Genomic DNA, 144,179 nt, shown 5'->3' on the forward strand with positions numbered 1-144,179 from the left:
AATTAATTCAATTTGATCTCTAATATCTGTAATGCATCTAAATTGATACATACTTCTAGTCAACTTTATCTCTACTTTTTTTTTTTCAATTTATATATTATTTTTTTCACACCTTTCTGTACATAAATAGTTTATATAATTTTTTTAATGCATTAACAAAATAGTTTTCAAAGTGCAAATGTGTCTGCACATGAAAAGGAAGTTTTTTTCTAAATTAAAATTGACAACATGTGGCATTTATTTATTTTTCATTGGCAAGAAACTCATGCACACTACACTCACACACTCACTTTGCTTATTTGGAGATTCGAACCTTCACCATTCACTTTGAGAGGTAGAGTAGATACCATTGGGCCACAAGACCCTTGGTACAACATGTGGCATTCGGACATACTTTGTGCCCAAGTTTAGACACTCCTCTAATAAACAAAAGGAAAAAAGAAAAAGAAAAGGTAAAAGAAAAAAGCCTTTATAGTATGATGTACTCTACATTAACTTTGAGAACAAATATTTTTTTTAGATATTTTTTTATCTCCTTTTGAACAGTAAAATAAATACATATATTATAATTTTTTAACTTATGAGTAACAATAGTCTTAGAAAATGTGAAACTCCTCAACAAAAATCTGCACAGTTATCACGTAAAATTTCATAGATAACTCATTTTAAATTGAAACGGGGCAAATCAAAATGATTTGGAAACTAGACTAAAAGTGAAACACAGCTGAGCCACTCAAGAAAGCTAAAGATTTTAGGATTAAATCAATTTTTAGAGGCGAATCAGTAGTCGGTAGATAAAAGACAAACCTAGGCAGCTTGAACAAAAAACTCGTAGAAAATTCATTCAACGTCGAAATGTGGAAAATAAATTTATTTGGATAGTAGACTCATGGAAGTATAAAACTAAAGAATTTTGTAATTTTTCGATATCAGGAAGTTAGCCAAATAGTTTTTAAAAAATCTATTATCGAACTATGGCATAAAGTTGGACAACAGCTACAGTTGAATTTTTATAAAAATAATTACTGGTCCAAAATTAATGAAATTTGACAAAATATTGTAGACCAACATGGGAACCTGGTATAAAAATTTGAGAGTATTTGAAGAATCCACAGCCCCTTGGAGAATTAAGAAAATTTATAGAAAAATAGGAAATGAGCGTAGTCCATTAGAATTGCTACTGATCATCCCATACATGACTCCTAAACAAACTCAAAACATGATACTTTTAAATCACCCCAACTCCTCAACAAAACATAATACATCATAAAAACATTACAAATGATGTCCAATGCTCCATAAGGACCATAAGTACTTCAAGTTGGGGTTTGAGGAACCTCCTTAATGGCCGGTCCTTTTCCTAAAATATATTAATAAATCGGGTGAGCTAAATTGCTCAGTAAGAAATGGTTAAATAACACTTCTTATAGCCATATGAGTCTTACTCAAATAACCATCACGAATTATAAGAAACATCAAGATAGTGGTGGTAGTTGTTTCTACCTCATTGACATTGGGCCTTATGTCTCTTTAGGCAGGGTGCCTAGCTTTCCTCCATGACATTCCCCCTCTCTTTCCCAAAAAAAAAAAAAAAATCTTTGGACATGGTACGTAGCATTCTTCTTGGACAATCCTCTTTAATATTGGGCCCCAAATTCTTTGGGCAGGGTGCCTAGCATTCCTCCTGAATATTCTTCCTTGATATTAGGCCCCACGCCTCTATAGGCAGAGTGCCTAATATTCTTCCTAAGGTGTGGAGACCTCTTAGTAACCATTCTCTTGAGCATTGTCAAATGTATAAGATTGTTATCACGTGATTAATTCTTATATATCATGTGATTCACTACTTTGTCTTATAGGATGATGGATGGGGAATCTTAATGTGGGGACCCATCTTACAAGTCTGTAATGGTGGAGAACCTACTGTTTTGGTGTTGCAACATTTTATAATTTCCTAAGATGCTGGGTTGTGTTTTAGATGATTCATCTTATTGGAAACTTGGCTCGGTCTTTGTTGTAATGTCCGAATTTTCTAGATTTTTTTGAAATTTTATTTTATTTATTTTGCTTGCATCATTTTGCATGACACGCGGGTTTCAAGGGTTGTTCAAGTCATTTTCCCAAGCTAAGAGTTTTATAAATGCATTTTTGTTTATTTTAAGTCATTTAGAAATGACAGGATTATTTTTAGAATTTTTTGAAAGTCGGGACGCCTTTCAGGCTCGGGAACTTCTTCCAATTTTCTCATTTTAAGTGAGGTACGTTGTTGGCATTTCACACGCATATACATATATATATAAGTATAAATTGAGTAGATATTTTGGGGACTTGATGGGTATTGCAAAGGAAGGGCAAGGGTAAGGTAGTAACTTGACAAAAAGTTAGTAACCACCAAAGCTCAACAAGTGGCTTAAGGAGGACCGTTCACCTATTTGGAAGACAAAACCATCTCCTCATTTCCTTCCCATTTTTGTCACTTTACTCTCTCTCTAACTCTTATCATTTTCTCTCTATATCTATACACATATATGACTACAATGTCTTCTATGCTCCAAGGTTGGATTTGAGAAGGTTAGGGTGAGTTTTGACGAAGCCATAGGATAAGAAGTTGAAGAGCATGGCAAGGGCTTCATTTTGACACCAATGTTGCATGGGCTAGGAGAATTTTGAAAATTGGCTAGGCTTAAGGGCTTATTTGGCTTCTCCATTAAGGTACGGATTTCTAATGCCTCATACTTTGCCTTTTATTTAGTATTTATGTTATGATTTTCTATTAACTTCATTCTTGAACGCTAAAGTATGAATTGACATGATAGTAATATGTTAAAGTGGTGAAAGCTTGCATGATTGTGAATGCTAAAGTATGAATACACATACTTAACATGAAATTAAACACATTTTTATCTATATACTATCATGATTTGTGATGATGTGAATTCTATGAAGAGCATGCTTGTGATTGAGTTAAATGAGAATGCCATGCTTATAGTTGGTTTATGGAGAATGTCATGTTTGTACTTTACTTCTAGAAAATGCTATGTTTATGCCATTGTAGCATATGAATGTGATTGAGACCAAATTAATTAAATTGAATTGCACGCATGGAATAATGGGAAAGTTAAATAAGAAAGGGCACGAAATGGATTTTTATAAAATAAACCGGATTTCGCGAGTCCGGTGTTAATTCGAGCTCGTGCCAGTTTAGGACGTAAAAAGTTAATTACTATGCCCCAAATGGTTGCCGAATTTGGAATCAATGTTAGTAATTCAATCTCGCCTGGTTAAAGTGGGTTAGCAGTTTTCGGTGTGAGTTAAGGTCAGTAGAGACCAAGTTTGGGGAATGATTGTGCATTGCATTACATTCTTTACAATATTTTAATGGATTGCTTAAATGTTATTGATAGAGTTAAATTGTGATTTAAATGCTATAAATTTTCTTAATGTATGATCCCAATTTCTCTTGAATCCTAACGTGTGATGTGTGCCTCAACAGAGTCCAAAGTTGGCGCCTTAGGCATTTTCTACTGAGCCTCCGTACTCACCCTTTTCTTTAATATTTTTCAGGTGATGACGAAAACGTTGTTGATGACGGACCAACATAAGTTTAATTAGGGTTGACGGAAGCATCTTTTGATAATTTTGTAACAAATGTTTAGTTGATGAATCTTTTTGTAAAGGATTGTATTTATGACCGTAAGGGTTTAAATTTGTAATTATATTCTTTTGGGCATATTTTGTATAATTTGGAAATGTAATTAATTTTAATTTTATTAAATTCTTATACGTGGGTATACGTTATGTATTTCACAGTATATGTGATTGGATAAGCCTAAAATTATATTAACGTGGTTTTGTTTGAGTGCATAAGAGAAAGGGAATTATCTGGGGGTGTTTATGTAAGTGTATATACATATACGTGAAATGGCATTTTAGTAATGTAATTGTGGTAGTTTAGTGGTTGTATTGTGGGGTGATTGTGATTAATTTGGTTTATCAATTCAAAGAAGCAAATCTTGCTCGTCTGTCGACCCACACGTCGATCGGTATCTCTTATTTTTGGGCAATGTACAATTACACTGTAGTGACCCACTTTCAGTAGACGTCTGAGACTCACATGTCGATTGAAAGTCGATGTGTAGGCGATAGGCGTCAACCGGGTCCTGTTATTTTCCCTTGTAAATTATTTTTCATTTTTGCCATTTCCCACTCACTTGAGGCTATTGTTATACATTATGTGACCTAGTATAATATATTAATTATATTTTAACCATGAAAATGACTGTATTACCCCCTAACTTCATCCCTATTCATTGTATGACTTTAGTACATGACTATTTGTTAACACTAAAATTGGCTCCTAAGATCCAATTTTGGAATTGATGTGATACGGGCATGCCATAACCAATTATATGGTTCGAAGTTAAATAGTCAACTATAGTCTCTTTGGGAAGGTTGACTTTCAGACGATGCGAGGATGAAGAGAATAGTAAAACTCCTTTTTAAGTTCTAATTGCCTTAATTAAAAGGAATTTATTAGTGAATAATATATAATAATAATATGAGAATAGAAAGGGGAGAAAATATAAATATAGAAAGTGATAGGGAGAAGAGATAGAGATACAGAGATATAGGGTGAGAAATAGAACAAGACTGAAATAGAGAGGGAGAGAGATAGAGATAGCAATGATGCTATTTGGGGAAAGTGCTTGAGAAAGCAAACAAATTAATATAATGATTCTGAGGGTGCTGGACCTCTATCTCAGCATGCCTCTTTGATTATTTATAAAATAATTCATAAAAACAAACTCCTATACATAAGCATTCTAAATACATCAAACTCTATCAAATAACTAATTACTAATATGAAATAAAATCTAATCCTATCGATAACCCAATTAATTATACGTTTAAAATAAATTAATCCTAAAGATAAATATAAATATTTAACTTACAACTAAAAGATAAATACTAAAATTATAATCCCTATCCATTAAATAATTCAAATGCTTCAATCTTCTTTGCCTTTGAATGTAGCTTCTGTAACTTTTTTCACGTGTCAATTTATACCCAAATTGGTTGCCATGTCATTAATACAAAATTTACCAAAAAGGGTGTCAATAATGCCTCCCAATTTTAAATGTCTTATCGACTGTCGGCCGCCCAAGCCGATAAGATATTTGAAATTTAAAGTACATTGGAAGGAAATTTTGAACAAAGGTTACGCTAGTCACTTGGAATCAGATTGCAAATCAATGAGCTCCAAAGCTTTATTTCTTTTGAATCAACTCTAAGATGATTTTTAATTATATTAGCCAAATATGCCGATTAAGGCTTCTTCCTAGATTCTCAAAAAGTTTGCAGATATTGTCAACCCATAAACCAATGAAAGACTTGCCCCTCATGCATTTTCCAACTCCGCTAGCAAATCATGATCATAATCGGTAGGAATTAAATTATTGTGAAGCGTCATTCTTGCCAATCTGCCTATTATCTCTATGACATTTTGCTAGGAAGGAGCTTTCTTAGCTAATTTTCTTTCAGACGATTGTTTTTCAGCCGATTTTGCATTCAACTCTATCGGCAAGACTGAATCATGCCCAAAATTTCATTAATCGGTAAGCATAACCTCACTATAATCGGCATGAGTTGGGATATGTCGTAGAATAACCTTTTCCGATTTTACATTCGGTTCAATCGGCAGGACTGCATTATGCCCAAAAGTCCATTGATCGGCAAGCATGACCTCACTATAATCGGTATGCTAAAATGGAGCGTATGGATCAACTAACTTTTGTTTGGGGTTTGCAATCACATGCCCTCAGGCAGCCACTAGTTCTTTAGCCGAATTTCTTTCAACCGATTTTGTCGTAGCCAATTTTCTTTCAGCCAATTTTCTCAACCGATTTCTAAGTACCCTTATGAAATTAACATCGGTTAGTCTTTTTCTTCTTTTCTTGAAGTTGGGCTGAAGACAGCGAGTTAAAACAATTCTTTCAGTTGATGATTGTTTTTGCCGATTATTAGATGTCACAATCGGCAAAGAATTCTGGTACATAGGTCGCTTTGCTTTCAGCCAATTTGTACCCTTCCATTCTTGGCAGCAACCATGGTGACATGCTGATTTACATATGTAAGGCTTTTTTATATTAATCTCGGCAATAACAACTTCCCGTTCATTATCAACTTTAGCCGAGAACACTTCATAATTAGGGTCTTTGTAGTAAGTATCCTTGGAGGAATTCTTTCTTTCCTTCTTCTCTTTGGGTATCTCCTCCCGTATTTGAGCCATTAGTGTTTTCATCCTCTGCTTAAATTCTGGCCAAATTTCTTGCTGATTAGCCATCGGCTGGCCCCGAGTACCGAAGATTGTGATACAGAGATGACATGCTGATTTACCACTTGCCGATAATCGGCTATTGAAACTTGCCGATATTCTGATACTGAAACTTGCCGATAATCAGCGACTGTTGGCTCCTCCTGTATTTGAGCCATTAGTGTTTTCATCCTCTTCTTAAATTCTAGATAATTTTCTTGCTGATTGGCCATCGGCTGCCCCCCGAGTACCGAAGATTATGATACGGGGGTGACATACTAATTTACCACTTGCCGATAATCAGTTGCTAGCGTCTGCCAATAATCAGCGACTGTTGGCTCCTCCCGTATTTGAGCCATTAGTGTTTTCATCCTTTGCTTACATTTTGGCAAACTTTCTTGCTAATAATCGGCTGCTGAAACTTGCCAATAATTTGAAGCTAAAACTTGCCGATAATTAGTGATTGTTGGCTTTTGCCGATAATCAAATGTTGGCGTTTGCCGATAATCGACTATCGGTACTTGCTGATAGTCGATTGTTGAACATGCCGATAATCGGTTGCGGAAACTTGCCGGTAATTTAATGCTGAAACTTGCTGATAATCAGCGACTATTAGCGTCTGCCGATAATCGACTACTGGAACATGCCAATAATCAGCTGCTAGAACATGCCGATAATCAGCGGATGTTGGCGTCTGCTGATAATCAGCAACTGGAACATGTCGATAATCGGTTGCTGGAACATGCCAATAATCATCTGGCCACGATAATCGGTTACTAGAACATGCCGATAATCATCTGGCTAACCATATGGCTGATTAGAATACTGGTACATCGACTGATATGATTGATCAGAATATTCATAAGTCAGTTGAGAAGTAGACTGCATATTTTTACTATTAATTTACTCACCTAGCAGGGTCCCACCGGGTGTGCCAAGAATGTTAACATTAAAATCAGTTTCTAAGATCCGATTCAGAATTGATGTATAACGGGCGTGCCAGAACCAACTGTATGGTTCAATTGTAAATAGTCAGCTATAGTCTCTTTGGAAGATTGACTTTCAGGCGACGTGAGGATAAAGAGAACAGTGATACTCCTCTTAGAGTTCAAGAATTGCCTTAATTAATAGGACTTTTAATTGAATAAATTATAGTAACGTTTAGAGAATAGAAAAAAGGAGAAACTGTTGTCCAAAATATGGTCTAAGTATACCATATACTATAGTATTATTTATTTAAATATTATCTGTAAATATAAAACAATATAAAGCTTATATATATAAATATTATAAAATAATAAGTTATATATATAATTACTTATAATGTATAGTTTAATAAAATAAAATAAAAATTATAAATAAAGGAACCTGATAAAAAGTCGAGGCTAGAATTTGATTCTATGTCTTTAAGACAGATTCGCCCCGCTATGGTGCTTACGAACTCAGTGGCGTCTATCTCCCAGGATACAACGACTTGTCTTCCTTCGGTAGTAACACTGCAAACCAAAAGAATAGACGAACCGGCTCGGTGTAGTACTCTCTGACTCGAACTCGGATTCGGAGTGACTGACTAAGGCTCAAACCCAAATACTAAGGCTTGAACCCACAGACTAAAGAGAGAAGGAAGAAGAAGAAAATTCAGAAGAAAAGAAAAATTATCTGAATTTGGTGTGATTTACAAATGATCCAAAAGGGGTTATTTATAGGTAGTAAGGTGCCTTTTTGGGTGGGTGCAACCATGGGTTATGATGGTTCGGAAAAAAGTGTAACCCTTTGAAAAAACTAAAAAGTGATTTTTTTAATTTAAAAGGTGTAACCCTTTAGAAAAACTAAAAAATGGTTTTTTTTAATTTAAAAGGTGTAACCCTTTAGAAAAACTAAAAAGTAGTTTTTTTTAATTAAAAAAAAAAAAAACAACCACCCAAAAAACCCATCCATTTGTGAAACCCATTTAAATAAGTCCAACCCAAAAATAGGCCCAATTTAAAATTCCATTTAATAAAAGGAATAATCTGGACTTTACAATTAGGCCCAAGCCCAAGCCCAAATCCAAGCCCAAGCTTGACTTATTTAAACTTCAATTGGTTTCAACATTTTTTTCATTTAGGCTTTTCAAACACCTCACTTTGGATCTAATTTCTCATTCACCCAGAAACGGATTTGAGAAAGTAAATATACCACGTTCATCTCCTTGCGGAGAGTAACACGCTGGTCCATAGATCTGTAAAAAATTCTTAGCGGAATCTATTCCAAATTTCATCCAAAGTCTTTGTTTTGTATACCTCGTTTCCAACAATTCCCCATATGAATGGAAATTAGCGTCAATTGCAAATAAAAAAGATACAGACACTAGAGAGAGTACTATTAGATTGTAATTGCATCGGGATAGGTAGTTTTTGGCTTTGAACCTTCCCTAGTGTATTACTATCGGATTTCCTGGCTAACCAGTGAACATGATGTCTTGAACTGTTCAGCCGTTGATGTAAACCAAGACAATAGCAAACACACAATTCCTTCCCACACAAAGTCGGTTCTCACGGTTGTGTTCATATGGCCCTGAACAACTCCTGGTATTTCATGAGCGCTCTAGAAAACTTAGCCTTAGAAGTTCTCATAGAAGCGGCCCCACTTCACACTCATATAGGTGACTTCTTTTTTAGAGTATTCTACTATACCCCACTTGAATTTTCAAGATATAAGAGTCATTAAAATCATAGCTTATCCTACTCATCGCTGTAGGTAGCACTGTCTCATCATAGAAATGGGTAGAAGATTAATTCTTCCCAGTGCTTCTGGTGAGCTATTCAGAATTTCTATTGTCCCTTTAAACCTAGATCTTGGGATCTCCAGTCAACTAGGTTGGGTTTCCATTAAGATGACTCGTTAGCTTTCGGCTTTAATTCCATTCCCCTCGATGAACTATACACTTGCTCTCTTGTCAAACCTTTTGTAAACGGATCCGCTAAATTATCTTTTGACCTGATATAATCTATTGAGATTATCCCACTTGAGAGCAATTGTTTAACGGTATTATGTCGTCGACGTATATGTCGAGACTTACCATTATACATATTACTTTGTGCCCTTCCAATTGCTGATTGACTATCACAATGTATACATATAGCGGGCATAGGTTTAGGCCAATTTGAAATATCTTCTAAGAAATTATGAAGCCACTCAGCTTCTTCACCAGCTTTATCCAAAGCAATAAATTCAGATTCCATAGTGGATCTGGCAATACAAGTTTGTTTTGAAGATTTCCAAGATATGGCACCTCCTCCAATAGTAAAGACATAGCCACTTGTGGATTTAGAATCCTTTGTATCTGATATCTAATTAGTATCACTGTATCCTTCAAGTACTACTGGATATCTAGAATAATGTAATCCATAACTTATGGTATATCTTAAATACCTTAGAACCCTGATTATTGCAGTCCAATGGTTCTTTCCTGGGTTATTTGTATATCTACTCAATTTATTAACTGAGTATGCTATGTCTGGTCGTGTGCAATTCATCAAATACATTAAGCTTCCTATAATGCAAGAATACTCAAGTTGTGATATGCTAGGACCCGTATTTTTCGATATATGAAGATTTACATCAACAGGAGTCTTTACAAGACTCCTATCTTCCTTATTAAACTTTTCTAATATTTTCTCAATATAGTGAGATTGAGATAATACTAGACCATCTGATGTTCTAGAAATCTTGATTCCTAGTATGACATCAGCTATGCCTAAATCTTTCATATCAAAATTTTTGGTCAACATCTTTTTAGTAGTTTTGATTATAACATCATTACTACCCATTATTAGCATATCATCCACATATAAGTACATAATGAAATATCCATTTTGAGTGTTTTTCACATAAACAAATTTATCACACTCATTAATTTTAAAACCATTTGACAACATCACTTTGTCAAATTTTTCATGCCATTGTTTAGGTGCTTGTTTCAATCCATATAAGGATTTTACAAGCTTGCACACCTTCTTTTCTTTTCCTGGAACTATAAAACCTTCAGGTTGTTCCATATAGATTTCCTCCTCTAATTCACCATTCAAGAAGGCTGTCTTAACATCCATTTGATGTATTTCTAAATTTTGCAATGCTGCAATAGCTAGTAACAATCTAATAGATGTTATTCTTGTGACTGGTGAATATGTATCAAAATAATCCAAACCTTCCTTATGCCTGTATCCCATAGCAACAAGTCGGGCTTTATATTTATCAATTGAACCATCAGGCTTCATCTTCCTCTTGAAAATCCACTTATACCTTAAAGGTTTAGTACCAGGAGGAAGATCCACCAGCTCCCAAGTATGATTTTACATGATGGATTCAATTTCACTATTTATGGCTTCTTTCCATAAAGAAGCTTCAGGAGAAGACATAGCTTCCTTATAACTTTGTGGCTCATTCTCCAATATATATGTCAGAAAATCAAGACCAAATGACTTAGACGTTCTAGCTCTTTTGCTACGCCTAGGTTCTTCCTTATTTTTATCATCTATAGACTCTTGGTCTATATTCTCTTGTATATTGCTATTAACAATATCATGATTTCTTTTAAGAGGATTTTTACAAGGAAATATATCCTCAAAAAAATAAGCATTCCTTGACTCAATAATTGTATTGACATGGATGTCAGGAATGTCTGATTTATGCATAATGAAACGATATGCACTACTATTCTGTGCATAGCCTATGAAAATACCATCAAAGGTTTTTGGTCATATCTTAACTTTCTTAGGAGTAGGAACCGCAACCTTAGCTAAACACCCCTACACTTTTAAGAATTTATAGAAAGGTTTTTGACCTTTCCATAATTCATAAGGTGTCACATTTGTTTTCTTTTGAGATATTTTGTTATGAACATAATTAGTAGAGAGCAAAGCTTCCCCCCACAAATTCTGGGTTAAACCAGAACTTATCAACATAGCATTCATCATTTCTTTTAAGGTACGGTTTTTACGTTCAGCAACACCGTTCTGTTGTGGTGAATAAGGAGCGGTAGTTTGGTGAATAATACCATGTTCTGAGCAAACACCTTTATCTTTTTGCCAAGTTAATTCTCAACCTCATTCTTGTAATATTTAAACATTTCCAAGGCTTCATCTTTACTTCTTAACAAGTATACATAGGAGTATCTTGTGCAATCATCAATAAAAGTAATGAAATACTTTTTCCCACCTCTAGTTGGCACAGATTTCAAATCACAGATATCACTGTGAATTAATGCTAGAGGTTCAGTACTCCGCTCTATAGAGTGAAATGAGGTTCTAGTCAATTTTGCTTCTACACATGTTTGACATTTTTGATTTAAATCAATACTAATTTAGGTATAGACTCTATGTTAATTAATTTACGAATCGTATCATAATTAACATGTCCTAACCTACCATGCCACACATCAGATGATTCAATCATATAAGCAGAAGAAGCATTAGCTTTATTATTATTATAAATAGCTTTGGGTACAACAATCGTTACATTGAACTTAAATAGTCCATTACTTAGATACCTTTTGCCCACATACACCCCATTCTTAGTCAGCACAAACTTGTCAGATACAAAGACCAGCTTGAACCCATTCTTGCTTAGAAGTGACCCAGAGACCAAGTTCTTCCTGATGTCTGGTACATGCAACACATTATTAAGAGTGAGTTCTTTCCCTGAGGTCATTAGTAGCTTGATCTTTCTTTGTCCTTCAACCTTTGCAGTAGAAGAGTTCCCCATGTAGAGTTGTTCTTCATTATCTATAGCTTCATAGGTAGTGAACATCTTCTTTTCAGAGCAAACATGACGAGTAGCTCCTATGTCTACCCACCATTCTCTATTGTTGCTCACCAGGTTGATTTCAGAAATCACAGCTGAAAGATTTAGCTCTGACACATCAGTTGTCAACTTATCTTCCCCAGCAATATGCACCTCAGTGGTCTTTTTCTTGGGGTTGTGTTGTGCTTTGCGCCTACGACAGTCTTTAGCTCGGTGTCCTAACTTTCCGCATATAAAACACTTTCCAGTGAACCTCTTATAGTTTCCTTGGTTGGGACCTTCGCCAGAGTACTTCCTCTTCTTATTCTTCTGTCCAACTTCCACTACATTTGCCTTTGACACCATTGAAGAATTTCCGGCTTTCTTTTCAGATGAGCGGTTATCTTCTTCAATTCTTAGCCTGACAATCATGTCTTCGAGCCCCATTTCCTTGCGCTTATGCTTCAAGTAATTTTTGAAATCTTTCCAAGCAGGTGGCAGCTTTTCAATAATTGAAGCTATTTGAAAGGATTCACTCAATGTCATCTTCTCAGCATGTATCTCATGTAGGATCAGCTGGAGCTCCTGCACTGGGCTCATGACTGTCTTGGAGTCTATCATTTTGAAGTCCAGAAATCGTCTGACCACGAACTTCTTCAAGCTAGCATCCTCTGTTTTATACTTTTTGTCTAGTGACTCCCAGAGCTCTTTAGCAGTATTTATTGGGCTGTACACATTATATAAAGTGTTGTCCAATCCATTAAGGATGTAGTTCTTGCATAGGAAGTCTCCATGCTTCCATGTATCAACAGCTTTTAGCTTGGTAATGTCAGTCTCAGCCTCATCTAGCACTGGGGCAGTCTCAGTTAGATACTTGCTTAGATTCAGAGTTGTAAGGTAGAACATCATTTTTTGTTGCCACCTTTTAAACTTTGCCCCATTGAATTTTTCGGGCTTCTCCCCATGACTGACGGGAACATTAGGCATAGTAGTACTCATACTTGCCATTTATCCGAGTATATATTAAATATACAGACCACAGTCAAATTTACAGAAATAAAATACAACAATATTTAAATAATTAAACTATAGTATAATATGAATCTGTCTTAAGATTGTTGTCCAAAATATGGTCTAAGTATACCATATACTATAGTATTATTTATTTAAATATTATCTGTAAATATAAAATAATATAATGCTTATATATATAAATATTATAAAATAATAATCTATATATATAATTACTTATAATGTATAGTTTAATAAAATAAAATAAAAATTATAAATAAAGGAACCTGATTAAAAGTCGAGGCAAGAATTTGATTCTATGTCCTTAAGACAGATTCGCCCTGCTATGGTGCTTACGGACTCAGTGGCGTCTATCTCCCAAGATACAACGACTTGTCTTCCTTCGGTAGTAGCACTGCAAACCAAAGGAATAGGCGAACCGGCTCGGTGTAGTACTCTCTGACTCGAACTCGGATTCGGAGTGACTGACTAAGGCTCGAACCCAAATACTAAGGCTCGAACCCACAGACTAAAGAGAGAAGGAAGAAGAAGAAAATTCAGAAGAAGAGAAAAATTCTCTGAATTTGGTGTGATTTACAAATGATCCAAATGGGGGTATTTATAGGTAGCAAGGTGCCTTTTCGGGTGGGTGCAACCATGGGTTATGATGGTTTGGAAAAAGGTGTAACCCTTTGAAAAAACTAAAAAGTGGTTTTTTTTAATTTAAAAGGTGTAACCCTTTAGAAAAACTAAAAAATGGTTTTTTTAATTTAAAAGGTGTAACCCTTTAGAAAAACTAAAAAGTAGTTTTTTTTTAATTCAAAAAAAACCAACCACCCAAAAAACCCACCCATTTGTGAAACCCATTTAAATAAGCCCAACCAAAAAATAAGCCCAATCTAAAATTCCATTTAATAAAAGGAATAATCCGGACTTTACAATTAGGCCCAAGCCCAAGCCCAAATCCAAGCCCAAGCTTGACTTATTTAAACTTCAATTGGTTTCAACATTTTTTCCATTTAGGGTTTTCAAACACCTCACTTTGGATCTAATTTCTCATTCACCCAGAAACGGATTTGAGAAAGTAAATATACCACGTTCATCTCCTTGCGGAGAGTAACGCGCTGGTCTATAGATCCGTAAAAAATTCTTAGCGGAATTTATTCCAAATTTCATCCAAAGTTTTTGTTTCGTATACCCCGTTTCCAACAGATATAGATATAGAAAGAAAGATTGAGAAAGAAAAAGAGAGAAATAAATAGGGCGACAGATTGAGAGAGACAGATAGAGAGAAAGAAGAAACAGCAAGGGTGCTATTCTAAGAAAGGCTTGAGAAAGCAAACAAATAAATTAGAGGATTCTTAGGGTGCTGGACCTCGATCTCAACATGCCTCTTTGTTTATTTATAGAATAATTCATAAAACAAATACCTATAAACAAGCATCCTAATTACATTACAACTCTATCACATAACAAACTATAAATTCAAAATATATTAATCCTAGAGATAACCCATAACTATGTAAATGAGATCCACTATAAGATAAATACTGAATATACTATCCATATCCAGTATTTAATTCAAATATGTCTTCCACTTTTGTATGCAATTTGAATCCACGTAAAAATATAACCTTATTTCAATTCAAACTATTATCGCATCAATGCCCATGTATTTGCCGAATATTCTATTTCAGTTCAAGCTTACTGCCACGTCACCTCCTAGTCACTGCCCACAAAATTTACCAAAAATGGTGTCAACACTATTTTACCTGTTTGGATTTTAAATCACTATAATTATGTTAAATGACCATTTTGCCCTTATTGAGCATTAAAGTATTAATCTAATGGGCAATGACCATATTAGCCTTGCATGACTCGGGTTCGGGTAAGAACCCGGTTAGTATTTGGATCCAGTAAATTTGGGTCGTTACACTCGCCGTTCAAACCGGATCGCGTTCAAACCACGATTTATCAAGGAAACTAGAATACATTTTTCACAAACAGAGCGAACAATTGATGCAAATTCTGTATGATCCGGAGTGGAACATCTTTCCTGTAAAAAAGAGAAGTGACAACTGGGTGCACTCCGGTCGTCACTTCTCTTTTCTTACAGGAAAGGTGTTCGATTCCGGATGGTGCATAATTTTGCATCAACACCAATAACTTGTGGTAGTTTGTTTACTTTTAAAGAAATGTACTCCTTGTTATTTTATTTGGTTTCTTTTTTGCTTAAAAATAAGATAAAAACAATTATAATTAAAATTACAATAATAAGAATATGTTAGGCCATAACGTTTAAAGTTCAAGAGGCATACTTCATGCAAAGACATATGTCACATCTTGCATATTTGGAGTCTACGCGACATTAAAAAGGCATCTGCATAACATGAGTACAATTGATTTCTAAAGTCTTTTACATTTGTATGAAGATTGTGAAGTATTGTTGAAAAAGTTAAAAGATTCAAGAAGATTTAAGAGATTTATTAAATAGATAGTTGATTTCTTTAGTCTTCCACATTTGTATGGAGAATGTGAAGTATTGCAACAAGATTTGAAAGATTTTAGAATATTAGAGAGCATGTAGTGATTTGTAAGGTGGAGAGAATATCAGCATGTAAAAAGTTTTGTAAAATTACAGATATTTAGGTGGAGAGTTATATAAAATAGATCCTAATCATTTGTCGCAATTCATCCTAACTATCCATTAAAAAAGCTGATGCCCATAAATAGACAAGTCTGTCATTTGTAAAAATCAAGCAAACCACACAGTCACAAGTGTACTCTATTTCATGGGTAATAGAAATATTGTCAATAAATGTTCTCAAGGGTCTATGCACAAAGCTCAAAACACAAAAGAGAAAACCACATCAAACAAAACTTAAACCACAAAAGAGAAAACTACATCAAAGAAGGATGGTATCTTTGATGAAATTGTTTTATAAAAATGCATCATTTGTATTTTACTAATGTTTATTAATGTAATTGGCAATAAATCCGCTAATGGTACTTTAACAATATTGAGCAAGAGTAGTCTTTTACAATTCGGAGTGTATCTTACAAGAATAAAAAATGATATTTTTTTTTTTTCGTTTGCATAAACAAAAGAAAGAAAGAAAAAATTAAACAATATATGTTCATATTAAATTCTAAAATATGATGAATACAATATGAGTTGTGTGTTTCAATTATTTGTACGTTGTATTTATATGGACTTTAACTAAACTGGAACTACCACTGGGCATTATCCTAGATGGTATAAGATTTCATTTCAAAAGGAAAGGTTAAGTATTCGAGTCTTGAAGTAAAAAAATTGAACCAATTCATTCTGACCCGTGAAAATGATGTTAGTTATGCAAAGCGAAATGGTTATGGAACAAAAGTATGGATAAATAACCTAGAGGGGTGAATAGGTTTTGTTTGCCCTTTTATTTGATTATTGTAAAATATTAATTTTACTAAAATAAAACTAAATTAATCAATGCACAATGCAAAAATAAAGTTTAGAGTTTGACACCGGGTTTTTATCGAGGAAACCCTAATTAGAGAAAATCATCCAATCCTGGAGAAACACCCCGGAGACTGTCACTAAGGTTGCAAATTAACTGAGCTGAGTCGAGATTGGGGTTGTTCAGGCTCGACTCACCAGACTTAGTGGCTTGCTTAGGCTTAGCTTGGGCTCGACCGAGCTTGTCCAATTTGAATTCGGGCTCGGCTCGGGCTTTACTCGCCTGAGCTCATATATATACAAATCACACACACAATATAGATATATACACGATCACATACAAAGAATATATATACGCAATCATATATATATATATTGTAACAATAGAAATATTACGATACAAATTTAAATACATACATGTAGAATAAATTGATCATTCTGGTTATCACATTGACCGGTGAACTCTTATTTCTCTTAGCCATGACCATCACAAGGTTGCTAGTAACATCGGTAGCCAGAGCCCATAGTCCTTGTTGGTCTTCTTCATTGTTGCCAAGATTAAAGGAAGAGGGTGAAAATTATAAAATTCAGAACTTCATACAAGGATCTAAAAGTGGGAGAAATGCAAAGAGTTATGAGAGATCGATGAGAATGTTAATGTGGTTGACGGAAAAGTAATGCTTAGTATGGTTGACAACAAATTAGGGCTTGAACATTTAACAAATATGATGGCTTGGGGTAGGTTTGTTTACTACCATTGGATTCATTGTGATATGATGGTTTATAATTGATAGTAATATAGGCCTAATAAGATGGGCTTGAAATTGTATAAACTTGTGATAAACTTATGGCATGTGGGTTTAAACTTGTAAATTTAAAATATATTGGAACTAGTAAACAAGCGTGTTCATGAGCTTAATGAGTCAAGCTCATTATTATTCAAGCTCAGCTCGTTTACTTAACGAACGAGGCCGAGCTATTCATGAACAACTCGGTTCATTTGCAGCCCTGACTGTCATGTGGTCTCGAGCAAAAAAGATTCACTATAGTTGAAGCAAAGTACAATAGACTTCGATTCAGGCTCATACCCTTTTCTCTCTACTAAGAACCAATTCCTAAATATTTTTAGCTTTGCGACTTTCCTATCCAAACGTTTTCGACTTCAAGCTTACTCCTTTGATCCTTGTAGAAGGATTATTGGTAAATCAACGAACATTCTACGAATGCTCTGATCCTTTCAAAGTGGGATCTCTTCCTCATTTTCTTCAAACATGGTTTGTTGAAGTGGAAGAATAAATCTACTTTAATGATCGGTAACAATAGATATTCGATTCGCACAAAATTTTATCAATAAGAAAATCACATCATAAATCACTCGTGTGTTATATGTGTATTCTCAATTTGAAAATAAAGAATCTTTGCAAAATCTCTCAATAACTTTCTAGGGTTTCAAAAATTTGATCACAAGAGCAGTAATAATTTTAAATACCATACAAATATATATATATGTGTTTTTAGAGACCTAATAACCCTTGAAAAACATAGTAATTTTGTGTAAAATCTTCTCTTTAAAATCTAACCAAAAAGGAATTCAAGTTTGACTTAAAAGGAACTTTCTTTTTTTTGTTTGAACTGTGAGATATTATTTTGTAATTTGGCAATTACCGTAAACAAAACTAGTCCAAATAGAGTTATAATTAAAGTTACTTGTAATGCAAGTTATCATGATCGACGGCGACTATGGAATTGGAAGGTTGTTCAAAGACGATATAACAGCGATCATCACAGAAAAGGAAGAACAACATGTTAGGAAGAAATCCAAAAAGGTTAGGATACATTCCATATTTGGATAGTTTCAAAACATACCAAAAATAGTGCCTAGAACCTTAGGAATCATGTCTGGCAGGATTGAACAGGTTCATGAGTCTTGGAACCTGATCAAGCCATTTAAATTGGCCTAGAAATCATTCTTCCATCCTTGAACCGGTTTCCACTTTCTTGAACCGGTTCAATTCTTCAACATTAACCTCGAAATTTATTCTGCCATACTTGAACTGGTGCCCACATTCTTGAACCGGTTCAAAAGTCCTGATAACCTATGGAAAGTTCAATTTCCTATTTCAGATTTCTCTCCTAGTTGGTCTAGAATTGTTCCAAATCTTATGCACGAATTTTGTCATATTTTTAGAGCGACTAGGACATTCTAAAACTCTATATAAACCTTGTCATACACATAGGTTTAGATACGGCTTTTGCATTATCAGTTTATTATTCTTAAAAGCTTTAAGAAGATTTTTGTCTCAGAAATTCTTAGAGAATTTTCTGTTTGTCTTTCTAGAACACATACACATAAACACATAATGAGTTTAGAGTTGTGGTGTTCGAATCCTAATCGTGATCATACAGTTGCATCTACATCAATCAGACAAAAGCAGATCTACTTCTACATCAAATCCAGAAGTAAAAACGATCACACTTTGAAAAGGTTGGAGCATTCGAGGAGTGTTGTCAGATCTACCTGTTACTCTTCTACAAAGATTAATCATAAGCCAGAGGATTTTCAGTAGTTGGTGTTTAGTAGAACGATAAAGTGTGAGCCAGAATCAAAGTTCAGTGTACTTTGTTTCAAGCATAGTGGATCGGTTTACTTTGGACTGCACAGTCCACGAGGTTTTTCCCACGCAAATAGTTGACGTATTTTATCAACTAGGGTTTCCTCGCTAAAATCCCGGTGTCATTTCTAACTTTACTTTGCTTTATTTTATATTACATGATATTAATTTATTAATTGCTAAAATAAAAGAAAGTTAGAAAAACACAAGATCTGTTTTTAAAATTATCAAAACTTTCGAAGTATTTTTGGCTGCGTACGACTCACAAATTGGTATCAAACAAATCTCTATACATTGAGTTGATCCTTGTTGGAAAGTTTTGTTTTGTTTTTTCAAAAATGGTTTTCAAAATCAGGTCTTATGCGTTGAAAGAAGGCGGTTTTAATCAACGTGGTCCTTTGTTTGAAGGAGATAATTACAATTTTTGGAAACCAAAAATGATAGCCTATTTGTAAAATTCTGGTGGTAAAACTTGGGCAATAGTTGAATCTGGCTATACACCACCTACAGTAGATACAACTGTGGATGGTAAAGTTATCAAGGAGTTAAAAGATGTTTTTGCTTTTACTGCTGTTGAAACTGAGCGTAATGATGGTAATGACAAAGCTTTATATGCAATTATTAATTCTGTTGTTCCATTTGAATATGCTAGAATTTTTTATTATAAAACTGCTAAAAAAGCTTGGGATATTTTGCAGGTTACTTATAAAGGAATTTTAAAAGTGAAGTTATCCAAAATTCAGATACTTTCTCATAACTTTTGGAACATCGTGATGAAAAAAGATAAATCCTTTTCTGATTTTTATTTTAGTCTTCTTGAAATAATTTCTGAACTACATCACTTAGGTAAAAAAGTTAGTGATAAGAAAATCTTAAGGTCTTTACCTAAAAGATTCCATATTAGAGTTGAAACCATCACTGAACATTGTAATTTGACTACCTGTAAAGTTGATGAAATGGTAGGTTCATTAAAAACTTTTGAGATACAAAACTTTGGTTTAAATCAAAAAGAGAAAAATTTTGATTTAAAATCTACACAGGTTTAGAATTTTGTGGATGATAACTCTGATGATGATCTTACATTTTTGTCAAGGCAATTCACTCAGATCTTGCAAAGACAACAGAGGAAAAGGAATAGCAACATGGCTAATCCTCAAAATTTTGACAAGATGTTAAAGTTTAGGTTTAATGAAAAGAAAGTTGAAGAATCAAAAGAAACTGAATTCACTTGCAAGAATTGTGGTGGCAAAAGTCACGCATCCAATGTTTGTCCTAGTCTTAGGAAAGAACAAAAAGAATATGAATAAAGGACAAGCAATGAAAGTTTCTATGTCTAAAAATTCTACTTTAAGTGATAATGATTCTCCTCAGGATGATACTAATGATTTTTCTTATGTTGCTTTTCTTGAAAGAGGTCCTCATATCGTTACTTTATCTGACTCTGACATTTCAGAAAATGAAAACAGTGAAGTTCATGATGAACAAGTGGCAGAGACTGAAACTAACGATGAATGATTAAAAAAGATAGTCAAAGAAACCATGGAAGTAAAACAGGCAATCAATAAGCTAGCAAAGGAGCTTATCCAAGCAAAATGAGATAATGAAGATCTAAGGAAACAGATTGCTAATAGCAAGAAGCAGGCTTTTGAAAGCAATTCTGTTATCACTGATGAAAGTACAAATAATTTTCCCCAATTTTAGAGAGAGAAACTTTACACTTCCAAAATATTTTTTCAACCACTTTTCCCTTTCATTTTCATCTATTTATAGACGGTTACAATCACTCCTAGGCTGGACCTATCTTCTTTCCTTTTGTTTGGGCTGAACTTCTTTCATCACAATTCGGGCTTCCTTAATGACTTCCTCGACCTGGGCCCATTCAGCGAGGACTTGCTCCATCTCAGTTGCCGATACCCGACCCGTTCTTAGCAATATGAATCATACCAAGCCTAGATCACTTTTGGTGTCTTCATCAGCCCCCATAATCTCTCCCTTAATTAATTAGGGTGAGATTATTAAAAAGACACAATCTTGGTCTGATGGCTCGGAGTGATGACACAAGGAATCGAACGGCTAGCACGAAGACCCAGACTCCAAGATCTGTTGTGCCACTTTTGCCTTAACCTTTCGAATTCTGTGTCGCCTTCATTTCTTCTCTTTAAAAACCCTAATCCTCTCAATCCTTGTCTTCCTTTAACATATCCTATTTTTATCCTCCGTTGTTGTCTTCTCGGGTCTCTTCTGTCATCTTCCTACATTTTTCAGCGAGCTTTCTTCAGTTTCTCCAGTGAGTTTTTCCTTCGCGATTTGGCTCTTGTGTTGTTGCAGAGTACTTCACAAACTCCTTCCTCAAGGTCAGTTTTTTTTTTTTTTTTTTACTATCCTTTTTGAAAGAAAAACCTTCATTATCAGAGATTTCTCCCCTTCTCCATGGCTCCCCTTAATTTGAATTCCATTTATTTCAAAAATAGCATTCCCAATGACGTTTCTCTCAGGATCTACCCCACAAACCTGGATGGGAGCTCTGGTGAGGGTTTCCTTCCTGGGGAGATTTTATTCTCTACCGTCTACTTAAACGTAATTAGGTTCCCCCTTACATCCATTCTTTTGCTATATCTTTAGCAAATTGGGGCTTTGCCCTCTGCAAGTTAACCCTAACTTCCTTAGGGTAATTTCAATCCTTCTGCTCTTGAACTATGATAGGGGTCTTAATCTTGACATCATTGACCTCCTCCTCTGTTACCGAATTAACAGAATCAAACATAGTGAGCTATACTATCATTTCTTTCCTATTGAAAAATGATCAATCTGTACGGACAAGAACTCCTTTGAAAAAGGTTGGAGACAAAACTTGATTGGGGTCAATGGGAATTGGCGGACTCTGTTCAGCCAATCTTTCTCTATCCCCTCCACCTTTGGAGTATGCTCTGTCTTTGGTTATAAAAAACTGAAAACACATCCCACTGTGAAAGTTGCTTTCCACGTTTTTGTACTTTTCTTTGTAAATGCCTTCAAATACCTCATGATGAACTGGTTTATAGCGTTTACAGGGCCAAGCTAGACATCTTATAAGAGAGTGTGCTGAACAACATCCCTTCAGCTACAGACTTGATTACTCCTGACAACCTCTCTGATATCTCTCTCTTAGGATCTACAATAGAGAGCATTCAGATTCCATCTTTCAGCAGGAGGAGGCATTTTGCTCCCATCTCTTCCGTTGCTCCTGTTACCATATTTTCCTCTACACCTACTACCACATCATCCACCTCAGCTGTCTCAGCTCCGGAACAGGTTATGACTGTTCTAGTTATAACTCAAGTCGTAGATCATTCTGCTGACGGGCTTTCTGCATCCATCCCTGCTGAGACCCGTGTTGTGGATCATTCTACTGAGGCCCATCCTGCTACTCCCACCAATGTGCCTTCAAATATTCTATCTAACACTTCTTTAGAGAGCACTCAAGATGCTGAGGGATCTCAGAACAATGGAGGGTCTCCTCTAGTTAGAGCTGGTATATCAAAGAAAAGTCTAGGAAAAAGGCCAATGCCTGAGGGCAGTCATGACCAGAGTGACGTCCCACCAACTCAGATGACCAGGATGGCTTCTTTCAGGATCACTGAACCCATGCCTCCATCTCAGCTTTTCATTCCAGAGGGTGAATCTGTCAGAACCTCTGGTCTAGCACCATCCGTTCTTCCATGGTGCCCTCTGCTCAGCCGTGAAGATGGCTCGACCATTGGCCCTACAGATTCTTTATACCAGGACCCCTTCACTTCTTTTGCTTTCTACAAGGGTTTCTGGACTCCAAAGGATCTTGAAATCCAGAACAAGATGACCTTTGGTGAGATGTACCAGCGGTTCCCAGCAGCTGCCATTGAGGTAATTTTTCTTCTTATTGAGATACGTCTCTTTTCTATTTGAACTATTTAGTGGTTGAACTGACCATAACCTCCCTTCCTCTGTGCAGACTCTATTTGGGATGTTCACCTTTCAGAAAACCATTAAGGTTCTGAACAAGAAACTCAAGTCTCTCTCTGCTAGCCTTAAAAAATCCGTTGAAGCAGAGAGCCAGGTTGAGGCCAAAAACGCTGAGCTTGTGTCTAAGCTGAACGAGTCAGAGAAAGAAACTGCCACCTTGAAAACTGAGAAAGACGCTCTGGCAAATGATATGGACGCCATGAAAGCTGAACGGGAATCCCTTAAGGCTGAATGGCACTCTCTTCAGGATGACGTTGATGTCCTGAAGACTGAGAAGAACGTCGCCCTGACTGAAAGAGACTCACTGGGGGCTGAGAAGGGAGATCTTCAGCGTACACTTATTGCTGAACGGTTGACCCATGCTAACTCAAAGGAAAAGCTTTTAAATGAACGCTTTTCTTTACCGAATATGATTGGCAAAGTTGAGGGTGGCATGAGAGCTCTCCTTGCCCGCTTCACTAGAACCAGTGCTCTCAGGTATGCTAAAGGGTATAGAGACAGTTTTATTGACCATTCTCCCCCTGATGGTGAAACTAGCTCCTGTGTTGGTTTAGATGAGCTGGACACCTCTTTGGACATCCATCCACCAAGTAACTACCAAAATCCACCCTGTGACCCTGCTGAGAATACACTTATTGAATGCAGAGAGGTTTCAGCCTCAAGGGTTGTTCCACCCTTCCATCCTTTGAACATTCTTTCTATCACTCCTATTATCCCCTCCACATCAGTTGCCTCGGACAGACTCGTGCTAACTGAGGGGGTGATTCATCTTGACTCTCCATCCAAGGATGATAGTACAGCTAAAAACAGAGAAGGCCACAATGGGCCAGAGGGCAATGATGGGGGAAACAATGAGTCATAGCTTGGAGAAGATCGTGCCAACTAGCACTCTGCCATCTCTTGCAATAGGTTTTTTTTTTTTTTTTGAATGTATCCTCAGAGCATCAAGCCATGTACCTCAAAATCGTTTTGTAATGAAGGAACAAGAAATGATAATACCTCTTTTTGGAAAAACTTATATTCTTCAATTCTAGATGCTATGATAACTTAATACCTGACTTTTTTCTTTAATTTCAAGTTTCAGTTTTCAAATTTCATTTTTCAGAAGTGTTTGGCGTTCGGCTTGTAGTGCCAGCTGCCACTAATTCTGTTAAGTTCCTGGCGCTCGGCTAGAATGCCACTTGCCACTCGGCATATGTTTATTTTTGAGCAAGTGTTTGGCGTTCGGCTTGTAGTGCCAGCTGCCACTTACTTTGCTAAGTGTCTGGCGCTCGGCTAGAATGCCTCTTGCCACTCGGCATATGTTTATTTTTGAGCAAGTGTTTAACGTTTGGCTTGTAGTGCCAGCTGCCACTTACTTTGCTAAGTGCCTGACTTTCGGCTAGAATACCACTTGGCATATATTTATTTTTATGCAAGAGTTTTGGCGTTCGGCTCATAGTGCCAGCTACCACTTACTTTGCTAAGTGCCTGGCCCTCGGCTAGAATGCCACTTGCCACTCGGCATATGTTTATTTTTTAGCAAATGTTTGGCGTTCGGCTTGTAGTGCCAGCTGCCACTTACTTTGCTATGTGCCTGGCGTTCGGCTAAAACGCCATTTGCCACTTAGCACATATTTATTTTTATGCAAAAGTTTTGGTGTTCGGCTCATAGTGCCAGCTGCCACTTACTTTGCTAAATTCCTGGCGCTCGGCTAGAATGCCACTTGCCACTCGGCATATGTTTATTTTTGAGCAAGTGTTTGGTGTTCGGCTTGTAGTGCCAGCTGTCACTTACTTTGCTATGTGCCAGACACTCGGCTAAAATGCCTCTTGCCACTTGGCATATATTTATTTTTATGCAAGAGTTTGGTGCTCGGCTCGTAGTGCCAACTGCCACTTGCTCTACTATGTGGGAAGAATGCCAATTAATCTTAAGCAAAATAAACTTTTTTCATAAAACTTGAGAATTTTGTACACTTGCAAGAATGCAAGTCAAAACGAGCATACTGTTCGGAATTAAATTCTACTTTTACAGTAGTACCTTTTCAGAGACGTGGCATTCCATGATTTACTGACCAACCTTCCTGCCATGGTCTCCAGGACGTATGCCCCCTTCCCTATGACTTCTGCAATCCTGTATGCACCTTCCCATGGTAAAAACATCTTTTTGACTATCCCCACCTTCCTTTTCAGAACCAGATCGCCAAGGGCGAAGTCTCTGTGCTTCACTCTCTTGTTATAGCTATTTACTAGCGTCTGCTAATAAGAAGCAAGCCTTATTACAGCTGCGTCCCTTTTCTTCTCCAGCAGATCAAGATTAAATCTTAACATTCTATCATTCTGCTCTTGATTCCACGCCAATCTTCTAGCGGTTGGAACTAAGTGCTCGATTGGTATCACTACCTCGGTGTCGTACGCCATAGCAAATGGGCTATCCCCGGTCGGCCGTCTTCGGGTTGTTCTGTAAGCCCACAAGACGTTCAGAAGCTCGTCTAACCATTTTCCTTTTTCATTTTCGAGCTTCTTCGTGATGCAGACAAATATTGTCCTATTCGTGATCTCAGCTTGACCATTGGCTTAGGGATGGCTGACTGCTGCCAACTTTTGATTAATTCCATATTCTTCCACCAGCTCCTTCACTTGCTTGCTATCGAGATTGGTCCCATTGTCCATAACGATCAACCTTGGTACGCCAAAGCGACAGATAATATTATTCTAGATGAAGCGTCTCACTTGAGTTTGGGTAACATTAGGGTACGGCTCTGCTTCCACCCACTTGGTGAAGTAATCTGTTACTAGCAAAACATACTTGTTCTGTGATCTTGTGGTCGACAGAGGGCCAACCACATCCATCCCCCATTGCGCGAAAAGCCCTGGCGTGGCCATTACGTGCAAGTCTTCAGGTGGTTAGTGTATCAATGGTCCGAACCTTTGGCATTTATCGCATCTTCTAGAGAATTCTTCTGCACCTTGTGCCATGTTTGGCCAAAAGTACCCTTGTGTCATTGTTTTGTGTGCCAAAGATCTTCCTCCCGAATGATTTCCACATACACCTTCATGAATGGTTTGCATGATCTGTCTAGCCTCTATTGGGGTAACACACTTCAAGTATGGACCCGAAAAGGACCGTCTGTACAACTGATCACGCACAATAGCATATTTCGCGGCATTGGACCTAATTTTTCTTGCTTCATCTTTTTGTTCGGGCAGCACACCATCACGTATGAAAGCTATGATCGGATCAATCCAGCTCGGCTCATATGGTATAACATTAACTTGCTGAGCGCTCAGATCGGGCAGTTCATAAAAAATGGACGACTGGATCAACACGTCAACCGGGATGACCCTAGCCAGTGTTTCTCCAGAACTGGATGCACTACAGGCCAAGTGATCGACATCTTCATTATACTCCCTCGGCAACTGAATGAACTTAATCTGATCGAAGTCTTTTACCTCACGCAGAACTACGGTTCGGTATGCTTCCATGGTCTTATCTTTGGTTCCATATTCTCCAGTTACTTGCTGAACGATTAGCTGTGAATCGCTATAAGCAATTAGATTCTTAATCTTCAGCTCTTTAGCTAACTTCAGCCCAGCTAATAATGCCTCGTATTCAGCCTCGTTGTTGGTTGCTTTGAACTCAAGTCTGATCACTTGGCTCAACGTGGTGCCCTCTGGTGTTTGCAATTTGATTCCAATTCCTGCCCCCATTTGATTTGAAGAGCCATCAACAAAGAGCTTCCATAAGGAACAACTATAATCTTCCTCCAAGTCTTCAACATCACATTCAAGTAGGAAATTAGCCACCGCTTGACCTTTGATTGTCGTTCTGGGTTCATATGTAATATCAAATGAGCTCAACTCAATGACCCATTTTGTCATTCTTCCTGATAGATCTGGTTTGTGCAAGATCATCCTTATAGGAAAAGTAGTTAAGACGACAATTAGATGGGATTCGAAATAATGCCTGAGCTTCCTTTTCGCGTTAACTAACAACAAGATTATCTGTTCGGCCTTTGAGTACCTTTTTTCTGGCTCGGCCATTGTTTTGCTGACATAAAACACTGGGAACTGCTTTCCGTCTTTGCAACGGATCAGAACGGCATTTGTCGCGATGCTGGATACCCCAAGGTACACAAAGAGCTTTTCATTTGGCTTGGGAGTAGATAGAACCGGAGGGTTTCGTATGTAATCTTTCAGGTTGGTCAATACCTATCATTGTTTATCCCCCAGGCTTATCTTCCATGGCCTCGTATCGTGTCAAAAAATAGTTTACAACGGTCTGAGAGCTTAGAAATGAATCGGCTCAGTGCAGCTATTCGAACCGTGAGTGCTTGCACTTCTTTAATTGTCTTTGGTTTTGCATTTCTGATCAAAGCTTCCGCTTGGGCTGGGCTAGCCTCAATTCCTTTATGATTGACCACATGTCCCAAGAATTGGCCAGTGCTTACGTCGAACGAGCATTTGGTTGGATTAAGCTTCATTTCGTACTTTCTTAACACACCGAACACATCCTGTAAGTGCTCCAAGTGATCGTCCTTTTTTTTTTACTCTTTACCACCATATCATCAATGTAAGCCTCTACAGTCCTCCCCATTTGACTTTTAAAAATCTTGCTGATTAGCCTCTGATAAGTAGCTCTAACATTCTTTAATCCGAACAGCATGACTTTGTAGCAGTAGGTCCCACGTTCGGTAACAAAAGAAGTTTTCTCTTCATCAATCGGGTCCATGGGGATCTGATTATAACCTGAGTAAGCATCTAGGAAGGTTAATCGTTCGTACCCAGCAGTGGCATCCACCATTAGATCAATCCTTGGCAATGGGAAGCTGTCCTTTGGGCAAGCTTTGTTCAAATTAGGGAAGTCAATACATACTCTCCATTTCCTATTCTTTTTTTGCACAACAACGACATTGGAGAGCCAGGCCGGGTATTGAACCTCTCTAATGAATCCTGCCTCGAGCAACCGATTAATCTCCTCAGCTATGATTCGATTGCGTTCTGGAACAAATCTTCTCTGCTTCTGCTTCATAGGCTTTGCATTTGGATCTACATTGAGGGAATGACAGGACACAGAAGGACTAATTCTAGGCATGTCTGAATGGTTCCACGCGAACACATCTGCATTCTGAGTCAAGAAATCAATCAACCTTTGTTTCTCCTCTTCAACAAGTCTGGATCCCATCCTCGTTGTTTGGTTCAGCTTTTTATGGTCGATCTGCACATCAAGAAGAGGTTCTGCGGTCAGAACTGGCGGCTCTTCCTCCTCATTTTTGTTGGGTGGAGGTTCCTATAATTGCTATCTTAGACTTGCAGAACGGATGGGAATTTTCCCCTTTCCAGCAGACTTCAAAGTCACTAAATAACACTTTTTAGCTGCAACCTGGTCCCCATGAATGTCAATCACCTTGGTCCTATCTGGACCCAAGTATCGCATCACTTGATGTAGGGTTGATGGGACACCCTGAATCTGTGAATCCACCCTCTCCCATCAAGAGGTTGTAAGATGGATGAATTTTTACGACCATAAAACTCTTAGTCAGCACTCTCTCAGCAGCTTGCACTGTCAATTCCACCATACCAATAGGCTCCACCCGCTTCCTGTCAAATCCTAGCAATGGATTTCCTGTGGGTTTAAGTTTCCCGGGTTCGATCTCGAGCCGGTCGAACGTTACTTTGGGCATGACATTTGCACTACTTCCTGGGTCAATCAGAACTCTTCGCACCAGGCATTCTATAACTGTCAGACTAATGACCAGTGGATCTTCATGAGGAACCTGATTGCGTAGCAGGTCTGTTCTGTCAAACTTTATTTGTGCTGATACGCTTTACTGATGCAAAGCATATACACTGCCAATCATTTCTTCATCTAGGCTTGGCGTAATCGCGTTCTGAGTAGCTCATCTGACTCCGCTGTCTGTTCATGTCGGCCATGAATTGCATTATAATCTGAATGGGCTAAGTGCTGTGGTGATTCGTCTTCTGATTTCTCTTGATCTGCTCAGCCGGTCAGTTCTACACTTGTGCCGGACCTTGAACATATCCTGCAAATTCCCCCTTTACGATCAGCATCTCCACTTGCCTCCTTAGGTCCCTGCATTCATTAGTCTGATAGCCAAAGTCACTATGGAAAGCACAATGTTTAGTTTGATCCCTCTGTTCAAGAGGTTGGCTGATTGGTAAGGGAGGGCGAAACTTATCTTTGTTCTCTTGATATAGCCTTGCCAGGGTAACTCTGAGTGGAGTAACCAACTCCTCCTCTCTGGGCCTTTTCTCTACCTTCTAGGAGGTCTGACTTTGTGGCTAAACTTATTTTTGCGGGATCTTGGCTTCAGAATTCTCTTTTGTTGAAATAATTGATGTCTTCCTTGCATTAGCTGCCTCTTCTTCTTCCAGACGCATAAAATCGTCAGCTCCCTCGTTCAGCTCATCCATGGTCTTCGACGTATTCACCACCAGGCTTGTGTGGAACGGTGTCCCTCGGTTCATTGCAAGTTTAAACGCTTGTACCGCTGTGGACGGATGACATTCTATTACCATGCTTTTGACAAAGTTGAACCAGGTGAGGAAAGCTTGGAGTCGTTCATCTTCATGCTATTTCATTATGAAAAGGCTTGAAATATCCTTAGCCAGGCGTTTATTCCCATAGTACTGGCTTATGAACTTGTCACACAAGTCCTGGAAACTAGCAATTAAGCCTTGAGCCAGATTCTTAAACCAATTGAGGGCTGGCCCAGCTAAACTTGTAGGGAAGCATTTTCACATCAAAGGATTATTGTTAGTATTCAAAGCCATTTTCAACTGAATGTGGTAGATGTGGTCAACCGGGTCGGTTGTTCTATCAAACAGAATGAAGATCGGCATGGAAAACTTCTTCAGATTTAGAGCGTTTAGGATTTCATCAGTGAACGGAGATGCAACCGTCCTTACTGATGAGCGCAGTGTTTTGTTCTCTCTTGAAAACCGTGATAGAACTCCCAGATTGGCAGATCTCCTTTCTGAACTGTGGTAATCAAATGTTGCCATTGAAGGTCGATAAGGTGGATCAAACGATCTATCCTCTGCAAACTCACTTTGCCACGGTGATGCAACCCTACGATCATACACCGGCACTTCCTCTCGCATGATCCGTTCGCGGTGTGGCTCTAAATCAATAGATCCCTCTCGTTCTTCTACTTGACAGACATTTGGAGGTAGATCGCCTAATAAGACTTCATCACGATGAGGATCCACGCGATTGACACCTTCTGGATCACCTTGATGAACAGCATTGAACGGCAAGACTCCCTCTCCTACCGGAGGTGGCCTCGTAATAGTAGGAGCTTCACGACGTTCCATTCTAGCTCGCAATTCTGCATTTTCTTTTCTCATAGCTTCGATCATGTTCGTCAACTCATCGAGCTTTGACAGCTGGCTATTCTCCAAGGGATTTGAGCTCTCTTCTCCGATCATCATTCCTGATCGGAGCAAAGTCATTAACCGCGGATTTCTTGATCAGATCTGAGCTTTGCTAATGCAAACGCACCAGATCTGGACTCAAACTTGTTGAATTCTGTTCGTTACTGGCCGGATTTGAATTACTTCAGCTACGAGCTTGCCGAATTCGGCACTCTTAACAAGCCACAATTGCGCAGCTCGCCGAAATAAGCACAGATCAGATCTGCATAGATCGGACGCCAACCTCTCAAAACCAACTGGAACCGAGATTCATCAAGACAGATCACAATTTCATCAATCTTGATTCAGCTTTCAGAAATCAAGCGCCTTCTTCGCAAAGTGCTCTGAATCGAATCGATTCGGATCAACACCAATCAATCCTCGTCATTTTTCCCACAGATGGCACCAATTGAAAGTACAAATAATTTTCCCCAATTTTAGAGAGAGAAACTTACACTTCCAAAATATTTTTTCAACCACTTTTCCTTCTCATTTTCGTCTATTTATAGACGGTTACAATCACTCCTGGGCTGGACCTATCTTCTCTCCTTTTGTTTGGGCCCAATTCCTTTCATCACAATATGGGCTTTCTTAATGACTTCCTGGACCTGGGCCCATTCAGCGTGGACTTGCTCCATCTCGGCTGCCCATACCCGACCCGTTCTTAGCAATATGAATCATACCAAGCCCGAGTCACTTTTGGTGTCTTCAACTAAGCTTGAGAAGCAGATTATCATTCTTGAGGATAAGGTAAGTATTGCTAACTCATTGAAGGAATGTCATGCTTTGAAAATTGATTATCTTGAAATTGAATTGAAATCTGAACAAGGTAAACTGAAAGGGTTCAATATGAGTCAAAACAATTTTAATAAGATAATCAACATAGGAAATGATATAAATGATAAAACTGGGTTACGATTTGTTAGAGGTTCATCTAGTGGTCAAGGTAAAATAATTTTTGTTAAACCTGTTGATATGCCTAAACTGTTGGATTGCACTTTCTGTAGTAAGAATAGACATAAGAATCACTCATATTTTCAAAGGAAAACGAAAAAGTCTTCGAAAATTCATTCTTAAAATATTCAAGATAAGAAAAAGGTGTTTACTAAAAAGAAAAAGAATTTTGTGCCACCTAAGGTTTCTAAAGCTGTAAATTTGCCTAAGAAAAAGGTAAAGAATAAGAGAGAATTTCAGGAAGTGAGAATAAAGACTGTGTGGATCAAAAAGACTGATTTGATCAATTTTGTGCTTATTGAGTCCATGGAACTAGATTTCAAAAGGACTTCATTTTCAAACTGAGTCCTATAAAATTCAGTGATCATGGCTTGTGTTTAAAAGAAAATTTTGTTGTCATTGGATCACTTGTTAGAGTTTGGTGTGGGTTTTGAGTTTATGATCATAATCTTCTTGATATTCATGTGAAAATTCTTTTGAAGAATTTATGATTTATCTTTGAATGCAAATTAAGACACATGATAATTTGGATAAAAATAGATTATTGGTCTGTAATCTATACAATGAAAGATGATTTGCATTGATTAGGGGATTTTTAGATTTGAATTTCTTAAGTTCATAGACTTTTGTGCACTAGTCCATCTCTGACAAATTTGGTTGAAAATCTTTTGATCTGTTGACTAGAGTTTATTGTTCATAAAAGATATAAAGTTTATAGTCTAAATATATATATATATATATATATATATATATATATATATATATATATAGGAGCTTAAAAAAAATGAAAAATATTCAGCTTAAAAAAAAATTTGAAAGTTGCTGAATACTTTGCTAAGGAAAAGGCTACCTATTGAGATTTGATCGAAAGCTCCCATTAAACTGTGAATTGAAGCTAAAAGTAGAGATAAGTTGAGTTGGGGAATTGCTGACTACTCTTTAGAGTGAAAGCCGCCTTGCTTAGAAAAATTGCTCAAAATAATTTTATCTTGATGCTTTTCGATTAATAAGGTTTAGACAATAATCTTTTGAAATTCAACTGAAGATGGATTAGATTGGATTTCACACACACACATGAACTAGCTAGATTAATTTCTAATTTTTTCATTAAAATTTGCAAGTTTGATTTCATGTTGTGATTACTTTCTGGGATTTGAAATTATCTTAAAAGTCTGTGGAGTCAAATATTTGTTCTGTGAGATATTTTTAAAATTTCTTTAAAAGGATTTTGAATCGTGTGTTGACCGGATGATTTTAATGATTGATGATTTGTTATTTTAATTTAAAAAAAAAATTGAAAATTTTAAAACAAATTCAAAAAGATTTTGATTTATTTTTAGGTTTTTAAATTTTTCTTTGTTGATTGGATTTTTAATCACCAATGTGTTAGAATTTTTTTGGAAATTAATTTTTAAAATTTTTTTTTTTTCAAAAGAACACTATCAAGACTGTGTGTCTTAAACTGGTTCCAAAAGGTGGGAACTAGTTCAAGCTGTCAACTGGCTCAAAGCTAAAGTGGACTGTTGGTCTGGAACTGGTTCCAATGTTTAGGAACTGATTCAAGGCTTCAGGCAAAGGCTTTAAAGGCCTGTTTATGCGCACGCTGAAGAAGCATACGTCTCTCTATCTTATGTGCGAATTTTTGCCCTTCTTCCTCACATCTCCCATAACTCTCATACACCCACATATATACATCATTTATATATTTTGTTCATCATTCCATAACATATCTTGTATACATATCATTGAGGATTGAAGAACTATTACATGATGTTGAAGATTAAAATTTCAAAATGGGTTTGTGTTTGAAGTTGGAAGGTGGGTTTGAAGAACTTAGAGGATTGGTTAATTGTTTTAATTCTTCGCATGGTTGAAGCTTCGAATTGTGCTTGGGATTATACGCTTGCATTGTTGTTGAGTTTTTGGGAGGATTGAAGATCAAATCAAGCTTTATCGATAAACACCTTTGGGGTTGCACACCAGGTGTTTGATAAAATTTCTTAAAGAGTTTGTAACTTCAAAACAACAAGTTGTGTAAATCAAATGGCTTCTAAACCCTCCAAGGAAGCTAAAGGCAAAGGGATTGCAAATCCAAAGCCTCCCAAGAGGACCAGAACAAGCATTGACATTCAAGAACCCCAAGAAGGTTCCAATGTTTCAAGAAGAAGGACATTAACTCCTAGAACATCTAGCTCGTCTTCTCAAGAGGTACCATCTAGGTATCCATTTGTGTCAAAAACCGAAAAGGTGGAATTTGAACTTTGTCACGTCTATAATGCACATGCATGGAATGCTTATATTGACTACTACAAGGATAGTCCAATCAAAACTGAGAGGAATGTCAATTTAGATAAGCTTCGTGACACTGCCGGATAAAAGCTTGGGACATATATTGAAACCAACAAATGGTTGTTCTTTACCAAGCTTGGCAAAAGCTTCTTTTCTCTGGATATGGTACACTACTTCTATACCAATATTCGAGAGTTTAAGGATACTCACTTCATCGTATCACTTTTTAAGATTGATTATATGGTTGATGAAGAAGCTATTCAATTTATCGTGGACCTTCCTGCTATAGATCAGTTAACTGGACATGTTCTACCATTAGAAGTCTCAGGTCCTGAATTACCGGTGATTGTAGAAAAGATTTATGTTTCAAATTCTCCAAGGAATAATGATTACATACCAGCTCGATTTCTAACAAACGAGGCAGCGTTCTTTAATTTGTTCGCTATGGCTAACCTCGAGTATTTTGGGAAAAAGGACAAGATCACTCTTGAGAGAGCACAAGTTCTATATTTTCTTGCTAATAATGAGACTATTATACTTGCACCATCAATTGTGCAATTAATGATGGCTCACTCCAAGAAAATCTCGCGCTGAAATTCTTCACCTTTTCCTATGATCATCATGGAGTTTTACAAATTGAAGAATATTTTGATTCCTCCAAGAGCATACCATCAATGTATTATGACTGAGTTAGACGCTTGTGCTCTGAAGAAGTCACAATCAGCCCGGGAAAATGCTAGAAAGGCTAAGAGAGTTGTTGATGAGGGGTCTTCACAAGCTTCAGAGATTACTCAATTATTTCATCCCAAAGGAAATTTTTCTAAAGCAAATGCAAACCTATTGTATTCTCTTCTGCTTCAGAATCAGCAGACTATCCTTCGGAACCAAGAGATGATGATGGCTGACCTTAGAAATCTCAAACTTGACGTATGGTAGATGAGATGACAGTAGTCAGAGGTTCCTACTGAGGATGTTTCTAAGCCTACTCCTCCAAATCCGTCTATGAGAGCTGAGGATGAGGATGACTATTCAGATGGGGATGAAGATGAAGAGGCTGAAGAGGATAGGGGAGAAGACTGAAGATGATATTTTTTTATGATATAATGGTTGGGAAGATAATGATGTTGACTTTTATGCTTATTTATCATGCATCATGACATCATACACTCTATCACATGGTCATTATTTTTGGATATTTTTGGTATATGCTTTAATGACATGTTTGGATGTTTTATTTGCTTCTCTTATTTGACTCTATCCTTTGTTAATTTGTTACAAAAAGGGGGAGAACTAATGTGCTGTTAAAAGGGAGAATAATTTTTTTTTTTTTGATATTTACTTAAGGGGGAGTTTTTGTAAATTTTTATTTATAAACTTCACTGGTAGTTGTTGCCTGATATTGTGCAGGAATTTAGGTCAAGCCATATATCCAAGAAGAGAAGAGAACAGTTATATTCCGTGTTTTACCTTTAAACCAATTCGTAATTTACTTTTCTGCTTTAGGTAGATTATTCAAATTGTTTTTAGGGTTTTGTCACGAAATTGCCAAAGGGGGAGATTGTGAGATATTATTTTGTAATTTGGCAATTATCATAAACAAAACTAGTCCAAGTCAAGTTGTAATTCAAATTACTTGTAATGCAAGTTATCAAGATCGATGGCGACTATGGAATTGGAAGGCTGTTCAAAGATGATATAACTGCGATCATCACAGAAAAGGAAGAACAACATGTTAGGAAGAAATCCAAAAAGGTTAGGACACATTCCATATTTGGTTAGTTTCAAAACATACCAAAAATAGTGCCTAGAACTTTAGGAATCAAGTTTGGCAGACTTGAACTGGCTCATGATTCTTGGAACCGGTTCAAGCCATTTAAATTTAGCCTAGAAATCATTCTGTCATCCTTGAACCGGTTCAAGTCTTCAACATTAGCCTCGAAATTTATTCTGCCATACTTGAATCGGTTCCCACATTCTTGAACAGGTTCAAGAGTTTTGATAGCCTATGGAAAGTTCAATTTTCTATTTCAAATTTCTCTCCTAGTTGGTCTAGAATTGTTCCAAGTCTTATGCACGAATTTTATCATATTTTCAGAGGGACTAGGACATTCTAAAACTCTATATAAACCTTGTCATACACATAGGTTTAGATACGGCTTTTGCATTATCAGTTTATTATTCTTAAAAGCCTTAGGAAGATTTTCGTCTCAGAAATTCTTAGAGAATTTTCTGTTTGTCTTTCTAGAACATATACACATAAACACATAATGAATTTAGAGTTATGGTGTTCGAATCCTGATCGTGATCATACAATTGCATCTACATCGATCAGACAAAAGCAGATCTACTTCTACATTAAATCCAGAAGTTGAATAAAAGTAAAAGCGATCACACTTTGAAAGGGTTGAAGCATTCGAGGAGTGTTGTCTGATCTACCTGTTACTATTCTACAAAGATCAAGCATATGTCTGAGGTCAAGTTGTTGTTGGACGGGGAGTCAGAAGATTGTCAGCAGTTGGTGTTTGGTAGAATAATAAGGTATGAGCCAGAGTCAAAGTTCAGTGTACTTTGTTTCAAGCATAGTGAATCGGTTTACTTTGGACTGCACAGTCCACGAGGTTTTTCCCACGCAAACAGTTGACGTATTTTATTAATAGGGGTTTCCTCGCTAAAATCCTGGTGTCTTCTCTAACTTTACTTTGCTTTATTTTATATTGCATGATATTAATTTATTAATTGCTAAAATAAAGAAAGTTAGAAAAACACAAAATCTGTTTTTAAAATTATCAAAACTTTCTAAGTATTTTCTGCTGCGTACGACTCATACGAACAAGTGCAACCGATTCTATTTTAGAACGCAACAGGTTGTGTTTTTACTGAAAGCTACTTTTTAACCTGAGAAAAAGTGCATTCGGTTGTGTTTCAAATAGAACCGGTTGTACTTTTACCAAGAGTAAAATACAACATTTTTTACCAAAAACTCATAGCTCTTAATGAAATATGAAATATATGTCATGGAATGTGTTTCTTCACTCTCATACCTGTATAAGTGATGTTCTTATTGATACGCAATAAGCTTGCATACGTAATTTTACTTCCGACATTAAGACTCAAAAGTAAAGTAGAAATTACAAGCCGATCGGACACGTATTGACACCAAAATATACCAATTACAAAATATATGTTAGGAATATTTAATAAAAAATTATAAATATAATTAAATCATTATTATGAATATTATATTATCTAACAATGTGAGTTTATTATACTTTATAATAGAGTATTATTACATTTTAACTCCTACATTTTAATAGCCACAACGATTACAAGTTTATAAAAGGGAGTTCCCTACTATTATGTGATATGGGGTGACATGCTTCTTGAGTGTATAGAAGAATGTGAGACTAGGAGCTTATACTATTTTATACCATTTTATGTATTCAGTTTGGGGCGACTTTAACACAAGGCTAGTACACTCTTGTCTTTTTGTGGACGTACTCATAGAAGACCATTGGCTAATATGGGTTGTATCTTGGAGCCGTAATGACTTGCTTGCACTGCACGTAAGGAGGCCATACAACTTTAAAACAGTACTTGCATGTATCTCATTATCCAGGACAATTATTTCCTATCTATTTTATTATTTGTTTTCTTTTATTAATTTCCATTATCAAATAATATTATATAATTTAGTTCATTTGTATTGTTGAATTCTATGAATTATTGTTATACTCATGTCTTAATGTATTATTCATGATTAATGAAAGTTTTGTTAATTCATGTCAATGTATTATTCTTTGATATATTATTCATTTTATATAAATAAGTTTGATATGTTATATTTTTATTCTTGTAAGTTACGTTCAATTTCTCCAACCATATATACTTTAAAATGATGCATATATTTATATGTATTTACCTTAAATGAATTTTTAAAGCATTACATTGGTTGGTGAACACAAAACACTTGAACATCTTTAAGGATATATGGTGACCAGATCAAGATGCTTCAAATTTACAAAAACTCAAAGCATGTTGGCAATCACCCTTAATCGACACGTGAAAAGATTACAATTTATGCAAGATAAAGCTACCAATCAAATAACCAAACACTCTGCTACAATTGCTGATGAAATCCTTAAGGAGGACACTTAAGTGATTCTTAATAAGAATTAGAGCTCCTTTACACACCCTATCGGACGGTGAGAATGAGCATCGAAATTCAATTTTGTAAAGCCCACTGGAGGAGGCTGCCATCGAGTAGGAGGCTTCGATACACATAACACATATTTCCGACCTTAACCCTAATTTACAATATATATTAATAAAATAATACTTTGAATAATGTTATCATGAGAGCCCTTTTAAAACCAGCTCTCGTCATAAATTATGAATGTGATTCTGTCAAGCCTTTGGTCAAGGGAATCGGTGATTTCTCTCAACTAGAATATCAAGGTCCATTCGTATTTTCATATTTTGAGTAGTAGAAGAGTTTCGATAAATGTTTTGGTAAACTGAAAGAAAAAATCTTCTGTCAAACACAGACACACAAGCAGAATGTAAGTGATAGCTACTGTGAGATATATATATATATATTTTGTAATTGGCGAATTTCGTTGTCAAAATAAGTCCGATCGAGTTATAAAATTTTGGTTCAGAATTTCAAAATTCAAGATTGGTTGTAGATTTGAAGAAGTTCAAGTGTTCATACTTAAATACACTCCGAAATCATGAGAACAATACTTTAGAGAGGTAAGAGAGTGTGTGAGTACACTTGGGAGGATTAAACTTAAGTTTTTAGGGAGAACTTTTGAACTGGTTCAAGTATTTTGGAACATGTTCAACTTTTAAGGCTTTTTAGTGGTTTTCAAGTCTGGCCAACTTGAACCGATTCAATCACCCTGAACCGGTTCAAGTGTCAAAGTTGTTTTGTCACGAAAAATCACTGGCCAACTTGAACCGGTTCAACCACCTTGAACGGTTCAAGGTCTTCAGATCTTTTTGGTAACTTACCTTCCTAGTCTGTTTTGATTCCTATCTTGGATAGACTTTATTCCAAAAACCTATGCACGAAATTGACTTGGTTTCTAAGTATTTTTAGGTCTTCCAAACTTCTATATAATTTCTTTTTTACTTAACATTGATGTACGGCTTTTTGGAAGAAAAAAAAATCATTATTTTTAGAGATATTTTTCAGAAAATCAAATCTAAAATTTTTGTTTTTGTTTTGAGAACACACACATACATATACGAGTAATTTAGAAGTGTTATTCTCTATCTTATCAGAATTGGAGCATAATTGAAGATTCAGAAATTCCGAAAAGCAGATCCATTTCTTTTACAACAAATTCAGATTCTAAGAAGAAGAATTTCAGATCAAATTTTAAAGGGATCTAGGCATTTGCAGAGTGCTGTTGATCTATCGGCAATCCTTTTACAAGATTCGATGTATAAGTCTGAAGTCGAGATATGTTGAACAGGAAGTCGTAAAGCCAGAATTTTTCAGCAGATTGGGTCTTGGTAAATTGAAAGGGTGTGAGCCTGAGTCAAAGTTCAGTGTACTTTGCTCAGACATAGTGGATCATTTATGCTCGGGACAACGCAAAAATCCTCGAGGTTTTCTAATTGGTTTTCTTGTTAAAATCCTAGTGTCATCTTTCTAACTTTACTTGCTTTACTTTTCAGTATTTATCTTCGTGATTGTGGATATTTAATTGGTTATATTTCTTGGATAAATTAATCAATAACAAAAAAATTGGGCAAGCTAACCTAATAATCTCATCTATGTCATTTAGGGATTTAATCACTACTAAATTAATAGCTTTCGCACCGCGTAACTCATAATTACTACTTCTTTTTTTCTTTTACCTAGAAGCAAAAATAAAAACTATGCCAAACGATCCTTAAGAAATTGGTGTGGCTTTACTATAGGAGAGTCATTGAGGGCAAAAAAGGGTACTTTTTCCCCAAAAAGGATCGAATATAAAAGTTTTCTCTTTTTGTTTTCTTATGATGTTGATGCACGTGTCACCTCAATAATTAATTGCCTAAAATTGACAGTTGAAAACGATGGATGCCAACTAATCTCTAATTATTATACTTAGTTTGGAATAAACATTCATTATTTTAAGAGGGCCTTTTTTAGAGAGATTTTTTTAAAAATCAAATCTGATTTTTCTATTTTTGTTTTGAGAACACACACATACATATACGAGTGATTTAGAAGTGTTGTTCTTAATTTCATCAGAATTGAAGCATAATTGAAGATTCAGAAATTTCAAAAAGCAGATCTATTTCTTCTATAAGAAAATTCAGATTCTAAAAAGAAGAATTTCAGATAACACTTTGAAGGGATCAAGGCACTTACAGAATGTTGTTAATCTACTAGCAATCCTTCGATAAGGTTCAAGACATAAATCTGAAGTTGAGAGCTGTTGGATGGGAAGTCGCAAAGCCAAACGAGTTTAGCAAATTGGGTTTTGGTAGAGTAAAGGGGTGTGAGCCTGAGTTAAGGTTCAGTGTACTTTGCTTCATACATAATAGATCATTTACGCTTGGGACAATGCAAAAATCCTCGAGTTTTTTCGATTGGTTTCCTCTCTAAAATTTTTGTGTCATCTCTCTAACTTTACTTACTTTATTTTTCAGTATTTATTTTTGTAATTGTAGATGTTTAATTAGTCATATTGATTGGATAAATTAATCAATCATAAAAAATTTGGACTATTTGACCTAATAATCTCATTTAAAGATTTAATCATAATTAAATCAATTAATAACTCTCGCACCATATAAATCACCGTGAAACTCACAAGTACCGCTTCTTTTTTTCTTTTACCTAAAAATATAAATAAAAACTATGTCAAATGAGCCTTAACAAATTGGGTGTGGCTTCACCGTAGGAGAGCCATTGAGGGCAAAAGAGGGTACCTTTTCCCCCGGAAAAGATCAATATAAAAGTTTTCTCTTTTTGTTTTCTTATGATGTTGATGCACCTGTCACCTCAATAATTTATCACCTAAAATTGACAGTTGAAAACGATGGATGCCAACTAATCTCTAATTATTATACTTAGTTTGTAACCAATTAGGATCTCCAAATCTGATTGTGACCTTAATTTAATTAACTTTGTTTTGATTAATCAAATCACTAAATGACACAACGTAATAACCCATTGAGAATAGTGCAAGCACTTTAATATTGGTAGATTAGTAGATAATATATACTAGTAGTATATTAAATGGTGAAAACTTCCACTGATCTTGGTATCACCCACCACATATGACAGTATATCTCGAATCACAGTAAAAAAGTAGTCTTGATGCATCCATAAATTGTCTCCTTTTATCATACGTAATGTTAAAAATAATAATAAGGGTTAAGTGTATTAAATTGTCTCAATTATTTATGACCAAATTATAAAAAACCCCCTTAAACTTAAAAAGACCTCCTAAACTATAAGAGTGTTGCAATTTACCCATACAATAAAACAACCGTTTAACTAAGAAATGAAATTATCATTATGTCCATTAATTAAACTATGTCATTTCATTACTTTAAATATTGATGTGGCACTTGTAATCCCTATATCAAATTCCTATCTTAATCAATAATTTTGCTAACGGGACAAAAAAAACAATTCCCTCTTCAATTACTTTTAAACATATTAAAAATACTTGTTTATATTTACAGATAATATATATATATATATATATATATAACAAATTTGCTTTTCTTCCCCATCCAAGGACGCCATCACCGCCCGGCACTTAAGATGAAAATTAAACACATTTGTCGACAAATCCAACCCAATTGAAGAATACCCAGATCATTAACAACTTCGATCAACTAAAAAATTCAAGCTTTGTATTATTATAACATGATTGGAAAAACAATTAAGGGAACGACAAATGTAGCTGGATATATATATATATAAATGGAACGTATATATACATTATTTCTATATAATGTTTATTTAATAGTCATAAGGTTATTTTTGCCATTTTAAATTTTTGTTTAAACAGGTGTATGTCACGTGCTTCCTGGACGTTAAAGTTTGGACGGTCAATTAATAGTTTGCAAGTAATAGAATGGTTTAGGGGGTTAAGTGTCTTTTTGATAGTTCAGGAGAATTTTTTGATACAAAGAAGAAAATTTAGGGAGGATTTAATGCACTTTAACCCTAATAATAATAATAATCATAATAATTTACAAATCCAAACCTAATATACAATGACGTACAAGTTAAGAGTTTAGTTAATAATTTATTCACACCATTAATGTAGGATCGTACTTTGTTAAGTGAACTCACAATCACTCCATGTTGTTATTAGCTTTTTTATATTTTGGAGTTGATTTTTATGAATAACTTCTTTTTATTATGCTTAGTAGACATGCATGTGCATTTTAAAATTTAGTATCATGCAAATGGTAAAAATATCTTTAGCTCTCGCCGGACAAGCATGTTGTTTTAGATATTTTTAGTATTACTTTATAATGATAAATACTATTTCAGCAAAGGGATCGTTTTATTTCATGTTTTTGTGATCAAAGTATTGAAAAATAAAAATAATTGGCGAAAAGATAAAATTCGAAACACCTAATCTTTTTGGAGTCTGTTTTTAATTTTTATTTATTTATTTTGCTTTAAAATTTGTATGTTTTTATCTAATTTAATTTTTATCTGTATATTACCATTGATGGCTTAACCTTCAGGCCTTTACAATTATAAGAGAAGAAAAAAAAAAAAAAAAAAAAAAGCCTTTTGATAATTCACTGATTCATAGGACACTTTTTTGGCTTCTCTACCTAACTGTAAATGCTGACTGACTCACTGACATAGACTACTGAAATGTTTTGGAAGTAATTCCATGTCATCTCAACGAGGATCGAGATAGAAGAGGAGGAGAACACAATTACCAGTTTTTTTTTATTTTATTTATTTATTTATTTATTTTTAGTCCCGAAACATTAACCTAGAATTTGAAAGTTTAGATCCAAATCCGCTAGCATACGATTTTTTTGCGATCACCAAAACACTTTTCTTTTTTGTTTTGAAACATTGTGCAAGATTTTTAAATTTCCAAACACGCTTTTGTTGAATAAATCACAGTATTTTAAAAACATTGCATTTGTTTCATATGAAATCGAAAACGCAAAACAGAATCAGTTGGCAAGCAGTGCTATATATGTTAAAGGCCTTGAAAATAACCCAAACTTGTTAAGATGGAATATGTTAGAAATATTTCTTATTTGTGTTGAAGAATGTGAATTTTTTTTTATTGTTAGTTTTTGTTTCTTTAAATATTTTAATTAAGTTGTTACAATGTTTTCGTTGACGTATTTATATTGGTCTACTAATTCCTTTTTTGGGTGCTGTTTTTGTTTATCTATCAATATCTATATATCTATACTATTATTAAAAGTACAAAAAGATTAGAGAATTTCAAATAATTGATTTATAATTAATTTAATAATATCTGATAAGGATAAAAATAATAGGCAGCTCAAAGTCAAAAGAGAATTCATATTGAATCCTTATCGGATATTTAATTGTCGAGTACTAATTTGACCGTCGGAGTGCACCTGACCGGCACCATGCCGGTCATCACTTCTCTTGTCTTGTAGGAATTGTCACAAACTCCGGAGCGTGTAGATTTTTGGTATCAACAGTTGGCGTCGTCTGTGGGAACGTATATTAGTCCCAACAAATTATGGTTCGTACAAGGGAAATCTACGACAAAACTTAAAAGCAATTCAGTCCCTTTACAATCTGGCTTTCTCTAAAAGAAAGAGAACAGTTCATGGATTGCATGGCCAAAAGTAAGGGTACAGTTGCTCAATCCGGTAAAATTGCTAGAAAGTCCCGCCCGACCGCTAGCAGTTGTTTCATCATCGCTGTTAATCGGGTAAGTTTCATGCATTACGCGTATATCAAAATATATGTATACACTTCCTCACATGATTTAAAGAGAAACAATTTTTTGTTCACAAAAAATAAAAAAATAAATAAAATAAAAAAATTGTGGGTACTGTTCACAGGGTGTAGAAAAAAAAAATTATTTTGTGAGTACTATTCACATCAATAGTACCCGCGGGTACTGTTCTCAGGGTGTAGAAAAAAAAATTATTTTGTAAGTACTATTCACATGAACAGTACCCACGGGTACTGTTCACAGGGTTTAAAAAAATAAAATAAAAAAAAAGTTTCTTATTCTAGAGAACAATCGTTAGCTCCATTGATGATTTTGGTCTTATGATGCTCAATGATAAATTTTTGTCTTAATTGTATCTATTCTGATATATATAAATATGTATATATATTATCCGTTCAAACTGGACATCTGTTCTTTTATTTTTGCTTTGCTAACTTTGCAAATAGAAAGAGAACACTAGTGTTCCTTGTACGCGAGAGGCAAGCTTGGGAATGGGGGCAGAAAGTTAACCTCTCTTATTAAAGATACGAGCTCACGAAACTCTGAAAAATCAGTTATTCACGAGGATGAACCTCCCATAATAAAAGGATAAGTTCATGAAGCTCGTAATTGCCATTCCCGGTATTATAAGGGATTCATATAAAAGCGCACCATACTATAAGGGCTCGAACTGAATGAAGCTCGTAATTGTTGTCCTCCGTATTAAAAGGGGTCGAAATCAACTTGTAAAATATACCTCCCTTTTTAAAGGGCGAGCTGAGTGAAACTCGTAAAATATATTTTCCTTTTTAAAAGGCGAGTTGAATGAAACTCGTAATTACCATCCCCGTATTATAAGGGATTGATATAAAAGTGCCCCGTACTATAAAGGTCCGAGCTGAATAAAGCTCGTAATTGTTATCCTCCGTATTAAAAGGGGTTGAAATCAACTTGTAAAATATACTTCCCTTTTTAAAGGGCGAGCTGAGTGAAGCTCGTAAAATATATTTTTCTTTTCAAAAGACGACGAGCTGAGTAAAGCTCGTAAATATACTTCTTTTTTTTAAAAGGTAAGCTCATTCAGCTTAAAGAAAGCCTACTCCCTCAACTCATGAAGTTCGAACAAATCTTAAGAGATCAACCAAAAAAGGTTGCCCAACAAGGGTTAACCTAAAAAAGAGATTGATTTATGCCAAAGAGACGTCACTCAAAAAAACACTTTTGACATTCTCGATACTTGACAGGCAAGCACGAGAATGGGGGGCAACTGATAAGGATAAAAATAATAGGCAGCTCAAAGTCAAAAGAGAAATAAGATAAGGGTAAGGGATATATCTTACCCAAAATCTCCATGGAATCATAATACCATATGTAACCAGAGTTACCATTCCTATAAGAAGGGAACGATATCATCTTGGATTAGGGAGAATCTCGCTTGAAAAACTACTACCATTAATGTTTCTATAAAAGAAAGGATCAGTCAACCTAAAAAGGTACGCCATAAATTTCATATTGAATCCTTATCGGATATTTAATCGTCGAGTACTAACTTGACCGTCGGAGTGCACCTGACCGGCACCACGCCGGTCATCACTTCTCTTGTCTTGCAGAAATTGTCACAAACTCCGGAGCGTGTAGATTTTTGGCATCAACAAGATCAATTTTTATCTTCTTAATTAATATTATTATGAGTTTTTTTATTTTTTTAATTAATATTATTTATATATAATAAATAATAATGTAAAATTATTCTTCTATATATATAAATTTTTATTTTTTTAATTTTTTTTATTTTACAGTTACACACATATCACGTATGTTTTACTAATTTTGTTAAATATTTGTTGTACTTTGCTTCTTCTAGACTACACTCTGGGGCTCTTTTTAGGCTTCTTGTTGCTTCCGCAGTTGAGCTTTCATGGGCTTTTCTTTCCTATTAGTCTTTGGGCTTTTCATAGGGCCTGCTCTAGATTCTGATGTAGACATTCATTTACATTTAAAGTTCCAATTAACTAAAAGAAAGAAATAAAAAGTATGAATAACTTCGATTGTGAAGATTTTGAGTAATGTACCAATGGGCTTGGCAAAGTTGAGAGTTCGAGTCTGTTTAGAGCAATAATATTGTGAGTGCATGTAAGTTTGCTTGAACTAGCTAAAATAAGGATAAGGTGCATCATGCAAACTTATATATATATATATATATAGAGCAATAATATTGTGAGTGCATGTAAGTTTAGCTAAAATTTATATATATATATTTTAGCTAGTTCAAGCAAACTTACATGCACTCACAATATTATTGCTCTCTCTCTCTATATATATATATAAGTTTGCATGATGCACCTTATCCTTATTTTAGCTAGTTCAAGCAAACTTACATGCACTCACAATATTATTGCTCTATATATATATCTATATATATATATATATATATATAAAAGTTTGCATGATGCACCTTTTCCTTGTTAGTCTTACGTATAAAAATGCCCACAAGAAATTGATAAGGTGCGTTTTTTTTTAAGACGAGCCTATATACAGGATTGTCCCCCTGAAAATTTTTCATTATTAATATACCTTACTAATTTGTTATTTTTTAGATATATGCCCCTGAAATATTACTATTTCCCCCCTAAAATTACTTAAAAAATTCATATTGCCCCCCTCATATTATTTTATGGATCCATTCCTGATCATTTCCCACCTATTTGTGGGAGCTAGCGCCACATAGACAAGTAAGCACTGAAGAGACATCTGCATGCCATGATAGAGTTGATTTCCAAAACCGTCCACATTTGTGCCGACGAACTTAGAAATTTATTTCAATGGGGGCAACTTTGAACAATAATGAGATAAAAAAATAAAATTCTTGAAATAAAAGTGAACTTAAATATAGATTGATAATATTTTCTTAAAGTACATTCACAATAGTTCACAACTAGTTTCATATTTTTAAAATGTTACAAGAATGCTAAATATACCACCAAGGTAGTAACTCAGTGATATATCCTGTACTTATCAAAGTGAAAGTTCTAAATTTAAGTATTTACAAGGGTAAAATGTATGGTGTATAATTTTTAGAAGAAAAAAAATAAACAATGCTAAATTTGTATTTCTCAATCTATTCGTGACAATCTTAACTAGTAGGATCAATGGCAAGGTCAAAAGCAAATAAACTAATAAATATAGTTTTTTTTTCGTCTCAACTAAAAATTAATTAGGACTTCTATACCATCTTAGGACTTGCACTTCTTCTATTAAGAGATAGATTGTCAACGAAAAGAATAAAAAAAAAAAATATATATATATATATATATATATATATATATATATATTATTTAGTTATTCGAAGAGCGAGTTGTGCATGACAGAGGGAGGGATAATAGTTTGCCGACTAAAAATGATGGAGTTCTTGACTACTGTTTATGTGCAAAGGCGTAGAGTGTGAGAAGAAAAAAAGTAATGGGGCAAAAGATAAAAGTTATGGGGGTATTTATGTAATTACTCAAAATTTTGAAGTAAAAATAGGATTATTTAAAAATTCAGTGGGGGGTGAGTACTCCGCTGAGCCTTACGTAACTCTGTCCTTATGTGTGGAGATCAGAGGGAATTGAAAGATTGTAAAATATTAGAAAGGTTGTAAAGATTTGTAAGATAGAGAAAATTCCAGAAGTATTTAGTTTTATATAATTTTAAATATTTAGATGGAGAGTTTTAGAGGTTGCTTTCAACCATACTGTAAAACCCTTACTTTTCGTATATAGATAGATATGCATGGAGAGGAAGCTAGAGTCATAATTAAAGGAGAAATACAAAGCTCGTAAATTTCGAGCACGAAAATTCTTGTTAGGAGGGTAGGGTGTAAAATCCTTAATTTTCGAATATAAATAGATTTGCATGGAGATATATATATATATATATATATATATATATATATATATATTTGAATATATATTAGAATATATATTTGAACGATATATTAGAGATAATAGTTTTTTTTTTTTTTTCGAAGTTTAAATTTTTAGAGAATTCTTGGATAAGCTCACCTGTGAGATTATATATCCTTATATAACTCTATCACCACTTTGTTTATATTACATATATATATACCGAGATCTGATGTTGTGTCTCTTTGCGGTGGAAGGAAAGAAGGATTTTCGATAACAAAGAAGTTAATCTTGCATTGTATACTTACATATACACGTAACTTTGCCTATTAGGATTGATTGAAAATTATTGTAGCATGAATTAATCTAATGATGACCGGGAAAAGAAGATATGTATACGTGAATTGCATAAATCCTTGAAATTAACCTGTTTGTTTATGAATTTTTTTCTTAATTTCTTATGATGATATTATAAATGTTTATTACTCCAGCGAATGAAACCTAGTTTTGCAATGATCAAAAGACTTGATGTGAATGTATATTGACCATGACTAATGACTATGACTATGAAACTTATTGGTTCAGAGTAATGAATGATAGTTATATTCTAGCATAGATGAAAGGTGTGTGATACACATGCATGGCGATATATGTAGCCTCATGTGAGGACTCGTTTCCAGAATCGTATGGATGATTATGCTTGCGTTGTTATATACAGATTTATATGTTTATTATATATTTTATATACTTGATGAAGGCATTTTTAGAACTGGGATCATTTTGTGTATAGAATAGTGTGTATTAGGATGACTGGTTTAATGTGTAGACATCATCACATGGTTGGTACGTAATTGAGGTGGTTTGAAAGACCATGATGGATTGGTTATGAAATCTGATTTGTAATGTTAATCTTAGTAGAACAAGTTGGGGAAGGAGACCCACTTTCTCCTGTGCAAAACAGAGTCATTTTTCTTTTAATTAATTACTATAATTATTTGATTTTAATTGAAGAAAAATAGAAAAGAAATAGTTTTCATATTTCAAAAATTACTCTAAATTCTAGAATATTAGACTTTATTATAATGGACTTAAATGTGGTAACTGATTTTTAGATGATGTTTATAAGGTACGTTAACTAAATTAAAACCCGAAAAAGATTACTTTCAATACTAAAATTGAGAGTACGAAAAATCTATTAAGAGTTAGATTATGAGATTTTGGAGGGACTTACATGTAATGTAATGCTCTGTCCAGAATTTTGTATTCTCACTGATTGAAAAGTGTACTTTGTCGCATTATTTATTATTTTAATTTATTAATATTAATGCCATCCATAATTCACCATAATTGATATTTAAAGGATAAATTTGGATTCTTCATAGGGGTAGTTCGGGACGGACTCTATGATAACTTTTGGGTACAGTCTGGGACTTACCTATTTGGGAGTGCACTATCTTTCTATTATGGCCATTGAGTTTTACGTGCCCTTATTGTGTGGACGTGGTCCGGAATTATCTGGGACCGGAGTAGACATAAAACTCAACCACACTTGTGTTTTCGGTAGTCCGAAACTATACGATTCACACCACTTTATTAGAGGGGAGCCCGGAGCTCATGTGAAATATGTGAATTTAATAAAAATTAAATGATGGGTATTGAGTTTATAATTAACTAATGTTATGCATCATTGATTAATGCACTCATTTGAGTTGCTTTTATATACGGTAATACAAAGTAGGGCTGCAACTTAGGCGAGTTGGGCGGGTTTGAGGTATAACTTGAACCCAACCCACCATATGAAATGCTAAACCCAAGCACAACTCTAACCCTATCCTCAACCTTAACTACTCAACTCAAGCCCAACCCATTCTTCTATTTTTAAATTTGGGCTTGCAACTCGGGCTTAGATTCTGAGTAAAAACTTTGGGTTAATTTGGGTTACTCAAATAGCTAATCCTTATACCGAAAATTTAATATGATCTTAAATTAGTCTTAGATTAAATTACTCTTAAATAAGAAAAAAATTTAAAGATTTTTTTGTAAATTTTTAATAAACTAAAAACAAATTTTTAGAAAATTAATTCTCTTAAATGTTAATATACAATAAATTAAGATTTAACAAAAGAAGTTGAAAAGAAAAAAAGTAATCATATTTTAAATATTATATATAATGTATTTAAAAGTAAAAATATATATGAAAATAATATTAGAATTCGGGTTCGGGTTAGCTCGTGTTGCTAACACTTCAACCTAAGCCCAACCCTAATTAAATTTGGGTTGAGATTTTTCAACCTAAATCCGACCCTAATTGTAAAAATGATTGCCTAAGATCGTGAAAAATTGGGCTGGGCTCGGGTTAGGTTCGGGTTACCCAACCCAAGTTGCACCCTTAATACAAAGTAAGGTTAGCTTGCTGAATGATGATTATGTTTATCATTTTTTACTGAGTTTCTGAGCTTACCCCATTATTACATTTTAAGTACATGTTGAGTAGGAACGTGTCGGGATTTATAAACGGCAATGGATTTTAACTCGTTGCACATTTATTTGTTTTAGCTTAGTTTTCCTTTATTTTTATTATTATGGCAAAGTACAGAAAATCCCTCTCTACTTATAATATTTTCCAAGAAACCCCCCTCGTCTAATTTTTTACCAAGGAACCTCCCTCGACTAGTAGCCCTTTCCAATAAATTCCATTTGCCTAATTTTTTACCAAAGAACCCCCCCTTAACTATCTAAGGGGGTAAAAGAGTTGATTTTTGAACCAAAATATCTTTTTATTTAAATTTTAATTATCTCGAATTTCAAAAATTCATATCTCACAAACCGTACATCCAATTATTGCAAATAATATATGCATGGAAAGCTTATAAAATAAGGATTCTAGAAATATAAGATTTGTTTAACAAAGCTTCATAGCTAGAGAGAAATAGATAATCTAAAAATCTACTGCAACAGTCTTATTTTATTTTATTTTTTTATAAAATACTCAGGTTATTTGTAAGAAAATTTTCAGAATTATTCATTTTCTTATAGAGCATAATGTATAAAAAAATTAGCCCCAATAAAGACCGGATATTCATTTTTAAATGGTGAGCCTAGAAAAGAATGAAAATACTTTGACGCAAAATATAATATCTCATTAAATCAATCTCTGTTGGGGCAAAAAAAAATTTTATATATTTGGTTCCATATGTAAGTGAATAATTCTGAAAATTTTCTTACAAATATCTCGAATATTTTATTTTTTAAAAATAAAATAAGATCGTAAGAGTAGATTTTTAGATTGCCTATTTCTCTCTAATTATGAAGGTTTGTTTTACAAATCTTATATTTCTAGAATATTTATTTTATAAGCTTTCCGTGCATATATCATTTACAATTTTTAAATGTACGATATGTGAGATATGAATTTTTGAAGTTCAGAAAAATTAAGATTTAAATTAAATGGTATTTTGGTCCAACTATCAACTCTTTTACCCCCTTCAGATAGTTGAGGGGGGTTCTTTGGTAAAAAATTAAACAATGGAGATTTATTAGAAAAATACTACAAGTTGAGGGGGGTTCTTTGCTAAAAAAAAATAGACATGGAGATTTACTGGAAAATGTTACAAGTCGAGGGTTTTTCTGTACTTTACCCTTATTATTATAATCATTGTAATAAATATTATGTTATTTTGTGGAATTGAATTAGTCAAAAAAAACTTTAATTATTTATTTAAACAATGCTATTGTTATCAAGAAAGATTTCATGTAATAAATTGTTAGATGGAATTTCACCTAGATTTATTTTTTATTGTGGGTGGTTGTTGAGATTTAATGTAAGTTGAACTCCAAATTTTATATACGGGACAATGGATTCTTGTGTTAAAATTTTGGAGTGTGACATATACATTGTAAATTCGTAATTCATCCTAACTATTCATAGAAAGAGGTGAGAGTGTTATTTGTACAATGTCATCAGTAGAAATGAAGCAACCCCGAACAATGAAACAAGTATTCTTGACTTTTGTCAATTAAAGAGTTCAAGAGTCTTCGTGCAAAGCTCAGAAAACCACCTCAAACAAAGTTGATAACACAAAAGAGAAAAACCACATCACACAAACTCACTCTTTATCGCCGATGACAAGCTGCCTCTAATTAAGAAGCTGAATTCTGAGCAATGAGAAATTACATGTTGTGAGCATTAAGGATATATATTTAATGTAAGACTTAAAAGATTTTAGATGTATAAATAATTAAGAGTAAGTCTTTCATTCTCATTATAGATGACAAAACTAATATTAATTATTTATTGATTAAATTTTCTAAAATTATTTAATAATTTCTTTCAAATTTAATGATATTTTGCTGATTAAACTTGTTTTGGGAATATTGTCACATGAAAATATATTTTAATTTTGAAAATTAGAGGCAAGAACACACATTTGATCCATTCTGTCTGATATTGTTTGAATAATTTGACCCAAAAAAAAAGGGTGAAATGCAAAAAAAAAATCCCAGCTATATAAAAATGTGCAATAAATACCCCGTTCTTTATACCGTGCATATAAATCCCTATAATTTGAAGATTTGTGGAAATTGCCATTTGGTCATCAACGTAACATTATTAGTGTATTCAACTAATATAAATGCACCATATCAGCTTTTTGTCGGTATGTTTTACGCGTACACGGGACAAATTTTATAAGTTAGCAACGATGAACTTTTATTAAAGCGGTTTAGATTGGCACGCCAACAACATAGTATGTTTGGCTCAACTAATATCTATTCCACACGAAGAATGTTTTTATAGGTACTATATATCATTGTATATTTTATACGTGTTTTTGAATTGCTCCAAATTAATATACAAAATTTATAAACACATACAAAAATTCCAATTTAATAAATGCGGATAAAGAAATAAGAAACAAACTCCACTGCCAATAACTTATGCAAGTTTGGGTCGGAGATGGTTCACATTTAAAGACGTGTATTCCGTGTTATTTATTTGGTTTTCCTCTTGGTATAAAAATAAAATAAAAAGAATTATAATTTCAATAATAATAAGAGTATGTTAGGCCATAACTTTTAAAGCTCTTTGGGCAAGCTTTATGCAAAGACAAGCTCTTAGGTTTTTTAAATAAAAAATAAAATTTTAAAACTTCTTAACCGTTGAATTGTCAGGAGGTGCAAATATAAATATGAAAGGGTGTTTGACAGTGCTTGTTGTTGACCTTAAGGACTCCATCTAAGAACAATCTAGAGGTTTTGATGATAACAAATCATTAATGATGTTTAAGGACTAATGTTTACATTGAGTATTATATAGATTATTCACATTCAAAAAATGACCTCAATGAAGCTATAAAGATCATTCCAAGTATACCATTATTCAAGATCACATCTATGGAAAGTAAAGGAGATAAAGGAACATGAAGTCGTAAGGAACTAAATGCAGAGTCCATCCATAGATAGTTTGGACTACAACGAGTAAGAAAGAAACTCAAAGAAATGAAAAAAGCAAGTCTACCTGAAAGCTTACACGATCATGGACAAAGCATGAAGAAAGGGGTAGATAGGATGGTGAGTGTTTAGGATTCAATGTCAAAGTATTTATGAATATATTTGAAACTCATCTCTATAGGACCATGCATATCATATCATCATTCATATGTTCCTATATATATTAGCAATATACTATGTACTTTATTCATATATAATTACACATGAAGTCATTGCTAAAGAGTGAATTAGTTCAAGCTTGTATAAGCTTTGAAAGAACTCATCACTTGTGCTAGAAATGTTAAGACCATGCACATCGATCATATAATTTTCATTAACAATTAAGGCATGAGAAACCTTCATTACCATGAGTTTGTAACGGACATTAGAACCCCAGAATGAGCATCATGAAAAACTGTGTTTTTGGCTAAGTGTGAAAAATGAATTTTTAAAATAATGATTATTTCAAAATAATTTTTCCCAGTAATAACTCTTTATACTTCAACTAGCCTAAACTGATTTTATCAGAATTTATAACCAAGTCTACATTGGTCTACATACGGATTCATTTTTACCAAAACTATCGGAAATCCAAATTTGTACTAAAACTAAATTTTTACATTTTGATTTAGTTGGATTTCAATTTTCTTATCTTTTTATTGAATCCAAATAGGGGGTATGTAATACCCCTAGTTTTAAAAGAGATATAATTGAAATTTTACTATTTATTTTATTATTTTCATTATTTAATTTTAGTATTATTAGGTAGTTATGTGGCTAGGTGTTTTGGTGGTTTCCTCTTTTATGTGAAATTAAATTACACTGCTAGATGGGGATTCATTTTTACAACACTATAATAATGGTGGTTGTTAGTGTCTTGGGGATTCGTGAGGTTGTGGAAGGTAAAGATCACTGTAATGCCACTATGGTTCGGATGGAGGATTTTGTACTGGTGGGTACTTATTAGAATGATGCCGAGAGAGGATAGTGAGCTGATAAAATCTTTAGCAGTCTATTCGTAATCAAGACATGATTTTCCGAGGGTGTCATTTAGAGGAGTTGCTGGTGTTGCACTGGGAAAAGGAACCAAAGTTTCTACATTATATAAAATGTGGAATTTTTTTGAAGAGTCGTATTTCGCAACAGTTAGCTATTGCTACAACACTGATGACTATAGGGAGGATGGGCAAACGTTACATATTTAATTGAAACGAGACAAGGAGCCAGTTTGACACTTACCTGGATTAGAGAAATAGGATGTGTCAAGGACAGGAAGGAGAGACTGAACACCTAGATAAGGAAACGATGCGCGGTGTGGGTGAAAAAGTCATACTGAGTTAACCTACGATGAATGGAATTACCGGTTCATTTTATTATCGGTGAGTTTATCACTAATTGGTGATGCATCGCTACAATTACAGGGTTAGCTGTTGAGGATGCTCCGATGTAAGCAATGGGTGTAAACAAAAGCTAGTGGTACCAGACCTGTTGGTACTTCCTGTAGACAAATGGAAAGACAGATGTAGGAACTGAGGTTCACAACTTTTTGTTCTTTATTCATCCTGGTGAAAACAAAATGCTTCACGGTGTGAACAGATGGTTGGAGGATCGGTAAGCAGAGGGACGCAATGATTTTGACATCATTTATGATATGGTCGAGCTGGATCATTCGGGATTGCTGGATCCTTGCAAGCAATTTCTATACTAACGAGGAAAATGATAGAGCATTTCCACGAGTGTAGTTAAGAGATTGCTGACTTTCCAAAAAGGGGTCAGGATTCTGGTTGGGATGTTGGTTCGTATCTTTATTAAATCAGCTTAATGTTGGTTTATTTCGAACTGGTAAGACATCAGTTCATATGTATAGAGGGGATTACAAGACGACTTAGATGCATCAACGTGGTGATTCGCACTTTGCATTAAGTTCTGTCTAGTGGAAGGTAATAAGGAAGTAGATGCTCTCAATAACCGATAGAATATTCATATTGTTCGTTTCGTTGTTGAGTTCGCAGTTGGAGTTTTAGCCTATATAAAAATGACACAGGCTGACACTAAGGAAATTAAGGAAGTCAATTTCAAATATTGGGGTTGATCTTAGTGGATGTGATACCTTACTCGGATAGAGTTTAAGGTATTGGAGGATTAGTTTCTGTTAATGTTTTCGGAGTGAGTGCGATGTAAATTTTCGTCACTTCTTCACAATGCACTCAGATGATTCTAGGGTTTATCGAGATATCAAAAATTTGTTTTGATGAACCGATTGGTATACGAACATGTTTTATTGGTTTATCAGGATAGGTTGGTTTTAAACTAAGGTGTTGCATATGACATGCATGTTATGACTATGAGTGATTTAGTTCAAGGTTAAGTTTAAATATCGGTACATAGTTGACTTGTAGGCATGGTTTATTTGCCAAAGTATAATTAAATACTTAAGGGGGCATGGCTGAATTGCCAAGGACATGGTTGAATTGTCGGCATGGTTAATTTGCCAAAGTATCAAAAATACTTAAGAAGGCATGGTTGACTTGCCCAGGAATAACTAAATATATATGAATGACAATGAATTTTAAAGTCAATAATTCAGATTTTCATGAATTCCGGGACAAAATTCATTTTGTTAAGGGGGAAGAATGTAATACCCCTAGTTTTAAAAAGGGATATAATTGAAATTTTACTATTTATTTTATTGTTTTCATTATTTATTTTAGTATTATTAGGTAATTACGTGGCTAGGTGTTTTGGTGGTTTCCTCTTTTTATGTGAAATTAAATTACATGTTGTATGAATTGGAAGGTTTATTAATTAGATTTATTTGTTAATTGATTTTTGAGTGATTTATGTGTTTAATTGTATTTATATTTTTTTTAATTGAATTAAATTCATTTTTTATGAGTTAATTAGGTATAAATTATTAGTGTATTAAATTGTAATGTGATTAGGGTTCTAGGCAGTTTTATTTCACGCCGACTAAGACTAAGACTCATTTAGGTTTCCATTATGGATTAGGATTGGGCTTAGGGTTTTATTGGGTGCCTATATATATATATTGTTATAGGTTTTCAAAAGGGTTTAGAACCCTATACACGTACAGTATAATATAGAGAGAACAGAGATGGAAAACAGAGATGGAAAACAGAGAAGGAAGAATTAGGGTTTCAGCCAAGAACCAAGGTTGAACCAAGGAGGGAAAGAAGGGGTGTGATCATGGGTGGAACCTAGGGCAACAAAGGAGTGGACGACAGTCGAGAGGTCGCCGGAAAGTCTGGACAGAGGACGGTTAAAGGTTTCAAACCAAAACTACAGAGGCAAGTTCTATTCTGTCTCTCTCTCCCTTTGGCTTGTGATCTGTGCATTCTTAAATGTTCTCTAGGATTTTAAACAGATATTAAACAAATCACTCATGCTTTGTATAGGTTAAATTAACTATCTGTATGTTCTGAAATTTAAACTAAAATTGTTTGTGCAAATTTGGTTTCACTTGTAGATGTTTGAGCATGTTGAATCGGTAATGGTTTTGATTATTCTGTTAATGCAAATTGTGGTAAACAAAGGACTTACAGGATAACTGGATGTAAGTTAAGACGCTTATGTTCAGTTTTAATAAGGAACAGAGGAGGTGGAAGTGGCCAATGAAGAAGAAGAAGAAGGTCGTAGAAGTTGCTGAAGGGCAGCAGGCTCTTAAAGGAGTGAGAGTCGGCTCTCCAAAGGAGAGAGCCGGCTCTAGGGCAAAGAGAGCCGGCTCCCGTTGTGGGAGATCCGGCTCTGGACTAGGGAGAGCCGGCTCCCTCTTGTGGGGGAGCCTGCTCTATGAAAAAACTACACAATATGTGTAGTTCTGTGATTTTTTTTGAGGTTCAGGGGCTGTGGTGTGATTCTGAAAGTGTAATGGGCTTCTAAGCAATTTTAATTAATCTATTATAGTCCCAGGATGGTTAGTCTCTGCAATTAAACTTAACTAACTTCGGAAAATTTAATGGTTAAATTGTATGTTGTCCATGGGAGGGAAGGATTTGACGGTGTGTTGTTGTTCTAGCAAGTAGTAGGGGTCGGTATAATTATTCTTTAAGGTAATTTGATATGATATACTCTATTGGTTATCTGACTTGTAATATATCAGTCCCTGGATTTTTGGTTATTTAATAACAGACCGTAAACGGATAGGGAATGTTTAACTTCATGTCGTAATGCTAGCAAGTTAAAAGGATTTGTATGGTTATTCTTAAATATAATTGAATGTGATATACTCTGTGGGTTTTCGGAATGATATTAAATCATTCTTGACATAATTGACACTTTACTAATTGCTACTGTTGTTAACTGTTGGATTGTGTAATGATCCGGTCATTTGCCTCCCTTTCCTTTTTCTTGAAATTTTACGAATGAATTTTTTTTGTTTAATTTTCTTTTCTGAGCTCTGTTTCGTGTCGCTTAGTGTCATCTCGAATGCTCAGAATTGGTTTCTGAGACTCTTTCATGTGAATTGACAACTTCCTTTGAGGACCGAGTCATTTCAACATTTTCACTTTTCGGACACTATGCGCCTTTCGTCCTTTTCCCTGTTTCGTCTTTTTCCCTATTCTGTCTTTTCCCCATATGTCATATTATTGGCACAACCTCACTTCTCATGCTCGGAGTTGGTTTTTGACTTCACGTGCCTTCATCTTGAGTGGTTTCCTCGAAATACGTATCTTTACTTTTACAAGAAAGTACTCTGGTTGCTCTCGGTGTCTATAGGGGCATGGATGCAAAGTTCTTTGAAATTATTTTTTTTTCTTAGGGTATTTTTCGTAAATATCTTTTGAAGATATTTTATTTCAAGGGTTTTTAAGAAAATATTTTAGGAAGATATTTTCATTCTGGGCCATAAGTGCAGTTTTCACTTTTTGGAGGGGCCATTGTGCAATTAATGAAAGTTATTGCAAAATGTCTTGTTTTGAGCCTGGATCCTCGTACAGGATTCATTTTCAGATTTCGTCGAGTTGTGTACTCTTGGAATTTCCTCCTGGTCGATGTTTTCCAGTTTTAGGGTTTCTGGCCCCGGTTTGCGCTAAACTTGTTTTGGGCATAACTTTCTGCTCGGGACTCAGTTTTTGATGCCGTTTCTTTCGTTATTCATATTTTATCATTTTGAATCTTTTTTGTTCACAAAGTTTTGCCATTTGAGTGCGTCTGCTCAAAATTTATTTTTTCAGACCCCGCGGGGCCCGTTCGGGGCACTTTTTGAGATTTCTATAAAAGGGGGGTGAGATATTTCATTTTTCATCTTCTCCCCTCTTCATGTACGACCTGGAGCTCCCATGGCAGCCGAAGGGGTGCTGCCATCTTCTCTCTCCTCTTTTGGTTCACTTTTCCTTGATGGAAAGTCTTCGGCCTTAACGTTTGTTGTTCCCCTCGCCGTGCTCTACCTTTCCCCCTTATTAGAATTTAGTTTTGACCATTTCTTGAGTTTGGTTTTGAGGTCAAGTTATGATTTTGATGGGGCTTTGATGGGGGTTATGTTCACGGTGTTGTCTCCGACAAAACCTCTCGGTATCGTCGAATTCGGAGCACTTTTATTTTGGTGGGCCTTTGGGATTTTCGTCTCAATTTGAGGTAGGAGATGTTCTAGGTTTAAATTCTTATTATATAGCATGCTTGTGATGCTTATACTACTTGTTTGCATGATTAAATATAAAATTTAGAGACTTTATTATTTATTTTTCTTGTACGGGATCTAATTTTTCCGGTTGCTCATGACTTGGTTTAAACATGTAGCATGATTTTATATTGCCCCTTGATATGCTCATTGTCGTGTATTAAAATTGAAACATTTGAATAAGTATTAAAGATTTTATTTAATATTTATCTTAGGTGAAAGATTAATTCACGTGGCCTTAACTAGCTTAAAATCAATATGTGTTAGTATATTAAATTAGGCCTTTGCATGCTCTCCAACATAGTTGAATTTGAAAATTAGTAATTATGAATTAATTTGATTAATTAATTTGCCCCGAGCGCACTATTCACTCTATTTAAATTCCGACTTGATATTCTTGACTTACATGCCATATAGCTTCACATAGGTTTGATTTAGAATATTCGGTTAGGTTTTCAAACCTTTCATTTAATTAAATTCCTTGTTTAAGATTTAATCCTCATGGTGATATACAACTTGGAATTAAATTGTGGCATGCTAGAAAATTAAGATTTGGTGTGATTGTTCACATATATTAAATTGGGATTAATTGCATGAGAATTGTAACTTTTAATTTATATTTAACTTTAGTAACAGGTTAAGTCACATGATCTTAAATTGAATGAAATAAACTTGTAATGTGATATTACATTAGTCCTTGGCATATTCTCTAAGATATGTTAAATTGAGAGCAATTGGTTAAGTTTGAAAATCTAGGGATTTTAATTAAAAGAATTAATTAAAATCTATTTAATGGTCCCCTTAGCTTAATTAAGTTTTTAACTTGATAATTGTATTGATCATGACTTGTTACTAGCATATATTAATTTGGGACTATTAGAAGTTGTTTTAGAACCTTGGGATTTAAATTAGCATGATTTAATTAAAGTTCTACTTTGTTATTCCAACAACCTAATTGAGTTTTAGAATGGATATAGGTGATGACCTTGCCATGTCCTTTAACATGTGTTAAATTGAGGTTAATTGGAATTGAATCGGAATCTATAGAATTTAATTGTGTTTATCTATTTAAATTCTATCAATTTGCTCCATGATCTAGTTGTGTTTTAGAAGTGGTTTCTATATTCAAATCATGGACTTAGACTCGTTGTATATTCATTTGGTTATGTTTTGAGCATTAGATAACATAGTTGCTATGTTTATACTCATGAGAATATGTTTTCCTTATTGAATATATTGTTGCCTTGTGTAATGATTTGCACATTTCGTATTTAACATCATTCATGCATAGCGTGTAACGAATCGCACACTGAAGATTCGACATTCATCATATCATATTAGTGTGGACTTAGAGCATGTATTGTATAGGTTTCCAAATTTGGTTGTGCTCGGTAGATAGTTGATTATCTTGCATATTCCTGTTGATATATGCATTGTTGCACAACTTGTTGATTTTGGAAACTTGGGGATGTCGTTGTTTGACTATGGCTAAGACGTGGTTCTAGTACGGGGGATAGTCCCTCTATATGGTCTAGTGCGCACGTAGGGAGGTTATCCATGGGCTAGTAACCCTAAAGTAACTATGTTGTCGGTCTGATCCGGTGTGACGTCCGAGTATCCACTTTGTTTGATTTCGCATTTCATTTTCAAGTTGATAACTAGATGATGTTGTAACTTGTTGTTTCTTATTTGTCGTTCCATTTCAAGTTACAGGATGTTAACTTTGCGAAATTGTGCTTTATGCTTTGTATTGGAAGTACCAATGTTGGTTAAATTGCATCGATATTGAAAATCGTGTTTTGACGTTCTAATAAAGCTTATGATTGATCCTATTGATTCATTTATAACATAGACGTTAGGTGGTATGAACCACTACTGTTATTTTGTGCTTTAGATTCTAAGTTGATGGCTTTGAGAACTTAAACCTTGTTGCATTGTATAATATGCTCTTTTGTTGTTGAATTGCATGGATAATGTGATTCTTATTAACTTGTATTCAAATATGCTTTTGTCATGTTGTATGGATTACTCTAGACCTAGTTCAATTGTATTGAAAATGCAATTCATGTTAATCTATGCTCAAGCATTCTTCTTATCATGTTCTTAGATTATCCCAACCATAATTCGTTTCATACATGTATGTATATCATGATTCTTGTTGCTTAGACTCTAAGGTAGCTTAGGATGCTCCCCGAGTGTCACTTGGACATAGATGTTTGGTGGCATGAGCTCCTTTAACATGTTTCACCTTAAGGTGATAAATTTGTAAAATGCTAGGTCGATGCATGCTCATCTCCTATGAGTAACTTTATGTTACTCACCCCTACGATACTGGGGCATATTTCAGGTACGAAGACTTGGTTCGTAAAACCTAGCATTCCTTGGATGTCGTGTAGCTTTCAAGTTTCCATTTCATGCAAATGTTAGCATGAAATGTCATTTTGTAGACTTATATGTCAAAATATGTATATTTGATTCCATGTATGTAATGTGTACATAAGTGCACTCCTTTCAATGTATTTGACATGTATGAGATGAGGCCGGAGGCCAATGACATGTGTATTGTATTCTATACAACTTTTTAACTTTATGAAATATTATGAAAACCTTGAAAAATCGCAAGTCATTGTTTCACCATGGTTGCATCGGGTGTGAGAATTCCATTTTCATTCTTTCATAGGGTCTTATTAATCTTGTATGAAGTGTGGCCAAGGGCCAAACGGTCATTTGATCCCGTTTTGCATTTTTGGATTCCATGTTTTCCATTCCAAGTCTATTTTTGCCTTTTTGCCCGTTTGGTGGTCGGATTTTGCATCGGCTATATTTTTCAACCATGGACCATTGTAGCGCGTCTAAATAGGTAAGTTACGTTTGCGTGCATAGTCATTTCCGGGCAAAACCTCATCGTTTGTGTTTTGAGCCTCTTGTGAATTCATTTCGCATTTTTTTTTTCATATTCTGATCTAGGGGCATTATGGACCTTTCACCTCAGTTTTATTTTCTTCTTTCGACATAGTCGCTTAGAAAACGTGATTTTAGGGGGGGTTTCTTTTTCGTGTTTTTCCATAAAAGGTCGTCTTGGTACCAGAAATCCCTTATGAAGTTTCAGTTTCCAGTTTTCATTTAGCAGCTTTATGACCCTCTTGTTCAGTTTTGATCTAGGGGCATTTTAGAGATTTCACAGTGAGTTTTTTTCGATTCCGTCCGTGATGTTGGGTAGAAAACTCAATTTTAGGGGAGGTTTCTTCTTCGTGTTTTTTCAGAAAAACTCGTCTTGACCTCCATTTCAAGCCTCAATTCTGGGCAGATCAAAAAAAAAATGTAGTAGCAGCAGCCAAGGGCTGCCACCAGCCACGTCTTTGGGCGCCGGCATGCATGCCGGTGGGCTCGCGCATGGGCGCCGTGTGCTCCATGGCCCCTCGTCGGGCCGCCGCGACGTCAATTCTTCTTTTGGGCTTTTCTCCTTCGTTTGAACTCCGATTCAAGTGATTTTTTTTTTGAACTTGACTAATTTTTCGCTGTCTTTCCAACGGTGTGCTCAGTTGCACCCAGTTCTTCCTGGATAATTACCAGTTTACCCTTTTTGCCTTAAGTGCTCGTTTTTCTTCGTCATGCCGTTTCTCCTTCGTCCGGACTCCGAATCATGCGATTCTTGAGTCCATCTTGATTAGTTTTCGTTGTCCTTCCAGCGGTATACTCGGTGGCACCCAAATCTACAGTTTTCAAAAATGACTATTGTACCCCTGGGGCCTTATTTGTCATGTTTTCGACCTTTTGCTTCCGCATCAATTCTTGTTGAGTTCCACGACCTCATGGAAGGTCACTTTGACTTCTTAGAGTCTTGTTTTCTGTTTTCGCTTCCGCATATCGGATCCATTATCTGGTCAATCTTCGGTTTATCACAGGACATGCTAGCCTAAAAAACCAGGGTCGTCACAGATTGTGTTTTAAGTTAGTTGAAATTTAAGTTAAATAAATTAAGTTATCAACTTCATAGATGGATTCTGGATTTTAACTTGATGAAACATTAAACTTTGTCTCGTTAATTACATGGACGGATTCTGGATTTTAACTTGACGAATTAGTAAACTTTGTCTTGTTTAATTACATGGATGGATTCTGGATTTTTAGTTGATGACTTATTTAAATTTTGTGCTTATCAACTCTATGGATACTGTGGACTTATTTGATGTACTGCTTATAATATTGCATCATTAACGGATCATTTGCATGTATGCACCGGTATGAGACGGTGTCATACAGAGGGATGGATTAGGTCACAATGCTAATTCCTACCCATTCATACATACGGAAGGGATTAACTAAAATAGTTAAATCCTACATGGTTTCATGTTCTGTCAACTAAAACGGTTGAACGACATATTGGATGGTTGTTTATATTTTCTGTTAATAGGAAAGGTAGGGATTTAATTAAAACACTTAAATCCTAATTTTATGTCGTGTCATGGCAACGAACTGTTGAGTGGCACTACATTGGTTTGGATGGGGAATTTATATATATAAATTATGGTACCGAGATCTGAGCTTGAGTCTCATAATCGACGGTTAGGGTGCGTATATGCAATAAGATGCTTAGCTAGCTATGTTGGTTGAGGTATACCCTGTTAGGTTTAGGTAGTCATGCCCACTCAGGTGCGTATTACATGTTGCCTTCTATTCAGGTTGAAACCCTCAGCATAGTTTAATGAGAGTCATGTAGTGTGGATATATATTTATCTATTACGGACTATATAGATATGGTTGAGACATCTAGAATGTATCTGCGTATCGGGTCTCTGTTTGGATTGTACTTAGGATAGAACTTGTTCGTGAGCCTGACCCACTATTATTTTTCAGGTAACGGATGGTTCCAGGTTTTAGATTTTGTTCGTGCTGAGCAGAGATGGCTTCTCATTCTTTCGACAGCGTAGGAGCTTCTTCATGATTTAGCAGTGGAGTTCTTCAGTTGATGATTTCAGTGTTGGAGTTTTTAGGGGTCCACCAGATGGATTCCCGAGTTGTATTAGAAATAGAGAATTTAGATGTATCAGAATAATTCTTTATTAATTTAATTTTATTTTGAGGTTTCAGTATTTAGATTATCATTCTAGTTTCTTTTCAGCAAATTTTTATTTATTCCTATTTCCTTAATTGTATTCTGTGTTCGTTTATTACTAATTGTTTTGATATCCTCGGGTAGTCGGGAGTGGGCCTGGCCAACCCGCATTCGGAAATCCGGGGGTATCATAGGGTACTTCCTTATTTACATTGTAAACTTAAAGTAAATGGACATTTACTTAAATGTTTTCAATGGAAATAAGGTATGTGCAGATGTCCTGTAGAAAAACTGTTTCGTCTGTTAACTTAGAACAAAACTTTTAAAGCAGCAGTTTCATTTTGGTAAACCGAAATGCATAGGCAAATTGAATCGGCCGACCGATTTGGGCAGTAGCCATGCTAAGTTTAAAATCACAACGGCCAACCGAAATGTTATTTCGGACAACCAAAATAAGGCACTCAGTAGATTTCATTTCATTTCGGACGATCGAAATAAACCTTCTTTCAGTTCGGTCGACCGATGTAAGTCCAGTTTGAATCTGAATGGCTATTTTGCCTTGAACCGTGCGCAGAACAGCTATATTTTTGAATTAACTGCATCAAAACTCTATAAATAGAGCTGGAGACTTCGAGATTTAATGTTGCTACCATAGAGAAACATTATATAGCATCCAAAGAGTTTTTGTTCTTATATTCATACATCCCATATCATTAGAAGAGTATTGAGCTTCATTGTATTCATATATATACTCTAGAGTGAGCTTAAACTTTGTGCTATAAATCTGTGAAAGATTATCTTGTACTGAAAATCTGATATTCAAATATGTTGTAAAGCCTAAAATGAGGTGTTCTCTTAGCAAAGGAAGAAGAAGCTAGTTGGCTTCAAATTTGTAAGGGTTGGTGTGACCCAAAGGAAAACTAAGGGAATGTTGTTCCCTTAGCAAGGTGAAGCAAGGAGTTGCTTCATGTAAATGTTTGCTCTCCACCCGTAAGGAGAAGTCATAGTGGATTGGGAAGTCTCAAGAGGGGTCTTGAGCCGAGGAGTAGGAGTTTCCGAACCTCGCTAAAATCACCGTGTGAATGTTTTCAAATCTCTCTTCCCTTATCTCATTTACATTTATACTATTAATTACTTATATCTATATATTAGAAGGCTTTTAGTAAAATTTGCAAAATGAAAAATTGGTCATTGTTTGCCATAAACTCTATTCACCCCCATTCTAGAGTCAATACTTGGGTAACAATTGGTATCAGAGTTTAACTCTAATTAAAAAGACTTAACCGTCTTAGAGTGCGATCATGGCCAACAATGGCATATTCACACACCTAGAAGTACAATGTATTGATAGACCTTTAATTTTTGTTAGAACCAACTATAGCAATTAAAAAATTATAATGATATATTTTCTTCAATCCATAGACTATAGAATTTGGCTTGCCATAGTTAATGGACCATTCATTCCCATGAAAGAAGTAGAAAAGACAATGGTTCCTAAAGAAGAGAAATAATGGAATGCAAATGACCATATACACTACAACAAATATTGGTATTAGGGACAAAACTTTTTGTTGCTAAATACGGACAATTTGTTGCAAAAAAATTTTGCAACAAAAAAATTTTGCAACAAAAAAATTTTGTGGCCAGGTTGTCCCTATAAGCCCATCACAAATCTGTCATTTAAGTAAAGGGAAAGTCCTAAGCCTTCTATTATTAAGGTTTGTGAAAATAGTTTAAACGCGGGATGCAGAAACTTTTAGTTGATTTTAATTGTGATTAACTCCTTTAATGACCTAGATAAGATTAATAGGTTAACTTGCCTAATTTGTGATTAATTAAATTATCTAAATAATATAATCAATTTAAATATCTACAATCACAAAGATAAATACTGTAAAGTAAAGCAAGTAAGGTTAGAGAGATTGCACTAAGATTTTTAGCGAGGAAACCCCAGTTGATAAAATAGATCAACTGTTTGCATGAGAAAAACCTCGTGGACTGTGCAGTCCAAAGTAAACCGATCCACTATGTTTGAAACAAAGTACACTGAACTTTGACTCTGGCTCACACCCTATCGTTCTACCAAACACCAATAACTAACAATCCTCTAGCTTTGCAACGTCCTGTCCAACAGCACTTGACCTCTGGCTTATGCTTGATCTCTGCAGAAGGTTAGCAGGTAGATTAAACAACACTCCTCGAATGCTTTAACCCTTTCAAAGTGTGATCGCTTTTATTTCTGTTCCTCAAGATCTGAAATCATTGTAGAAGAATAGATATACTCTTTCGAAATGTCTGAATATTCAATCAAGCTCCAATTTTGATGAGATAGAGAACGACACTACTAAATCACTCATGAATATATATATATGTGTGTGCTCTCAAAAGTAAATTCAGAATAATTAGATTTGATTTTTTGAATAATATCTCTCTAAAGCTTTATTAAGATAATGAATTGATGTTCCTCAAAGTCATACCTCAATATGAATAAAAGAGGTATTATATAGAAGTTTGGAAGACCTAAACACACTTGTAAAACAAATAGAATTCGTGCATAGGATTTAGAAGAAAGTCTGGACCAAAAAGGATTCAAAACAAAATAGGAAACTGAGTTACCAAAAACTGACTCAGGCTCTTAAACCGGTACAAGAATATGGCTACCGGTTCAAGAAGAATAGTATGATTTCGACGCACAATGTCTACCGATTTAACCTTTGGCTATCTGTTCAGCCTTAGCAATGAAGAAACCTATTTTGAACCAATGTTGGCTACTAGTACAAAGATTGTGCTACCGGTTCCTAATGTACAGAAGTGATACTACTGTGTCCTTCCACCTTCTAAAACTTCCTAAGTGTTCTCACTAACTTACATACCATCCTAAAGTATTGTTCTTATCATCCCGGAGTGTAGTAAACAATGAACACTTGACCTTCTTCAAATCTGCATCTGATCTTCAATTTTAAAATTTTGAATCGAAAAATTACAACTCCATCAGATTTATTTTGATAAGGAAATTAGCCAATAACAAAAAATATGTATCTCTTACAGGATTGAATACTATTATAAAAGAGAAAAATATTCTAAGTGGAAAGGTGATGAGCGTTAAATATTGCATATTCGAGTCCCTAAATATATGTATGTTAAGACCTTAAGTGATACTTTTATCCAGTTTTAGACTAATTTATGTTTATTTTGTGTTTATAGGTACTTTCCTAAAGAAATGGTTAAAACCGAGACTTTAAGATGAAAAGACTGATATCAAAGCTTATAGATGTGTCAAGGTCATTGAATATGAGACCTTTAGAGTTGCACAGAGTCGTTACCGGTCATTCAAAGCAAGCCGAGAGTCAAAATAGTGAAGTTTGAAAGAATTTAATGCCAAGGCTCGAGCCTCAATTCTAAGGCTCGAGCTCAGCAGAAGAAAACAAAAAATTTAATTAAGGCAGTAAAACTCGAGCCTTGATCTCAATAGATCGAGCCCGAGCCTAACCTCAGGGTGCTCAAGCCTTTGCCTAAAAGCTCGAGCCCATGAGGTGTCAAAATTTAAAGAGTTATTTTCAGAAAAACCATATTCCCAGGACCTCGTGCCAGACCTAAAGGGATCAAGCACCTTCACAAAGGGCTCGAGTCCTAAGCCAAAAAGCTCGAGCCCAAGAGCTAGGGCTCGAGCACCATCAAAGGGGATCGATCACTGTTGAACACAAAACCCAAAAATATTCCGAGTGTTGATGGAAAAGACGCTTCAGAAAATATTTGAAGAAATTTGACTAAGTATAGAAGCAAAACTCGAGTACCATTCCATAAAGCTCGAGCTATGTTCCAAAAAGCTCGAGCTCTACTTAAAAAGCTCGAGCTTGTGCTGTGCCTGAAAGCTCGAGCTCAATCTTCTAAGCTCGAACTCTTAATGCCAAATCAGAATTATAAGTTTCGGGATTTGTTCTAAGTCTGCCGTATTTCATCCAAGATGGGCCAGAAGACATAAGAAGACCTAAAAGCCCGTCAGAACCCTAATAGAAGGTAATTCTTCTATAAAAGAAAACACAAGGCCACAAAAAATCTCTCTCTCGTTTTATTCTGGATTCTCTTACATTGTAGTGACGACTTTTAGGGTTTCCATAGAAGATAAAGATCCTGAGAAGAGAAGTGTAGTCCGTGATGATGACGACCACAACAACACAGATGATATCTTGCGTTGTCATGAGTAACTAATTATTTCTTAGGGCATCGATGTAACCTGATCTAAGTATTATGGTTTGATTATTCTAACTTTGGGAATTTTAATGATTTATATATTTTGATTGTATGATTATGAACAGTTGAGTCACATCAATTGGATTTTAATGTTTAAATAGTTTTTAAATGATTAATACCTTATCTTAAATTTAATTATTCATCAATTATTCTCAACCCATTCTTATTGGACAATATTTGGTGGAGGCCTATTGGACATAAGAATGGAGATCATATAATGGTGTTTTAACGTTTTTTATGAATGAATATTTTCATAGTTTATGCTTAGGAAAGATGGATTATACTGCAAAATTAGTTATAAGTAGTTAGAAGTAGGTAGATGGATAGTCCATGCTAACCGTAGATAGGTTATAGTTAATTAAAATATATAAAACATTTTTCTTTAAAACCGAATTAAACAAATGTTATTGAGTTTAATTCATATGATATATAAATTGTTAAAATCCCAAAGGTTGAACGGTTGACCATAGTACAAGACTCGTGGTGAAGTCAAGTCCTAAGATTCTCTCTCTCTGATCTCTTTATCTTAATTTTAGTTTAAATTTATTTTATATTCGTGACAACCAATCAGTCAAATCATCTGTTATCTTCGAATCAAAAATCGAATTAATTATAAATAGAACAAATAACACTCATTTCTCTATGGGATCGACACCTTTTATATAGTCTTATCTTACAAAGATTCGTACTATTGCGAGTGGTATATTTTGATACACATGCATCAAAAGGGGTGTGAAAAATTAAGGTTATGCCAAAGGTGAAACTTTTTATTTGGCAGTGCCTACGTGATCAAATTGTCATGATGGAACAGCTGGTGAAGAGGAGAGTGATTGACTGCCTAGAATGTCATGTTTGTGGAATAGAGCTTGAAACAGTAGCCCATTTGTTGGGGAGATGTCTACATGCAAATCAGGTGTGGAAGATTTCATCGCTACGAATTGAAGATTTAAGGGTTCCTCATGGGCAGTGGGATCGTTGGTGGAGAACCTAGTGTGATCCATGGGATACAAGTCCAAATGGTCGGAGTTTAAAAGATAATGCAGATTCTTTATGCTGTCATTTATGGATGGCTCGTAATGCCTAGTTTATCAAGGCAAAAGATGTTGTATCAAAGTTTGAAAGTCAATTTTGGGAGTTCATAGAAGTTATGAAGTTAAATTCCCAACCTGCTAGGGTGGTCTTAGATTTAGTAAACTACAACTAAGGTAAGTATCCCTATAATCACTCCAAGCTGATCTGTTAGACAAACTATGCCTTCAAATTTCAACATTTTAAGTCACGTGATAAGTTCCGTATCCCTTGTTGATTCAATTTAGTTGTAACCTTTAGGATCTCCCGATCTGATTATGGCATTAATTTAATTAAACTTGTTTTGACTAATCAAATCACTAAATGACACAACTTCAGAACCCATGGAGTAGAGAGCAAATCAGTTTAATATTATATTGGAGCAAACTTCCACTAATCTTGATATCACCACGTATGACACCACTAGCTCGAATTACAGGGAAAAAGTAATCTTACGTATCCATAAATTGTTTGCTTCACTCATACGTAATACTATATATATATATATATATATATATATATATATATAATTTACAAATCGAAATCCTAATATAGAATGATGTATATACAAGATTATGGGATCATGCTTCGTTAAATGTATTCATATGTTATAATCGTGTCATCCGTGTGTCATAATCGCATCATGCTAATATAAAAATACGACCTATTTAATAATCGTGTCAAGATATCTCAACATTAATCCGACTGATTTATTAAAAAAGTTACACGTATAACTCGTTTAATGACCTATTTATAAAAATAAAACATTATATTATTTAAATTATTAATAATCATCAATCAAACAATAAATACTAGAAAGATATAAGTTTCAATCCAACCAAATTACTAAATAGTTTCTAATCTATAAAAAAGTAAATTATAAGGCACAAGTTTAGATAGTAATTTTGAAACTCAAATAAAAATTTATTTATGATACAATAGGTAAATATGTATAAACGAGTTATACGAGGTTGAATCCCTCAACCCAAATACGACACGATTAACTAAACGATTAATTGTGTTAACCCGTTTACAACACAAACTTATTTAAAATTAATCCAAATCCGTTTAACTAGTGTCATATTCGAGTCGACGTATAATGGCAAGTGTTTTTCTTCTTTTTTTTTTCCCTGAATGGTGGGTTTTTTATTTATATATAAAGAAAAAATAGTACAATTACAAATAGGAAATGAACTCTCCAGCGGAAAGAAAAAAATGGACTAAGTCCATTTACATAGCATAGCAAAGTAAACCTAAATAGACTAAAAACTAAAATTTTCTGCCCATTATGAAGACCTTTTAAACAGACCAAATGCTGCACTTAAAAAATCTTGTCAAAATACATAAAAACTTATGTCATGACCTTCCATTCCAGCTGGACTCAAACCAATTGTGCAGCCAAGCTTCTCTCAGCAACTTGAGTGCCACCCTCTTAACAAAAAAGCAAGAAATGTAGCTAATCCACTTCCAAAACAAACAAACAACCGGCAAAGCTTCATTACACCATATCAAAAAGAGCTAGAAAATCAGCAAGACCAATAGAAAAGAAGTTTAAAACTTCCCAAACTATATCATTTGCAGCAGCAGCAGAGGAGACTTTTGTATCACAGTGTAATGCAAGTTTTCCTTAGTGACATGTATGTGCATTTTGACGATTAATATCATCTATATGATCGAAACAACCCTTAGCTTGCTGGATTAGCATGTGTTGTTTCAGATAATTTACGAGCTTATTTTATATTTGTATCTAACTGTAATTTGACAAATATTGTTTCAACAAAAGGGACCTTTTCTTTTAATAGCATCAATCTACTTCAAAAATAGAAGTTACCAATGTGGTTTATAAATTAGTATAATATTAAGAATGTCATCGACAAAGACTTTATTTTTTATCAAATCGTTGAAGAACAAAAACAAATAGTGAATACATGTTTGATAACATTTGTTACGTTTTAAAAAATATATAAAAAATAAAAATCATCCATGTGAATAAGAAGACACGATTGCATACCAAATTACATTCAATAACCTTAACATATGATTCATGCCAATATTGTTACGCACGGACCAAATGTAGGCTCGGTGGAGGAAATTGCCCCCACTAATTTTATGTGTGTTTTTTAAATTAGATTCTTATAATTAAAATGTTAGATTTGCCGTTACTGAAAAAAAAAAAAAAAAAAAAAAAAAAAAAAAAAAAAAAAAATCCACTATTGCCCTTATAACATTTTTTATATTTTTTTTAAAAGCTCCCCTCTCACCTACTTTGCTGTGTCCGTCCCTGTTATAGGCCATCTATCTAGACATGGTGTTGTGGTTCTCCAAATACTGGCTTGATCTGTTGCTGGCTCATTTGGGTTGATGGTGGGCTTTGTTATACTTTGTTGCTTCTAGACTTCTAGCTCGCTTGTTATTTTATCAGCTGAGCTTTTATGGGCTTTAGTTTCCCTTAAGATAGAAGAATTATTGTGATATATTTTTACTATATATAAAATGAAAATATAACAACAAAAGCTAAAATATTAAATGAAAAATTAGGAAGTCACTAAATCTTGCATTTCATCTTAATAACTGTCGAAATTAACTTACTTTGGAGTTTCATAATAAAAACCATGAATGGAAATATATATATATATATATATATATATGCATTTCAAACGGATTGATATAAAAGATTATAAAAAACAGAAAAAGAAAAAAGTTAAAAGGAACATACATATTAAAGAGAATTAGTTGGTCCATAGTCAAAGCTTGAGTTGATTATATATAGAATGATTTTAACTATTTTTTTTTTTTTTTTTTACAATCAATCTGAAATTAACTTGTTAATGTTATTTTGGGCACCAAATGTCATCTACACAGATACTTCCCTATTATATATTATGAGCAAAAACAAAACTAACAAAAAGGTTTGGCTGTATAATAATATTGGGTCAATAATTAATAATGATGTTATACAGATTTTATATCATTATTTGTTTTGTATATATGTTTGTTTGAATTGCTCCACATTTATATACAAAAATACACACCAAAATTTAAATTTAATAAGAAAAAGAAATTAAAAAGAAAAAGAAAAGATCCATTGACAAAAACTTGCAGTAGTTTGGGTGGAAATTGGTTCACTTTTAAAGAAATAGATTCCTTATTTTTTTTTTGGTTTTTTTTTTTTTTTTTTTGGTTTTTAAAAAATAATTGTAAATATAATTCTGATATAATAATAAGAGTATGTTAGGCCATAATTTTCTGTGCCTAAGGCACACTTCATGCGTAGACCAAGTGTCAAGTCCAGGAGACACGATATGGGTAGAGTATAATTTTAAAATATTCTACGCTTGTTTGGAGATTGCATAGTATTGTAAGGAGGGTTGAAATATTCTATAATATTAGAGAGCTAGTACCGATTTGAAGAGTTGAGAAAGTATTCTAAAAGAGTAAAGAATTTAATAAAATTGGAATTCATCGGAGAGGATGTTTATAAATAGGTTCCAAAAATAAATCAAACCACCAAGCCACACTCTAATGCCAATCAACAAATTCATGGCACAAAAGAGAAAACCACATCAAACAAAGTTGATCTTTAGATGCTTTCTGAGTTCGGGGCCTAAAGCTCTCTGAACTTGGGGTCTTTAGATGCTTTCTGAGTTCGGGTCGTAAAGTTTTCTGAACTTGGGGGCTCAATCCCTTTTGCTCAATTGCCTTGGGTTTGGGATCAGACTCTTAGTTATCTGTGCTTTACCTCTGTGCTCTTTCGAAACCGAGTGTAATTATTATACCAATATTAATTATTTATAATTTAATACTTTTTTTAAATAAATAAATATGGTATTTAAAATAAAATAAGGAGATGTATAGTATTTCTCAACTTGTATATGCTAATTGTGGTTGACATATGGAATTGGTAGCACCAAATCAGAAGTGGTCACAAGGTATGTGGTCAATTAGTCGTTTGGGTTGTCTTTATTACCAAGACATACAAACCTGCATGAAAATGTTCCATAACTTTGTCTCAATAATTATCATTTGTGTATATATATGCCTCGAGGATTTCGTTCCACAAATTTCTCAAGCTGCTCTCTCCTTCTCTCTCTCACACATATACATTGTGCATACATATAGTCATATACACATGCAATGGTATCAAATATTGCTTGAATATATATACACACACTATATATATGCATGCATGAACTGGCCAAGAGGAATAATAGGGAATGGCCGGCCGGGTTTAGTTCCATGTCTCGCGCACTGCACATGTATGTGTATCTCCCACGACTTTGGTTACCAACCTCACTAGATGACAATCATGACACCTAATATATATATATGTATATATATATATATATATATATCAGATGACATTAACAACTTCATTTTGACACTGAATGATACACGTGCAAACAAATTAGCAAGTCATCCAATAAAAATAAATAAATAAATAAAATAAAATAAAAAATTAACACGATTCACATCAAATAATGGCTACTGTGATTCTAATTTGAAGCAATTAAGATGCAACATTTGAGCATGTCAGAGCATGTGCAACATTAAATAATAGCTTTTGTGATTATAATCATCCCATTTTTTCAAACCCATTGCTCTCCTTCCCTCTTTTTCCTAATTCAGAATTTTCTGGTCAGTGGTCTATCCCGAAATGGATATAATAATTAATACCACTAAATTTTGAATATCTTTGTAGCATTATAGGTCGATTTTTCCAATGAGAGCTAGCTGGCAGGTGGCTCAGATCTTGTGCCACGTCTGATGATAATTATTTTAGCTTGAGTTGGATTAATTCAAAAATAAGAACATGACACTCTTTAACATTTCAGGGAAAAGGATCCCCTCTGCGAGAGGGTATTTGTGCATCCTGCGCACACAGGTCCGAAGTAGCCTATAAATGAATTAAATTTGAATCATTTCAAATCTGATTTGATTCCGAATTTAATAAGAATTATATATGATCTAATCCAATATGATAACTTGACATTATTTAATTTATTTTTAATTGGATATTCAATCTAATAACTCAATTCATTAAAGATGTAATTTTTTTATTACACACGCGACATAAAAATAAATATATATAAAAAATAAATAAATAAAAAATAAATAAAAATAAATCCTATATTTTCACATAAAAATATATATAAAAAATAAATAAATAAAAAATAAATAAATAAATAAATTACAACAACAACTACTACTACTACTACAATTTTGGACCACAAACATCTAGCAACTCCTTTGTTTTTTTTTTTTTCCCATCCTCTGTACAGATTTCATGACAAACAATCAGACATACATTGTTGTAATCAAACCATTGTGTTATTGTGATTCCAACATATATATATATATATAGTACTATATATTAGTAAAAAAGTGTATTATAGTTTCTTTTCTTTTTTTTGTTTTTTGAACAAAATACAAATTTTTTTTTTTTTTTTTCATAGACAAAAGAAATCAAGAATTAGAACAATCTACAGAGCCTCCAACGACCATGGGGGCCAAATATCCCAATCAAACTCCCCTATTTGGGAATGAGCAGCTCATCTACTCAAGGCATGAGCTACCCAATTACAAACTCTAGGGCACCAAGATAGCTGGCACTTAGAAAACTGATGCACTAATTGTGAAACATCAACACACACAGAAGCAGCTAAACAATTGGTAGGATTTAGGGACAAGACGTTTTTAAAGTCACCCTCAATCACCACAACACCATTTTAGCCCCAGCTTAGCATGAGTTTCAACCCCTCCTTTAGAATGATAGCTTCTGTTTTTTTTCACCCTCTGCAAGGATTTCATGACAAATGATCAGGCATACATTATTCTAATCAAATCATTGTATTATAAAATTGATTCACATCACATATAGTTTATATATATACATATATATACACCAACAAAAATATATATATATATACTAGTATTAACATCAGACACTAGTAGTAATAACATGGGTCTGTTTCAGAGTCTTGAACTGTACATTTCTCTATGTTTGATATCCATAGAACATGGACAATTGAGTGGTGGTCCACACTAGATCCATCTTGATCTCTATCAATGGTCCACGGTGATCTGATCACCATTATAGTGGGGCCCATTTTTGTAACAGTGAGATGATAAGTGTCCCCATCACAAGCAAATGGACGAAATTCATCATACTGCAATTAAATAAAAATAGACAACTTCCTAAATGATGGATCGAGTGATTTCAATTGGAGGAGGAAGAGATTTGGTTAAAAGACGAATATTTGGACACGATATTTGGACCCAATATATGGACACGATATCTTGTCCTCTTAAACACTTGAGTCTTACCTCAATCATTCAAATTGATATAGCTTCATTGCGTATATATACTATGAATGTCCCTAAAAAAAACATATGCACGTGTTTTAATTAAATTGCAATATTAAAAATTTATAAAACGATATAATATGTTGTATGCCTGTTGCATTCTCAAAAAATATATTGAATAAGTGTATATCTTTAGCATTCTTGCTTTAAAATGCACGAATTTCTACATATACAAGCATGAATGTGTATATAATCCACCTCCGTCATTTTGGAAGTATTGGTGGAGAGTCGTTGCTCAATTCTGGTGGACTTGTGCACATTTACGTATTTGTCAAAAAGTTCATATTCTAAAAATATTGTTCATTTTGTATATTTTGATCCTTACAATTTTTAAACACGTCTACACAGATAGAAGAGATCATTATAAGTGTCAATTACTTCTCCCTTAAAACGATAAAAATATTATTCATTTTGTACTTTTTTACCCTTACAAATTTTAAAACGCATCTACACAGATAAGAGATGTCCTATAAGTGCTAATCACGTCTCCCATCAAACAATGTGGAACATCACAAAACATCTCATCATTTCTTTCCTCATTGTTATAATGTAGATGAACATAATATTTCTCTTGGTGCAAACAATTCGTGTGAGTTGCACCAAGGCTTGCCCTCACTTGTAAATTCCATATCGATCCACAATTAAAACAAAGAAACCATACGACTGATCATCCGTGCATACCGCATTGAAAAGCAAAAATTATGAAATAAAATGTAATAATTACATATATTACACATTAGTCTAGTAGCAGTAAAGTTATATCGACTCATTAATTGAGGCTATTTAGTAAAATAATCACTTCCGTGGTCTATTGTTAAAAAGTATAAAAGAAAGTATGTGTTATAAATTTCATTTTCAGAAGAAGTCAGTGAAATGTTTGAAATCATAATCGATATAATTTACCCTAAAATTTATATATCATGTAAATCAAGCATCTCATAATTTCATATATTGCACATAATTTATAGTCAAATGTCACTTTCTAATATTTTTGTAAATAGGCTGAATAGTAGATCTAACAGGAGAGTGTCTCAATCATATGGATAAGGGATATGCTTGTAATGCGAATGCTCCCATGCATGTTGCTTTTCAAAATCCATTAAACTAAAACATAACAAGAAATAATTGAGAAGAAATAATCTTCAATTGTCCCAATCCAACTTTATTTAAACCTACTAAGACATAATTTTGGTCGGCACAGAAAATAAATTGTCATTCTTGATATCACATAATTAAATTTATACTTCTTTCAATTTTTAATGTCTACCCAAACGTATAGAAAATTTAACGAGTTTCTCCAACATTCACTTCTTTCACAAGTTCATATATGTAATTTATGTACGTATGTGCGTGGATATATAAGGTGGACATTCACTCACCACGTGGTACAACACCCCCTGTTGCCTCCTCACCTTCGGCCTAATAATTCAGTCTCAACCTTATCTCCTCCCATGTTGAGCTGGCACAGGATACCTTGCATTGAATATGCTTATCAACACCCTCGTAAATATTCATGCAATTTATTTATTTTGAGAATTCACCCTCCCATAATATATATTGGAATACAAAATTGTAATATCATTAAGTTGAGAATAAAAAATGATAATCCAAAAATTTATTTGTTGTTAAATACTACCTTGTCCCAAAACAGGACATCTTTTTTAAGACAGAGGAATATGTTTCAAATGAGATCCATAACTCCTTTTTAAAGATATCTAAAGATATAAAAGCCCTTCAGATTTTAAGTTTGAATTATCGAGAGTACATCGATAATATCATTATTACATTCTCAATTTAGTGACATTATATTTTCGATTTAATAGAAAGTGAGGGCCGAGCATTCGTCAGCCCTTGAATGCATGGAGATGAGACTTAGGTATAGACTCGGCTCTTGGTTTCGGTTATTCTCATCGGCATAAAATGAGTCACGCACCTATTCATATTCACGTATCATTCAAGTCAGGAGTGCGGTTCGGAAGCGAAATATTAAGGACTTACCTTCCGAATCCCTCTCAACGCCGTTATATCCATAGGGTTGAGAGTTGTAGAACCGATATACGTGCTAAAAAATACCTTCAAGATAAATCATTTTATATGAGCTAATGGCCATTGTACAATGTTTTTTTTTTTTTTTTTTTGGTCCAAGGCAAAAACAACCGCAACACAAGGAACCAAAAGAACCACAACCCACTAAAACCTACCCTCTGCTACCACAAAAGGGACGACAGAAGGAGGAATAGAAGACAACCACATATCCGACACAAACCCAGACCGCGAAGTAGCGGCCAAAGCATGAGCCACCCGATTACCCAGACGATGCACATGAGTCAACTGAGCAAATGAAAACCGTCACAAGTCCCGAGCAATATCAAAACAAATAGAAGCAATTTCTGACGGGCAAGACAGCTGACATAACACCCCGTCCACCACAGCTTTAGCATCTTATTCAAACCATAAGGAAGAGAAATGCAAATCTATAGTGCAAAGAATCGCACGCTGTCAGACCAACGCTTCCGCCTCTAAAGCTGAAGCAGCAGAGAAAGGACGAAAAATAACCGCACTAAGCACTGCACCCCGAAAATCCCGAAAAACAGCAACGCCACCCCCTTGCAAATACTGCCGACAAAAAGCTTACACTTAACAAAACCCAATGGAGGGGGACTCCACGACTCCACCAACTCACCAGCCAGTCGTGGTTGCACTGAGGAGCATAGGGAACGAGCATCATGAAACTCCCAAAAACTAACAACAGCCTTTTGCACCACAACCTCAGGCCGCCATAAAACCCCCTTAAAGACCAACCGATTCCGGGCCTTCCAAATACCCCAGACACAAAAGGAAATCAGGCTAATAACATTCGCAAAATCCGAGGAGACCATAGCCTTATGCACCAGAAAACGCCAGCCTACACGGAACGAAGAAAAAGATAAATCGGAAAAATCAAAGCGTAACGGAGATAACTTCCACACCTGAAGAGAATGAGGGCAAGAAAAAAGAAGATGCACCACAGACTCCTCCTATAACCCACAGCGAGGCCGTCAGCTCCTGCTTGCCGTCAGACCGGGCAGCTCTTCTCGCCTTCAAAAATGCCTTCCACGAGCCTTACTTGGGCATCTTCAACTCATGGACGGGCAGTGACTGTTACCACAACTGGTACGGCGTCAGCTGCGACCCGTCGACCCACCGCGTCGCCAACATCAACCTCTGGGGCGAGTCCGAAGACCCCATCTTCGAGAAAGCCGGCCGGACTGGTTTCATGACCAGTTCGATCTCTCCGACCATATGTAGACTGAACCGGCTCTCTAGCATCACCATTGTAATACCCCCTAATTTCGGAACACGGGTTAATCAAGTTTGTGCACAAAATCAAGAGATTATCAAAACAATTAAAGTATTTAAACAAGCACAGAATACAAAGATGAATAAGAAGGAATAAATAAACCGCTGAAGAAAACTAATAAATAAATATTGATTAATGATTCTCCAACAATTACAACTCAGGAATCCCATAACTCAAGGACCCCTTAAAACATTATTCAATAATCCAACACTACTTAAAAGTACACAAGATGAATAGATAAGTAACAGTCTCCTAGCTGCGGATCCTTAATCTCGAGACTGGAACCTCTAATAATCTGAAAAATAAATCGTGAGTTAAACCTTACGAGTAAATTCTCTCTACTAGACCTCTAAAAATCAATAAGTAGATCATCTCTGATCAAAACCAAACCTAATAAAGTTTTAAGTTTAATAAACAATGATACGCATATGTATAAATAGTTATATACAGTATAACCTTCACATCCCTTAACAGTTTCATTAATTTTCAAAACCATTAAATCATGATTAAAACATAATCATACATAAACAAATTCAAAACTCCTTCTCTTTTAAAAAGAAACCCCTTTAACCTTAACTCAATTTTAAATAATTATTTAATTATTTAAATAATAAACTATAATTCAAGAAAAATTATATTTAATCCAAAAGCCAATAATGAATTTATTTAAACCATATAGCCAATACCTAGGTTTTGACAAATCATTCATGTCTTTACCAATATTATTTTATTAATATATATAAAATAATACACTAACATGTCACTACTAGATTATTCTAATTTAAGAATATCTAATCCTAATCCAACTTATACATACAGCATCCATAGATGAATTTTAGTCATCTAATACACATAGTAATTTAATTATACTTTAGCAATTCAATCATGTCATTATGAATATATTTTTTTATATATTGGCAACTCAACCATGCCTCCTTAAGTATATTTATTTATACTTTTGGCAAATCAACCATACCATTATAAATATATTTATTTATATATTGCCAATTCAACCATGCCTCTTATGTATGTATTTTATTCATACTAATACTTAGGCATTATATTTAAGCCTTTGGCAACTCATCCATGTCTACAATTTAACCATGTACCGATTTTAAACTTAACGATGCACTAAATCACACATAGAAATCCCATGCATATCATACACATAATATTAATTTAAAAATCAACCTATCCAGATATACCGATTAAATAAGAATAATTAATATTAAGTATCTTAAATAATATATACATATATACGCATATATTATTTTATATATATGTGTGTGTGTGTGTGTGTGTGTGTGTGTGTGTGTGTGTGTGCTTCCTTCTATTCAAAACATACATTAATAAATCCATATGTACACAGATATAATTAAATACATTTATATATATATACATATATATATATATATATATATATATATATATATATATTCCTCCTCCAATCACCAATTATTAGATAATTATGCATACTAAATACCGTGGTGATACCACCAATAACACATCCTTTAAGAGTTGATTTTAACACTAACAAGCTTAAAATCAATTCTGGGACATCACTGAACCCCACAGGAACTTTCTGGAACACCGTATGCATCTCCACGTGCCCCCACGCGCCTCTTAATTCACCTAAACATTTCTCACGCGTTTCCACGCGCCACCCTATGCTGGCAGGTGCTCTCACGCGCTGCCACGCGGCTGCTTCTCCTTCTTGATGATGTGGCTGCTTCTGGTTGGCTAGAACTCTGGGCTTTGGTGAGCTACGTCATACTGGATTACTTGTATGTTGACTGGACCAAGTCAACGATCCAGATGCACACGCGTATAGAGCTCCATGCACCGCGATGCACCGGATCTCTTCTTTGTTGATGAGATCGTTCCAAGGGCCTAGATTAATGGTGCATTGATCTCCATGTGTCTCTACTACACCGGATTATTGCAACTATATTAAACTAATCGTATGGCCTAGATCTGCAGTTATACTAACTTTCCATGGACGTGACCACACCGGATCACACCGCAGTTGATGCTTAACATAGTTACGTAACAGTGCATAAAAGTATATAAAATAAATTATAAAATAAATTTCAGAATATTCCGAAAAAATACAAAACACACTCTAAAATAATTCTAAAAATCCAAAAAAATTCCAGAAAATTCCAAATAAATTCCAGAAAATATAAAAACCCTAATTAATCATTTTGGATCACAAATCCACCTATACATTTATTTTAAAATATATATACAACACCTAATATATATCAGTTTAAAATCCAAAATCCTAAAAGATCAATTATAATAATTTATGCTTTTAATTAATCCAATCTATCAACGATTTTTAAACAAATAAATTTAATTTTAACATTGATAGTCAAGGTGATAAACTTATGGGTTTTAAGATGAGAGTTAGAAAAAAACTTGCCTGAAGGTTTCGAAACGAAACCGACGCTTCAAGCTTTGATTGTCTCTTCCAATCCCGACATCCTCTTCCTCTAATTCGGCCTCCTCTTTGTCAGCCTTCTCCTCCTCTCTCTCCATCTTTCTTATTTTTCTAACGTGTAAACTCTTTAACCCTAAAGTCTTATGTGTATATTTATACACATTAGAATACAAATCCTATTCCTACTAGGACTACTAAATAAAAATAATAAACTAACAATCTTTAAATAATATAATATATATAAACATATATTATATTACCTATATAAATATATATATATATATACCTTCTATAATTAACTATTGGTTAATTAAATCATATATCCTTCCATAACACTTATTAATTAATTATATTTATATATAATTGAATATATATTTTTATAATTATACAAAAATGATCATTTAAATAATCAAATAACTATGGGCCTTTATTAATTAACCCAATAAGATTTCATTCAAACCCAAGACCACATCCTTTAGTCCAACTTCCCTTAAGCCCAAACCAATTAATTTAAATATATAAAATAATTAAATAAATACTTAAATTAAAATAACTAATTACATGAACACATAAACAAACTAGAATTTACATCATACTAATAAAATTAAACACGTTAACAATTAAATCAATAATTAAGCACACAAACAATCAATTATCATATATAATCACGAAATATAAATTAATACCAACAAAACAATTAAATCATAACACTCAATTAACTAAAACAAATCGTTTATAAAATAAATAAATAAAACAAAGCGATTAATCCCAAATAAATCAAACAAATTATTTTAAATAAATATTAAATCATTAATCCCAATAAATAATACCTTTAAAATATTGGGGTATTACAACCATCACCGACTGGAAGGGCATCACCAGAATAATCCCGTGATGCATTTCGTCGTTGTCATTCCTTCGAATCCTCAACTTGATCGGAAACAAAATCGCCGGCGATATTCCAGCCGATATCGGCCGACTGAGTCGACTCACCGTGTTGAACGTGGCCAACAATCAAATATCCGACCCAATACCCAGATCCATCTCCAACCTCTCCTCATTGATGGACTTAGATCTCCGAAACAACCTGATCTCGGGCTCCATTCCACGAAACATCGGTATGCTCCGAATGCTGAGTCAGGCTTTGCTGAGCCGAAACCGACTCAGTGGTTCAATTCCAACCTCCATATCCTACATATACCGATTATCGGATTTGGATCTTTCTCTGAATTATTTTTCTGGTTCATTACCCGAATCTCTCGGAAAAATGGCGGTTCTTGCCACGTTAAATCTAACCAAATTACTAAATAGTCTCTAGTATATAAAAGAGTAAATTATATGACACAAGTTTACATAGTAATTTTGGAACTCAAATAAAAATTTATTTATGACATAATAGTTAAACATGTATAAACGGGGTTATACGGATTTAACCCCTCAACCCAAACACGACACGACTAATTAAACGGTTAATCGTATCAACTCGTTTACGATTATTCAAACCCATTTAAAATTAACCCAAATTCGCTTAATTCGTGTCGTATTCGAATCAAGAATTCATGTCAAATTTTGCCACTTCGTACTTAGTGACATGTATGTGCATTTTGACAATTGATATCATGTAAATGATCAAAACAAACCCTTAGCTTGCTGGATTAGCAGGTGTAGTTTCAGATATTTTACGAGCTTATTTTATATTTGTATCTTTCTTTAATTTGATAAACATTGTTTCAATAAAAGGGGCTTTTTCTTTTAGAGTTAATTTCACTAAAATCCTCTTAGATATTACTTTCAAATATCTTTCGAAAATAACTATCACTTAATTTCGATTTTACTTTTTCATCACAATCTCTATTAAAAATATGAAAAAGACAACTCTGTCCCTAATTTTTTAATCCCATTTATTTCAAAATATCATGTAACTAAAATGACCATTATAGCCCTCCTTATTACACCCACCTGCCACTAGCACACCATCCGGCAAAAAGCTAGCGCGTCTCACCGGTTGCCTGCGATCTAATCGGCGGCGAGGAATCTGGCGCCATACCCGCCGCTACGCTCTGGAGATGATCCACGCCATGTCGTGAATCACTCCGCCACTGCAAGCCCTCCACCCACAAGGTCATCGGCCAAAGCTTGTGACCAAAGAAAAACTAAACAACACTACTCTAAGCAAGGAATTAAAGGACTTCCATAGCGCTTCTTTGACGGCAACACGAATGAACTTCTCTGTTTGATGTCAAAGGCTGCTTCTCAACCCATGCCATCTGTCTCTCGTGACACACTCTCTAGAGTTCTCTCTTTCTATCATCACTGGAAAAAAATCTATAGTATGCATATATTCTTTATATATATATATATATATATATATATATATATTCGATCCTTTGGCCAAATATCAAAACTTGTTTTTCGCGATCATATGTACGTTGCAAATATTTTATCTGCTTATCTTCCTTTATTTGTGATATTTGAGGATTTTAGGCGTAAATATTAATTGGGTTCAGTGTTGTAGGATTGATGGTCAAGTTTACCTTTTTCTTTCTTTTTCCCCCTCTTCACTGGTAGATATTATTTGCAATGTACGAGAATTTTTTTTTTTTTTTTTTTTCTGGCTTTCATTTGAAATATATGTGTATCTAAATGTAGGAGCTTGATCAATGAAATTTTGAACTTTTTTTTTTTGGGTAAATAAATTTTGATCATGTTACTTCAGTATAGTTTGGATAGTTCAAACCCCTTCCCCCTCCCCCTCTCCCTCTCCCTCATATGTTTTGCAATTTCTCACCATGTGCTTCACTTCCGGATATTAGTGGTACATGTCTCTATGTCGTTTATGAAGTTTGTTAGGGTTTGCAGTCCAAGCTTTGAGCCGTCTTCTCTCTTTCTTGTGTACTAACAGTCAATTGAGAAATCCTTGAGATCATCGGCCCTAGGTAGAACATCAGGAAGCCCCACACACACACACACACACACACACACATATAACATATGAAACAATAAAGATATAGTATAATATAATTAGTAAAGTTACATAATATTTAGGGATATTTTAGTCTTTTTATCTAATTTCTTAGACTAAAGAGTTATTTTGACAAAGTTAAAGGATATTTCAGTCATTTTACGTTGTGTCAGAATTGTGCAAATAATGATTAGGGTGTGAGTGAAAAACGGAGCAAAATTTTATAATAAAATGATAATTATTTTTGAAAGATATTTGAGAGTGATATTTGGCTAAACCTGAAGGGATTTCAGTAAAATTAGCCCTTTCTTTTAATAGCATGCGTCAATCTACTTCAAAAATAGAATTTACAAATGTGGTTTATAAATTATAATATTGAAACTCAACGAAGACTTTATTTTTAACCAAATTGTTGAAAAACAAAAATAAATGGTGAATGCATGTTTGATACCATTTATAACGTTTTGAAATATATATGTGTGTGTGTGTGTGGAAAAAAAAAAAAAAAAAATTCATCCATGTAAAAAAGAAAAAAACAATGCATACCAAGTTATATTCAATGTCCTTAACGTATAGGTTCATGCCAATATCCTCACGCACGGACCAAATGTAGGTTTGGTGGAGGCAATTGCCCTCCATTAATTTTGTGTTTTTTTTAAATTAGATACTTATAATTAAAATATTAGATTTGGGGTCGAAAAAAAAAAAAAATGCTCCCTCTCACCTACTTCGCTGTGTCCGTTCCTGTTATAGGTCATCTTTCTAGACATGGTGTTGTGGTTCTCCAAATACTGGATTGATCTGTTGCTGGCTTATTTGGGTTAATGGTGGGCTTTGTTATACTTTGTTGCTTCTGGACTTGTAGCTCTCTTTTTAGTCTTCTTGTTATTTTCTCAGCTGAGCTTTTATGGGCTTAGTTTCCCTTAAGATAGAAGTATTATAGTGATATATTTTTACTATATATAAAATGAAAAAATAACAACAAAAGTTAAATATTAAATGAAAAATTAGGAAGTCACTAAATATTGCATTTCATCTTAATAACTTTCGAAATTAACTTACTTTGGAGTTTCATAATAAAAACCATAAATGGAAAATATATATATATATATGCATTTCAAGCGGATGGATACAAAAGATTATAAAAAAGAAAAAAATAAAAAAGTTAAAAAGACCATTGTGTCTAAGAGAATTAATTGGTCCATAGTCAAAGCTTGAGTTGATTATAGAATGATTTTAACCACTTTTTTTTTTTAACCTAAATCAATCTGAAATTAACTTGTTCATGTTAGTTTGGGCACCAAATGTCATCTACACGGATACTTCCCAATTATATATTAGGAGCAAAAACAAAAGCTAACAAAATGGTTTGGCTGTATAATAATAAAACCTCCATTACTATAAGTAATATTAGGTCAATAATTAATAATGATTTTATACGGATTTTATATCATTATTTGTTTTGTATATATATGTTTGTTTGAATTGCTCCAATTTTATTTACAAAAATACACACCAAAATTTAATTTTAATAAGAAAAAGAAATTAAAAAGAAAAAGAAAAGATCCATTGCCAAAAACTAGCAGTAGTTTGGGTGGAAATTGGTTCACTTTTAAAGAAATGGGTTCCTTACTATATTTTATTTGGTTTTAAAAAAAAATAATTATAATTATGATATAATAATAAGAGTATGTTAGGCCATAATTTTCAAAGTGGCTAAGGCACACTTCATGCATAGACCAAGTGTCAAATCCGGAGACATGATATGGGTAGAGTATAATTTTAAAATATTCTATACTTGTGTGGAGATTGCATAATATTATAGGGAGGGTTGAAATATTCTATAATGTTAGAGAGTTGGTACCGATTTCAAAAGTTGAGAAAGTATTAATATTCTATAATATTAGAGAGCTAGTACCGATTTGAAGAGTTGAGAAAGTATCCAAGAGGGTAATAAAATTGTAATTCATCATAGAGGATGTTTATAAATAGGTTCCAAAAATCAAGCAAACCACCAACGCACACTGTAATGTCACAGCTCACCAAACTCATCGCACAAAAGAGAAAACCACATCAAATAAAGTCGATCTTTAGATGCTCTGTGAGCTCGGGGCCTTATGCTCTCTGGACTTCGGCTCCCATCCTTACTCTTTCTGAGCTTGGGATAGGGACCGAGGCCCTTACCTTTATGGGTTTGAGACACCCTCTCAGTAGCACTCTCCTCTTCTGGTAGAAGCCACCCTCATTTCAGATCGAGTAAGAAGGGGGTCTTCCTTCTTTTCTTTCATGATTACCCATTCCATAAGTGCCGTGGCTACCAAGTGACAACCACAAGTTCGATTTCACCTGCCCCACTACTCCACCACTAACAAGATTTTGGTTTCGATCCCTATAAGTCGGCTTTAAGAATGAGATCTGGCTCTGGCTCTGGCTCTGGCTCTGGCTAGTTTACAATAGGAGGCCTACCTTGTCCTAAGGTGGCTCAGGTCTCCAACGTACTCACAAAAACTGAGCACAGTACCTCTTTCGACGCCGAATGTAATTATGACACATTTTATATGCAGTCTTATGACAAAACCAATATTAATTATTTATCATTTAATATTTTTTTTTCAAATAAATAAATATGGTATTACTAAAAGATTTAAGTTTTTAATTAAACTAGTTCCAAGACAAATAACGTTCTAACTGAACTTGAAAGTTTGTTTAACTTAATTTTGAAATTGAATAAACCAAAAACTTAAATCCGCTCAACCTTTTTTTGTAGCCCTAACTAAACATAAACATAGGTTTTATATTGGCTCTTGGTAGAATTTCATCAACTTGGAAATGGAAATTCTTGTCTTTGTGATTATATATATATATATAATTAACGAATGGATATTTCCAACGTGTGTGTATATGTATGTAAAGGAATGTTAAGGACAGTCGCCTTAGCAACTGCCTATTCACAGTTGCTATTCTTATTGGTCAGTAAAATTGTAATTAATTAAGACATTAATTACAAGTTTTTAACTTTTTATGGAATGTTGAAACTATTTTTTTTTTGACAAAAAAGTCCTTTTAAGCCTTTCATCCGTCTTCTCAGTTCTCTTTTCTCACTTGATGACGTTTACATATATAGTGTATATATGCATATATCTATATATATATATATATATATATGAATTCATGGTTGAAAAGAAAAGTGTAGAGCTTTATATATATATATATATAGCTAACACTATGGGAGTATATTCTTTCTTCTTTTTTATTTTTAATTGTGTCGGTTAACCTTTATATATTCTCTATATGAATTCATGGTTGAGAGGATTGCATATATATATATATATAAACTGGATCTAACCAAGGAAAAAAAAAAAAGGAAAGTAACCCATACAGATCTTAAAAGGAAAAAAAATGAAAGAAAAGTAATATTTTATATATATATATATATATATGTATATATGCATATATCTATATATACATATATTGGTATACAAACATTTATACAGTTTATATGTAAACCTCATCAAGTAAGATTCAATTCAATTACGTAAGTTTGGAGTTTGAAAAATGAGAACCGAAGAGAATGATGAATGGCTTAAAAGGGTTATTTTGTCCCAAAAAATAATAATTTTAACATTATATAAAAAGTTAAAAACTTATAATTAATGTCTTTATTAATTATAATTTTACTAACCAATAAAAATAGCAATGAAAAGTTTGGTTAGGGAATATCTTAATTTTAAGTTATCGTAATGCCTTTGGCCTGATAGTAGGCCTATTTTTTCCTCAGACTAAAGGAGTCTACCCCTTTACATCCCAACATTGTAAATAATTGTCTGATGAAATCATGTTTTCACTATACAATAAAGTAGAGTATCTCACTTCTTTATATTTTGTACATTGATTAGTTAAAACTCTTCAATCACACAATTTACTCTAATTCTTAGGCCTTAAAATCATTTTATATTTTATATTATACAATTGTTTAATCCTTCCAAATAAAAACACTTAATTTATAGTTTTTTTTTTTTTTTTTAAGGCAAGAATATAGAGCATTCTTTCATTCCACAAAATTTATGGGGTAAAATAAATTCTAATGGGTATTTTTTTAAATAAAATAAGGAGATGTATAGCATTTCTCAACTTCTATATGTTAATTGTGCTTGACATATGGCATTGGTAGCACCAAATCAGAAGTGGTCACATGGTATGTAGTCAATTAGTCGTTTGGGGTTGTCTTTATTACCAAGACATACAAACCTGCATGAAAATGTTTCATAACTTCCTCCGAGTTTGTCTCAACAATTATCATTTGTATATATATGCCTCAAGGATTTTGTTCCACAAATTTGTCAAGCTGCTCTCTCTCTCTCTCACACACACATAGACATTGTGTGTACATATAGTCATATATACACATGCAATGGTATCAAACTATATATATATATATATATATATATATATGCATGCATAAAATGGCCAAGAGGAAAGACAATACTTGGTCCAACTCAGGTTGGATGAAGTTCGTCCAACCTAGGTACGTGGCTTAATCAGTGCATGACAAGTGTCCATCAATGGCATTGGATTTAAATTGGGTATTACCCAACTATTTGGGTTTGACCCGCTCAGAACTCTTTATTCTGCTTTCAGAAGTCTTCTTTTGCCCTAGCTCGAAGCCTTTGGTCTCACTCCTATTCGGTTCAATTTCTGTATTCGATATCAGATTGAAGCACGAGGTCTTTCTTTCTCTCTATATCTCGCTCGTTTTATATATATATATATATAGTTTGATATATATATATATATATATATATATATATACAGTTTGTAGTTCTTGGTTTAGAGATATATATATATACACAGTTATTAATTTTTGTTACAAATGAGATGTTTTTGTATATATATAAACCAAGCCCTCGTGACTCACAGATATGTGGTTAATTATAAGGAATTTGTGTTTTCGTGTTAGAATTACTAGTAAGTTGAATTATGTGAACTTATATATATATATATATATATATAAGAATTTATACAAATAATAAAAAAAGATTCAATATAGTAAAAAATAGGACAATCAAAGATTAGTCCCCAAAAATAAAAATATAATTAAACTCTTCAAATATATAAGTAGTCTTTGTTATGGTGCATATGTTGAGATGATCATTAATATTTGGCTCAAATTAAATTACAAACTAAAAATTTCCTAAAACCGATCGAGACATTTTATAAATGGAGTGAAATGGATTTTTCTGTTTGAATTGCTTGTTGTCTTTTTATTTTTTTTTTCCTCTTTAAATCTATAAAGAGTTTTGTCCGATCAAATTCATTTAAGTTCGCTATTATACTTAACTTAAGTTCAATTATGTACTGATTGATCCACGTATTCAGGTTGAACAAACTTCATCAATCTAGGTTGGATGCAAGTATTATGCCAAGAGGAATAGAAGGGAATGGCCTGCCGTATTTAGTTCCATGTCTCCCGCACTGCTGTGTATCTCCCACAACTTTGGTTACCAACTTCACTAGATGACACCTAAAATATATATATGTATATATATATATGTATGTCAGATGACATTGACAACTTCATTTTGACACTAATGATACACGTGCAAACATATTAGCAAGTCATCCAATATAATTAAAAAAAAAAAAAAAAAAAAAAAAAAAAAAAAAAAAAAAAACCTAACATGATTCACATCAAATAATGGCTACTGTGAATCTAATTTGAAGCAATTAAGATGCAACATTTGAGCATGTTAGAGCATGTGCAACATAAAATAATAGCTTCTGTGATTATAATCAACCCATTTTTCAAACCCATTGCTCTCCTTCCCTCTTTTTCCTAATTCAGAATTTTCTGGTCAGTGGTCTATCCCGAAATGGATATAAATACCACTAAACTTTGAATATCTTTGTAGCATTATAGGTCGATTTTTCCAATGAGAGCTAGTTGACAGGTGGCTCAGATCTTGTGCCACGTCTGATGATAATTATTTTAGCTTAAGTTGGATTATTTAATTAATATAAAATTTACATTGCTAATGAATTATCGAATTTAATATTCAATTCATACTAAAGTAATTAAATAAGGTTCGAATCAAAATCTAATTCATTGACAAATCTAGTCCAAATTCCCGCATAATAGTGCATCTGAGTCCCCAATATCACATCTCAAACTATAAAATGTTTGCGTGTGTATTAAGCAATAGGTAGGAAATAATGTGATAATAAAGGATTTGTTTAGTTATGCTCTTTTTCCTAATTCAGAATTTTCTGGTCAGTGGTCTATCCCGAAATGGATATAAATACCACTAAACTTTGAATATCTTTGTAGCATTATAGGTCGATTTTTCCAATGAGAGCTAGTTGACAGGTGGCTCAGATCTTGTGCCACGTCTGATGATAATTATTTTAGCTTGAGTTTGATTATTTAATTAATATAAAATTTACATTGCTAATGAATTATCGAATTTAATATTCAATTCATACTAAAGTAATTGAATAAGGTTCGAATCAAAATTTAATTCATTGACAAGTCTAGTCCAAATTCCCGCACAATAGTGCATCTGAGTCCCTAATATCACATCTCAAACTATAAAATGTTTGTGTGTGTATTAAGCTGTATTAAGCAATAGGTAGGAAATAATGTGAAAATAAAGGATTTGTTTAGTTATGCTCGTATGAAATAATCTTCATATTTTTTTATGAAATGGAGAATATTTCTAACATCATTCAAAAGGTTTATTTTCCAATTTCAAGAATGTTGAATATTAATTAAGTTTTCCAAGATAAAGTGAAAGTGTAAGTTATTCGTAATCAATTAAAAGGTAAATTTCTATGAGATTTATCAATATTTTACATAGACTCATCTATTTTCCTTATTAGTGATTTTTTTATCGTTTTGCTTATAAAATGTTTGTTATCATTTAGGCATTAGAAGAACAAAATGATCCAACAAAAAAAATCTGTTACATAAATCAAAATCTCATAAAGATAAATGAAATTATAAAATATAAAAAAGATTTACGTAAAATGTGACAAAAGTTGTGTGGAAAGTAAGTTAAATTTATCCTATATTAAAAAAGCTTAAATTTTGGTCCACAAACATCTAGCAACTCCTTTGTTTTTTTTCCAACCTCAGTACAGATTTCATGACAAACAATCAGACATACATTATTGTAATCAAACCATTGTGTTATTGTGATTCCAACATATATATATGGTACTATATATTAGTAAAGAAGTGTATTATAGTTAATAAAATACAAACAGTAACATGGGTATCATCAGTCTACAATCCTCTATCCTTTTGTTTTTCTCCAACCTCTGCAAGGATTTCATGACAAATGATCAGACATACATTATTCTAATCAAATCATTGTATTATAAAATTGATTATATATATATATATATATATATATATATATATCTATACGCCAATAAAAATATTGTGTGTCATGGTTAAAAAATATATATATATACTAGTATTAACACGAGACACTAGTTGTAATAACATGGGTCTGTTTCAGAGTCTTGAACTGTACATTTCTCTATGTTTGATATCCATATAACATGGACAAATGAGTGGTGGTCCACACTAGATCCATCTTGATCTCTATCAATGGTCCACAGTGATCTGATCACCATTATAGTGGGGCCCAATTTTGTAACAGTGAGATGATGAGCGTCCCCATCACAAGCAAATGGACGAAATTCATCATACTGCAATTAAAGAAAAATAGATCACTTCCTAAACGATGGATCGAGTGATTTCAATTGGAGGAGGCAAAGAGTTGGTTAAAAGACGAACAACACATCTTGTGGACCCAATATTTGGACACGATATCTTGTCCTCTTAAACCCTCAGGTCTTACCTCAATCATTCAAATTGATATAGCTTCATTGTGTATATACACTATGAATGTCTCTAAAAAAACATATACACGTGTTTTCATTAAATTGCAATATTAAAAATTTATAAAACGATATAATATGTTGTATGCTTGTTGAAAAAATATATTGAATGAGTGTATATCTTTAATCGCATTCTCACTTTAAAATGCACGAATTTCTATATATACAATCATGAATATGTATATAGTCCACCTTCCGTCATTTTGGAGGTATTGGGGGGAGAGTCATTGTTGAACTCTCGTGAACTTGTGCACATTTACGTATTTATTAAAAAGCTCATATTCTAAAAATATTGTTCATTTTGTACATTTTGATTCTTACAATTTTTAAACACAGATCATTATAAGTGTCAATTACTTTTCCCTTAAAATGATGAAAATATTATTCGTTTTATACTTTTTGACCCTTACAAATTTCAAAACGCGTCTACACAAGTAAGAGACGTCCCTATAATTGCTAATCACGTCTCCCGTCAAACAATGTGAAACATCACAAAACATCTCATCATTACTTTTCTCATTGTTATAATGTAGATGATCATAATATTTCTCTTGGTGCAAACAATTCACGTGAGTTGCACCAAGGCTTGCCCTCACTTGTAAATTCCATATTGAATCAACAATTAAAACACAAAAACCATACGGCTGATCATTCGTGCATACTGCATTGAAAAGCAAAAATTATGAAATAAAACGTAATAATTACATATATTACATATTAGTCTATTAGCAATAAAGTTATATCGACTCATTAATTGAGGCTATTTAATAAAATAATCACTTTCGTGGTCAATCGTTAAAAAGTAAAGTAAAAAAGAAAGTATGTGTTATAAGTTTCATTTTCAGAAGAAGTTGGTAAAATGTTTGAAATCATAGTCATTATAATTTACTCTAAAATTTATATATCATGTAAATCAAGCATCTCATAATTTCATATATTGCACACAATTTATATTCAAATGTCACTTTCTAATATTTTTGTAAATAGGCTGAATAGTAGATCTAACAGGAGAGTGTCTCAATCATATGGATAGGGGATATGCTTGTAATGAGAATGCTCCCATGCATGTTGCTTTTCAAAATCCATTAAACTAAAACATTATAAGAAATAATTGAGAAGAAATAATCTTCAATTGTCCCAATCCAACTTCATTTAAACCTAGTAAGACATAGTTTTGGTCGGCAGAGAAAATAAATTGTCATTCTTGATATCACATAATTAAAGTTATACTTCTCTCAATTTTTAATGTTTACCCAAACATATATAAAATTTAATGAGTTTCTCCAACATTCACTTCTTTCACAAGTTCATATATGAAATTTATGTACGTATGTGTGTGTGTGTGTGTGTGTGTGTGTGTGTGTGTGTTTATAAGGTGGACATTCACTCACCACGTGGTACAACACCCCTGTTGCCTCCTCACCTTCCGCCTAATAATTCAGTCTCAACCTTATCTCCTCCCATGTTGAGCTGCCACAGGATACCTTGCATTGAATATGCTTATTAACACCCTTGTAAATATTCATGCAATTTATTTATTTTAATTTATTTATTTTAAGAATTCACCCTCCCATAATATATATTGAAATACAAAATTGTAATATCATTAAGTTGAGAGTAAAAAATGATAATCCAAAATTTTATTTGTTGTTAAATACTACTTTTGTCCCAAAAAAATTGTCCTGTTTTGAAATTTATAACTCTTTTTTAAAGATATCTAAAGACGTTAAAGTCCTTTAGATTTTAGGTTTGAATTATCGAGACCATCATTGTTACATTCTCAATTTAGTGACATTATATTTTTGATTTAATAGTAAAGTGAGGGCCAAGCATTCGTCGGCCCATGGATGCATGGAGATGGGACCTAGGTATATACTCGGCCCTTGGTTTCGGTTATTCTCATCAGCATAAAAATCAGTCACACACATATTCATATTCACGTACCATTCAAGTCAGGAGTGCGGTTCGACAGTGAAACCTCAAGCATTCAAGTCAGGAGTGCGGTTCAAAAGCGATTCGAAAGCGAGACTTTAGTGACTTACCTTCCTCCCTCTCAACGTCATTATGCCCATAGGATTGAGAGTTATAGGGCTGATATACATGTTATAAGAGAAAAAATAAATAAATAAATAAAATAAAAAATCTTCAACACAAATCATTTTATATGAACTAATATGGCCATTAATTTTCTTAAAATTAATGTGGAATGTTACATTCTTAATTTAATCTCATTGAATAGAATATGTGGAGCTGTCTCTCACTCACCACAATTCAGCACCACAAGTTGGGGGCAAAATCGTAATAAAACCGCCATGGAAATATGACACTATTATATAAAGCCTGAAAGTCCCCAGCTTCACTCCCCATTCCCAGCGTACATGACCTATAGGACATCACACTTATTTACATATACTTATAGAGTGAGAAAGTAGTGAGGTCTAGAGAGAGAAAGAAATGGGTCTCCTCTATTTCATCACAGCTATCTTACTGGCTGTTAGTACTTCAGTCAGCTCCTGCCCGCCGTCAGACCGGGCAGCTCTTCTCGCCTTCAAAAATGCCCTCCGCGAGCCTTACTTGGGCATCTTCAATTCATGGACGGGCACTGACTGTTGCCACAACTGGTACGGCGTCAGCTGCGACCCGTCGACCCGCCGCGTCGCCGACATCAACCTCCGGGGCGAGTCCGAAGACCCCATCTTCGTGAAAGCCGGCCGGACCGGTTTCATGACCGGTTCGATCTCTCCGACCATATGCAGACTGAACCGGCTCTCCAGCATCACCATCGCCGACTGGAAGGGCATCACCGGAACAATCCCGCGATGCATTTCGTCGTTGCCATTCCTCCGAATCCTCGACTTGATCGGAAACAAAATCGCCGGCGAGATTCCAGCCGATATCGGCCGACTGAGTCGACTCACCGTGTTGAACGTGGCCGACAATCAAATATCCGGGCCGATACCCAGATCCATCTCCAACCTCTCCTCATTGATGCACTTGGATCTCCGAAACAACCTGATCTCGGGCTCCATTCCGCGAAACATCGGTAAGCTCCGAATGCTGAGTCGGGCTTTGCTGAGCCGAAACCGACTCAGTGGTTCAATTCCAACCTCCATATCCTACATATACCGATTATCGGATTTGGATCTTTCTCTGAATTATTTTTCTGGTTCATTACCCGAATCTCTCGGAAAAATGGCGGTTCTTGCCACGTTGAATGTCGATGGGAATCGGATTTCGGGTGCTGTACCTCCGAGTTTTATCAATTCGGGTATAAGTATATTGAATTTGAGCCGAAATGGGCTGGACGGTAATATACCCGACGTTTTTGGGCCGAGATCTTATTTTACCGCTATCGATCTATCGTATAATAGGCTGAGAGGACCGATTCCAAAATCCATATCTGGGGCCAGCTATATCGGCCACTTGGATCTCAGTCACAACCACCTATGTGGGCCCATTCCAGCCGGTTCGCCGTTCGATCATCTCGAAGCGTCGTCGTTTACTTACAATGATTGTCTATGTGGAAAGCCACTAAGATCTTGTTAGAAAGCGTTTTGATAATGATGGAAGCTCAGATCCTCTGTAATACAAAATTAAATTGGCGTGTTATGAACCGTTTAATACAGTATAACACTCGTATAGACTGCATCGGATAACACTGAGTTGGATCACAGTGTGATGAATATATATTTGTAATATGCAAGAGTGAATTTTACTTGTGTTTATTATATTAGTACGAGAATAATGTTTTGTTTTGTTTTCTTGGGTACTCTGATGTTGTGAGCTTCGTGCATGTAATTGACATTAGAAGACAATTATATATGACAAGTGAAGTGGTCACTAGTTAGTTACTTGAGACCTCAAAGGAAGTGACTTTGATGGGTACATGATCAAATATTACTGTTGTATCACTTAATCATAGTATAATTTATGTCTTATGTTAATCAAATTATTGTTGGTTGTATAATTCAAATGTCAATATCACGGTAATTTTTAAGTGGAAAAGGAGTCGCGAGTTTAAATGATATGTATAGCTTGTGATACGAAAATTCGAAAAAAAGTTGAGCATCTATGCACGGTCCCTTTAACGTGGTAATAAAGAAGGTAGTATTGTCATTTTCTTGAAATATTGAGCATTCAACTTGTGTGAAGAAGATACAGTTGTCATATATGGTGTCTAACGTACAAATTTTTATGTATATGTTTTCATTACTGATCCTTTGTGAGGTAGGTTTGCCTGAATTATGGTATATTTGGTACATGAAAAGGATTGCCCTAACTTTAGAATTGGAGAGGAATCCAAAAATAGAACATGCCAAAACCAAACGCTTTTATATGCTAAGTAACTCGGTGTTTTAAATTATTCTCATTTTGAAAGGATTTGTCTGGTTCAGTGTTTTTGAGAATAATTTTTATTTTCTCATAAGTGATGATAAAAAATAAAAAAGATATACAAAAATTGATCATTTGTGGAAATTATTTTTTGAAAACAAAGTTTAAAAAAAAGACACGTTTTCACATAATTGAGTAAGCCCTAATTCACTAATAATTGATATTAAAATTCATCAATTAACCTATTGGTCCACAATTGTTCGAGTGGCTCTGAGTCTTAATTCTCAGAGAAGATTTCGAAACTAGTAAAAGAGATAATACATTTACAATAAAAATAAAAATATCCCAAAATATGTATTAAAAACCGAATCACTAGAGATATATATAGATATATATATATATATAGATGTGGTCATTTAAGATTATATTTGTATGATTGATGATAATCTTAGATTATTACGACTTAAGGATCCTCTCGGACATTAGAGATGGTCTTGTACTCTATTATGAACCGAGATTGGAGTAGCTTAATGTTGCAATCTCAAACCTTTGATTGATTGAGTACCGGACCCTAGATCTCCAAGGACCAAGAAATTCAAGTAGGATCATGACAACACTTTTCACCCAAAAGGGTAAATCTGAAAAGTATTTGCATGTAAGCTACCTAACTATTTGTAGTCAGCCTCAGACATGTTGATCTTGCTTGAGAAATGAAAGAGAAAATCAATTCTAGTATTCTACAGCTGGCCTTTGATTGCTATACATGAATGTGTAGCCTAGGCATCTTACAGCTAAATTAATTTATAAGGTGGTGGCTACAAGACCACCAAAGGCTATACATGTGAGAACACTTGTAACATGTGACCTAATGAATTTGGCAATGAGAACCAAGTTTTTTTTTTGTAAGGGGTGGATCTCAAAGGTCAACCACATGGGCCCCACTTCACAATATATCTTGAGATAAACCGCATTATCACATTTCCAGTTCGAAAGCAGGACCTTCCCAAAGGCACTCCAGAACTACACCCAAAAATATAGCACCCGATCGAGACCAAAGTAGGATGGTTTCGAGGGTATGCAAACCTCCACTTGGGGATCTAGAAGGACCTCTGATTTGGATGATGAGAAGTTAGAACTCGCTTCACCTATCATTGACGGAGTCAGAAAAAATTTTTAAGGAAGGCACATTATACGTATTGTATTTCGTAATATATATTTACAATATAATATATATATATATATAAAAAGATAGTGATATTTTTGAAATTAAATTAATTTATTGATATAGAATATAAATAAATGCCTTAAATCACATTAAACTAATAATCACATTTAATGCCTTAAGTCACCGTCCCTTTTGAAGGAATGTGTATTTAATACTCCAGAGGATCTCCACAAGCCAAAAAAACCATTGTGACCCTACTACACCAAGAAGGGTCATAAGGGCCCAGCAAAGTAGGCTCGAGCTCCAAGAGCAATCCCTGAACAGAAGTCTTTGGAAGGAACGAGAAGTAGGCTAGTCATTATGAGAGCTGGAATGAACAATCTTAAAACTACACAAGGCAACAGACATCGCTACATTCATCACATCTCTCATAATGACTAGCCTACTTCTCGTTCCTTCCAAAGACTTCTGTTTATTTATTTTTTTCTTATTTGATATATTAATCATCACCGACCCATTTGCAATAACCTAGTAAAAGTGACTAATTCATGTAATGAGAATCTTTTCGACATTCTCATAAGTCATAAACCTGTCTTATGCTTGGCTCTTAGTTTAGGCAAAAGTGTAGTTGTTTTTTGTGGTACCAGATTACTATGTCTAGATTGATGAAATCTGTGTGCTATATCTATATCCTTAGCCCAAAAAGTCGTAGTTAGAGACATTAGTTCTTGAAAAGAGTGCGAGAAAAAATGAAATTTGTTGGTACTTTATGACTATGGGGAAGTTGAGGCAATTATTATATGCCACTGCCAAACCTCAAGTAATTATTCCAAAGCATTTATGTTTCTTTTACAATCCATGTTTTGTATTTAATTTTACTTGGGAAGACTCAAATGGTTGTCCATTGAATGTCTAAGATATGGTGAAGAGTATATAATGTTCTCACTTCTCACCCGGAGATTGTGTCTTCATTCTTGGAGTGAATAATTCACATGAAACTCCCCGTCATTAAATTTTTCTTTTTATTTTTCTTTTTTCTTTTTTTCTTTTTTCTTTTTTCAGTAATGTTTCTAAAAAGTCTATCTGATAAGAAGATTTATGAACTCTTCTATTTTTTAATTTAAATGTATTAAATAATTTATTTGACTTTTCACACATTTTAAAAAATCGTTTTATCAACTATTAAGAATCATTTTTCTTAATTTAATGGTTAAATATGGAGAGTTTATAGCTAACCTCAAGTATTACTCTTCTTTTTTGACTCAGTACATAAAAATTAGTTTGAATTACACTAATCTCTCTTGAATTTTAGACAAATTACATACAAATAAAACGTTCAAACATTAAAGTTCGTAGTCATTCATGACAGCGATCCTTCTTCGAGAATACTCAATCCCCCCCTTGTAAATAACATTCATTCAACTTAGATGTATTAAATAATTTATTTTACTGTTTACACATCCCAAAAAATCGTTTCATCTAATGATTAAATAGGGAGAGTGCATGGCTAACCCTCTTATGAGTATTACTCTTCTTTCTTGACTTAGTAAATAAAAATTAGTATAAATTACACTAATCTCCCTTAAAGTTTTGACAAATTATACGCAAATAAAACGTTCAAGCATTCAAGTTTGTAATCATTCATGGCAGCGATCCTTCTTCAAGAGTACTCAATCCCCCCTTCTGCCTTGATCCGGAGTAGGGCACATGATATCATTGGTCCGGCCTTACTCTGACCTTCCCTAAATCTGTTCGCTGGCAATGAAAATCTGATTTTGAGTGTGAAAAATCAATAATGCCCTCATTTTCATGCAAGATAATAGTGACATTTTCATACAAGGGAACAATTTTGTCTTTTTCTAAAATTTGGCCAACACACTTGCCGAAAAGAAAACGACATCAACATAATAAACATTGAACACTCTACCTATGTATAATTTACCCAAATCTTAGCGGAGGTTAGTGTAATTTGTCTTTAAAAGACCCAAAATCACTAAAATAAAGTATACCACGTTTTGCTTTTGTGTTTGTCAAAGTCTGTAACACTTCAGCATTATTTACATTAATTTGAGTGCCTTTATGCTTGAATTTTCACCATCACACTTTGCACACTTAACTTTGAGTAAATGTTACTCGGTAGTGACAGGTTTCCATTTTAATTAATCTGGTTAATAATTTTTGTAGAGAAACAAAATTATTTATTTACCTAGAGAATATGTCCAATTGAATGTCTCGAGGATGTTAATTTCACTTTCACTTTATTTTGTGCGAATTTGGGTAATTAGAATCAAAAGTTGTAGTTTAGTGACATCTCTTTTACCTTTTCTAACGATGGTAGTCCCATATTTCTTATCACAGTGTGAATTAATTATTGACTATTAATTAAAATGTTAACTTTTGAATTGTAAAAAAATTTAAAAAAAATTAATAAATAAATAAATAGTGAATAAGTATTTAGGAGGACAAAAGTATGTCACATGCTTGGTTCTCGAAGTCCCAAAAACTATTAAGAATTTACAAGTAAATATATATTGAATGCATGTTAAAAGCTCATTGTGGTCCCAAACATGCAAATTTTGTGAAGGCTTGTATATGTGTGTGTGTGTGTGTATGTGTGTATGTGTACAGCTCTCTATCTGTTTCAAGGGGTATGGCCTCATGAGGTAGGTTTACATGAACTTATGATACACCGGAACATTAAAGGACTGAACAGAATCAAATTTAAGAAGAGTCAGAGTGTTTTTTTTTTTTTTTTTTTGGTCCTGTCAATGAACTCCCACAATGAATTTATAAAAAGTCGAAATCTCTACTTTTTATATGGTTCACCAAAGATATAATCCAATGATACTTCTTTGTGATCTTGTAAAACTAGCTAAGCATTATTGTACTATTTATGTTTTGTAATGCTGCTTGTTCTTGCAAAGTTATAAAATATATATATATATAATACATACGCAATATATTGATATGGTAGACCTTATGAAAATGACAAACCTTAATTTCCACCAAGATTGGGATGATAATGTAGGTGTTGACTGTGTGGCAAGACTACCTTTCCTTGGCCCTTTTGCACATGTAGTACACTGAGAAGGAGAGAGGAAAAAGAAAAAAAAAAAAAGGCATTGATACAAGGTTGACAGTGAGACAGTGCTCTTGTCATCGTCTTTGCGACACACAAATTTGAGTTTAGAATCCTTTTCAGTGAAAAGAACTGAAATCAATCCAACAACAAATTTTACCACTTGTTGGATTGAAAATCGATTCAACAATGTATTTCACCTACTATTGAGTTAATTTCAAACCTCTTCGATATATTCTTGAAATACAAGTGAACTGAAGAGGATGTTAATTTTACAAAATTGTGTGCCTCGTATACTCATTATTGTCACAAGATTATACAATCGTTGGATCACTATTGAAGACAAGAAATTATTATATGGTCCGAGACTGCATGATCCTCGTCAATCAAAAGTTAATCGAGACGCAAATAAATGTGTCAGTTTTATTCAATATTTTTACTTGTGTGTCCGTTTGTAATTGGTTGGGATTATGTAATGGTTCTCATTGATCGTCTCTCATCATATTGCAGCAAGGACATTGAACATATTGGCAATATGTTTCAGCAATTACATGATCCTCGCCCTTTACAAATTGATCGAAACATAAATAAATGTGTCAATTTTTTTCAAATTGTTATTGCGGAAATTATGTGATGTGATTTAGCAATTACCCCAATCAAATTATTTGAACCCCTCTTATCAATGGGACCGAGGATACTTCCAAAAAGAGATATATCGAAAAGTTAACGTAGGCTAACCAAAAATCAAGTTTATCACAAGTCTAGTTTAAGATTCCCAAAAAAATAAAAAAAAATAAAATTATGATTACATTGACAATAATCCGGCAAAAGAGTATATATCTTCTCACCCCCTTTTCAACTAAGGAACATATATGGTTTGATAATAATGGAAAGGGAGAATCCAGAGTAATTATACCACCTGTTTTGTCATTTTCACGAAAACATTTGGCAACTCATTTTCGCTTAGATCTAGCATAAGCTAGCTGGCTAGTTGACACACTTGATAGCTAATCGGTTGGGACTATATAATGATTTCTTGTTAAGGATACCATCGTGATAGACTTGCTCATATGTGTGTATGTGTTATGAGAAGAATTGCTCATATGTGTGTGTGTTATGAGAAGAATCGCCTCTCATCATATGGCAACAGGGACATTGGGCATATTGACAGTATGGTTCAGCAATTACATCGTCCTCGCTATTCACAAATTGATCGAGACGCAAATAAATATGTCTGATTATTGTTCTCGAAATTATGTGATATGGTTTAACAACTACTCCAATAAAATTATTTGGACCCATTCGTTATCAATGAGATCAAGGATATTTCTAAAAAGAAATGTATGAAGGAGTTGGTGTCGGCGAATCAAAAGTCAAAGTTTATCATAAACTTAGTTTAATATTTCCCAAAAAAAATAAAAAATCAACTTCTTTTATGATTTCATGGACAATAATCCGGCAAAAGGGGATATATCTTCTCTCTCCCTTTTCAAAAAAAACAAAAAAACTTTGAACATATATGGTTTTGATAATAATGGAAAGGGAGAATCCAAAGTATTTAGACCACATGTTTTGTCATTTTCATGAAAATATTTGACAACTCATTTTCACTTAGATCTACCATAAGCTAGCTGGCTAGTTGACACTTGATAGCTACAATATCAATCATGGTTCATTTTGGCTTATGAATGAAAGATCACCAATCAATTCTACATGAGTTGGCTTTATGATTTTTTTTATTTTTTATTTTTTTCAGGGCTTTATGATGATATATGTATATTATATTGATTGTAATGAACATATTCGACAGATACAATCCAGGACCACCAAAGACAAAACACGTGAGGACAATGTGTGATGTGACTCAAAAGGGTCATCCATTAAATGTGAGAAATTTGGTTTTAAAAACATCAATCTTGATGTTTTCCTAAACTAATCATAGATTTGCCCCATTTGCAGAAATTACTTCTTCTCATGTGCAATGTAATTGGATGGCTTGAAATGATCCATCAATATTTTTGCATTTTTTATTTTTTAGGGTACTATAGCAGTGAATAATTAAAAAATAAGGTGTTTGGTAATATATTTTTTATTTTGCAGAGTATAAAAATGTTTCGTGAATGGTAGTTAAAAATTAATATACTAAGATGATATTTTTACATGTTTCCAATTTATATAGTTAATTAATATATATATTCCAATTTCATCATTTGATAAATTTACATTATGATACTTTCTTAGTTTCTTACAATTTTTCTTAAACGTATAATATTTTAACAGTATAAATTATACACGTACCTACTAAAAACTACTACTAGTATTAAATATATAAGCATAACCTTGCAAATGTAACAAGTTGGAAAATTTAGGTAATCGTAAATAATAAATCTCATAACAAGGGATTTAATCCTGTGGTTGAAATTAATTTGATAAATCTCTATTAGCAGAATTCATTAAATAAATTTCTAATATATAAGATCATGAATTTGCAGATAAATTAGTTTATTTTATGGTCATTCAATCGCAGTGGTGGAGGGGAGTTTCTTGATGAGCAAAAATCTAATCTCTTTTCCACCACTTTCTTTCCCTAAGGAGAAGACAGTTGACTCCTAAAGAGAAGACATACACACAGACTTTTTCTCTGTTCTCTCTGCACCTCCGTCTTCCCCATCCTATTTTCTCTCCCTTTCATGGGAGTGGAGAGGTGCCATTTTTTGCCTCCCACAGTTTAAAATAAACTCAGCGTAGTTTAATAAGTTCGCTTCGTGGGTAATTTTTGCGCCATTTTTGCTTTTGTTTGACTAGATCTACTCCTATTTGGCTTGTTTCCGACTAGACTAGATAGATCTGATGTTTTCTCTCCGGTTAAATTTTTGATCTACGTCGGTTTTGGTTGTCCACGACTCGATTTAATCTTGTGCTGGTATTGGGTGATTTTTTTCCTGTTGGAGACGCTTTGTGAATGTAACTTTGGAGTTGTTGCCTTAATGATGGCTATGCTTTTGGGTCACTCCCGTAGCAACTCCCTTGGTGGTTTCCGTTAAAACTTTGACTCTTGTTCTCAACAAATCTAAATCCTGTTATTTATTTTTTTTGTTTTGCTTCATGATTTGAATGTCTTTATCTGACTTGGCTTTTGCTTCCGCACTGCCATTGATGGATTGGCCTTTGTGCCTTTACAATGAAAAAATAAAAAACAAACAAACATACACACATTGCATGATACAACTCAACAATTATAGGGAAAAAAATGTTGATATATTTCACTAAATGTCCTAAGCCTTTCCTTCAGGTGTCAAAAGGCAACAGCATTAGTTTATGAGAAAATTAGTACATGGTTCGCCAATCACAGGATGGAACGCAACTAAAAAAACTGAATAAAGAGCCGACACATTTGATTTCAAATTGTCAACAGCACTTGTTTCTTTCTCTATTGACCCTTCTTGTGTATTCTTTCACTTTTCTATTCAAACACATGGAAAAGCATAGAAGTACTAGGGACATATGCTTTACAAAAAGCCAAAATATGCAGATGTCAATCAGCTACACACAGTGGGGTTTCGGTAGCAAGTTGATGCCTATGGGGGAGCAAACTATTCTTTTTTTCTTTTTTCTTTTTTTCCTGAATGAAGGAGTATATTAAAATAAAACAAAAAAGTACAAGGATTCAAGTGAAGGCAAACTACTCTGATTTGTACTTCTTCTCCGATGTTCAATTACCTTCCAAGTTCAAGGTCCCTACTTTGAGAAGTACAAGTTCAATGGCTCTGGATCTAAGTTACCCTACTTCGAGAAATACAAGTACAATGACTTTGGATCTAAGTCATATAAAGTAGGAGCGAATTCGAGAATGGGAACATGAAAAAGACAAAACTAAGTAACAAATAGTAAAAATTTGAACAAGAAAGGGTTCAAAGCGTGAGAGTGATACCCCGTTGAAAGAGATTGCGTAACTTAGTCAAATCGGTCATGCACTGTTTGTCATCAGTTTCATATTCTGTTAAAATGAAATTAATGAATGGAGAGTGGGAATCTTTTATTTCCAACAAGAGGGTTGAGACAAGGGGACCCCCTCCTCTTTCCCCTCTTATCGCTTCCTCCTCAACTGTTACAAAAGGCTGAAAGAAGGAAAATATTAATGGTGTCAAAGTTAGCAGAGGTGGGACCTAAACCTAAGTCACACACAACGAGAGCAAATTCGAAAGCAGAAACGTGAAAGCGGCAAAATCTAAGTCACATGAAATAGGAACGAAAACAAGAGCATGCGCGTGAGAGGGAGAGGAAGAGCGGCACCCATTGAAAAGAATTATGTGACTTAGGGTGGGACTGCAGTTTCACACCTTTTGTTTCCTGATGGTATCCTTTTCTTTTGCAAGGCAGATGGTAGTAGTAGTAGTTGTTACTAAAAGGATGCTGGACAAGTAAGCAAAATCTTACCAGTCAACTTGTTAATTTTGAAAAACCACGCTTATTATTCAGCCCTAATACAGCAAATAACTTGAGAAATTAATTGGGGAAGAATTCTACATATTGAAATACTATGGATTAGGATTAACAAGTAGTCAAGACTTCCTTCTCTGTTGGGAATGTCAAAGTTAATCTTCTCTCAAATTTTTGGAGGAATATCTGCTCTCTCAAATTATGCTATGTAAATGTTTATGAACTCCCCAAAAGTTTAGGTAATCAATTAAGAAGCAAGATTATGAATTTTTTGGAAGGGAATGGGAAGGGGAAAAGTTCTAAAAATTTAATAAAACTGACACAGAAAATAAGTACCAAAACCTCGCCAATTTCACTCACCAAAAGAAGCAAGTGGTATCTAGTTCATTCCCATTTCACATGGTTCTCCGAGGTCAATTATTGTGATGTAAACAAATTCAGCCGTTAGGCTCACTTGTTGATCCAAGCAGAAGGAACTACCCAAAGGTCCCAAAAGATGACAACCTGGCACTGCCAACCAACTTCCATGACACAGTACTAGAAGAAACTTTGGATGTGTTTCGAATGATATTCAAAGATGTGAAGAGGAACTACGACCCATATTTTACGACCAATTAAGGCTTATTAATCAGAGAACACATTTAGTTTGATGAACTAATAATGTTTCCAATTCAAAAAGATCCAAAGTCAAACGGATCCATATCCATATCAGAATATACATACTACTAAAACAGTTTCAAGCACATTAGCAGAATATGGTACCTCCAACAATAATAGCTTTTGGGAAATGTAACTAACATTTCAGAGAAATAAAACATTTTCCTTCTCCAGCCCCAAAACATTATTGACAAGTACTTATAAAGCAAATGAATAAAAAGAGCAAACAATAAATGAAAACAAAATTTCCCAAAAACAAGTAGCAACACTTTCTTCAAGAATCATTTTGGCATGTGATAGATCTCAAAAATCAATGATGAAACTGAAAATTGAACTATAGCTAAACATTTTGACAGCTAAATATGCTAGTTCTCAGGACCAATCATCAAAATGTTACTGAACTATCTTGAGCATAGAATATCTTTGACAAACTAGGGTCTAACGTAACAGAACAAAACAATTGCAACAATTAAAATAAGAAAGAGAAAATCTAAAGGCACTACTATAGAAACTATTACAGCAACTCTCCAAAACTCAACCATTAACTGCATGGAAGTAATACAGTAATTCACAGTGAAACCACAAGCTTGTACAGTTCCACCCATTTTCAGATAGAGCAAGATTCTACTAATTGTGGAACAAGCGCGAGTGAAATAACTGCTGCTTTCATTGGATCAAAGACATGAAGCCCTAATTGACCATACTGATGAGAATATCCTTTAGTCTCTTCTTCTTCTCCTCTTTTTGTGTCTGTCTTCTTCACTTTCACTTTCATCAGAGCTTGATGACCCGGATTCTGACTCAGAACTAGATGCATCTGAATCAGAAGAACTAGAACTCCTGGACTCGTCATCTGAATCGGATACTGGCTTTTGTTGTTGCATAATAAGACGGGGCATATTCTTCAAGTACTCTCGCAGGTTTTCAGTGATGCCACCAAGCCCAATAGATGTGAAGAAATTGATTGCGAACCGTGTGTTCTTGGGATTATCCCTTGGGAAAATGGATTCAAATGAATCCTGCATCGTCTGATCAGTAAGCCGCTCATTCAGCCTGTGTATGCCAAGGTGCTCTGACAATTCCTAAAGAATTGATGAGATTACAAACAGTAAGAATGAAAGTATAAATCCTCAAAGGGGAGGAGGAATAGTAGTTGAATCAGTGGTCATAAATTAAAATTTGAAAGGCACCAAAAGGGCAACATTAAAGTCAAAATATGTCCGAAGCAAAAGTAAGAAAAACAAAGAACTAAGACCTTAAAGCTATGAAGCACGGATACCTCTACAAGGGGTGTACCCATGCCATATCCATATCGGATATCAACACTCATGTATACGTCCAATCCCTTCTAAAATGTATCCATAATTTAATTTTTTTGATATATATTTCAAACATGTGTCCAAAACTTCTCAAATACTCTTTTATTAGTATTTATTGTGAATGATGTAATCATTACAAATAGTATGGCCTGACCCCCCATCAGCATTTTTTTTTTTTTTTTTGTTTTACACTATGTAACTCTTCCTCAGCCAGGCTCGACCACGTATATGATACTTCTCAAATAGTTCAAGACACATCTAACAAGTCTCTAAACAATAAAATGTAATTTCTCTAAGTATGATTCCATAGCATAATTATTAGGAAATACAAAATAAAGGTTCTAAAAATATAGAATTTCTTCCCACAAAATTAATAATAATTAAGATATAAATGAGGATATAACTATCAACTTGCATGACAATTTTTTATAAGGGAGTGCTAGTAATAATATATATAATAAAACAATTATTATTTCAAATTTATACATAGATAAATGCATATATATTAATACTTAAATTTTTGTACATATCTAAACTAATACAATATATACATATATATTGCCCTTTAGCGTATACGTATCCTATTTTTTAAGATTTTGTGGAATAACTGAGTAGTGAGTAAGCATCATGTTGCGTTCGTAACGTAACATCGTCCATGCTTCATAGTTTCAAAGATATAATCCCAAATAGAACAACATAAGAGGAAATAATTCATATTGTCAATGATGGGATGTGCAACTCATTAACAAATTACACGTAGAGAAGTTACACAGCAATAAGTATATGGTCACATCACATGACATCTTCAGGAAGGTCAGCAACATTACTAGAAACAAAGGGGAGATTTCCAACTTGTACAGGAAAAATATAAAAACTAAATAAATAAATTTGGACATGTACCTGGAAGAGAATCTTAATGAAAATACGGGAAGAAGATGTGGTGTCCTCCTCTGTTAAACGTATATAGGCTAAAACATGCCAAGGAAGAGCATCGGTGCCAAGTAAATGGGCAAAAAACTTGGCCACATTACGTAGTTTATTTGTCTCAAGCCGATGGATCATGGAATATTGCTGGACAAAGCACTTCTCAAAATTTTCCTGGTAGACCTTGTTGATCGTGCAAAACCTTTGCCCCAAGAGACCATAATAACGAAGGTAAGTTCTCTCTTGACTGCAGCATTCCAGTAACATAATATTTAGCTCCATCTGCATGAGCGAAATCAAGAACTCAATATGTGTCCAAGTATTTAGAACATGCTCTAGGCTTTACAAAATGCAATTTTGAAGTCATCCCCCCAACCCCCCCCCCCCCCCCCCCCCCAAAAAGAAAAAAAAAAAAGGGAAGAAAGAGAGACCTGAGAAAGAATAATGAACAAAATTCAAAGAGAAAATGTAATAATACATGGAGAAGCATTTGATAATTGATCTTATATCTGGAATTTTGTTTTGTTTTATTTATAAGGAGACCCAACATGAACAACATTATAGACAGTAACAGAACCTAATAGGGGTGTTTTCACTGTACCTGCACCTTCCGCAGAAGTAATGGGCCAAAAGGGCAGTCACTAGTATCCCATAAATGAAATCCCGGTTACAATTTCATTATTCAGCTATAACCATCCCTACCTTATGGGATCAAATAGATAGGCAGTAAACATAACTTAATGGCCTTCTAAGAAGAGTCAAACTCAAACAAACCCCCCCTTCCCACACAACACACACAGAAAACCCAAAAAAAAAAAAATCAAGTGTCTTATACCTTTTTTTTTCTGTTTTTGTGCTAAAAATTATATACATAGAGACAGGAGAAAGAATAATGAACAAAATTCAAAGAGTAAAATGTATACATAGAGAAGTATTTGAAAACTGATTTTAAATACATACAGAATTCGGTTTTGTTTTATTTACAAGGAGACTCAACAAGAACAACGTTATATATACAGCAACAGAACCTAATAGGGGTCTTTTCACTGCCCCTGCGCCTTCCCTGCAGAAGTAATGGGACAAAAGTAGGTAAAAGGGATGTCCACAGTATCCCATAAATGAAATCCCTGTTACAATTTCATCATTCAGCTATAACCATCCTACCTTATGGGATCAAATAGATGGGCAGTAAACATAACTTAATGACATCCCAAGTACATATTTTTTCCCCATTTCTATAGGAGAGATATTTTACTTTTGTATAAAATATACAACCTAAATGAATGAGAAAAAGGGTAGGCCTAGAAAGTATCAGTTAATTGTATGCTAAGAATGGTCAACTTCCTCTTTTGATCTTGCATGTTTTTTTTGACAAGTAAAATTCATTAAAAGCGCTCAAGAGGGAAGCGCGCCCAAAAAGATACACAAGGCGCCAAAGGCAATAAAATAAGCTTCAAACTATCAACAAAGTCCAAAAGATGCCCCAAAGATTTACAATTATGCCTATTCACCCAAAAAAAATTAAAGTATGCAGTATACTATATTTGAGAGTCCAAATCGGAGTCTCCACCCCTTCAAAGGATGTCCTATTTCTCTCACACCACAAATCCCACTATAAGTGAAGGGGAATGGCCCTCCAAACGACCCTGGCTCAGCTCTCTGCTAGACACCCTCTCCAAGCCTCAATCATACCCACTGTGGATCTTGGGAACATCCAAGACAATATGGTAAAGTTTTTTTAGCTTCAAATTCTTCTACTTTATGTCAATATATTGTTCTAATTTAATTCTGGGATAAGTTGTGAATGCAAATACTTTTTTTCCCCTTTTTGGTAAGATGTGAATAAAAGTTTAGACTGAAAATCAGATTGAGAATGCTGAAATCAAAGATGAGTAAGAAATCATAACAAATGATGTATAAGACTTCAAAACTTTATATGTTGATAAAGAAAGCTAGTGGATCTCTCACGGTACAGGTAGATCATGTTTATGTTGATTTTTCATACTGGTGTTAATTTTTGGAAAATGCAGTTGCTCTGTCATGCTTACCACACTCACTGTCTCAAAATAATCATTGATAAAATCTAGAGTTGCCACGGTCATTGAACCATTGGCTGTTATTAGCCTTGCCAGGAGTTGAGGCATCATGATGCCAACTCCTAGAGAAATGATATATATTCCAATCATGGATCTAAAAAATAGTGTCTACATGAGTTATGATTGCGTGCATTAATTATGGTTGGAGCAGTTGCATGTCTTTGACTTATATTACATAATGCAGTTAATATAATATTATAGCAATACTTACCAAAAAAAATTTATAACGATGTTTTATTATTTGATAATCAAAGAAACCATTTTTGCAAGTGCGCTTTCCTCAGATCTACCCTGGAAGTGAATCAAATAATAGTTTCCATACTTCTTTTTTTTTTTTTTTTTAATAAGTGCAAATAACTGTTTCCATAATTGCAAGTGTTTGAAACTTCTAGTTCACTATTGTATTAATTTGTGTTCGTACATTGCTCCACTTCTCATGAAGCTTTCTGTTCGAAGAAAATTGACTTGTCTATGAAATATTAATTAAATTTGCTACTCTTAACGGGATCAACTCAATCAAAATTGCTCTCGTTGCAGAAAGAAAAGTTGTGAGCAATGGATGTCAAAGACATTAAAAAGGCTAGATATTTTGATAGAATTTGTTAAGAAGAATATTTCCATGGTTGCAGCCAAAGAAGCACGGACACTTCTACCAAGGTGCCGTGTTCATGTCCAACACCGTGTCGGACACCGATACTTCAAGGACATTCCTAGACATGTTTCCGACACTTCATGGCCATGTCCATAATTTAAAAATAATTTTTATTATTTAAAACACTTGGCCGATACATATTGGACACTTGGTCGACACATTTTGGACACTTGATCAATACATTCTGGATACTCAACCAACACATTATGAACATAGTGTCCAACCTCTTCTTTAAAAAATTGACATTCACAGTATGTAATGAACAAAAACATAATTATAATGACAGGATATGAGAGTAATAACGTATAAATACAATATATTTCTTTTTTATATTCGAATAACTCCATCTTCTAACTTTTAATTTTTTTTTTGGTAAGTATAACTCCATCTTTCAACTTATGTAACTCTGGTATATAAACTATAAATTAATTAAAGTTCTGTAATTGTCTTACTCAATATATATATACATAAATGAATATTTATATTAGTCATGTCCACGCCATGTCTGTGTGCTACTTTTTTAGAAATTGACATGCCGGTGTATCTGTGTCGTATTGTGTCAGTTTCCATGCTTCTTAGGTTGCAGCGAAGATAGCTATTCAATCATTAGGGGCACAATGAGCAGTGAAATTCTGAAGCAGACCTTATGGTGTCAAAAACCCAAAGACAGAAAAAAGAAGTAAAGAGACATCGAAACATTACTCAAAATCATGCTCAACCATGATGGTGAAAGTGCAAGCTGCAACTATTCTGTAGGAATTGTTAGAGTTTCACGATTACATGGAGTAGGAAGTGTAACATCAAGAAAAGGTTAAGAATGACCTATGAAATCCCCATTGAAGTAGTTCCCAGGACAAAAAAAAAAAGGGTTACCAACCAACATTCTCACAAAAAAAACTCAATCGTGCAAGCAAGTGGTGTGTGTGAGAGGGGAGGGGGAATTCTATAGGCCAAAACATCATCGGAATCCTCGTGCAGAATAATAACCCCCTCCCCAAAAAAAAAACATGGATAAGAACTGCATTTGGTTTGCCATACAAAAAATATAGATCTAAAGCAACTTAATTGTATTGCAGAAACTGAAAGCAGAGCTCATATTACGTACCTCCTGACCAGACTCTAATTTGATTTTCAATAGCTTGTGACCAGCCTCCTCAAAATCAACGCTAGACATAATTGTAAGATAAATTGTCCTCCGAAGATTTACAAGATTTGTCTCTGTCTCATCTTTAATTTTCATCTGCTCTTCATCATCCTCATCAGATTCTTCATCATCTTCATCATCTGAGCCTGCATCTGAATCTGCCTCATCCTCATCATCAGACTCATCGCCAAGTATGGTCTTCTTCAATTCCTCATAACGCTGTTCATTCTCCGTGAACTGAGGATCCGGCTTGAAAATATCTGAATATGGATAATAACAAATATTATAGTAATATATATACAATGCTAAAATTAGCAAACAGCTTAACAGATAATAAACAATAAGATATACCTAAAGTAATCTCTGGATCTATCTCTTCTTGAAGAGATATTTCATGAGTCAACTGATCTTCCTGCTCAACAAGGTCCAACTCTGCACGAACAGCTGGGTACCCCTACATATGTACACATTAAAATCAAGAGTTTTAAGTACTTATCATTCTAGGCTGCTGAATATGTTCAGAAGCTAATATACTATAGGAAAAGAATCGAGACTGCACCTGAAACTTGGCTTTCCTGATTGCAAATAGACCTTCAATTAAGAATTGAACCCGTTTATCTATTTCTCCCTCATGAAGAATTCCACGAAAACGCTCAAAAATACCTGTATGAATCACTAACCATTAAGATACTTTATATACATGAGACTTTCTGTATGCATATGCATGAAAAGACATGAAGTATATCCACTTGAAAGTTACAACCACAAATAGTTAGTCTCATAGGCTATGTAGAATGCAGTGCAATAATTCAATTTCAATGGGACATCGAATCACCAGAACTAAAGAAAAACATTCTTTTCATAATACCAAAATCGTGAAACCATCTTTTTTGGACAGCAGTCTAGTTAAAAATTCTATAACCTATGGTTTCTTTTTTGACCATTTAGTTGAGAAACAACCTGCAATTCCAGGATTGTAGAACGATATGCAGTCAATCAAAGAGAAGACATACTGAGGATATAACTATCGACTTGCATGACACTAATGAGAGGACATACTGACTTCAATATCAAATTTATATCAAATTCATATATGTGTACATGTAAGAAGTTCGGTAAGCAGATTTGTCGATGGAGATTCTGAAGGAACCTCAAACAACCGGCCAGTTAACTTCTCAGCCGTTGGATCAATATAGCTACAGCCGCTTTGGCAATTCAAGATTCAGGGTACAGATCACACCCTTCCCTTGGTACATGTAGCCTTTTAAACACCACAATCAAAGACATCACGGAAAGAAAAACCAATTTTTTTTTTCCTGAATAAAATCACATTCTATGTCATTACCATACAAAGTTGAAGAAGAAAATAGAACAATGCAACTATTGGACCACTCATTTCTTTGTCTTAATTTAGATGCAATGTATTCAACAAATCTAATTTATTCATGTTTTGGAGTCATCAAGAAGTTCTCAAGTAATTAACCTGATTTATCTTTTATTTTTGTTTATCATGGATTCCGGTCGTACTACTATAAATAGTGGAGTTCCAAATATTTTTAGTAAAATGCGACTTTTCCAGCTTTTTTTTTAATCGAATTATAAATTTGATATTGAAGTCATTATATAACTTATGTTATGATCCATTTAAGACTAGTGAGAAGACATGATGAGGATATTCTTATTAATATTTAGTTATGCATAACCTAAATAATCAATCCATTTACAATGATATAAACCAAAACAATTGCTCACAAATAGGAGAACGGGAATGTACTCGGTGATCCATAATGGAAAATCATGTGGCCTTAGTCCAATTACACTGCATACTGTCAAAAATCAATAATAATGATTATTCATTATTTTTTCACATCATAGATCCTAGCAATAAGAATTCAATCCTAGAACATGTACATGGACTCCATATTCAATCGTTTGTATTGTACCAAAAAAGGAATGCAAGTGTGAATTTTAATGAATATCAAATACTACCTTAGTTCTATACACTTTCAAAACATATTTTTTCAAGAACTACCTCAAACTTAAAAGTGCCGAACTGTAATAGGGAGATCAAAGCATACATAGATTCTCAATAAAGCATGCATCAGTGTGCAAAACTGACAGTCTTCATTTTACACCAATAAGATCTAATTATAGGCATTGTAAACCCTAGCATGGTAAATATAATTGTTTCTCGCAGCATGATTGTTCTAAATATAAGACGGGACATAAGTAGAAAACAAGCCACGTAATAACATAATACAAATGGCAAATCGCTCACTCACCGTGCAAACCTTTAGGGCAAAGGTCTTGAAGTATTGAACCGCATTCTGTGACGAAGCCAACAGCTACCTCAACACTATCATCAGTAGGTTTCTCCAAAAGAAGTGTGAGTAGTTCCAAAGCAACAAGCTCGTGAACCACTTGCTGGTTCACAAGATGTGCTACGAATTTAACAGCTGCTAACAATTGGGGCTTGTCATTCCGCTTATACGCTCTCTTTAGCTGCAGAACAATCCTTCTCAACAAAAGCTCACCCACCTCCGGAAACTTGGTGTTAACCACAGCCACCAAAGCTGAAAACACGTGTGTGAAACCAGGCGATGCCATCTGAGATTTCATACAGGACCGACAAAAGAGACCCCTTCCTCGGATCAGATTCTCACCAAAAAGTTCAGGAATTATATTCTTAATATTGGTTGCATTTACTTTGTTCACTAACCCATTTATACTCTTCCTCAATGCATCCCATGTCAATCTTTGGTATTCTAAACTACTCTTATCCTCCACCTCCTTCATCATCCTTGCTAACTTAAACGGTGGAATGTACACTCCACCACTCCTCGTCCCCAAATTCGCAGCAGCATCATCCATATTCAACGATGGCTTGCCTTCTTGTCGCAATCCCCCCGACTGCAACTGCTGTTTTTGCGACTCCCTCTCTTCCTTATCCTTCTCCCGAACATCCCTGCTACCTTCTTCTCCTCGCCCTCGCTCACTCCTATCTCGTTTTCTATCCCTTCGTGAATCCGATTTTCTATGTCGATCGTCGTCATCCAACTCCCTTCGTGAGTCCAATTTTCTGTTTCGATGGTCGTCGTCCAGATCCCTTCGTGAATCCGATTTTCTGTGTCGATCGTCGTCATCTAGATCCCTTCGCGAATCCGATTTTCTGTGCCCATCGTCGTCATCCAGATCCCTTCGCGAATCCCATTTTCTGTGCCCATCGTCGTCATCCAGATCCCTTCGCGAATCCGATTTTCTGTGGCGATTGTCGTCATCCAGATCCCGACGCGACCGTTTCGCCCTATAATCCTCCTCACCACTCGACTCGCTTCTGCGCTTGCGAGCCATGTTGGATGAAAACCCTAATTGATGATAACCCTATGCAATGATACAGTGGAGAATACGATATTTAAAGAAAGAGATATAGAGACGGAGAGGGCTTGCTGGAAAAGGGTTTAATTTGTGTTGCGAACAAGGAGGGGTATGAACCACCAACTTAGCACAGGTGTTTTATAGGGCTTTGTTTGGTTCGCAGGAAAGGGAAAGAATTGAAAAGAGATGGACAAATTAATCTGACCTCCCCTGAGGTTTGCTTATTAAACTTTTTGAAAAACAAAAATCAGACCTTTGTGCTACCTTTGTGCTAGATCCGTGAAACGACTGAGAGGTGCTCCGACGGCGAAGACCGAGAGACGCTCCGACGGCGAAGACCAGGGAAGACTCCGACGATGACGAGAAACTGACTATGGTGAGGATTTCCGGTGGTGGTGCAAGCTATTGGGTTCGATTTGGTTATAACAATGATTTACAGCCTATCGATTGAGGAGTTAAGAGTGCAGAATTCAAACCTATTGCTACACTGGATTGGAAGCTCATGCCTCCGACCGCGTCCGGAACCCCCTGATCAATCAATTGCAGAGCCCTAGCTTCGTTTTGGTGCTGTGCGTCTCCTTCTATTTGGATTACCGGAGTGAACAGTTGTGAGCCAACCGCTTATTAGTTAGACCTGTTCTTTTTTGTTTCTTTTTGGGCCTCCAATGGAAAGCCCGTTTCTGTACAGTTTTACATCAATAAAATTGCTTGACCTTTTCCGGGTAAAAAATAATTATTATTATTTAGTTAGACAAAGAAAAAAATTTAAATTTTTTGGAATTTGGATAAAAGGAAATAGGAAAAAATTGCTTCTCTATTTTTCACCAAAACTTTTCACGTATAAAACACATAAAAGGAAAGAGTAAAAAATTGCTTGGCTATTTTTCACCAAAACATTTCATGTATAAAACATAGGGGTATTCAAATAATTCGTCAATCCGCTAAATCGAATCGATTCAATCCGATTTATACGGTTCGATTTGGTTTTCTAGTGTCGTGATTCGGTAATGAATTGAAAAATTAATAATTGATAGTAACCGGATCGGTTAATGGATTAAGTGCTGAAAAAATCGAACCGATCTATGGCCACTCCGTAAAACTAATATATATATATATATATATATATATATATACACACACACACACGCGCGCGCGCACACAATATATAGTACATGCAGAATATTTTACGAACCCAAATGCTTTACTGCTTTGTGCTTAATGTTTTACACTTTTTAGTTTTTATATTGGTTTCATTTACATGCGTCTCCAGCCTCCCATCAAGTCTCATCTGATCCCACAAACCCACCGTTCTGCTCACAATCTCTCATGAAAGGCCCAGGTAACCCAATACTCTCGGTCTATTATAGAACCCAGACAAGTAAACATCTCCAATTTACATCGGCCAATCATTTCCTCTTCATCTGCATCTAATTTCCAGTGAGTTCATAAGTTTTTCATTATTTTCTTCTATTAATTTTTGTTCTTCTCTTCTAGAAAAAAATCTTGATTGCTCCATCTCATCACTTAGTTTCAATTCTACCGTGTCATTTTCATAGCTCATTTATTAATATGTATAGTCTTTAGAAATTCATGTATGACTCAGACGAAAATAATAATTTGCCTCAAATTTTAGTTTTCTTAGTTGTATTATGTCAAGCCCAATCTGTGGGAACCGAATCGCACCAATACGTTATTTTACGGATCAGTTTGGTTCGGATTGAGAGTCCCCACGGATCGGTTCGGTTTCATATTTAGCCAATCCATGAAAACCAGATTGGTTTGAATTTTACCCAAAACCGAACCGATGCGATCCGTGATCAGCCCTAATAAAACACATCGATTTTCGCGTGAAAATAGTTCTTTTTTATTTTATATTCCTATTTTATCCAAATAATTTATCATGCAAAATAACTCGTTCAAAAAAAAAAAAAAAAAAAAAAAAAAAAAAAAAAAAAAAAGGCAAGGTTTCTTTATTTGTTTTTGTCTCAGTTTCTTTGTGTGCTTGGGCTACACTACAGTATAGATGGAAGGCTCGCTCATATAACCCTTTTTTTCCCAATATTTATATATAATACTTGATAATAATGTATTTGATAACAACAATATATATTTTACCTAAAAAATAAATAACATAAAATTAAATTTTTTTTTAAGTTTGGTCTCTCTTAAACTAATAATTAGTTCTACCTAAAAAATATTATGAAGCCTAATTTTAAATATAAATAATATAAATAAATATGAAATAATTATATTATTATATTTGGGGTAACGTGTATATAATCCTCCCTAAATTTTCAACCAAAAGCACAAAACCCTTATGAACTATATATATATATATTTACCGTGGCAAGAACAAACGCCAATGCCATACGGCATCTACAGGCAAGGATCAAACAACATAAGCCAAACAAAAAGTACATACATGACCCAAAAAGCTAACAAAAGCAAAACTAACACCCATGTTATGATCTCAGTCTTGACAACAAAGTCTAAAGGGTGTCATTAAGTGTGGGAGGAGTAGCATCCACAAGCAAAGCTAGCTGAGTCGCAAAAGATTGAGAGGACTCTGAAGTAAAAGAATCTGCCAGCTGAGTCCCCGACTTTGCAGACGATTCAGATCACATACCAACCTCACCACCAACATCATTCATAGCAACCACTTGAGCTACATCATTAGCATCCATAGCCTTAATTTTCTTCTCCCCCCTTACCTGAGCACAAGGAGAACCACACGATAAAGACTGCCTACGCTTTCGACCTTTCTTAGCTGGAGAAGAACCTCAACTGTGAGAAGTAGCAGAGGAATCCGAAGTAGACCTAAACACTGGGATAACCCGACTTTTACCCTTTTTCTAGCCATTTGACATTTTATCCAAGCGTTGCAAAGGAAGAACCCGACCTTTAACAGGAGAAGTAACAGGTTCTGAAACGAGAAGCTCCTCATTTTGTGTCGACGCCACGTGACTCTGCGAAAAAGAACCTGGTATTAAACCACCATCTATTGGAAAAACAGGAACATCAGATGGACAAACATCCTCACCCCCACATACAGCCTGATCCCTCAAAACCACCCCAGTCTAACAAAACCCCTCACCACCCGAAAAGTCCCCAATACCAATACCCCCAGCCTGACGTGATGGACCACCAACACTCAAAAGAACAACCACCTTGTTACCCAATTTCTTACTCATTTGGAGTCCCGTACCAGCACCATGCATACCAAACGGAATACACGGATCAACCTCCCACCCCGGATTCTGACAGAATGAAAAAGAATTTTTAGACCCTGCAAACCCATCTACATCATCTACATCACCTTTTTCTATATATAGCCAATTCTTAATATGGCCTTCACCTACAGAATCCACCCCATCACGCTCCATACCCCAAAGATCCTTTCTTAGAAAACCATCAACACCTAACCAAGGGCCATACTCCGTAAGATCCCCAGGCCCCAAAGAAGTCCCATTTTGACAAGATTTTCATTGATGGCCGATAATACCACACGCAAAATAGAAAATCGGCAAATTCTCATATCACACCTGCGCCTGAGACCCTTCTCCCGTCGGACTGGTAAGAAGAATATGCCGCCGAAAAGGCTGCGTAATATCCAACACCACCCGAAGACGAAGGACACGACTATCAGCCAGCACCAACTCCTTCCCTTCATTCAAGTCTTTATCGTGTAATTCAACTTTCAAACATCGGCCAAAAGAATTGGCAATTTTTGCCCCAACCTTATCCGACAAAAGATTTGCTTGCACATCAAAAAGTTGAATCCAAAAGGGAGAAACTTGGAATAGAATATTCGACGCTAATAAACTCGCCTCCCACTCCTGGAGCACCACCAAATGGCCATTAAAAAGCCAGGGACAACCATCCAGAATACGTTGCCGAATAGAAGCATTCGAAATAATCAGTTGAAAGAGATTGCGCGCCACCTTAAAAACTTGTAACCTCTTTGGTAAAGGCTCTTACTGTTTATCTTTAGGCCGCAATTTATTAAAAAGCTTACCAAAGGTAAACTTGGCCCCTACCAAAGTCGTCGTTTTAGAATCCCACAGGGACAGAGCCAGAAAAAATTTTCAGGGGGGGGCACATTACAGTATTGTATACCATAACATATATTTACAATATAATGTACATGCATATAAGTCAATATTTATGAGTATATATATATATATATATATATATATAGAAAGAGATCATGATATTTTTGGAATGAAATTAATTTACAGATATAGAATAAGGATTAAGGAAACAATTTAGAAGAAAAAAATATGAAACATATATAGAATTCTATGAAGAATGAGAAAATTCAGAAGGGGCACTTTCCATATTTTCATTGAAAAATATATATATTATTATAAAATATAAGAGAGGAAGAAAATTAGGGCTGCAAGTTGGGCTGACCCAACCCAGCCCAGTCCCAACCCAACCTCAACCCTAATCGAGTTGGGTTGGGCGAACCCGAATTGTACCTAACATGGGTTATAGTCAAAACCCAGCCTAAATATTTTCGGGCCGGTCGGGTCGGGTTGATGGGTTGAGTTTTTAAAATTTATTTATATATATTTTTTTTCGAAAATATATATATTATATAGATATATATACAGATATATCTATATATTATTAAAAAACAAAAAAAAATTTAGGGCAAATCATTTCAGCCTCCCCAATCGTCCAGTCTCATTCTCAACTCTCTCTCTCTCTCTCTCTCTCTGTAACTTCAAACTACAAAATCTACAAGAATCAAAAGTTCAAAACCCATATATTTCAGATCATTTCAAATTGTTCAAAAAATCAAAACCCATATGTTTCAGTTTCCATCACCGACTGTTCCAGTTTGGGTTTGCCGTTCGCAAGCTTCAGCCGCTGTCTCTCAACTCTCAAGCTTGGCCCCCTCTCTCTCTGCAATTGCTAACTTGTATGTATGGGTTTTGTTTTAATTTTTGGAAGTGACGGCGGCGGCGGTGGATCGGCTGAGGGACGGTGGCAGAGAGAGAGAGAAAGAGAAAGAAGATAAAAGCGAAAAAAAAATATTCGGGCAGAGAGAGAAAGAGAAAGAAGAAAGAGAAAGAAGAGAGAGGAGAGAGAAAAAAAATTTCGGGGAGGAGAGAGAAAAGAGAAAGAAGTGAGAGAGGAAAGAGAAAAGAGAAAAAAAATAATAATAATTTTGGGTTTTGGGTTGGGTTCGGGTTGAGTCCGAGCCCAACTCGAATTGTTTGGGTTTTGATTAAACCCAACCCGAACATGAACCCGATTTGTGAATTGTCTATCCAAATTTCAAAATTTCTGGGTTGGGTTTGGGTTGGGCTGGGCTAACCCGCCCAACTTGCAGCCTTAGAGAAAATCCAAGGGGGCACGTGCCCCTCCTAGTCCTAAACTAGCTCCGTCCCTGCCTTCCCAAAGAGACTAGATCGACACAGGTGTTCGTTCTGAGCAATATCATCCAGCGACAGCTGAATCGGTTCCTTTTCCTTCGAAGTTAAAGTCAAACCTCAAAACTGAGTTAGTATATGGGAGTCCATCTCCATCCTGAAAACAATAGTCCAACAAAAGAACACAATGGACCCTACGTCCCCTCACTGATAACTCCCAGCCTAGTTATAAACAAAAATATAATACCCAAAAGCAGAAGACAAAAAGAAAAATGAGAGCACAAAATGGAAAAGAAAACGATAGCCGAACCACTGATGACCCCCTAAAACAGCAACGTAATGAAAATAAGTAGTATCCAAAGGAAACATACTAGAAACGTATTCACTACACCAAGTCTGCCGATCCACACACGTCAAGACCATGTGGACAATAAAAAGTTGCAACACAATAAAACACAAGCCTCGATAATATATATGCAGCACTGCCTTAACCAAAAAAGTAGAAGAGTCAAAAAACTGGCCCCACAGCAAGCAAAGAATAACATTGATAAAAACGTGAGGAAGCGGCAAACAGGATAGTACTAGATGCAGCACCGCCTTAGACAAAAAGTAAGTAAAATCAAGAAGAGGGCCCCACAACATGCATCCAAGAGCAGCAGCAAAAAAATGTAGGCAAAATGTCATGGTGACGTCACAAAATCGGCCTCCAAATAACCAGAAGCCAACCACCACAGCCAACCCTACCCAAACTCGCCAAGGACCCCATAGAAACACCAAGGACATCAGTCGTCGGTAGACGACACAACAGCAGGAAATCCACTTACCATTGCCAATCACACCCACCAATGAATCGCCCCATACCAAGCCACTGCCAACCATCCAAGATCAGAAAAAGACTAAAGGCCAAACTCAAAATCGACCTGTGCACATGACGTCGTCTCCCAAAACACCTTTCTATGTTGTTCGAATATGTAATACCCCTAATTTAAAAGGATAGTCTCGGCATTTATTTATTATTTTTGTTGTATTTTTGCATGATTATTTGGTTTAATTATTTTATTTAATTGTTTACCTGTGTGACGTGTATTTAATTGGTATCTATTTATTTGTTTAAATTGCATTTTATTTTATTTTATTGATTATTAAAGGTTTTAATTTAGGAAGTATTTTAATTAACTATTTTTTTTTTTTCATAATTGAGGGTTTAGTTTCTTTAGCCAACATAGGATTTAATTAAGTTCTATGGGCCGGTTAGGATTTAGTTAGGGCTTTAATTAATTTAGGGTTTTGGTATAACTCTATAAATATATGGGTATACGTCTGCCGAGGGTTTCTAAAACCCTATTCACCATATTCCCGTATACAGTAAAGAGAGAAGTTGAGAGAACAGAGCATCGTAACGGTCTGTCAAGGAGAATAACAGAGAGGACCAAGGGAGGTGTTTGGTGGATTAGATCGAAACCAGAGGAGGCTAGAAGGTAGTCAGTGGTTGCCGGAAAGCTTAGAACAACGGCGACAAGGTTCTGTTTATAAAACTGTACAGGCAAGTTCTTCTTTTTCTCCTTCCCTTTGGCTCGTGTTCTGTGCACCTAGATAGTCTCTAGGGATTAACTAATTAGTAAATGAAACTTATGTGTTTAATGTATGCTTGTTGATGATTCGTTTCCATTGAATTCAAATCTGTTTACAGTTCGTGTATTGTTGCTCCCAGTTCTGTTTATTTAAGCATATTAAAGTCTTTGAGATTTTAGTTACGATTCTTACCTCTATCTTCTGTAAACAAATCCTGGGGATATTAATGGGTTGATATAAGACTCCTAAGATCAGTTTGTGAAGAGAAACAGAGAGGTTGGAATAGAATTATAGTTTCAGTTTTGTTCCTAACGCGAGTTAGTTCGGTAGCAAATTTAATCTCTGTAATTGTTTTTAATTGTTGTTATCAAGCCATTAGGATGCTACTGGGTATTAATATGACACCTAAGTTTGGTTTTAAAAACTAACAGAGGGTTAGGAATAAGCCGGAGAAGGAGCACAAGAGCTGAAACGACGCACCGGGGACGAAGGCTCTCAGAGGAGGTGAGAGCCGGCTCCATGGAAGTGGGAGCCGGCTCCATGGAAGTGGGAGCCGGCTCCCACAACAAAGTAGAGCCGGCTCTAAGAAGTCCTAGAGCCGGCTCTAGGCTGGAAAAGAGCCTGCTCCAAATTCTGGAGCAGGCTCCCTTGTTATTTTTTATTTATTTTAAGTTTTTTTAATTTTTCTACGCACTATGTTCACTGTTTGGGAAATCTGGGGTTATTAATCAGTTTTAAAATTTTAGTTGGGTGTTGAATAATAATTTTAACTTGTAACTAAGGTCTTGAATTGCATAAATTTACCCCTTAGTTTAAATGGAATTAACAGTATGCTATTTGACAACTTTGCGTACAGTTAACGGCTGGAATGAGATTTGTTGATTAATTTTAATCTGATGGTTTAGGGTGCTATAAAATGATTTTAAATTTATTTGAGATGCACGATGAAGTCTTTTAAAGTAATATATTGGACTTGTGGCATAGTGGGGGCTCTGTGCTAAAGGATACAACACAATATAAGTACATGACTTAGTACTCTGTTACCGGATGGAGGGAACTTGATCGCTTAGTTTAATTTAGCGATTTAGTGGACTATAATATTATTATAGAACTAATTTTAAATACATGATAGGGTCATTGTTTTATTAAATTTGAACAATGCATGTGTTGGATGTTAATTGTTAGAATAGTTTATTCTCCGATGCAATTACATGGATTATTACTGGATTTTATTTGCTAGATTGTTAAGATTCCTTCTGCAAGTATTGGATGGTGGTTTTTGGTCTGTAAATTATTGAACTGTTATGTATGTTGTAATTTACATGGATATGGAGGATGGTATGTACCGGTATGGGACGGTGACATACTAGGGACGGTTTAGCTCAAAACGCATAAACCTAACCTAATGGATTAATGGAATGGATTGAAAGATATCGAATCCTAATTGTGGCTAAGTCAGATCAGCTGTAACCAAGTTGGATGACTTCCTGGATTAACGGATGGTAGTTAAGTCATATCCACTGAATAAGTTGAGTGACTAACTAGTTGGTTTATTGTAGGTTAGTTTAATAAATAGTTGAACTGCTTACCCTGGATTTGGACAGACTTTATATATATGTTTATGGTACCACGAGTTGAGCTTGAGTCTCAGACTCGTTGGTTAGGATGCGTATATGCAGTGGATGCGTAGCTGGTTATAATAGGTTGAGGTGTACCCTGTTAGGTCTAGGTACTCATGCCCATCTTTGGGTGCATATTCGCATGTTGCCTTTTATTCAGGTTGAGACCCCTATTATAGACTAGTGAATGTCCCTTAGTGTGGATATATTTATATGTATGGACTAGATAGATATTGTGAGGTGTCTACGGTGTATCTGCGTATCGGGTCACTGTATGGATTGCAGTTAGATTAGAACTTACTAGTGGGTCTGACCCACTCCTTTATTATTCTTTTCAGGTACAGGACGGTTCCAGCCTTAGAGCTTGATCGTGCTTGTCGAGGACAGTCTCACCTTCATCTGATTACGTAGGACTTCTCTCGATATTTCTAGCATTATCTATTTTTAGTTTTCAGTTTCAGTTGAACTTTTGGTCAGGGGTCCATCAGTGGATTCCCAAGTTGTAACCTTGAAGTTTTGGAGGATTGGAGTTTCATTTTTCAGTTGTCCATGGAGGATTTTATAATTAATGTTTCTTTCAGTTTTATTCTATCTCTATTTGTTCTTTTTATCATCTGTGTTCGTTTTAAAATACTTTAATTGTTTGATGTTCCCTCGGGTTTGGGCCTGGGCCTGATCAACCCGTGTCTCGGATCCGAGGGGTATCACAGAATACCACCACTGCCACTCTTCTTCCCAACCGGAAGAGCTCACCACCGGCCAATGAAACCCTAACCTCAACCAACCCCCAGGCAGTGGTAGAAACCCTCGCTGCTTAGATTACATCATCGATGCCCAACGCCAACAAATTGCAAGCAAGACCAAGGACTTCCCAAACAACACACTATAGACTACCAACAGAAAACACTTCCAAACCCCGATCGAAAACAGAGGCAACCTAGCATACAAGACCGAGCGACCCACAACAAACAACCAAAAACCAAAAACCAAAGGAAACAGGAGTAGAATTCTTGACAACGACAGAACACTCCACTAAATCCTTAAAAAAATTGTAAAATTAGCAAGCACAAGACAAAACCTAGAATAACTAGAGGCCCACACCATATTACAATAGACAGAACATGCCACTCACCATAATAAAGTTAGAGAACACCCACAAGCGCCACAAACTAACTATTAGCCACCACCAAAAAGATCACGATGAACGTGAAGACAAGATATCTCGATAAGAAAAGACGATCTCTCTACAGAGAAACCCTCGATAGCAGCGAGGTCGTCTTCCCAATCCAACTTTTTTTTATCAGCGAGGTCGTTTAAAATGCAAATTCTAGCTTGCAAGACTTCAGTTCTGCCCCTCCTAAACTATTTAAAATGTGCAATTTAAGGACAAAATGAATAGTCTCTAACATCAAAGGTTACCGAAGATGTTTAATTACAATATTAACTTTCTTTTTTTAAATGTCGCTTTAGCATTTTATTGGCTTTTATTATTGATGTGTCTAATGAAATATGGACATTCAATAATATTAGGACAACACGTGATCACTTGACCAAACACCACCTTACTGTCCAAACACTTCTGCGCCAAACAAAGCCATTAAGTGCCAAAGGCAACAACCAACCAGCTTATTGCAATTACGTACTGAATCACTATAAAATTGAAGCTTTGAAACCCTAACTTGTTCCATTGCAACATAGCTACTGTACAGACACCCCCCCTACCTCTGTCTTTCTCTCTCTCTCTTCCCCTCTACTTCCTTTTCATGACTGGCGATGGAGGCACTATACCAGCAGTGGTCATCGATGTCGCCATCGAAAAGTAACCACAAGGTTGCGGTTTCTCGGCAGGTGTTTCATAGCTTATAAGGGTCACCTTCATGGCCACTCATGTCCAAACTACTACTTGACGACCTCGAGTCACCGTGGTACAGGTTTCTAAGTCACCGAACAACGACCTGGTAAGCCACCATGGATCATAATTTGGAAAGGGTTAGGTTGCTAGTCAGGATTTTGAGAGGGTTAGGTCACTGATTTAAAGAAGGACAACGACCATAGGTTGTCATCTATGGTGGTTTCCTGGTCGAGCTCTGGCGACTTGGTTATATGATAAGAAGACAGCGATCTTCATGGTCTTGAAGATCGCTATTGGTGACCTGTTATTGGTGGGTTGCAAAACCGAACCAGCGACTTAATTACCAAAGAAGGATGCACGTCGCTGATGACTGGAGTGATCGGTTTGGGGTTACTCTCTCTCTAACAACAATAAGGGCAAAATTGCCATTTTGAATTTACATCATAGATCATGTCCCTCTTTCACGGGCAAAATCAACAAGAAAAATGATCATTGGGTTTTTTTCGCGAAAAAATGGGATAGTTTAGGGGGTTTTCGATTAAAAAAAAAAAAAGAAAAAAAAAAAAGAAAAAGTTAAGGGGCTATTAAAGAGATAGAGTAAAGTTCAGGGGTTATATGCACTTTAACGTTAAATTTAATAATTTATCATTTTACTGTTTCTTTACTAAAATTTGATATCATCAAACACAAAATTATTTATTTTTGTAACATTTGAAACCATAAGGGTAGTTTGGTATGTATAATCACTTTCATTTCACTTTCATGTTATCCAAACTAACTAATTAATATTTTTCTACAATTTTTTTGAATGAATTTTTCGTGCTAACCAAATGCATATTAGAAAATTACTTTTCTTTTCATTTTCTATTTTTTTTCCTTTTCTTGCTTATTTCCATCTAAACAAACGGAACCAATGTTGTGTAGCCTTTGTGTATCTCGCATGCCTCTATAGAAAGAGTAGGCATTTGGTGTGTTGGGTGCACCATGCACAAGGTACATTGTATACTTTCTCCTCAAGGAAGAAAGCCATGGATAAAATGGGTTGCGTTAGTTTCTTATCGTTGACAATAGAGGAATAAACCTTGTTACAACTTAACATGGGCTCAATTCCAACCCAATTGCAAGGCAAGAACCCTAAACCAGAAACAAGCCATCAACTACCCAACACAGTTCCAAATTTGGCCCCCAAATCAAACAAACTGGTGACTTGAATCCTATAGACCAAAATACTAAACTTTGCTGGCCCACGGCCCTTTTAAACCGGTTATGAAAGTCCATTTATGTAATACCCCTAGTTTTCAAAAAGATATAAATTGGATTTAATTAGTTATTTTATTGTATTTTATGTGCTTACGTGATTATGTGCTTATGTGGTTACATGATTATATGCTTATTTGTCTTAATTGTTTATGTGATTTATTTGATTTAATTGGGTGCTTGTGTGGTGTATTAATTGGGTGTTTTACTTGCTTAAATGATGTGTGATTTAATTGTAATTAATTGTTAAGATTAAATAATATAATTGTTTTATGTTTTATTTAATTTTTTTTTTAAGGATAGATTTGGATAGTAGTAATGGACCAACCCAATGAGTTGCATGGACTACTTGGATAGAATACTAATGGGTACAATTATTTACCCATGGATGGAGGTACATATATATATAGGTATATATGTATATAAAGATATTATAATTATAATAATTATTATTAATAGTTAGTAATAATAGTTATTATAGTCGGTTGATATATATAGTTATAAGTTAATTATATATTATATTTACATACATGTATATCACGTATATTATACTTAAGATGTATATATATATATATATGATAGGGAAAAATAACCTACATTGACCAGCCGCTAGACCTCTTCGACATATTTCATTATCAGAGATAAAGATTTTCCTCGGATAAGAATGATGACATTTCTTATTCAGGATAATAATGACGACGTGGTTCAACAGGGTGAGGATAACCTTGGCACAATTTGAGGAAGTCAAATGAGTAAATCTTATCCTGACAAATCTAGCAACAATCGATCTCCTCTGATCTCGCACAAGCCGATCTCCCGCGGGATCAATCTGATTCCAATCAACAGCCATAAATAGGGTACCGAGCTGTTAAAGAAGGTACGAGAAAAAACCCCTAAAGAGAATATACATAATTATTATATGATACGATTACAAGTACTAACTTGATCGTCGGAGGATCCTCGGCCAGCACCCCACCGGTGCCATTCGAGGTGACGTCCCTTTGTTTTGCAGGTAAACGCCGTCGTTCCGAGTCGTGAGGATTTCCGCATTAACAATATATATTGTATTTTTTCTTTTTCTCTTTTTATTTAGCAGACTTAGACTTGAAAAATGATTTAATATAAGTCTATATATACACAATGATAGTTTGCCGAAGGGTTTAGAAACCCTATTCACGCCACTTTTTAGAGACAGTGAGTTTGAGAGAAAACTAAGAGAGGAAGTTAGGGTTTTGGTCAAGGATTGAAGGCCGGACCAAGGAGGAATGAAGAGGGTTTGTTCGTGGGTAAAACCAGGAGCAACATAGAGGGTTCGACGGCAACCAAGATCGCCGAAAAACCAAGGAAGAAGAAGAGAAGGTTTCAATCTGTAACCTTAAGGCAAGTTCTTCTTTTATCTCTTTCCCTTTGATTTTGTGTTCTATACATATCTAGGTTAATTCCAGGGTTAATCAGAAATTAAATGGAACTTGTATGTATGTTTAAATTAAATTAAAACAGAGTTGATGTGTTTATATTCATAGTTGTTTGATCTTGAAATTTCTTGAATGAAAACTTGTTTTAATTTGTGTTTAAGATTCATATTTATTGTATAAAACTACCTGGAATGATTCGGGACTTAGTTTAAACTCTTAGGACCATCAACAATGGAAAACAGAGGGATTGGAACTAGTCGGAGACGAAGAAGATGATGCTAAACAGGGTGAGAACCGGCTCCCAAGGGGTGAGAGGCGGCTCCTAAAAGGGGATTATTTTGACGACTCTCAGAGGGAGAGAGCCTGCTCCCTCAAGACGAGAGCTTGCTCTCACAAGGACAGAGCTTGCTCTCAAGTGGACAGAGCTTGTTCCCTAATTTGAGAGCTTGCTCCATCGCTGATACTTTAATATTTTGGGATTTTTGGCTACTGTTTTAAGGTTTGGATGATCATGGGGGTTTTAAATAATTAAAATGGACTTGTTAAAATCCCTAAAAGCATAACTTATATTCTTATGCTAATATCTTAAACAATATGGAATTTTAATTAAATTAGCATATTGTTATTAGATGATTTATTTTGCTTAATATTACTTTAGCAATGTAAATGGATATTGGATGATGTTAAGCTTATGTTGGAAGTATAATGTAATAATGTATTTTTGATTTTATTATGCTAAAGATTTAATCAGTATGAAATTCTAATTGAATTTGCATGTTGATAATGGAGGATTTAATTATTTAAATTTACCTTAGCAATTAGTATGGATATTATATGATTATAACCATGGATTAACAGTATAATATGATCATTTTATTATCTGATTTTTATTATACTTGTGTTATGGAATTAATTGATGTGCTATTTTAATTATTTCATCAATTATTAGACTGTATGGATATAATGCACCGGTATGGGACGATGGCATTGTAGGGACGGATTAACTAAAGAAGTTAAATCATATCAATTCTGGTATAAGGGAATGGATTAACTACAATGTTAAATCCTACTTATATTTATGTCTGGTCAACGGAATAGTTGGATGACATATCGGATATTTATTTTATATTCTAGATAGGATGGATTTATATATGTATAGATATATACCATGATATGAGTTTGAGTCTTAGAATCATGGTTAGGGTGCGTATATTGCCTTGGATGGATAACTGGATATAGTAGATATCTGGGTGCCTGGTAGGTCTAGATACACATGCCCACTTTATGTGCGACTTGCATGTTACCTTCTATTTGAGTTGAGACAGACCTATAGTCCAGTGAGTGTCCTATATTATGTATCTATATATGTATACGGACTACTAGTTATTATTAGATTGACTAGGATGTAAACGTGTATCAGATCTCTGCTTAGACTGTAGTAGAGTAGAACTTGTTTGTGGCCCTGACCCACCATTTTTTTTTAGGTGTTCGTCAGGAGTAGGGATTATTCGTGCTGAGCAGGGATCATCTACTTCATTCTTCCGGATTATCTACATAGGAGTTTCTTTTATGATTTAGTATTTAGTTGTAGACAGTTGTTTACTCTTGATTATTGGTTTGGGATTTTCTAGGGGTCCACACAGTATGGATTCCCAAGTTGTATTATTGAAGGATTAATTGTATCAGAATAATTTATTTTTTAATGGAATTTTATTCTAAGGTTTCAATTAATGGATTATCATTTTAGTTTTCTTTTAGAAATTATTTATTCTTATTTATCATATTTGTATTCTGTGTTCGATTATTGCTGAATTGTTTTGATATCCTCGGGTATTCGGGCTTGGGCCTAGTCAACCTGCATCAGAAAAATCTGGGGGTATCACAATTTATTAGTTTAACTATATTAGGAATGATTTGGCTAAAATTGTTGCACCAACTGAGTACTGATAGACTAATACTGTTGAAGAACTTTGTATCCATAAAAGAATTTTTTTTTAGAAATGAATAACACTTTTATTGAAAGGAAAATCCTTATTTTTCTATTTTAAAAATGTGAAATATATAAAAAAATAAAAATAAAAAACCTTACACTTTTGCAAGCACTGTAGATAGATATAAATATAGATTATATTATATTATATTGGTACTTTTTACTATATATGATTTTTTTTTTTTTTCCTTTCTTAAAACATATTTTTGCTCCTATGGGTTTTGAACTCTTAACATTTTACTCCATCTGTCCCAAAATACTTGTCAAAGTTGGAAACTGTAACCCATAAACAGTTATTCCGCGATTGCGGGTATTGGTCACGATCACAATGTAATGGACTCGGACGAATATCGGTGTAAGCTGATCGAAACGACCGGTTCATAGAGATGTGTGACGGTATTTAGGGGTGGCAAAAATCCCCAACCTGGTGGAAAACCGCCCTGCCCCGCCCCGCCCCATTTAAAGTGGGTTTAGAAAACCGTTTACTTAAATGGGGTAGAGATGAGGGTTTAAAAAAAAAAAAATGGTCGGTTACGGGGTGGGGGTGGGTGACTAAGGTCCCCGCCCCGCAACCGGCCCGTTTAATATGTTAAATTACTAATTTATCTTGCCATGTTAATATATTTACCAAATTAACCTTCACTATATATATATATATATACATATATATATATATTGTAAACCCTAGACTTCACTTTCAAACTTTCCTTTCAAACTCTATATTTTGATAGTGAGGCAGCAGCCGCGACAATTTGACCAAAACAACAACCAGATAGATAAACTGAAATATATGGGTTTTGACCTTCTGATTCTTGTAGATTTTGTAGTTTGCAGTTGCATAGAGAGAGAGAGGGCAAGTTCAGAGTTGAGAACGAGAATATAGATGGAGGCGATTGGGGAGGTTGAAATATATGGATTTTGACCTTCTGATTCTTGTAGATTCCTGTTACTATTTTCTTAGTATATTTACTGGTTGTGTGTTAAAAGTGATAAGGATACTCTACATCTTGCCGTAGTTTGCAGTTGCAAAGAGAGAGAGAGTGCAAGTTCAGGGTTGAGAACGAGAATAGAGATGAAGGCGATTGGGGAGGCTGAAATATATGGGTTTTATCCTTTTGATTCTTGTAGATTTTGTAGTTTGCAGGTGCACAGAGAGAAAGAGGGCAAGTTCAGAGTTGAGAACGAGAATAGAGATGGAGACGATTGGGGAGGCTAAAATGATTTGCCCTAATCGGTTATGGGGCTAGGGTAAGGCAAGTCGGGATAGGGCGGGGGCGGTTATGGGGATTAGAGGGAAAAAAATTGTACCAAAATTAAACGGGGGCGGGGATGGGGAATGGGAAACCCGCCCCAAACTGCCCCATTGCCATCCCTAATGGTATTGGACCCTTAAAAAGGAATCATGAACTGGCCCATACGGTAAACCATGGTCACAGTTCCCAATGTGGACAAGTATTTTCATACAGATAGAGTACTTTAGAAGGTAAAGAAGTACCATAGAAGGTAAAGAAGTACCATAAAACCCTTGGTATTATATGTTGTATGTAAAATGTGCAATTGGTGCGTTATATGACTTAACTAAAAAAATATGAGTGTATTCATGAATAGGTAAGATCATGAGTGAGTCGCGCATATCATGTCATTGAGTCACACATAAGTACGGCTGCAAATGAATTGAGCCGAGCTTTGGCTTGCTTTGGCTCAGCTCATCAACTCCAAAAAATTGCTTGGGCTCGGGCTTGGCTCGGTTTGGGATCGTTACATATTCAACAAGCAGAAATCACGGTAATCACCTATTCTCTTCTCTAGATTTTCACCTCTATCTTTGGCCGGAAAGAAATTCTTCCATTCTCTATCTCTGATAGAAAAGAAAAAGAAAAAATACAGAACATATTTTTAAGATGATATCAAAAATTACAACTTACTAGGTTTTATCAGACTCAATCTACCTATATTTTGAACTGCGCTACTTTAAGATCAGTTAGTGGGAGAGAAACTGAACTGTGTCGCAAGAGAAGGGCTACCAGCGAGACGGGGCAGTAGAGCTGAAGAAAAAGATGTGTCACAGCCGCTGTAAGTTTTTTCTTTTTCTAGGTCTATTATTTTTATCTCTTTAACTTTATAAATCAACGCTGAGATATACTAAATTTCAAGGGATGAGATTAAATCTTATTTGCATAATGGGCTAATAAATTATAACTGTTTGGAACTTTATTAATAAAATTACGTAAGTTGGGCCAAGTTTATATTCACATAAGTTAAACCTTTTTTAACTTAGAATGATAATACAAATGGGCCATTAACTTAACGAGCTTGTTCACGAGCCTAGGGCAGCAAACGAGCCGAGCCGTTCGCGAACAGTTCGGGCTCGGTTCCTTAACAAGTGAACCGAGCTCGAGCCGAATTATGAGGCTTGATGATTAAACGAGCTGAGTTTGAACATCAGTAGGCTCGACTCGTTTATTCATGAACCGTTCACGAACTGGGCTCAATAATGCGTTCATGAACATACTCGATTATAATATATATATATATATATATATATCCAATTATAATATATACAAAATATTCAACTTTTTATATTCATAATACACACACACACACACCCCAATTATAATATTTATATACAAAAGTATTTAATTTTTGTCTTTTTCTAACTTTAGCCCATACCATGTGGCCTATTACTTCTTCCCTAGTCTCTAGAGTCTTCCCAGCCACTCACGCCTACAACCTTCTTCCCTTAATCTGTATATTCTTTTCATTGTTAGGCTTCGAAAGTTCACAAACTCCCAACTCATCACATACTCAGTTTCAATCCAACGATTCATGTTCCTATAGACGATGAGTTTCTTTCTCGTTTTTCTCTCTAAATCTCTTGTTTTATCTCTATCAATTTACTAAAATTTTCTTTGAATTTCGATTTTAATTTCCTTTCTAATTCCTTCTCAAACGTATATTTTTTTTTTTTAACTTCGCCAGTCAAAGGGTTTACAGACCAGTTCAGTTCCAATCTGACTATTTGCCGGAAACCTTCACTGAAGATCGGTGATTTTTTTACAGATATACCAGATGCTTTTTTTTTTTTTCTTTTTTTTTTTCTTTTTTTTTTTTTTTCTTTTTTTTTCTCATTCATTTCTTTTCTATCTCTCTCTCTTAATTTCATCTCTCTAATTTTATTTTTTTTGTAAATTAGGCTTCTTTGATTCTGAAATGTATGATTTTAACTTCATCTCTCAAATATCTTTGTAATTTAGGCTACTTTGATTTTGCAATGTATGGGAAAAACAGATGGGAATTAATTTTGGCATGAATCTAGTTTTGATTTGATAATTACAATAGCAGCTTAATACTAAGCTCGAGCTCGAGTTCGGCTCGGTAAATTAAACGAGTTAGTCGAGCCAAGCTCGAGTTTGCTTATTTAAGTTCGAGTCGAGCTCGGACAATGATGTGGGAGCTTGAGTCTAACTCGACCCGAGCTTGAGCCAACCTGTAAACTGATCGAGCCGAGCTCGAACAATCCACTACTCGGCTTGGCTTGGCTCATTTATAGCCTTACACGAGCTTAACGAACCGAACTTAATGTTGCTCAAGCTCGACTCATTTACTAAACGAGCCTGAAAATTGAGCTCGAGCTCGGCTCTTTTACTAAATAAACGAGTTGAGTCCGAACTGTTCATGAACAGCTCGGCTTATTTGCAGCCCTACACATAACCATGCTTACCAATCAAAACACAAATATTCATGGCCCTACTCACATATATAAACTTCCCATTAGACCTACTGAAACATCGAATACTCAGCTCACCCAATACCTAATGGATAGTTAAATGATAACAATTTAGTCCCAAATCAGAACATATTTAAGATGGTAATTGTTACTATAAGCACGCATAAAACAAGTTTATATTAATCACACCTTGAAAAATGCCACATAAGCTGATAAGCATTAGAAGGCAACCATTTGAAATCACAAGCCTAACGAGCCAAGCTTAATGTTGCTTAAGCTCGACTCGTTTACAGGCTCGAGCTTGGTTTTTTTACTAAATAAACGAGCCCGAGCTTTTAACGAGCCGAGCCCGAACTGTTCATGAACAGCTCGGCTCATTTGCAGCCCTGCACATAAACATGCTTACCAATCAAAACACATTATTCATGACCCCACTCACATATAAAAACTTCCCATTGAGTAGACCTACTGAAACATATAATACTCGTATAAAAACTTCCCATTGAGTAGACCTACTGAAACATATAATACTCAGCTCACCTAATACCTAATACCTAATGGATAGTTAAATGATAACAATTTAGTTTGAAATCAGAACACATTTAAGATGGTAATTGTTACTATAAGCACGCATAAAACAAGTTTATATTTATCACACTTTGAAAAATGCCACATAAGCTGATAAGCATTAGAAGACAACCATTTGAAATCACAAGGGTAGTTTAATAATCCCAGGATGAAGAAATTATTGCATAGTCTACCATTTATAATTTAGTTTACTTGGGTATGTAGTTTAATTTTGCAATAATTATACTTATGTTATGTTTGGTCTGCGGGAATGAAATAAAATAAAATGCAATGGGACTAGAATCGAATGACCATGCTCATTCTATTGTTTGGTTTTAAATATGAAATGTGCAGGAATTGAATGTGTAGACACTAAAATTTTAGTGGACTTTAATTTGGACAAATGGACCCATTAAATATGGGCCCAATGTTTAATTAAGTTATTTAATTGGCCCAAGTATGGTCCACTTAAATTATTTAATTAAGCCCAGTCTAGAGTCTAGATGGTCAAATAAAAAGAATAATCATTCCTAATAAAATATATTTGGAATAATTATTTTTAAGGATAATTATCATAATATATCCGGCCCGGCCCAATTATAGTTTTTTCCTTATTAGGAGATGACACGTGTCATCATCCTATTAATCCAAGAGGCCTATAAATAGAGGCTTGGAGGAAGAAAAAGGAGGATTCAGAATTCAGAAGTTTACAAATTCAGACACAAATTCAGAATTCAGAAGTCCAGAGACTCAGAAATCCAGAGACTCAGAATTCAGACACAAATTCAGAATTGAAACCCAAAAGCGAAGAACATCAAGCACATCCAACAACGTGCCGTTCTTCATCAAATTCCACAGTGATTCAAGAACAAGCTCGTGCAGCCCTTGGATCCAACCAACCAAAAACAAGGAGATCGAATCAGAGGACCATTCTTTTTTTTGTAAAAGATATTACAAAGGACTGTACTCCACATTCATAAATTAATAAAATTCTATTTGCTCCATATTTTGTTTCTATTGCAGACTTACAAAATTTGTGTGTACAAATTTGTGGCACGCCCGGTGGGACTACCTTTGCCTCTCATCTCTTTTTCCTATCATCAAGTTTCTTCTCTATCAGATTCTATGGCTCCCCCTAAGATTCAGACAGACAAGAAAGCCCAAAAGAACATCGCTATTGCAAAGGTCGACGCTAAAGCCACCATGAAAAGTGGCACGAAGACCAAATTAAGCGATGGAAGTACCTTGACGGGCCCTGTGACACGTAGCAAGTCCCAGGCGATGGCGTCATTCAAACTTCAGCAAGATGTGGTGAAAACTAATCCTGCAACACCGGCGAACGTGAAAACTCAACATGTCAAAAACCTTGACATTGTTTCAGAGGAGGCTCTACCACCAAATTCACTTCGTTCTATCTATGATGCTCACTCTAGTGTCGGTTCACCCCCAGAGTCACCACGTCAGACTTCGGAGCAATCAATCACTTCAAGGAACGTGGATTCTCAAGGCCTATCATACTCAGATGTGGTTGCTGCTATGATGACTGGAGCTGCTACGGTGGAGGAATAACTAGCAACTATGGCTCATCCCATTGAGAACCTCACAAAGACTATTGAAGAAAAGGACTTGCAAATCGCTACACTAATGAATAAATTGGAAGTTCAGACCTTCGGTGAAACACCAATGCCATCCGGGAATCGTGCAACTTTCACACCACCACCGTCTGGGAAACCTACATCTTCCACAGCAATACTAACAGAGAATCCTAATTCTACAGCACAAGGTACTCACAGGGAGAATCCCAAACAGACGCCGGTGACAGAACAAGCGACCAGTCAAAACCAGACGCCGGGGATAGAACAGGCGACTGGTCAAACCAATCATACCTCTTCTTCAGTCTCTTCATTATCTGTCGAACAATTGCAAGATATAATAACGAATACAATCCGAGCTCAATATGGTGGTGTCTCACAGAGCACTCTCATGTACTTAAAGCCCTATACAGGGAGAATCGACAGTATGAGAATGCATGTAGGATACCAACCTCCGAAGATTCAGCAATTTGACGGAAAAGGTAACCCCAAGCAACACATTGCCCATTTTGTCGAGACTTGTAACAATGCCGGAACAGAGGGGGGCTTACTAGTCAAACAGTTTGTCCGGTCCCTTAAAGGAAACGCGTTCGAGTGGTACACTGACCTAAAGTCAGAATCAATTGATAGTTGGGACCAGATGGAACGAGAATTCTTGAACAGGTTCTATAGCACTCGTCGTACTGTTAGTATGATAGAGTTGACTAACACGAAGCAATGGAAGGATGAGCCTGTAATCGACTACATTAATTGGTGGAGAGCCCTCAGTCTTGACTGCAAGGACTGTTTGTTAGAAGTATCTGCTGTGGAGATGTGTATGTAGGGAATGCATTGGGGCCTGCTCTACATTCTGCAAGGCATAAAACCTCGCACATTTGAGGAATTAGCTACGCGTGCCCATGACATGGAGATCAGTATGAAATCCCATGACGGCAAAAGTCCCATGACTATAGAACCACGCAAAGATAAGAAGGACTGGAAGAAGGGCGACAAGTCATCAAAAAATGCAGCTAAAGATTCAATGGCTATCTCAACCACCCCAATCAAGATATCTGTTAAAGATGACAAGAAGGATGATAAAAAGCCTCGCCAGTTTCAAGAGAGGGAGAGACAGCGTCTTACGTTAAAGGAGTTAGAGAAGAAAGAATACCCCTTCCCCGATTCCGATGTTCCTGGTATCTTGGAATGTTTACTTGAAAGTAAAGTTATAGAACTCCCTGAATGCAAACGTCCTCCAGAGATAGGACGTATCAACGATCCAAAATACTGCAAATATCATCGCATTATCAGTCATCCAATTGAGAAGTGTTTTATCTTCAAGGAGGTGGTGATGAATCTGGCAAAACAAGGAAAAATCTTGTTGGATACAGACGAAGTTGTAACTTCAAATCATACTACTGCTACTTTGATAACCTCTGTCATGGGGAGTGCTCGTTTTCAACCTTTAACTTCGGAGGTATCTTGCACAACTATCCAGTTTGGTTCATTGGAACCAATCCCAATCTATATTGGCCAAGGGAGTGTACGTGACATTTCAACATTTAGAAGGGTTTTTCCTCAGGATGATGAAGAAGGATAGACTCTGGTGACAAGAAAGAAACCACGAAAGTAACAAGCTGATATTTTTCAGACTAATTATTCTGACAGAGGGCAAAGGAAGAAGAAACCCCAATATCACCATAAACAGTCTGGCCATAACAGAAAATGGGTCAAGAAGACACAGTCAACTAAACACACCTCTATAAGCAAAAAGAGTCAGAAGCCTATTACTTTGCAAGAGTTCTTTCCAAAAGGATACCTAAATGACGAAGTTGAAACAACTTACATGGTTTCAACTAAGAAAACAAGCCTTAATGATGAGAAGAACGAGGATCAAGATGAAGTCCAGACTGTAGAGAACCATAATACAGCCATCATTGAAAAATCTGATGATGATGAAGTGGTCAGAGGTACGTTTGAGTCATGTTGTACACCAATTGTTTTCACGGACGAGGATCTTCAGTTGGGTTCAAAGCCGCACAATTGTCCTCTCTTCGTCTCTGGTTACATAAAAAAACGAAGAGTTACTCGTATTCTTGTTGATGGTGGCTCGGCGGTGAATCTAATGCCAAAATTTACGATGAAAAATCTTGGCATCACAATTGACGAGTTATCGCGTAGCCGTCTTATTATTCAAGGTTTTAACCAAGGAGGACAGAGAGCTATCAGCATGATTCAGGCAAAGCTAACTATTGGCGAGCTCCAAGCAGAAACCTTATTCCATGTGATTGATGCAAAGACGTCCTACAATTTGTTGTTGGGAAGGCCTTGGATACATAGTAATGGCGTCATTCCATCGACTCTTCATCAGTGCTTCAAATTCTACAAAAATGGCGTACAAACGGTTGTGGCAGATCATAAGCCATTTACAGAGGCAGAATCTCATTTTGCCGATGCCAAGTTCTATATCGATCATGATACACCTTCGGAAGAGCCCATCCCAAGCCTTCCGTCTACACAAGAGATTCAATCTACAAAAGCAAAAGAAGCATTAAGTGATCCACTAGACGTTTCAGTGACAGACATTGTAAAGGTAGCTAAAACGCGAGGGGTCTCGATAAAAGCACATCGGACGAAACCTATTTTAAAATATGTTCCCAAATCTCAGCGACAAGAAGGGCAGGCACCTGTTATCGAGATAATTGAAACTAAGGAATTTAAATTAAAGATGTCACAAACCAAGGAAAAAGAAGATATGCAAAAGCTTAAAGGAGAGTTAACTCTTCCTCTCCCTAAGATTCAGAAGTCTTCGCCTTCCAAGTCTCCGTTAAAAGGGTTCGTGCGGCCTTCTAAATCTATGGTTGATCATTTATTACTTCCAAAACAAAGGACCGACAAAGGATTCGATCCTAAAGCATACCAACTCTTGGCTAAGTCGGGGTATGATTTTACAAATCCTGCAAGCCTTGGAAAACTTAATGCTGAGGTCACCGGTGAGAAAGTGCACGGCCTCAATGAGACACAGAAGAAGTTGAAAGATCAAGGGCATAAAATCATTTCACCTAAGTCTGGTCTCGGTTTCGTAGCTTCTGAGCCACTTCGAATTCAAATCACAAAGAGGGAAAAGAAGTCAAGCGCCTCATACATTGGGTTTGAAGAAGTTGAGGATGGACAAGATCAGCAGACTGGGCATCAAAAATCAGTCTTTGACCGTATAAGAGCTCCATGCGATCGAACATCTGTATTCAACAGGTTGTCAAGCCGAGAATCAAATATTTCAAGTTCTCATATCAGCAATTTGCCTCGTAACTCTGTTTTTAACAGAATGAGCTTTCATGACCAAGGAAGAAAATCTGCACAACCTCAATCTCAAAAGTCAGTATTTTCTTGAATTGGTACTATCCATGATGCACCACTAAAAAATAGCAAGATTGTGAAGTCAGAAGAAGCTAACATCGACATGGTGAATAATAGTGAGGTTCAGAGCCTAGTGCCTTCGCGAATGAAACGTAAGACAGAGATAGATGTCACCAATGATGTTACATTGAAAGCTCGAAGGCAAACCATTGTATTTACTAATCAATCAGCAGAAGTGGATAGAATAGAAGGCACTGGCGAATCATCTTGTGTTACTTCATACCACATCACTGTTGAAGAGGAACCTGACTGTGAACAACCGGATGATATCGAGAAAGCTCCACCAACACTAGAATACGGGGGGTAGGCTACTATTGATCAACTCAAAGAAATCAACTTAGGAACTGACGATCAACCCAAACCAGTTTTTGTTAGTGCATTCCTAAACCCCTCAGAAGAAAATGATTACTTTCAATTATTGTCTGAGTATAAAGATGTCTTTGCTTGGACATACAAAGAGATGCCCGGTCTTGATCCTAAAATTGCAGTACACAATCTCGCTGTCAAATGTGGGACACGTCCGATTAAGCAGTCTCAACGTTTCTTCCGTCCAGAGCTAATTCCAAGGATAGAGGAAGAACTCAACAAATTGATTGAAGTAGGGTTTGTCCATGAGGTCAAATATCCAACATGGATTTCGAGCATTGTTCCAGTGAAGAAGAAAAATGGACAGATTCGAATCTGTGTGGACTTTCGTGATTTGAATGAGGCATGCCCAAAAGATGATTTTCCTCTTCCCATCCCTGAGCTCACTGTAGATGCAACCACTAGACATGAAGCTCTCTCTTTTATGGATTGTTACTCTGGGTACAATCAGATAAGAATGACTCCGAGGGACGAGGAGTTAACTGCCTTTCGCACTCCTAAAGGCATATATTGTTACAAAGTTATGCCCTTTGGACTAAAAAATACGGGAGCAACATACCAACGTGCTATGCAAAGGATCTTCGACGACATACTCCATAAGATTGTTGAATGTTATGTTGATGACTTGGTGGTTAAGACAAAAGAACGAAGAAATCATTTACAGGATTTACGTACTGTCTTTAATCGCCTTCGAAAATATCAACTTACGATGAATCCCCTTAAATGTGTATTTGGTATGACTTTAGGGAAATTCCTGGGATACGTCGTACGTCATCGTGGTATTGAGATTGATCCTAATAAAATTGAGGCCATTCAAAAGATGCCGCCACCAAAAAATTTACGTGAACTTAGAAGTTTACAAGGTCAACTTGCGTTCATTCGTCGGTTCATCTCAAATTTAGCGGGTCGTTGTCAGCCTTTTAACCGATTCCTAAAAAAAGATGTTCCATTTAATTGGGACCAATCATGCCAAAATGCTTTTGATAGCATCAAAAAGTACCTTCTCAATTCTCCGGTATTGGGAGCACCGGTACCTGGAAAGCCACTCATACTTTACATTGCAGCGCAAGAAGAATCGCTGGGTGCCTTACTTGCTCAGAATAATGAAGAACATAAAGAGAAGGCATTGTATTATTTAAATCGCAGACTCACCCCGACGGAGCGAAATTATCCTCCAATTGAAAAAACATGCCTCGCACTTGTCTTCGCTTCTAAGAAATTGAGGCATTATTTCTTGGCTCATACGATACATCTTGTTGCAAGGGCAGATCCTCTTAAATATGTCATGTCTAAGCCGGTCCTTTCCGGACGATTGGCGAGGTGGTCAATTTTGTTCAACGAATTTGAAATTATTTATATGCCACGAAAAGCAGTAAAAGGACAAGTCTTAGCTGATTTCTTAGCTGACCATCCTATTCCAGCCGATTGGGAAATTTCTGAAGATTTTCCTGATGAAGAAGTCTTCCTTGTGGACATCCTCCCTCCATGGATGATGTTTTTCGATGGGGCAGCACGATCAGATGGGGCTGGAGCAGGTGTAGTTTTTGTTTCTCCAAAGAGACATGTTATTCCATACTCTTTTGCACTTGCTGAAAACTGCTCAAATAATGTAGCTGAGTATCAAGCCTTGATTATCGGCCTTCAAATGGCGAATGAGATGAACATCACGGACCTCGAAATATATGGAGACTCTAAGTTGGTGATCAACCAACTTCTTAAAGAATATGAGGTTAAGAAAGATGATCTAGTACCGTACCATCGTTACGCCTCTCATTTGTTGGAATGGTTTGATAGCGTCATACTAGAGCATATTCCAAGAAAAGAAAATCGGATAGCTGATGCTTTGGCAAATTTGGCTACAACATTGGCGTTAACTGATAAAGACCTGGTTGATGTTCCTGTATGTCAAAGATGGGTCTTGCCACAAATCTTGGAGGATAAATTTGAAGAAAGTAATGTGGTTTCTTGTTGGACACAAGAGGAAGAAGACTGGAGAATCCCTATCATTGATTATCTGGAACATGGAAAGCTTCCCGAAGACCTACGCCATAAGACTGAAATACGAAGGCGGGTACCTCGTTTCATCTATTACAATGATACATTGTATAGGCGTTCCTATGAGGGCCTTTTTCCTTCGCTGCCTTGGAAATGATGAAGCAACGCATGCAATAAAGGAGGCACATTCTGGGATTTGAAGAGCTCATCAATCTGGTCCAAAGCTGCACTTTCGCGTCAAAAGAATGGGTTATTATTGGCCCACTATGGTCAAAGATTGCTTGGAGTATGCAAAAAGGTGTCAAGCCTGTCAATTCTATGCCAATTTCATACACCAACCACCGGAGCCATTACACCCTACTGTGACGTCATGGCCGTTCGATGCATGGGGATTAGATGTAGTTGGTCCTTTAGAAAAGTCTTCAAAAGGCCACTTGTATATCTTGGCTGCAACTGATTATTTTTCAAAATGGGCGGAAGCTGCACCCTATAAACATGTGAAAAAGGAAACAGTGGTTGACTTCATCAAGTCCAACATTATTTATCGATATGGTGTCCCTCGATACATCATCATTGATAACGGGACGAATTTTAAAAACAGTTGGGTAACTGACCTTTGTGAGAGATTTGGATTCAAACAACGTAAATCCTCCATGTACAATGCCCCTGCAAATGGTCTCGCAGAAGCATTCAATAAGACTCTATGTGAGCTATTGAAGAAAGTAGTCAACCAAACAAAGCGAGATTGGCATGAGCGAATGGAAGAAGCATTATGGGCATACCGCACTACGCATCGGACACCTACTCAAGCAACTCCATATTCTCTGGTTTATGGCGTAGAAGCAGTTCTTCCATTGGAATAACAAATCCCATCATTAAGGATAGCCATACAAGAAGATCTTACAAGTGAAGAAAATGCCATCTTACGTCTTCAAGAACTGGAAGCATTGGATGGAAAGAGATTAGAAGCTCAACAATAGCTAGAGTGTTATCAAGCTCAACTTTCTAAAGCGTTCAATAAGAGAGTTCGACCTCGGTCATTTCAAATTCGAGACTTAGTATTAGCTGTTCGTAGACCGATTGTCATAAATCGCAAGGGAAATAAATTTGTATCCAAATGGGATGGACCGTATGTTGTTCGCGAAGTTTATACTAACGGCGCATATCTCATTATTGATGAAGACAGAGTAAGAGTGGGGCCCATTAATGGCAAATTCCTGAAGCGCTACTACCCATGAAGGCAATGCTCCTGATCGTACGAGCTTAAACTGCACTATGCTCCTGGCCTACATGAGTTAAAACTGTGATTGCAAAAAAAAAAAAAAATTTCTTTATAAACTCCTGGCTCGCAAGAGTATAAACTGTGAACGGTGAAACAAATAAATAATGATAACATCTTTGTAAATAAAATGGAGATAATAAATCATTTGTTTTATTGCTAAAATTCAAAGTTACAACTTTGTTTTTGAAAAAAAATGATGATCAATACTAAAATTCCATAGCGATAATTTCGTCACGTTCTTGCCATAATATCTCTTCCAGTTGCTTCACTACTTCAAGATCGCAATTCAAGATGACGTTAGCTTCTTCTATTGATTTTCGATCTTCCCAAAGTTTGGTAATGGCTTCCTTCTTCTGAGATAACTGTGCATCCGTTGTCGATATGAGGACTTTAAGCCCTTGAGTCTCTTCCCTGGCTTCTTGCAATTCTTTCACTAATCTAGCTTCTTTAAATTCAGCTTCACTCAAACTAGATTGAAGTGATTCTATACGCTTAGTACCATCATCTTTTATAGACCTAGCGTTGGTGAGCTGTGCATCAATACTGGCCAATCGTTGGGATTGAGAGTCTGAAGTCATCATACAGGCATATGAAGAAGATGTAGCAATATAATTGGCCACATTATTGGTATATGAGTCAATTCGCTTCTTCAAAGCTGAATGGTCTCCAGGGAGTTTTGCGAGTCCTTCATAAAGTGTTTGAAGTTTAGGTGCTCGAGACGGTATTTTATCGGTAGTAGTATCGCGTATGATATTCTTTATGAAATCAATAAAGAATAAAGCAGCACGACGATGAACATCAAGAACGATCTCTTCCGCATTGAAAATTGACATTTCAGAAGGGGCAACACGATGCAAGGGTGGATCCTGTTCTCTTAAAATCAAAGA

General features: G+C 35.1%; 3 protein-coding genes, 1 non-coding gene and 1 pseudogene across 4 annotated transcripts; 2 read left to right on the forward strand and 3 right to left on the reverse strand.

The window, feature by feature from the left end:
• Positions 1-26,014: 26,014 nt before the first annotated feature.
• LOC132270140 (uncharacterized) lies at positions 26,015-28,292 on the reverse strand. The gene is made up of 2 exons (XM_059771344.1): positions 27,857-28,292; positions 26,015-27,300 (listed from the first exon to the last, which is right to left on the reverse strand). The coding sequence occupies exons 1-2, from the start codon at positions 28,290-28,292 to the stop codon at positions 26,015-26,017; spliced, it is 1,722 nt and encodes a 573-aa protein (XP_059627327.1).
• Positions 28,293-34,468: 6,176 nt separating this feature from the next.
• On the forward strand, positions 34,469-82,549 carry LOC132270141 (DNA damage-repair/toleration protein DRT100-like; annotated as a pseudogene).
• An 11,898-nt stretch (positions 82,550-94,447) lies between these two features.
• On the forward strand, positions 94,448-95,949 carry LOC132271491 (DNA damage-repair/toleration protein DRT100-like). The gene has a single exon (XM_059772878.1). It carries the CDS (start codon positions 94,553-94,555, stop codon positions 95,642-95,644), a length of 1,092 nt encoding a protein of 363 aa, XP_059628861.1. The 5' UTR covers positions 94,448-94,552; the 3' UTR covers positions 95,645-95,949.
• A 10,121-nt stretch (positions 95,950-106,070) lies between these two features.
• Positions 106,071-115,905, reverse strand: LOC132271492 (uncharacterized). Its single transcript, XM_059772879.1, has 6 exons — positions 114,189-115,905; positions 112,466-112,569; positions 112,258-112,360; positions 111,868-112,166; positions 107,991-108,296; positions 106,071-106,853 (listed from the first exon to the last, which is right to left on the reverse strand). Exons 1-6 carry the CDS (start codon positions 115,255-115,257, stop codon positions 106,491-106,493), a joined length of 2,244 nt encoding a protein of 747 aa, XP_059628862.1. The 5' UTR covers positions 115,258-115,905; the 3' UTR covers positions 106,071-106,490.
• Positions 113,006-113,111, reverse strand: LOC132272284 (small nucleolar RNA snoR109). The gene has a single exon (XR_009470027.1). It is a non-coding gene; the product is annotated as a small nucleolar RNA snoR109 (small nucleolar RNA).
• Positions 115,906-144,179: the final 28,274 nt, after the last annotated feature.

This window comes from Cornus florida, unplaced genomic scaffold (genome assembly GCF_030987335.1).
Source record: "Cornus florida cultivar Cherokee Brave unplaced genomic scaffold, ASM3098733v1 CherokeeBrave_3.0.0_Hap2_Chr08, whole genome shotgun sequence".
NCBI classification, from domain to species: domain Eukaryota; kingdom Viridiplantae; phylum Streptophyta; class Magnoliopsida; order Cornales; family Cornaceae; genus Cornus; species Cornus florida.

What these genes read in the sequence shown, in the direction of transcription:
- LOC132271492 (XM_059772879.1), bottom strand. Translation starts at nt 115,257, where the DNA reads ATGGCTCGCAAGCGCAGAAGCGAGTCGAGTGGTGAGGAGGATTATAGG. An exon ending in TTGCCCTAAAGGTTTGCACG is followed by an intron (nt 112,570 to 114,188) that starts GTGAGTGAGCGA and finishes TGATTCATACAG; the next exon opens with GTATTTTTGAGCGTTTTCGT. An exon ending in TCAGGAAAGCCAAGTTTCAG is followed by an intron (nt 112,361 to 112,465) that starts GTGCAGTCTCGA and finishes GTACATATGTAG; the next exon opens with GGGTACCCAGCTGTTCGTGC.
- LOC132270140 (XM_059771344.1), bottom strand. Translation starts at nt 28,292, where the DNA reads ATGGGATCCAGACTTGTTGAAGAGGAGAAACAAAGGTTGATTGATTTC. An exon ending in CTTCCTAGATGCTTACTCAG is followed by an intron (nt 27,301 to 27,856) that starts GTTATAATCAGA and finishes CCAACCTGAAAG; the next exon opens with ATTACATACGAAACCCTCCG.
- LOC132271491 (XM_059772878.1), top strand. Translation starts at nt 94,553, where the DNA reads ATGGGTCTCCTCTATTTCATCACAGCTATCTTACTGGCTGTTAGTACT.